This window comes from Pseudophryne corroboree, unplaced genomic scaffold (assembly GCF_028390025.1).
Source record: "Pseudophryne corroboree isolate aPseCor3 unplaced genomic scaffold, aPseCor3.hap2 scaffold_299, whole genome shotgun sequence".
Lineage (NCBI taxonomy): Eukaryota > Metazoa > Chordata > Amphibia > Anura > Myobatrachidae > Pseudophryne > Pseudophryne corroboree.
In genome coordinates, this window is record NW_026969662.1 from 403740 (window position 1) to 536341 (window position 132602).

General features: G+C 43.6%; 82 non-coding genes and 10 pseudogenes across 82 annotated transcripts; 50 read left to right on the forward strand and 42 right to left on the reverse strand.

The window, feature by feature from the left end:
• Window positions 1–12169: 12169 nt before the first annotated feature.
• On the reverse strand, window positions 12170–12348 carry LOC135016476 (U1 spliceosomal RNA; annotated as a pseudogene).
• Window positions 12349–16111: 3763 nt separating this feature from the next.
• On the forward strand, window positions 16112–16275 carry LOC135016219 (U1 spliceosomal RNA). The gene has a single exon (XR_010214354.1). It is a non-coding gene; the product is annotated as a U1 spliceosomal RNA (small nuclear RNA).
• A 152-nt stretch (window positions 16276–16427) lies between these two features.
• On the forward strand, window positions 16428–16590 carry LOC135016378 (U1 spliceosomal RNA). Its single transcript, XR_010214511.1, has one exon. It is a non-coding gene; the product is annotated as a U1 spliceosomal RNA (small nuclear RNA).
• A 671-nt stretch (window positions 16591–17261) lies between these two features.
• On the forward strand, window positions 17262–17425 carry LOC135016228 (U1 spliceosomal RNA). The gene has a single exon (XR_010214363.1). It is a non-coding gene; the product is annotated as a U1 spliceosomal RNA (small nuclear RNA).
• Window positions 17426–17577: 152 nt separating this feature from the next.
• On the forward strand, window positions 17578–17741 carry LOC135016388 (U1 spliceosomal RNA). Its single transcript, XR_010214518.1, has one exon. It is a non-coding gene; the product is annotated as a U1 spliceosomal RNA (small nuclear RNA).
• Window positions 17742–18405: 664 nt separating this feature from the next.
• LOC135016327 (U1 spliceosomal RNA) lies at window positions 18406–18569 on the forward strand. Its single transcript, XR_010214461.1, has one exon. It is a non-coding gene; the product is annotated as a U1 spliceosomal RNA (small nuclear RNA).
• A 151-nt stretch (window positions 18570–18720) lies between these two features.
• On the forward strand, window positions 18721–18884 carry LOC135016458 (U1 spliceosomal RNA). Its single transcript, XR_010214558.1, has one exon. It is a non-coding gene; the product is annotated as a U1 spliceosomal RNA (small nuclear RNA).
• A 4976-nt stretch (window positions 18885–23860) lies between these two features.
• On the reverse strand, window positions 23861–23976 carry LOC135016512 (U5 spliceosomal RNA). Its single transcript, XR_010214597.1, has one exon. It is a non-coding gene; the product is annotated as a U5 spliceosomal RNA (small nuclear RNA).
• Window positions 23977–24251: 275 nt separating this feature from the next.
• LOC135016498 (U5 spliceosomal RNA) lies at window positions 24252–24367 on the reverse strand. The gene has a single exon (XR_010214582.1). It is a non-coding gene; the product is annotated as a U5 spliceosomal RNA (small nuclear RNA).
• A 274-nt stretch (window positions 24368–24641) lies between these two features.
• LOC135016493 (U5 spliceosomal RNA) lies at window positions 24642–24757 on the reverse strand. Its single transcript, XR_010214577.1, has one exon. It is a non-coding gene; the product is annotated as a U5 spliceosomal RNA (small nuclear RNA).
• A 286-nt stretch (window positions 24758–25043) lies between these two features.
• Window positions 25044–25159, reverse strand: LOC135016494 (U5 spliceosomal RNA). Its single transcript, XR_010214578.1, has one exon. It is a non-coding gene; the product is annotated as a U5 spliceosomal RNA (small nuclear RNA).
• A 270-nt stretch (window positions 25160–25429) lies between these two features.
• On the reverse strand, window positions 25430–25545 carry LOC135016488 (U5 spliceosomal RNA). Its single transcript, XR_010214572.1, has one exon. It is a non-coding gene; the product is annotated as a U5 spliceosomal RNA (small nuclear RNA).
• A 144-nt stretch (window positions 25546–25689) lies between these two features.
• Window positions 25690–25852, forward strand: LOC135016369 (U1 spliceosomal RNA). The gene has a single exon (XR_010214501.1). It is a non-coding gene; the product is annotated as a U1 spliceosomal RNA (small nuclear RNA).
• Window positions 25853–26523: 671 nt separating this feature from the next.
• Window positions 26524–26687, forward strand: LOC135016206 (U1 spliceosomal RNA). The gene has a single exon (XR_010214341.1). It is a non-coding gene; the product is annotated as a U1 spliceosomal RNA (small nuclear RNA).
• A 152-nt stretch (window positions 26688–26839) lies between these two features.
• On the forward strand, window positions 26840–27002 carry LOC135016428 (U1 spliceosomal RNA). Its single transcript, XR_010214540.1, has one exon. It is a non-coding gene; the product is annotated as a U1 spliceosomal RNA (small nuclear RNA).
• Window positions 27003–27673: 671 nt separating this feature from the next.
• On the forward strand, window positions 27674–27837 carry LOC135016165 (U1 spliceosomal RNA). Its single transcript, XR_010214302.1, has one exon. It is a non-coding gene; the product is annotated as a U1 spliceosomal RNA (small nuclear RNA).
• A 152-nt stretch (window positions 27838–27989) lies between these two features.
• LOC135016444 (U1 spliceosomal RNA) lies at window positions 27990–28152 on the forward strand. Its single transcript, XR_010214550.1, has one exon. It is a non-coding gene; the product is annotated as a U1 spliceosomal RNA (small nuclear RNA).
• A 671-nt stretch (window positions 28153–28823) lies between these two features.
• Window positions 28824–28987, forward strand: LOC135016390 (U1 spliceosomal RNA). The gene has a single exon (XR_010214520.1). It is a non-coding gene; the product is annotated as a U1 spliceosomal RNA (small nuclear RNA).
• Window positions 28988–32227: 3240 nt separating this feature from the next.
• On the forward strand, window positions 32228–32391 carry LOC135016501 (U1 spliceosomal RNA). The gene has a single exon (XR_010214585.1). It is a non-coding gene; the product is annotated as a U1 spliceosomal RNA (small nuclear RNA).
• A 152-nt stretch (window positions 32392–32543) lies between these two features.
• LOC135016440 (U1 spliceosomal RNA) lies at window positions 32544–32679 on the forward strand (annotated as a pseudogene).
• Window positions 32680–33377: 698 nt separating this feature from the next.
• LOC135016207 (U1 spliceosomal RNA) lies at window positions 33378–33541 on the forward strand. The gene has a single exon (XR_010214342.1). It is a non-coding gene; the product is annotated as a U1 spliceosomal RNA (small nuclear RNA).
• A 152-nt stretch (window positions 33542–33693) lies between these two features.
• On the forward strand, window positions 33694–33856 carry LOC135016344 (U1 spliceosomal RNA). Its single transcript, XR_010214477.1, has one exon. It is a non-coding gene; the product is annotated as a U1 spliceosomal RNA (small nuclear RNA).
• A 674-nt stretch (window positions 33857–34530) lies between these two features.
• Window positions 34531–34694, forward strand: LOC135016168 (U1 spliceosomal RNA). Its single transcript, XR_010214305.1, has one exon. It is a non-coding gene; the product is annotated as a U1 spliceosomal RNA (small nuclear RNA).
• A 152-nt stretch (window positions 34695–34846) lies between these two features.
• On the forward strand, window positions 34847–35009 carry LOC135016395 (U1 spliceosomal RNA). The gene has a single exon (XR_010214524.1). It is a non-coding gene; the product is annotated as a U1 spliceosomal RNA (small nuclear RNA).
• Window positions 35010–35683: 674 nt separating this feature from the next.
• Window positions 35684–35847, forward strand: LOC135016261 (U1 spliceosomal RNA). Its single transcript, XR_010214396.1, has one exon. It is a non-coding gene; the product is annotated as a U1 spliceosomal RNA (small nuclear RNA).
• A 152-nt stretch (window positions 35848–35999) lies between these two features.
• LOC135016436 (U1 spliceosomal RNA) lies at window positions 36000–36136 on the forward strand (annotated as a pseudogene).
• A 698-nt stretch (window positions 36137–36834) lies between these two features.
• Window positions 36835–36998, forward strand: LOC135016273 (U1 spliceosomal RNA). The gene has a single exon (XR_010214408.1). It is a non-coding gene; the product is annotated as a U1 spliceosomal RNA (small nuclear RNA).
• A 152-nt stretch (window positions 36999–37150) lies between these two features.
• On the forward strand, window positions 37151–37313 carry LOC135016375 (U1 spliceosomal RNA). Its single transcript, XR_010214508.1, has one exon. It is a non-coding gene; the product is annotated as a U1 spliceosomal RNA (small nuclear RNA).
• Window positions 37314–37987: 674 nt separating this feature from the next.
• LOC135016262 (U1 spliceosomal RNA) lies at window positions 37988–38151 on the forward strand. Its single transcript, XR_010214397.1, has one exon. It is a non-coding gene; the product is annotated as a U1 spliceosomal RNA (small nuclear RNA).
• Window positions 38152–38303: 152 nt separating this feature from the next.
• LOC135016362 (U1 spliceosomal RNA) lies at window positions 38304–38466 on the forward strand. The gene has a single exon (XR_010214495.1). It is a non-coding gene; the product is annotated as a U1 spliceosomal RNA (small nuclear RNA).
• A 674-nt stretch (window positions 38467–39140) lies between these two features.
• LOC135016237 (U1 spliceosomal RNA) lies at window positions 39141–39304 on the forward strand. The gene has a single exon (XR_010214372.1). It is a non-coding gene; the product is annotated as a U1 spliceosomal RNA (small nuclear RNA).
• A 142-nt stretch (window positions 39305–39446) lies between these two features.
• LOC135016307 (U1 spliceosomal RNA) lies at window positions 39447–39609 on the forward strand. Its single transcript, XR_010214441.1, has one exon. It is a non-coding gene; the product is annotated as a U1 spliceosomal RNA (small nuclear RNA).
• A 670-nt stretch (window positions 39610–40279) lies between these two features.
• Window positions 40280–40443, forward strand: LOC135016507 (U1 spliceosomal RNA). The gene has a single exon (XR_010214592.1). It is a non-coding gene; the product is annotated as a U1 spliceosomal RNA (small nuclear RNA).
• Window positions 40444–43683: 3240 nt separating this feature from the next.
• On the forward strand, window positions 43684–43847 carry LOC135016197 (U1 spliceosomal RNA). The gene has a single exon (XR_010214332.1). It is a non-coding gene; the product is annotated as a U1 spliceosomal RNA (small nuclear RNA).
• A 152-nt stretch (window positions 43848–43999) lies between these two features.
• On the forward strand, window positions 44000–44135 carry LOC135016418 (U1 spliceosomal RNA; annotated as a pseudogene).
• Window positions 44136–44833: 698 nt separating this feature from the next.
• On the forward strand, window positions 44834–44997 carry LOC135016208 (U1 spliceosomal RNA). The gene has a single exon (XR_010214343.1). It is a non-coding gene; the product is annotated as a U1 spliceosomal RNA (small nuclear RNA).
• A 152-nt stretch (window positions 44998–45149) lies between these two features.
• Window positions 45150–45312, forward strand: LOC135016345 (U1 spliceosomal RNA). The gene has a single exon (XR_010214478.1). It is a non-coding gene; the product is annotated as a U1 spliceosomal RNA (small nuclear RNA).
• Window positions 45313–45986: 674 nt separating this feature from the next.
• LOC135016526 (U1 spliceosomal RNA) lies at window positions 45987–46150 on the forward strand. The gene has a single exon (XR_010214611.1). It is a non-coding gene; the product is annotated as a U1 spliceosomal RNA (small nuclear RNA).
• A 152-nt stretch (window positions 46151–46302) lies between these two features.
• Window positions 46303–46465, forward strand: LOC135016396 (U1 spliceosomal RNA). Its single transcript, XR_010214525.1, has one exon. It is a non-coding gene; the product is annotated as a U1 spliceosomal RNA (small nuclear RNA).
• Window positions 46466–47139: 674 nt separating this feature from the next.
• LOC135016263 (U1 spliceosomal RNA) lies at window positions 47140–47303 on the forward strand. Its single transcript, XR_010214398.1, has one exon. It is a non-coding gene; the product is annotated as a U1 spliceosomal RNA (small nuclear RNA).
• A 152-nt stretch (window positions 47304–47455) lies between these two features.
• Window positions 47456–47591, forward strand: LOC135016448 (U1 spliceosomal RNA; annotated as a pseudogene).
• A 698-nt stretch (window positions 47592–48289) lies between these two features.
• LOC135016251 (U1 spliceosomal RNA) lies at window positions 48290–48453 on the forward strand. Its single transcript, XR_010214386.1, has one exon. It is a non-coding gene; the product is annotated as a U1 spliceosomal RNA (small nuclear RNA).
• Window positions 48454–48605: 152 nt separating this feature from the next.
• Window positions 48606–48768, forward strand: LOC135016308 (U1 spliceosomal RNA). Its single transcript, XR_010214442.1, has one exon. It is a non-coding gene; the product is annotated as a U1 spliceosomal RNA (small nuclear RNA).
• A 674-nt stretch (window positions 48769–49442) lies between these two features.
• LOC135016264 (U1 spliceosomal RNA) lies at window positions 49443–49606 on the forward strand. Its single transcript, XR_010214399.1, has one exon. It is a non-coding gene; the product is annotated as a U1 spliceosomal RNA (small nuclear RNA).
• Window positions 49607–49758: 152 nt separating this feature from the next.
• Window positions 49759–49921, forward strand: LOC135016363 (U1 spliceosomal RNA). Its single transcript, XR_010214496.1, has one exon. It is a non-coding gene; the product is annotated as a U1 spliceosomal RNA (small nuclear RNA).
• A 674-nt stretch (window positions 49922–50595) lies between these two features.
• On the forward strand, window positions 50596–50759 carry LOC135016238 (U1 spliceosomal RNA). The gene has a single exon (XR_010214373.1). It is a non-coding gene; the product is annotated as a U1 spliceosomal RNA (small nuclear RNA).
• Window positions 50760–50901: 142 nt separating this feature from the next.
• On the forward strand, window positions 50902–51064 carry LOC135016309 (U1 spliceosomal RNA). The gene has a single exon (XR_010214443.1). It is a non-coding gene; the product is annotated as a U1 spliceosomal RNA (small nuclear RNA).
• Window positions 51065–51738: 674 nt separating this feature from the next.
• On the forward strand, window positions 51739–51902 carry LOC135016213 (U1 spliceosomal RNA). The gene has a single exon (XR_010214348.1). It is a non-coding gene; the product is annotated as a U1 spliceosomal RNA (small nuclear RNA).
• A 152-nt stretch (window positions 51903–52054) lies between these two features.
• On the forward strand, window positions 52055–52217 carry LOC135016337 (U1 spliceosomal RNA). The gene has a single exon (XR_010214470.1). It is a non-coding gene; the product is annotated as a U1 spliceosomal RNA (small nuclear RNA).
• An 828-nt stretch (window positions 52218–53045) lies between these two features.
• LOC135016355 (U1 spliceosomal RNA) lies at window positions 53046–53208 on the reverse strand. The gene has a single exon (XR_010214488.1). It is a non-coding gene; the product is annotated as a U1 spliceosomal RNA (small nuclear RNA).
• A 468-nt stretch (window positions 53209–53676) lies between these two features.
• Window positions 53677–53839, forward strand: LOC135016287 (U1 spliceosomal RNA). The gene has a single exon (XR_010214422.1). It is a non-coding gene; the product is annotated as a U1 spliceosomal RNA (small nuclear RNA).
• An 855-nt stretch (window positions 53840–54694) lies between these two features.
• On the reverse strand, window positions 54695–54830 carry LOC135016426 (U1 spliceosomal RNA; annotated as a pseudogene).
• Window positions 54831–54982: 152 nt separating this feature from the next.
• LOC135016527 (U1 spliceosomal RNA) lies at window positions 54983–55146 on the reverse strand. Its single transcript, XR_010214612.1, has one exon. It is a non-coding gene; the product is annotated as a U1 spliceosomal RNA (small nuclear RNA).
• A 674-nt stretch (window positions 55147–55820) lies between these two features.
• Window positions 55821–55983, reverse strand: LOC135016433 (U1 spliceosomal RNA). The gene has a single exon (XR_010214546.1). It is a non-coding gene; the product is annotated as a U1 spliceosomal RNA (small nuclear RNA).
• Window positions 55984–56135: 152 nt separating this feature from the next.
• On the reverse strand, window positions 56136–56299 carry LOC135016186 (U1 spliceosomal RNA). The gene has a single exon (XR_010214322.1). It is a non-coding gene; the product is annotated as a U1 spliceosomal RNA (small nuclear RNA).
• A 674-nt stretch (window positions 56300–56973) lies between these two features.
• Window positions 56974–57136, reverse strand: LOC135016282 (U1 spliceosomal RNA). Its single transcript, XR_010214417.1, has one exon. It is a non-coding gene; the product is annotated as a U1 spliceosomal RNA (small nuclear RNA).
• A 151-nt stretch (window positions 57137–57287) lies between these two features.
• On the reverse strand, window positions 57288–57451 carry LOC135016243 (U1 spliceosomal RNA). The gene has a single exon (XR_010214377.1). It is a non-coding gene; the product is annotated as a U1 spliceosomal RNA (small nuclear RNA).
• Window positions 57452–58125: 674 nt separating this feature from the next.
• LOC135016399 (U1 spliceosomal RNA) lies at window positions 58126–58288 on the reverse strand. The gene has a single exon (XR_010214528.1). It is a non-coding gene; the product is annotated as a U1 spliceosomal RNA (small nuclear RNA).
• Window positions 58289–58440: 152 nt separating this feature from the next.
• LOC135016265 (U1 spliceosomal RNA) lies at window positions 58441–58604 on the reverse strand. Its single transcript, XR_010214400.1, has one exon. It is a non-coding gene; the product is annotated as a U1 spliceosomal RNA (small nuclear RNA).
• A 701-nt stretch (window positions 58605–59305) lies between these two features.
• LOC135016419 (U1 spliceosomal RNA) lies at window positions 59306–59441 on the reverse strand (annotated as a pseudogene).
• A 152-nt stretch (window positions 59442–59593) lies between these two features.
• On the reverse strand, window positions 59594–59769 carry LOC135016482 (U1 spliceosomal RNA; annotated as a pseudogene).
• Window positions 59770–60361: 592 nt separating this feature from the next.
• LOC135016356 (U1 spliceosomal RNA) lies at window positions 60362–60524 on the reverse strand. Its single transcript, XR_010214489.1, has one exon. It is a non-coding gene; the product is annotated as a U1 spliceosomal RNA (small nuclear RNA).
• A 468-nt stretch (window positions 60525–60992) lies between these two features.
• Window positions 60993–61155, forward strand: LOC135016310 (U1 spliceosomal RNA). Its single transcript, XR_010214445.1, has one exon. It is a non-coding gene; the product is annotated as a U1 spliceosomal RNA (small nuclear RNA).
• An 828-nt stretch (window positions 61156–61983) lies between these two features.
• Window positions 61984–62146, reverse strand: LOC135016382 (U1 spliceosomal RNA). The gene has a single exon (XR_010214515.1). It is a non-coding gene; the product is annotated as a U1 spliceosomal RNA (small nuclear RNA).
• A 152-nt stretch (window positions 62147–62298) lies between these two features.
• On the reverse strand, window positions 62299–62462 carry LOC135016529 (U1 spliceosomal RNA). The gene has a single exon (XR_010214614.1). It is a non-coding gene; the product is annotated as a U1 spliceosomal RNA (small nuclear RNA).
• Window positions 62463–63136: 674 nt separating this feature from the next.
• Window positions 63137–63299, reverse strand: LOC135016338 (U1 spliceosomal RNA). The gene has a single exon (XR_010214471.1). It is a non-coding gene; the product is annotated as a U1 spliceosomal RNA (small nuclear RNA).
• Window positions 63300–63451: 152 nt separating this feature from the next.
• Window positions 63452–63615, reverse strand: LOC135016187 (U1 spliceosomal RNA). The gene has a single exon (XR_010214323.1). It is a non-coding gene; the product is annotated as a U1 spliceosomal RNA (small nuclear RNA).
• Window positions 63616–64289: 674 nt separating this feature from the next.
• Window positions 64290–64452, reverse strand: LOC135016283 (U1 spliceosomal RNA). Its single transcript, XR_010214418.1, has one exon. It is a non-coding gene; the product is annotated as a U1 spliceosomal RNA (small nuclear RNA).
• A 151-nt stretch (window positions 64453–64603) lies between these two features.
• On the reverse strand, window positions 64604–64767 carry LOC135016244 (U1 spliceosomal RNA). The gene has a single exon (XR_010214379.1). It is a non-coding gene; the product is annotated as a U1 spliceosomal RNA (small nuclear RNA).
• A 674-nt stretch (window positions 64768–65441) lies between these two features.
• Window positions 65442–65604, reverse strand: LOC135016364 (U1 spliceosomal RNA). Its single transcript, XR_010214497.1, has one exon. It is a non-coding gene; the product is annotated as a U1 spliceosomal RNA (small nuclear RNA).
• Window positions 65605–65756: 152 nt separating this feature from the next.
• LOC135016266 (U1 spliceosomal RNA) lies at window positions 65757–65920 on the reverse strand. Its single transcript, XR_010214401.1, has one exon. It is a non-coding gene; the product is annotated as a U1 spliceosomal RNA (small nuclear RNA).
• A 701-nt stretch (window positions 65921–66621) lies between these two features.
• Window positions 66622–66757, reverse strand: LOC135016421 (U1 spliceosomal RNA; annotated as a pseudogene).
• Window positions 66758–66909: 152 nt separating this feature from the next.
• Window positions 66910–67073, reverse strand: LOC135016513 (U1 spliceosomal RNA). Its single transcript, XR_010214598.1, has one exon. It is a non-coding gene; the product is annotated as a U1 spliceosomal RNA (small nuclear RNA).
• A 674-nt stretch (window positions 67074–67747) lies between these two features.
• LOC135016328 (U1 spliceosomal RNA) lies at window positions 67748–67910 on the reverse strand. The gene has a single exon (XR_010214462.1). It is a non-coding gene; the product is annotated as a U1 spliceosomal RNA (small nuclear RNA).
• A 152-nt stretch (window positions 67911–68062) lies between these two features.
• Window positions 68063–68226, reverse strand: LOC135016215 (U1 spliceosomal RNA). The gene has a single exon (XR_010214350.1). It is a non-coding gene; the product is annotated as a U1 spliceosomal RNA (small nuclear RNA).
• Window positions 68227–68900: 674 nt separating this feature from the next.
• On the reverse strand, window positions 68901–69063 carry LOC135016311 (U1 spliceosomal RNA). Its single transcript, XR_010214446.1, has one exon. It is a non-coding gene; the product is annotated as a U1 spliceosomal RNA (small nuclear RNA).
• Window positions 69064–69215: 152 nt separating this feature from the next.
• Window positions 69216–69379, reverse strand: LOC135016519 (U1 spliceosomal RNA). Its single transcript, XR_010214604.1, has one exon. It is a non-coding gene; the product is annotated as a U1 spliceosomal RNA (small nuclear RNA).
• A 2424-nt stretch (window positions 69380–71803) lies between these two features.
• On the reverse strand, window positions 71804–71967 carry LOC135016459 (U1 spliceosomal RNA). Its single transcript, XR_010214559.1, has one exon. It is a non-coding gene; the product is annotated as a U1 spliceosomal RNA (small nuclear RNA).
• Window positions 71968–72119: 152 nt separating this feature from the next.
• Window positions 72120–72283, reverse strand: LOC135016339 (U1 spliceosomal RNA). Its single transcript, XR_010214472.1, has one exon. It is a non-coding gene; the product is annotated as a U1 spliceosomal RNA (small nuclear RNA).
• Window positions 72284–72953: 670 nt separating this feature from the next.
• On the reverse strand, window positions 72954–73117 carry LOC135016406 (U1 spliceosomal RNA). The gene has a single exon (XR_010214534.1). It is a non-coding gene; the product is annotated as a U1 spliceosomal RNA (small nuclear RNA).
• A 152-nt stretch (window positions 73118–73269) lies between these two features.
• Window positions 73270–73433, reverse strand: LOC135016229 (U1 spliceosomal RNA). Its single transcript, XR_010214364.1, has one exon. It is a non-coding gene; the product is annotated as a U1 spliceosomal RNA (small nuclear RNA).
• Window positions 73434–74104: 671 nt separating this feature from the next.
• On the reverse strand, window positions 74105–74267 carry LOC135016379 (U1 spliceosomal RNA). Its single transcript, XR_010214512.1, has one exon. It is a non-coding gene; the product is annotated as a U1 spliceosomal RNA (small nuclear RNA).
• Window positions 74268–74419: 152 nt separating this feature from the next.
• On the reverse strand, window positions 74420–74583 carry LOC135016194 (U1 spliceosomal RNA). Its single transcript, XR_010214329.1, has one exon. It is a non-coding gene; the product is annotated as a U1 spliceosomal RNA (small nuclear RNA).
• A 3773-nt stretch (window positions 74584–78356) lies between these two features.
• LOC135016481 (U1 spliceosomal RNA) lies at window positions 78357–78535 on the forward strand (annotated as a pseudogene).
• A 13446-nt stretch (window positions 78536–91981) lies between these two features.
• On the reverse strand, window positions 91982–92145 carry LOC135016227 (U1 spliceosomal RNA). Its single transcript, XR_010214362.1, has one exon. It is a non-coding gene; the product is annotated as a U1 spliceosomal RNA (small nuclear RNA).
• Window positions 92146–92816: 671 nt separating this feature from the next.
• LOC135016449 (U1 spliceosomal RNA) lies at window positions 92817–92979 on the reverse strand. Its single transcript, XR_010214551.1, has one exon. It is a non-coding gene; the product is annotated as a U1 spliceosomal RNA (small nuclear RNA).
• Window positions 92980–93131: 152 nt separating this feature from the next.
• Window positions 93132–93295, reverse strand: LOC135016209 (U1 spliceosomal RNA). The gene has a single exon (XR_010214344.1). It is a non-coding gene; the product is annotated as a U1 spliceosomal RNA (small nuclear RNA).
• A 671-nt stretch (window positions 93296–93966) lies between these two features.
• On the reverse strand, window positions 93967–94129 carry LOC135016370 (U1 spliceosomal RNA). Its single transcript, XR_010214502.1, has one exon. It is a non-coding gene; the product is annotated as a U1 spliceosomal RNA (small nuclear RNA).
• A 144-nt stretch (window positions 94130–94273) lies between these two features.
• LOC135016492 (U5 spliceosomal RNA) lies at window positions 94274–94389 on the forward strand. The gene has a single exon (XR_010214576.1). It is a non-coding gene; the product is annotated as a U5 spliceosomal RNA (small nuclear RNA).
• A 286-nt stretch (window positions 94390–94675) lies between these two features.
• LOC135016506 (U5 spliceosomal RNA) lies at window positions 94676–94791 on the forward strand. Its single transcript, XR_010214591.1, has one exon. It is a non-coding gene; the product is annotated as a U5 spliceosomal RNA (small nuclear RNA).
• A 274-nt stretch (window positions 94792–95065) lies between these two features.
• LOC135016505 (U5 spliceosomal RNA) lies at window positions 95066–95181 on the forward strand. Its single transcript, XR_010214590.1, has one exon. It is a non-coding gene; the product is annotated as a U5 spliceosomal RNA (small nuclear RNA).
• A 275-nt stretch (window positions 95182–95456) lies between these two features.
• Window positions 95457–95572, forward strand: LOC135016514 (U5 spliceosomal RNA). Its single transcript, XR_010214599.1, has one exon. It is a non-coding gene; the product is annotated as a U5 spliceosomal RNA (small nuclear RNA).
• The last annotated feature ends 37030 nt before the right edge of the window (window positions 95573–132602 follow it).

A 132602-nucleotide genomic window follows, 5' to 3' on the forward strand; every position in this document is an offset into this window, starting at 1 on the left:
AAGGGTTGGTGGTTCAATCCCACCCAGGGATGTAATTGACCTTGTTATCAGATTTTGGTGATCTTTAAGTAGACAAGTCAAAATTTCAAACCCTCTTCTTATGGTGTAGGGTACCTGGCCTACTCTGATGTAATCAGAGTTAGATTTGAATAAGTGATTTTATAAAAAAAACAGCTAGGAGGCACAATTTAGCAGTGGGTTGCAGAGAAAAAGAAATATGCTGGCAGAAAAATCCAATTGAGTGATTAAACAGCTCTTCATTTTCTGGCTTTATTTTTATGCTAACGAATTTGTTCTCTGAAAAGTGTCCACAAAGCCAAGTATCTGATTAACATATTTGTAGGGATGGTTTTTCACCTATTACTAAATTAAACTTGCTTCATTGGAAAGGCAGCAAGATGCATCCTCATTTCAATATCTACTGAAATAATACAGGTTGACACCAGGAAACATTAACGCCACTGCATCATTGCTGCTTTCTCATGTGGAAGTCTGTTTAATGTGAAAACAAGGTGATATCTAATTAGCACACAGGTAAGGAATTAAGAAAATCTTTATTTAAGGGTGAAGATGTTTCTCACAAAATCGTTGCCCCAATGCATCATTGAAATTCAAGCTGGAAAGATGATTTTAATATATCACTTGTACATTTTGTATTGCTCTTCTGGTGACAATGTAGTTTGTTTTTGTCAATTACCATTTTAATAATCGGGTAAAGAAAATTAATTGGATTTTTGAAAGAAAACAATACTGTCAATATACTATTAAAACAAATTAAAATGGTAAAAGTTATTGTACTTTAAGTAAAAATAAAAGCTAAAATATCAATCCCAGTTTTGGATTACTTTAATGAACAAAAAAAAAATGCATATAGCAAAGGATAGTTTCAATCTGCCTACCTCTGAGTTATGGGCCCAGCATGCTTCCATTGCAGTACTCTGCTGCACATGTAAGTGCAAGAGATCCTGAAGCACTCACTCATCATGCGAAAGTACCAATGTGTTTCTTCATTGGTTGCTGGAAGAAACATCTTACAAAAACTCTCCAGATTATTGACTTTTTAAAGTTTTTCTAGGAAACGTTCTAGATGAATGCTTATTAGTCTTTGTCAGTATGTACTTTTCGCAAAGTGTCTCTGTGGCGCAATCGGTTAGTGTGTTCAGCTATTAATCAAAAGGTTGGTGGTTCAATCCCATCCAGGGACGTAATTGACCTTGTGATCAGATTTTGGTAATATTTAAGTAGACAAGTCAAAATTGCAAACCCCCTCTTATGGTGTAGGGTACCTGGCCTTCTCTGATGTAATCAGAGTTAGATTTCATTAAGTGATTTTATAAAAAAACAGCTAGGAAGCACAATTTAGCAGTGGGTTGCAGAGAAAAAGAAAAATGCTGGCAGAAAAATCCAATTGAGTGATTAAACAGCTCTTCATTTTCTGGCTTTATTTTTATGATAACAAATTTGTTCTCTGAAAAGTGTCCACAAAGCCAAGTATCTGATTAACATCTTTGTAGGGATGGTTTTTCACCTATTACTAAATTAAACTTGCTTCATTGGAAAGGCAGCAAGATGCATCCTCATTTCAATATCTACGGAAATAATACAGGTTGACACCAGGAAACATTAACGCCACTGCATCTTTGCTGTTTTCTCATGTGGAAGTCTGTTTAATGTGAAAACAAGGTGATATCTAATTAGCACACAGGTAAGGAATTAAGAACATCTTTATTTAAGGGTGAAGATGTTTCTCACAAAATCGTTGCCCCAATGCATCATTGAAATTCAAGCTGGAAAGATGATTTTAATATATCACTTGTACATTTTGTATTGCTCTTCTGGTGACAATGTAGTTTGTTTTTGTCAATTACCATTTTAATAATCGGGTAAAGAAAATTAATAGGATTTTTGAAAGAAAACAATACTGTCAATATACTATTAAAACAAATTAAAATGGTAAAAGTTATTGTACTTTAAGTAAAAATAAAAGAGCAAAAATATCAATCCCAGTTTTGGATTACTTTAATTAACAAAAAAAATGCATATAGCAGAGGATAGTTTCAATCTGCCTACCTCTGGGTTATGGACCCAGCATGCTTCCATTACAGTACTCTGCTGCACATGTAAGTGCAAGAGATCCTGAAGCACTCACTCATCATGGGAAAGTACCAATGTGTTTCTTCATTGGTTGATGGAAGAAACATCTTACAAAAACTCTCCACATTATTGACTTTTTAAAATGTTTCTAGGAATCGTTCTAGATGAATGCTTATTAGCCTTTGTCAGTATGTTCTTTTGCAAAGTGTCGCTGTGGCGCAATCAGTTAGTGTGTAAGGCTATTAACCAAAAGGTTGGTGATTCAATCCCACCAAGGGACTTAATTGACCTTGTTATCAGATTTTGGTGATCTTTAAGTAGACAAGTCAAAATTTCAAACCCCCTATTATGGTGTAGGGTACCTGGCCTTCTCTAATGTAATCAGAGTTAGATTTGATTCAGTGATTTTATAAAAACAGCTAGGAAGAACAATTTAGCAGTGGGTTGCAGAGAAAAAGAAATATGCTGGCAGAAAAATCCAATTGAGTGATTAAACAGCTCTTCATTTTCTGGCTTTATTTTTATACTAACAAATTTGTTCTCTGAAAAGTGTCCACAAAGCCAAGTCTCTGATTAACACCTTTGTAGGGATGGTTTTTCACCTATTACTAAATTAAACTTGCTTCATTGGAAAGGCAGCAAGATGCATCTTCATTTCAATGTCTACTGAAATAATACAGGTTGACACCAGGAAACATTAACGCCACTGCATCCTTGCTGCTTTCGCATGTGGAAGTCTGTTTAATATGAAAACAAGGTGATATCTAATTAGCACACAGGTAAGGAATTAAGAAAATCTTTATTTAAGGGTGAAGATGTTTCTCACAAAATCGTTGCCCCAATGCATCATTGAAATTCAAGCTGGAAAGATGATTTTAATATATCACTTGTACATTTTGTATTGCTCTTCTGGTGACAATGTAGTTTGTTTTTGTCAATTACCATTTTAATAATCGGGTAAAGAAAATTAAGTGGATTTTTGAAAGAAAACAATACTGTCAATATACTATTAAAACAAATTAAAATGGTAAAAGTTATTGTACTTTAAGTAAAAATAAAAGAGCAAAAATATCAATCCCAGTTTTGGATTACTTTAATTAACAAAAAAAAATGCATATAGCAGAGGATAGTTTCAATCTGCCTACCTCTGGGTTATGGACCCAGCATGCTTCCATTACAGTACTCTGCTGCACATGTAAGTGCAAGAGGTCCTGAAGCACTCACTTATCATGGGAAAGTACCAATGTGTTTCTTCATTGGTTGATGGAAGAAACATCTTACAAAAATTCTCCACATTATTGACTTTTTAAAATGTTTCTAGGAATCGTTCTAGATGAATGCTTATTAGCCTTTGTCAGTATGTACTTTTGCAAAGTGTAGCTGTGGCGCAATCAGTTAGTGTGTAAGGCTATTAACCAAAAGGTTGGTTATTCAATCCCACCCAGGGACTTAATTGACCTTGTTATCAGATTTTGGTGATCTTTAAGTAGACAAGTCAAAATTTCAAACCCCCTGTTATGGTGTAGGGTACCTGGCCTTCTCTGATGTAATCAGAGTTAGATTTGATTCAGTGATTTTATAAACACAGCTAGGAAGCACAATTTGGCAGTGGGTTGCAGAGAAAAAGAAATATGCTGGCAGAAAAATCCAATTGAGTGATTAAACAGCTCTTCATTTTCTGGCTTTATTTTTATGCTAACTAATTTGTTCTCTGAAAAGTGTCCACAAAGCCAAGTATCTGATTAACATATTTGTAGGGATGGTTTTTCACCTATTACTAAATTAAACTTGCTTCATTGGAAAGGCAGCAAGATGCATCCTCATTTCAATATCTACTGAAATAATACAGGTTGACACCAGGAAACATTAACGCCACTGCATCCTTGCTGCTTTCTCATGTGGAAGTCTGTTTAATGTGAAAACAAGGTGATATCTAATTAGCACACAGGTAAGGAATTAAGAAAATCTTTATTTAAGGGTGAAGATGTTTCTCACAAAATCGTTGCCCCAATGCATCATTGAAATTCAAGCTGGAAAGATGATTTTAATATATCACTTGTACATTTTGTATTGCTCTTATGGTGACAATGTAGTTTGTTTTTGTCAATTACCATTTTAATAATAGGGTAAAGAAAATTAAGTGGATTTTTGAAAGAAAACAATACTGTCAATATACTATTAAAACAAATTAAAATGGTAAAAGTTATTGTACTTTAAGTAAAAATAAAAGCTAAAATATCAATCCCAGTTTTGGATTACTTTAATGAACAAAAAAAAAATTCATATAGCAAAGGATAGTTTCAATCTGCCTACCTCAGGGTTATGGGCCCAGCATGCTTCCATTGCAGTACTCTGCTGCACATGTAAGTGCAAGAGATCCTGAAGCACTCACTCATCATGCGAAAGTACCAATGTGTTTCTTCATTGGTTGCTGGAAGAAACATCTTACAAAAACTCTCCAGATTATTGACTTTTTAAAGTTTTTCTAGGAAACGTTCTAGATGAATGCTTATTAGTCTTTGTCAGTATGTGCTTTTTGCAAAGTGTCTCTGTGGCGCAATCGGTTAGTGTGTTCAGCTATTTATCAAAAGGTTGGTGGTTCAATCCCACCCAGGGACGTAATTGACCTTGTGATCAGATTTTGGTGATATTTAAGTAGACAAGTCAAAATTGCAAACCCCCTCTTATGGTATAGGGTACCTGGCCTTCTCTGATGTAATCAGAGTTAGATTTGATTAAGTGATTTTATAAAAAAACAGCTAGGAAGCACAATTTAGCAGTGGGTTGCAGAGAAAAAGAAAAATGCTGGCAGAAAAATCCAATTGAGTGATTAAACAGCTCTTCATTTTCTGGCTTTATTTTTATGATTACAAATGTGTTCTCTGAAAAGTGTCCACAAAGCCAAGTATCTGATTAACATCTTTGTAGGGATGGTTTTTCACCTATTACTAAATTAAACTTGCTTCATTGGAAAGGCAGCAAGATGCATCCTCATTTCAATATCTACGGAAATAATACAGGTTGACACCAGGAAACATTAACGCCACTGCATATTTGCTGTTTTCGCATGTGAAAGTCTGTTTAATGTGAAAACAAGGTGATATCTAATTAGCACACAGGTAAGGAATTAAGAAAATCTTTATTTAAGGATGAAGGTGTTTCTCACAAAATCGTTGCCCCAATGCATCATTGAAATTCAAGCTGGAAAGATGATTTTAATATATCACTTGTACATTTTGTATTGCTCTTCTGGTGACAATGTAGTTTGTTTTTGTCAATTACCATTTTAATAATAGGGTAAAGAAAATTAAGTGGATTTTTGAAAGAAAACAATACTGTCAATATACTATTAAAACAAATTAAAATGGTAAAAGTTAGTGTACTTTAAGTAAAAATAAAAGAGCAAAAATATCAATCCCAGTTTTGGATTACTTTAATTAACAAAAAAAAATGCATATAGCAGAGGATAGTTTCAATCTGCCTACCTCTGGGTTATGGGCCCAGCATTTTTCCATTGCAGTACTCTGCTGCACATGTAAGTGCAAGAGCTCCTGAAGCACTCACTCATCATGGGAAAGTACCAATGTGTTTCTTCGTTGGTTGATGGAAGAAACATCTTACAAAAACTCTCCAGATTATTGACTTTTTAAAGTTTTTCTAGGAAACGTTCTAGATGAATGCTTATTAGCCTTTGTCAGTATGTACGTTTGTAAAGTGTCTCTGTGGCGCAATCTGTTAGTGTGTTTGGTTATTAATCAAAGGGTTGGTGGTTCAATCCCACACAGGGATGTAATTGACCTTGTTATCAGATTTTGGTGATCTTTAAGTAGACAAGTCAAAATTTCAAACCCCCTTCTTATGGTGTAGGGTACCTGGCCTACTCTGATGTAATCAGAGTTAGATTTGAATAAGTGATTTTATAAAAAAAACAGCTAGGAAGCACAATTTAGCAGTGGGTTGCAGAGAAAAAGAAATATGCTGGCAGAAAAATCCAATTGAGTGATTAAACAGCTCTTCATTTTCTGGCTTTATTTTTATGCTAACGAATTTGTTCTCTGAAAAGTGTCCACAAAGCCAAGTATCTGATTAACATATTTGTAGGGATGGTTTTTCACCTATTACTAAATTAAACTTGCTTCATTGGAAAGGCAGCAAGATGCATCCTCATTTCAATATCTACTGAAATAATACAGGTTGACACCAGGAAACATTAACGCCACTGCATCCTTGCTGCTTTCTCATGTGGAAGTCTGTTTAATGTGAAAACAAGGTGATATCTAATTAGCACACAGGTAAGGAATTAAGAAAATCTTTATTTAAGGGTGAAGATGTTTCTCACAAAATCGTTGCCCCAATGCATCATTGAAATTCAAGCTGGAAAGATGATTTTAATATATCCCTTGTACATTTTGCATTGCTCTTCTGGTGACAATGTAGTTTGTTTTTGTCAATTACCATTTTAATAATCGGGTAAAGAAAATTAATTGGATTTTTGAAAGAAAACAATACTGTCAATATACTATTAAAACAAATTAAAATGGTAAAAGTTATTGTACTTTAAGTAAAAATAAAAGCTAAAATATCAATCCCAGTTTTGGATTACTTTAATGAACAAAAAAAAAATGCATATAGCAAAGGATAGTTTCAATCTGCCTACCTCTGGGTTATGGGCCCAGCATGCTTCCATTGCAGTACTCTGCTGCACATGTAAGTGCAAGAGATCCTGAAGCACTCACTCATCATGCGAAAGTACCAATGTGTTTCTTCATTGGTTGCTGGAAGAAACATCTTACAAAAACTCTCCAGATTATTGACTTTTTAAAGTTTTTCTAGGAAACGTTCTAGATGAATGCTTATTAGCCTTTGTCAGTATGTTCTTTTGAAACGTGTCTCTGTGGCGCAATCGGTTAGTGTGTTCAGCTATTAATCAAAAGGTTGGTGGTTCAATCCCATCCAGGGACGTAATTGACCTTGTGATCAGATTTTGGTAATATTTAAGTAGACAAGTCAAAATTGCAAACCCCCTCTTATGGTGTAGGGTACCTGGCCTTCTCTGATGTAATCAGAGTTAGATTTGATTAAGTGATTTTATAAAAAAACAGCTAGGAAGCACAATTTAGCAGTGGGTTGCAGAGAAAAAGAAAAATGCTGGCAGAAAAATCCAATTGAGTGATTAAACAGCTCTTCATTTTCTGGCTTTATTTTTATGATAACAAATTTGTTCTCTGAAAAGTGTCCACAAAGCCAAGTATCTGATTAACATCTTTGTAGGGATGGTTTTTCACCTATTACTAAATTAAACTTGCTTCATTGGAAAGGCAGCAAGATGCATCCTCATTTCAATATCTACGGAAATAATACAGGTTGACACCATGAAACATTAACGCCACTGCATCTTTGCTGTTTTCTCATGTGGAAGTCTGTTTAATGTGAAAACAAGGTGATATCTAATTAGCACACAGGTAAGGAATTAAGAACATCTTTATTTAAGGGTGAAGATGTTTCTCACAAAATCGTTGCCCCAATGCATCATTGAAATTCAAGCTGGAAAGATGATTTTAATATATCACTTGTACATTTTGTATTGCTCTTCTGGTGACAATGTAGTTTGTTTTTGTCAATTACCATTTTAATAATCGGGTAAAGAAAATTAATAGGATTTTTGAAAGAAAACAATACTGTCAATATACTATTAAAACAAATTAAAATGGTAAAAGTTATTGTACTTTAAGTAAAAATAAAAGAGCAAAAATATCAATCCCAGTTTTGGATTACTTTAATTAACAAAAAAAATGCATATAGCAGAGGATAGTTTCAATCTGCCTACCTCTGGGTTATGGACCCAGCATGCTTCCATTACAGTACTCTGCTGCACATGTAAGTGCAAGAGATCCTGAAGCACTCACTCATCATGGGAAAGTACCAATGTGTTTCTTCATTGGTTGATGGAAGAAACATCTTACAAAAACTCTCCACATTATTGACTTTTTAAAATGTTTCTAGGAATCGTTCTAGATGAATGCTTATTAGCCTTTGTCAGTATGTTCTTTTGAAAAGTGTCGCTGTGGCGCAATCAGTTAGTGTGTAAGGCTATTAACCAAAAGGTTGGTGGTTCAATCCCACCAAGGGACTTAATTGACCTTGTTATCAGATTTTGGTGATCTTTAAGTAGACAAGTCAAAATTTCAAACCCCCTGTTATGGTGTAGGGTACCTGGCCTTCTCTAATATAATCAGAGTTAGATTTGATTCAGTGATTTTATAAAAACAGCTAGGAAGAACAATTTAGCAGTGGGTTGCAGAGAAAAAGAAATATGCTGGCAGAAAAATCCAATTGAGTGATTAAACAGCTCTTCATTTTCTGGCTTTATTTTTATACTAACAAATTTGTTCTCTGAAAAGTGTCCACAAAGCCAAGTCTCTGATTAACACCTTTGTAGGGATGGTTTTTCACCTATTACTAAATTAAACTTGCTTCATTGGAAAGGCAGCAAGATGCATCTTCATTTCAATGTCTACTGAAATAATACAGGTTGACTCCAGGAAACATTAACGCCACTGCATCCTTGCTGCTTTCGCATGTGGAAGTCTGTTTAATGTGAAAACAAGGTGATATCTAATTAGCACACAGGTAAGGAATTAAGAAAATCTTTATTTAAGGGTGAAGATGTTTCTCACAAAATCGTTGCCCCAACGCATCATTGAAATTCAAGCTGGAAAGATGATTTTAATATATCACTTGTACATTTTGTATTGCTCTTCTGGTGACAATGTAGTTTGTTTTTGTCAATTACCATTTTAATAATCGGGTAAAGAAAATTAAGTGGATTTTTGAAAGAAAACAATACTGTCAATATACTATTAAAACAAATTAAAATGGTAAAAGTTATTGTACTTTAAGTAAAAATAAAAGAGCAAAAATATCAATCCCAGTTTTGGATTACTTTAATTAACAAAAAAAATGCATATAGCAGAGGATAGTTTCAATCTGCCTACCTCTGGGTTATGGACCCAGCATGCTTCCATTACAGTACTCTGCTGCACATGTAAGTGCAAGAGGTCCTGAAGCACTCACTTATCATGGGAAAGTACCAATGTGTTTCTTCATTGGTTGATGGAAGAAACATCTTACAAAAACTCTCCACATTATTGACTTTTTAAAATGTTTCTAGGAATCGTTCTAGATGAATGCTTATTAGCCTTTGTCAGTATGTACTTTTGCAAAGTGTAGCTGTGGCGCAATCAGTTAGTGTGTAAGGCTATTAACCAAAAGGTTGGTTGTTCAATCCCACCCAGGGACTTAATTGACCTTGTTATCAGATTTTGGTGATCTTTAAGTAGACAAGTCAAAATTTCAAACCCCCTGTTATGGTGTAGGGTACCTGGCCTTCTCTGATGTAATCAGAGTTAGATTTGATTCAGTGATTTTATAAAAACAGCTAGGAAGCTCAATTTGGCAGTGGGTTGCAGAGAAAAAGAAATATGCTGGCAGAAAAATCCAATTGAGTGATTAAACAGCTCTTCATTTTCTGGCTTTATTTTTATGCTAACTAATTTGTTCTCTGAAAAGTGTCCACAAAGCCAAGTATCTGATTAACATATTTGTAGGGATGGTTTTTCACCTATTACTAAATTAAACTTGCTTCATTGGAAAGGCAGCAAGATGCATCCTCATTTCAATATCTACTGAAATAATACAGGTTGACACCAGGAAACATTAACGCCACTGCATCCTTGCTGCTTTCTCATGTGGAAGTCTGTTTAATGTGAAAACAAGGTGATATCTAATTAGCACACAGGTAAGGAATTAAGAAAATCTTTATTTAAGGGTGAAGATGTTTCTCACAAAATCGTTGCCCCAATGCATCATTGAAATTCAAGCTGGAAAGATGATTTTAATATATCACTTGTACATTTTGTATTGCTCTTATGGTGACAATGTAGTTTGTTTTTGTCAATTACCATTTTAATAATAGGGTAAAGAAAATTAAGTGGATTTTTGAAAGAAAACAATACTGTCAATATACTATTAAAACAAATTAAAATGGTAAAAGTTATTGTACTTTAAGTAAAAATAAAAGCTAAAATATCAATCCCAGTTTTGGATTACTTTAATGAACAAAAAAAAAAAAATCATATAGCAAAGGATAGTTTCAATCTGCCTACCTCTGGGTTATGGGCCCAGCATGCTTCCATTGCAGTACTCTGCTGCACATGTAAGTGCAAGAGATCCTGAAGCACTCACTCATCATGCGAAAGTACCAATGTGTTTCTTCATTGGTTGCTGGAAGAAACATCTTACAAAAACTCTCCAGATTATTGACTTTTTAAAGTTTTTCTAGGAAACGTTCTAGATGAATGCTTATTAGTCTTTGTCAGTATGTGCTTTTTGCAAAGTGTCTCTGTGGCGCAATCGGTTAGTGTGTTCAGCTATTTATCAAAAGGTTGGTGGTTCAATCCCACCCAGGGACGTAATTGACCTTGTGATCAGATTTTGGTGATATTTAAGTAGACAAGTCAAAATTGCAAACCCCCTCTTATGGTATAGGGTACCTGGCCTTCTCTGATGTAATCAGAGTTAGATTTGATTAAGTGATTTTATAAAAAAACAGCTAGGAAGCACAATTTAGCAGTGGGTTGCAGAGAAAAAGAAAAATGCTGGCAGAAAAATCCAATTGAGTGATTAAACAGCTCTTCATTTTCTGGCTTTATTTTTATGATTACAAATTTGTTCTCTGAAAAGTGTCCACAAAGCCAAGTATCTGATTAACATCTTTGTAGGGATGGTTTTTCACCTATTACTAAATTAAACTTGTTTCATTGGAAAGGCAGCAAGATGCATCCTCATTTCAATATCTACGGAAATAATACAGGTTGACACCAGGAAACATTAACGCCACTGCATATTTGCTGTTTTCTCATGTGGAAGTCTGTTTAATGTGAAAACAAGGTGATATCTAATTAGCACACAGGTAAGGAATTAAGAAAATCTTTATTTAAGGGTGAAGATGTTTCTCACAAAATCGTTGCCCCAATGCATCATTGAAATTCAAGCTGGAAAGATGATTTTAATATATCACTTGTACATTTTGTATTGCTCTTCTGGTGACAATGTAGTTTGTTTTTGTCAATTACCATTTTAATAATCGGGTAAAGAAAATTAATTGGATTTTTGAAAGAAAACAATACTGTCAATATACTATTAAAACAAATTAAAATGGTAAAAGTTATTGTACTTTAAGTAAAAATAAAAGAGCAAAAATATCAATCCCAGTTTTGGATTACTTTAATTAACAAAAAAAAATGCATATAGCAGAGGATAGTTTCAATCTGCCTACCTCTGGGTTATGGACCCAGCATGCTTCCATTACAGTACTCTGCTGCACATGTAAGTGCAAAAGATCCTGAAGCACTCACTCATCATGGGAAAGTACCAATGTGTTTCTTCATTGGTTGATGGAAGAAACATCTTACAAAAACTCTCCACATTATTGACTTTTTAAAATGTTTCTAGGAATCGTTCTAGATGAATGCTTATTAGCCTTTGTCAGTATGTACTTTTGCCAAGTGTCGCTGTGGCGCAATCAGTTAGTGTGTAAGGCTATTAACCAAAAGGTTGGTGGTTCAATCCCACCCAGGGACTTAATTGACCTTGTTATCAGATTTTGGTGATCTTTAAGTAGACAAGTCAAAATTTCAAACCCCCTGTTATGGTGTAGGGTACCTGGCCTTCTCTGATGTAATCAGAGTTAGATTTGATTCAGTGATTTTATAAAAACAGCTAGGAAGCACAATTTAGCAGTGGGTTGCAGAGAAAAAGAAATATGCTGGCAGAAAAATCCAATTGAGTGATTAAACAGCTCTTCATTTTCTGGCTTTATTTTTATGCTAACAAATTTGTGCTCTGAAAAGTGTCCACAAAGCCAAGTATCTGATTAACACCTTTGTAGGGATGGTTTTTCACCTATTATTAAATTAAACTTGCTTCATTGGAAAGGCAGCAAGTGATGTCATCCAAGCAGTGGGTCAAAGTTGGCTTCAAACCTCGTCTGCTTATGAAAAGAGAAAAGGGGTATGCAGGGCATGGCGGCCTTTTGCGGTGCTTGGATGACCCCTAGTTCGCATTAAATAATGCAGTCGAGTTTCCCACATTTGGGGAAATCACAGGGGTGAGCATACCCAGAATGCAATGAATGAACCGCACCCTGGGAGAACAGTCTTCATGACCATGGTATCTCCTATGCAAAATAAGTATGATTTGGGATAGGGCTGGGGAGGGCCGCTGCTCAGGCACATCTCTGTCAAGTAAAGGAGATTCAACTGAGGCAGCACAAGGGAACTCTCATCTGGGGACAACAACTGCAGGGAGAACACATATTTTCAGATGAACATGGGAGGGCAGAAGGCTGCCTAATACTGAAGCACCCCCAAACAACAAACCAAATGCAACAACTAGTGCAAGCATTCCTGGGGGAAGGCCTGCAGCAGATGGATTTGCATATGGCGATGTCATCCAAGCAGTGGGTCAAAGTTGGCTTCAACCCTCGTCTGCATATGAAAAGAGAAAAGGGGCGTGCAGGGCATGGCGGCCTTTTGCGGCACTTGGATGACCCCTAGTTCGCATTAAACACCTCCACCCTCCGTCGGTGTGGGGCTCATGTTGGCTATGCCCCAGCCCCTGAAGGATTCAAGCTGATTTCTTGCAGCAGCTGGGCACTGTAACAGCTCCAGAGCTGCTCTGTAAGGCAAGTAAAAGGGTGTGGGCCCTGCAGCACTACCTGTAGTTCGCATTGTGCGAGACCCCTAGTTCGCATTAAACACCCCCACCCTCCTTCGGTGTGGGGCTCATGTTGGCCATGCCCCAGCCCCTGAAGCATTCACGCTGATTTCTTGCAGCAGCTGGGCACTGTAACAGCTCAAGAGCTGCTCTATAAGGCAAGTAAAAGGGTGTGGGCCCTGCAGCACTACCTGTAGTTTGCATTGTGCATTGGAAGGCACAAAGTAAGCAGACGGGAGGAGAAGTCAGGATAGTGCACAAGGGTATAGACGGGAGGGGCTCAAGAAAAAAGAAGTGGAAACAGACAGCAAACTAGGCTTCCAATGCACAATGCAAACTACAGGTAGTGCTGCAGGGCCCACACCCTTTTACTTGCCTTACAGAGCAGCTCTGGAGCTGTTTAATCACTCAATTGGATTTTTCTGCCAGCATAATTTTTCTCTTACGTCCTAGAGGATGCTGGGGACTCCGTAAGGATAGACGGGCTCCGCAGGAGACATGGGCACTTTAAGAAAGACTTTAGATCTGGGTGTGCACTGGCTCCTCCCTCTATGCCCCTCCTCCAGACCTCAGTTTACTACTGTGCCCAGAGGAGACTGGGTGCTTTTCAGGGAGCTCTCCTGAGTTTCCTGACAGAAAGTATATTTGTTAGATTTTTTTATTTTCAGGGAGCCTGCTGGCAACAGACTCCCTGCATCGAGGGGCGGAGGGGAGAGATGCACACCTACTTCTGTGAGTTGATAGGCTCTGCTTCTTAGGCTACTGTACAGCATTAGCTCCAGAGGGATCGGTACGCAGGTCTCACCCTCGCCGTCCGTCCCAGAGCCGCGCCGCCGTCCCCCTCGCAGAGCCGGAAGATAGAAGCCGGGTGAGTATGAGAAGAAAAGAAGACTTCAGAGGCGGCGGAAGACTTCATGATCTTCACTGAGGTAACGCACAGCAGTAAAGCTGTGCTCCATTGCTCCAATACACCTCACACACGGCAGTCAGTGTAAGGGTGAAGGGCGCAGGGGGGACGCCCTGGGCAGCAATATAGACCTCTCTTTGGCAAAATAAATATATATGCAGCTAGGCACTGTATATATATATAAGAGCCCCCGCCATTTTTTTACTATATTTGAGCGGGACAGAAGCCCGTCGCTGAGGGGGTGGGGCTTCTCCCTCAGCACTCACCAGCGCCATTTTCTCCACAGCACCGCTGAGGGGAAGCTCCACGGACTCTCCCCTGCTTATACCACGGTAGAAAGAGGGTCTTAAAGAAGAGGGGGGCACATAATTAGGCGCATATATATATGGAAATACAGCGCTACTGGGTAAACATAAAATTATTGTGTTTTTTTCCTGGGTCATATAGCGCTGGGGTGTGTGCTGGCATACTCTCTCTCTCTCTGTCTCTCCAAAGGGCCTTGTTGGGGAACTGTCCTCAGATAAGAGGATTCCCTGAGTGTATGGTGTGTCGGTACACGTGTGTCGACATGTCTGAGGTAGAATTCTCTCCTAGAGAGGAGCAGGAGCAAATTAATGTGGTGTCTCCATCGACAACGCCGACACCTGACTGGATGGATATGTGGAATGTTTTAAGTGCTAATGTAAACTTATTACACAAGAGATTAGACAAAGCTGAAGCTAGGGAACAGTCAGGGAGTCAACCCATGCCTGTCCCTATGTCGCAGGGACCTTCGGGGTCTCAAAAGCGCCCACTATCCCAAATAGTTGACACAGATACCGACACAGATTCTGACTCCAGTGTCGACTACGATGATGCAAAGTTACAGCCAAAATTGGCTAAATGTATTCGATATATGATTATTGCAATAAAAGATGTTTTGCACATCACAGAGTCCCCTGTCCCTGACACGAGGGTACACATGTATAAGGGAAAGAAACCTGAGATAACCTTTCCCCCCTCACATGAGTTGAACGAATTATGTGAAAAAGCTTGGGAATCTCCAGACAAAAAGCTGCAGATTCCCAAAAGGATTCTTATGGCGTATCCTTTCCCGCCAATGGACAGGATACGGTGGGAATCCTCCCCTAGGGTGGATAAAGCATTGACACGCTTATCCAAAAAGGTAGCGCTGCCATCCCAGGATACGGCTACCATCAGGGACCCTGCTGACCGCAAGCAGGAGGTTACCCTAAAGTCCATTTACACACATTCTGGTACCTTACTCAGACCGGCAATTGCGTCGGCCGGGGTTGTAGCGCGGTGGCAGCATGGACAGATACCTTATCAGCAGAGATTGAGACCCTAGATAAGGATGCTATGTTATTGACCATAGGGCATATAAAAGATGCTGTCCTATATATGAGAGATGCTCAAAGTGACATTAGTCTACTGGGTTCTAGAATAAACGCTATGTCGATTTCTGCTAGACGAGTCCTATGGACCCGGCAATGGACAGGTGATGCCGACTCAAAAAGGCATATGGAGGTTTTACCTTACAGGGGTGAGGAATTGTTTGGGAAAGGTCTCTCGGACCTAGTCTCCACAGCTACAGCTGGTAAATCAAATTTTTTGCCTTATATTCCCTCACAGCCTAAGAAAGCACCACATTATCAAATGCAGTCCTTTCGATGACAGAGAAACAAGAAAGTACGAGGTGCGTCCTTTCTTGCCAGAGGTAAGGGCAGAGGGAAGAAGCTGCACAACACAGCTAGTTCCCAGGAACAGAAGTCCTCCCCGGCCTCTACAAAATCCACCGCATGACGCTGGGGCTCCGCTAAAGGAGTCCGCCCAGTTGAGGGCACGTCTTCGAGTTTTCAGCCACATCTGGGTTCATTCGCAGGTGGATCCCTAGGCAATAGAAATTGTTTCTCAGGGTTACAAGCTGAAATTCGAAGAGGTGCCTCCTCGCCGGTTTTTCAAATCGGCCCTACCATCTTCTCCCCAGGAAAGGGAGATAGTGTTAAATGCAATTCACAAATTGTATCTTCAACATATGCAGATGAGGGTTCCAGCCAACTTTGGCCCACTGCTTGGATGACATCACCGTATGTAAATCCGTCTTCTGCAGACCTTCTCCCAGGAATGCTTGTACTAGTTGTTGCATTTGGTTTGTTGTTTGGGCGTGCTTCAGTATTAGGCAGCCTTCTGCCCTCCCATGTTCATCTGAAAATATGTGTTCTCCCGGCAGTTGTTGTCCCCAGATGAGAGTTCCCTTGTGCTGCCTCAGTTGAATCTCCTTTACTTGACAGAGATGTGCCTGAGCAGCGGCCCTCCCCAGCCCTATCTCAAATCATACTTATTTTGCATAGGAGATACCATGGTCATAAAGATTGTTCTCCCAGGGTGAGGTTCATTCATTGCATTCTGGGTATGCTGACCCCTGTGATTTCCCCAAATGTGGGAAACTCAACTGCATTATTTGTGGTAGTGGGGCACTGTGTTTGTGTTTTCCTCTTGTCAGCTCTGGTAAAAGTCAGATTTCTTTGTCTCAGATCTTCCTCTAGCCTTGTTCTTCTTTCGAGAGTTCCATTGTGCTGCCTCAGTTTGATCTCCTTCACTTGACAGGGGGGTACCCGAGCAGCGACCCTCCCCAGCTCTAGCCCAACTCCTACATACCTGCCAGGTGAGATACTATGATCATGAAGGTGCTTCTCCCAGGGCAAGGCTCACCCATTGCACTCTGGGTGTGCTGCTCCTGCGATTTCCCCAAATGTGGGAAACTTGACTGCATAATTTGTGTTTCCCCTGGTCGGCTCTCGTATAATTCAGATCTCTTTGTCTCAGGTCTCTCTCCAGCCTAGTTTGCTGTCTGTTTCCACTTCTGTTTTCTTGAGCCGCTCCCTTCTATGCCCTTGCGCACTATCCTGACTTCTCCCGTCTGCTTACTTTGTGCCTTCCAACGCACAATGCGAACTACAGGTAGTGCTGCAGGGCCCACACCCTTTTACTTGCCGTACAGAGCAGCTCTGGAGCTGTTACAGTGCCCAGCTGCTGCAAGAAATCAGCTTGAATGCTTCAGGGGCTGGGGCATAGCCAACATGAGCCCCACACCGAAGGAGGGTGGAGGTATTTAATGCGAACTAGGGGTCATCCAAGCACCGCAAAAGGCCGCCATGCCCTGCATAACCCTTTTCTCTTTTCATATGCAGATGAGGGTTCCAGCCAACTTTGGCCCACTGCTTGGATGACATCACCGTATGCAAATCCGTCTTCTGCAGACCTTCTCCCAGGAATGCTTTTACTAGTTGTTACATTTGGTTTGTTGTTTGGGGGTGCTTCAGTATTAGGCAGCCTTCTGCCCTCCCATGTTCATCTGAAAATATGTGTTCTCCCTGCAGTTGTTGTCCCCAGATGAGAGTTCCCTTGTGCTGCCTCAGTTGAATCTCCTTTACTTGACAGAGATGTGCCTGAGCAGCGGCCCTCCCCAGCCCTATCCCAAATCATACTTATTTTGCATAGGAGTTTCCATGGTCATGAAGATTGTTCTCCCAGGGTGAGGTTCATTCATTGCATTCTGGGTATGCTGACCCCTGTGATTTCCCCAAATGTGGGAAACTCGACTGCATTAATTGTGGTAGTGGGGGACTGTGTTTGTGCTTTCCTCTGGTCAGCTCTGGTAAAAGACAGATTTCTTTGTCTCAGATCTTCCTCTAGCCTTGTTCTTTTTTCGAGAGTTTCCTTGTGCTGCCTCAGTTGGATCTCCTTCACTTGACAGGGGGGTGCCCGAGCAGCGACCCTCCCCATCTCTAGCCCAACTCCTACTTACCTGCCAGGTGAGATACTATGATCATGAAGGTGCTTCTCCCAGGGCAAGGCTCACCCATTGCACTCTGGGTGTGCTGCTCCTACGATTTCCCCAAATGTGGGACACTTGACTGCATAATTTGTGTTTCCTCTAGTCGGCTACTCGTATAATTCAGATCTCTTTGTCTCAGGTCTCTCTCCAGCCCAGTTTGCTGTCTGTTTCCACTTCTCTTTTCTTGAGCCGCTGCCTTCTATGCCCTTGTGCACTCTCCTGACTTCTCCTGTCTGCTTACTTTGTGCCTTCCAACGCACAATGCAAACTACAGGTAGTGCTGCAGGGCCCACACCCTTTTACTTGCCTTTCAGAGCAGCTCTGGAGCTGTTACAGTGCCCAGCTGCTGCAAGAAATCAGCTTGAATGCTTCAGGGGCTGGGGCATAGCCAACATGAGCCCCACACCGACGGAGGGTGGAGGTGTTTAATGCGAACTAAGGGTCATCCAAGCGCCGCAAAAGGCCGCCATGCCCTGCATACCCCTTTTCTCTTTTCATATGCAGATGAGGGTTCCAGCCAACTTTGGCCCACTGCTTGGATGACATCACCGTATGCAAATCCGTCTTCTGCAGACCTTCCCCCAGGAATGCTTGTACTAGTTGTTGCATTTGGTTTGTTGTTTGGGGTGCATTAGGCAGCCTTCTGCTCTCCCATGTTCATCTGAAAATATGTGTTCTCCCTGCAGTTGTTGTCCCCAGATGAGAGTTCCCTTGTGCTGCCTCAGTTGAATCTCCTTTACTTGACAGAGATGTGCCTGAGCAGCGGCCCTCCCCAGCCCTATCCCAAATCATACTTATTTTGCATAGGAGATACCATGGTCATGAAGATTGTTCTCCCAGGGTGAGGTTCATTCATTGCATTCTGGGTATGCTGACCCCTGTGATTTCCCCAAATGTGGGAAACTCGACTGCATTATTTGTGGTAGTGGGGGACTGTGTTTGTGCTTTCCTCTGGTCAGCTCTGGTAAAAGTCAGATTTCTTTGTCTCAGATCTTCCTCTAGCCTTGTTTTTTTTCGAGAGTTTCCTTGTGCTGCCTCAGTTGGATCTCCTTCACTTGACAGGGGGGTATCCGAGCAGCGACCCTCCCCAGCTCAAGCCCAACTCCTACTTACCTGCCAAGTGAGATACTATGATCAGGAAGGTGCTTCTACCAGGGCAAGGCTCACCCATTGCACTCTGGGTGTGCTGCTCCTACGATTTCCCCAAATGTGGGACACTTGACTGCATAATTTGTGTTTCCTCTGGTCGGCTACTCGTATAATTCAGATCTCTTTGTCTCAGGTCTCTCTCCAGCCTAGTTTGCTGTCTGTTTCCACTTCTCTTTTCTTGAGCCCCTGCCTTCTATGCCCTTGTGCACTTTCCTGACTTCTCCTGTCTGCTTACTTTGTGCCTTCCAACGCACAATGCAAACTACAGGTAGTGCTGCAGGGCCAACACCCTTTTACTTGCCTTACAGAGCAGCTCTGGAGCTGTTACAGTGCCCAGCTGCTGCAAGAAATCAGCTTGAATGCTTCAGGGGCTGGGGCATAGCCAACATGAGCAGCAAGATGCAGCACTGGACTATTAGTAATGTACTGTTGTATGCTGAGCACCACAATGCAGCACAAGACAATGAGCAGTGATACTGAGCACTGATGAGGATACTACAGAGAACTGACACTGAGCAGGAGAGACACACTACTAGTATTACTGAGCAGCAATAAGTAACCACTGATACTGGGCACTGATATTGAGATTTCCACTGAGAGAACATAGCCACGTCCTCTCCGCTCTCTCTTCAATGCACGAGTAAAAATGGCGGCAACGCGCAGCTCTTTATATGGAATCCGAATCTCGCGAGAATCCGACAGCGGGATGATGACATTTTCCCTTGTTCAGGTTTTCCGAGTCAGGCGGGAACAACCGAGCCTGCCTCGGACCAGTGTAAACCACGTGGAGTTCGTCGGGAATTCGGTTCTCGGAGAACCGAACCCGCTCCTCTATATATACTATATTACTATGTTACTGTAGTATACAGAACACCACAATGCAATGAGCAGTGATAGTGAGCACTGATGAGGATACTAGAACTGACACTGAGCAGCAAGATGCAGCACTGGACTATTAGTAATGTACTGTAGTATGCTGAGCACCACAATGCAGCACAAGACAATGAGCAGTGATACTGAGCACTGATGAGGATACTACTGAGAACTGACACTGAGCAGGAGAGACACACTACTAGTATTACTGAGCAGCAATAAGTAACCACTGATACTGAGCACTGATATTGAGATTTCCACTGAGAGAACATAGCCACGTCCTCTCCGCTCTCTCTTCAATGCACGAGTAAAAATGGCAGCAACGCGCAGCTCTTTATATGTTACAGTGCCCAGCTGCTGCAAGAAATCAGCTTGAATGCTTCAGGGGATGGGGCATGGCCAACATGAGCCCCACACCAAAGGAGGGTGGGGGTGTTTAATGCAAACTAGGGGTCATCCAAGCACTGCAAAAGGCCGCCATGCCCTGCATGCCCCTTTTCTCTATGGAATCCGAATCAGCATGAATGCTTCAGGGGATGGGGCATGGCCAACATGAGCCCCACACCAAAGGAGGGTGGGGGTGTTTAATGCGAACTAGGGGTCATCCAAGCACTGCAAAAGGCCGCCATGCCCTGCATGCCCCTTTTCTCTTTTTATATGCAGATGAGGGTTCCAGCCAACTTTGGCCCACTGCTTGGATGACATCACCGTATGCAAATCCTTCTGCTGCAGACCTTCCCCCAGGAATGCTTGTACTAGTTGTTGGATATGGTTTGATATTTGATGGTGCTTCAGTATTAGGCAGCCTTCCGCCCTCCCATGTTCATCTGAAAAGATGTGGTCTCCCTGCAGTTGTTGTCCCCAGACGAGAGTTCCCTTGTGCTTCCTCAGTTGAATCTCCTTAACTTGACGGGGGAGGGGCTGCCCGAGCTGCCACCCTCCCCAGCCCTATCCCAACTCATACTTATTTTACATATTAGATCTCTTGATCATGAAGATTGTTCTCACAGGGTGAGGTTCATCCATTATATTTTAAAATAGGAAGGTACAAATTACATATTTGAATTGCATCTATGTGCTGGATTCAAATGTCCCCCCCCCTTCCTTTCTCAATTGTGCCCGTCAGCAGCTATTCTAAGGTTGCTGCCAATGGGTGTGACACATTCATTTCTTCTGTGGGGTACACTGGACTCCACAAGGATTCACATTGGGGTGTAGAGTAGGATCTTGATCTGAGGCACCAACCGGCTCAAAGCTTTTGACTGTTCTCAAGAAGCTCAGTGCATTCTCCTCTATAACCCCGCTTCCATGAACAGGGAGCTCAGTTTGTAGTTGGTGCCTTCAGTAGCAGGCCAATTAACAGGGGCCTGCCTCAGGCAGCCTATTCTTAGCTATTAATTTTGACAAGAAAAGAAGAACTTGTTTTATGAGAATCTACAAGGGCTGCAGCAGGCTAGGTCTAATAGACATCTTTACTGCAGCTTCATCACTCCCAGCGGCGCTGTATACTCCCGTGCCCTGGTTGCTGGGTCACTGCAGCGGAGGCTCCGGTTTCATCCTAAGGTCAGTCACACACACACCACCCTTCCGGATCACGAGGCCGCTGATGAAGGGGAGCGAGGCCGTAGGGGGTGGGCCGTGTGCGCACTGCGGTGGACACTGATTACTGGGCAGCCGCTCCACTAGCCACCAGGTACAGTTAAGGAGCACAGGTCTGGGGGTTTTTCTCCTATATTAACCCAATTTTGTACTGCCCGCAGCGCATTGTGATAGGTAATAGGGCCTGATTCAGGTTGGATTGCAATCACAATAAGCGATCCAACTGCAAAAATTGCTAAGAGCATACGCATGTGCCTGCATTTTCTGCGGCACCCCGCAGAGAATGTGATCGCCTCTGCCTGTCAATCGGGGCGGGGAAGGGGCGGAGAGGTGGGTCAGCAACACTCCATTTCCAAGTCAGGGATGGAGCGGTGCGGGGGCAAGGCTTCAAAATGGGGTCTGCAACGGAGGAGACACAGGGGGCGTGGTCACAGCGGCTGTATGACATCACATTCAGCCGCTGTGATCACAAAAATGGTGGCGGCTTCCTGCGCGCACATACAGTCTGCACCAGCAGGAGCCTACACCATTTTTTATGATCACGCTGAACTGCAGTGCGACTGCAATTACAGCATGGTCAAGAAGGGAGGCGTCATGCTGGGTGGCCATGCCCTGTCACTATGCAGGAGCCAGCACCTCTCACACACTAGTCCCCGGGTGCAGCCCCCAACCCCCGGGACACCCGGAGCAACAAAATGTAGATTCAGGCCACCAGGCCACGCCCCTACCTATGAAACCATGCCTCCTTTTTACCATTGCGCTGCTTATCTGCGCGCACTGCATTACAATCTCCCTCGCCACCTCTCTGGGTGTCACCAGTGATAGTGACACCTCTGCCATGCTTGTAGCAGCTGGTCCTAAGATCTACGCCTCACACCCTGAGTGTTTGCCCTTGTGACTTGTTGATCATCATAGCGAAGCAGATGCTTACAGAAAACTGCAGGGGCTTAGATTGAAAATAAAAAAAATGATGGGTATAAGGTAGAGAGGAGCGGGTTCGGTTCTCCGAGAACCGAATTCCCCACGAACTCCACGTGGTTTACACTGGTCCGAGGCAGGCTCGGTTGTTCCCGCCTGACTCGGAAAACCTGAACAAGGGAAAATGTCATCATCCCGCTGTCGGATTCTTGCGAGATTCGGATTCCATAGAGAAAAGGGGCATGCAGGGCATGGCGGCCTTTTGCAGTGCTTGGATGACCCCTTGTTCGCATTAAACACCCCCACCCTCCTTTGGTGTGGGGCTCATGTTGGCCATGCCCCATCCCCTGAAGCATTCAAGCTGATTTCTTGCAGCAGCTGGGCACTGTAACAGCTCCAGAGCTGCTCTGTAAGGCAAGTAAAAGGGTGTGGGCCCTGCAGCACCACCTGTAGTTCGCATTGTGCGTTGGAAGGCACAAAGTAAGCAGACGGGAGGAGAAGTCAGGATAGTACACAAGGGCATCCTTTTCTCTTAGTCCGTAGAGGATGCTGGGGTCACATTAAGAACCATGGGGTATAGACGGGATCCGCAAGAGACATGGGCACTTTAAGACTTTCAAAGGGTGTGAACTGGCTCCTCCCTCTATGCCCCTCCTCCAGACTCCAGTTATAGGAACTGTGCCCAGGGAGACGGACATTTCGAGGAAAGGATTTATAGTTAAACTAAGGTGAGCATCTTACCAGCTCACACCTTAAGCATGCCGCAGAACGTGGCATTCAACAGAACACAAGCCAACGGCATGAACAATTGCAGCAAAAAGCTGACCAGAACCGTAACACAACATGTGTATAACCACAAGTAATAACTGCAGACACAGTATGGACTGGGACGGGTGCCCAGCATCCTCTACGTACTAAGAGAAAAGGATTTACCGGTAGGTATTAAAATCCTATTTTCTCATACGACCTAGAGGATGCTGGGGTCACATTAAGAACCATGGGGTTATACCAAAGCTCTTGAACGGGTGGGAGAGTGCGTACGACTCTGCAGCACCGAATGACCCAACTTGAGGTTATCATCAGCCAAGGTATCAAACTTGTAAAACTTAGCAAAAGTGTTTACTAAATAGCTGCTCGGCAAAGTTGCAATGCCGAGACTCCCCGACCAGCTGCCCAGGATGAACCCACCTTTCTAGTAGAATGGGTCTTCACCTAATTCAGTAACGGCAATCCTGCCGTGGAATGAGCATGCTGAATCTTACCACAGATCCAGCGCATAATGGTCTGCATGGAAGCAGGACACCCAATCATGTTGGGAGCATACAGGACAAACAGAGCCTCTGTTTTCCTAATCTGAACCGTTCTGGTGACATAAATTTTCAAAGTTCTGACCACAGCCAGAGACTTTGACTCAACGAAGGTGTCAGTGGCCAAAGGCACCATGTGGAAAGATGAACCACCTTCGGCAGAAATTGTTGACGTGTCCTCAATTCTGCTCTATCTTCATGAAAGATCAAATAAAGGCTCTTGTGATACTGCATGGTTTGTACTGTTTTCCATGTGCTCCCAGATCTTTCAAGCAAGTAGCATGGTCAAGAAAGTTCTGTTTGAAAAGAAACAAACATTTACTGTCATTGTTATGCAAATAAACTTACATTAAAGCTAACAAGAAAGCACACTCGTTCTGTCTTTAAACTGATAAAAGAAACCCCAATAATATGGGGCATGCAAAAATTGAGATAAAACTCAGTTTTGCTCCTCTCCACGGAAATCTTTAATAAAAGGCGAAATATTTGTTAGTTCTGAAGAGAAACCAGAGCATGACCAAGATTCCACCTGTCGCCTGAGTGCCATGCCAGCAGTTCTCATTCAGCTCAAAGTGAGCACCCAATTTGAATGAAAGAAAGCAGATTTCTCACCAGGCTTCCCCTTGCTATAAACATGGTTTGTACTCTTTTCCATGTGCTCCCAGATCTTTCAAACAATTAGTGTGGTCAAGAAAGTTCTGTTTGAAAAGAAACAAACATTTACTGTAATTTCTATGCAAATGAGCTTACATTAAAGCACACTCGTTCTATCTTTAAACCAATAAAATAAAACCCCAATAAGATGGGGCATGCAAAAATTGAGATAAAACTCAGTTTTGCTCCTCTCCACGGAAATCTTTAGTAAAAGGCGAAAGATTTGTTCGTTCTGAAGAGAAACCACAGCATGACCAAGATTCTACCTGTCGCCTGAGTGCCATGCCAGCAGTCCTCATTCAGCTCAAAGTGAGCACCCAATTTGAAAGAAAGAAAGCAGATTTCTCACCAGGCTTCCCCTTGCTATAAACATGGTTTGTACTCTTTTCCATGTGCTCCCAGATCTTTCAAGCAATTAGTATAGTCAAGAAAGTTCTGTTTGAAAAGAAACAAACATTTACTGTCATTTCTACGCAAATGAGCTTACATTAAAGCACACTCGTTCTATCTTTAAACTGATAAAAGAAACCCCAATAAGACGGGGCATGCAAAAATTGAGATAAAACTCAGTTTTGCTCCTCTCCACGGAAATCTTTAGTAAAAGGCGAAAGATTTGTTCGTTCTGAAGAGAAACCAGAGCATGACCAAGATTCCACCTGTCGCCTGAGTGCCATGCCAGCAGTCCTCATTCAGCTCAAAGTGAGCACCCAATTTGAAAGAAAGAAAGCAGATTTCTCACCAGGCTTCCCCTTGCTATAAGCATGGTTTGTACTCTTTTCCATGTGCTCCCAGATCTTTCAAGCAATTAGTATGGTCAAGAAAGTTCTGCTTGAAAAGAAACAGACATTTATTGTCATTGTTATGCAAATATACTTACATTAAAGCTAACAAGAAAGCACACTCGTTCTGTCTTTAATCCGATAAAAGAAACCCCAATAATATGGGACATGCAAAAATTGAGATAAAACTCAGTTTTGCTCCTCTCCACGGAAATCTTTAGTAAAAGGCGAAAGATTTGTTCGTTCTGAAGAGAAACCAGAGCATGACCAAGATTCCACCTGTCGCCTGAGTGCCGTGCCAGCAGTCCTCATTCAGATCAAAGTGAGCGCCCAATTTGAAAGAAAGCAGATTTCTCACCTGTCTTCTCCTTGCTATAAGCATGGTTTGTACGGTATTCCATGTGCTCCCAGATCTTTCAAGCAAGTAGCATGGTCAAGAAAGTTCTGTTTGAAAAGAAACAAACATTTACTGTCATTTCTATGCAAATGAGCTTACATTAAAGCACACTCATTCTATCTTTAAACCGATAAAAGAAACCCCAAAAAGATGGGGCATGCAAAAATTGAGATAAAACTCGGTTTTGCTCCTCTCCACGGAAATCTTTAGTAAAAGGCGAAAGATTTGTTCGTTCTGAAGAGAAACCAGAGCATGACCAAGATTTTTATCTGAAAATATGTGTTCTCCCTGCAGTTGTTGTCCCCAGATGAGAGTTCCCTTGTGCTGCCTCAGTTGAATCTCCTTTACTTGACAGGGGGATGCTCGAGCAGCGACCCTCCCCAGCTCTAGCCCAACTCCTACTTACCTGCCAGGTGAGATACTATGATCATGAAGGTGCTTCTCCCAGGGCAAGGCTCACCCATTGCACTCTGGGTGTGCTGCTTCTGCGATTTCCCCAAATGTGGGAAACTTGACTGCATAATTTGTGTTTCCCCTGGTCGGCTCTCGTATAATTCAGATCTCTTTGTCTCAGGTCTCTCTCCAGCCTAGTTTGCTGTCTGTTTCTACTTCTCTTTTCTTGAGCCGCTCCCTTCTATGCCCTTGCGCACTATCCTGACTTCTCCCGTCTGCTTACTTTGTGCCTTCCAACGCACAATGCAAACTACAGGTAGTGCTGCAGGACCCACACCCTTTTACTTGCCTTACAGAGCGTCTCTGGAGCAGTTACAGTGCCCAGCTGCTGCAAGAAATCAGCTTGAATGCTTCAGGGGCTGGGGAATAGCCAACATGAGCCCCACACCGAAGGAGGGTGGAGGTGTGTAATGCGAACTAGGGGTCATCCAAGCGCCGCAAAAGGCCGCCATGCCCTGCACGCCCCTTGTCTCTTTTCATATGCAGACGAGGGTTGAAGCCAACTTTGACCCACTGTTTGGATGACATCACCATATGCAAATCCATCTGCTGCAGGCCTTCCCCCAGGAATGCTTGCACTAGTTGTTGCATTTGGTTTGTTGTTTGGGGGTGCTTCAGTATTAGGCAGCCTTCTGCCCTCCCATGTTCATCTGAAAATATATGTTCTCCCTGCAGTTGTTGTCCCCAGATGAGAGTTCCCTTGTGCTGCCTCAGTTGAATCTCCTTTACTTGACAGAGATGTGCCTGAGCAGCGGCCCTCACCAGCCCTATCCCAAATCATACTTATTTTGCATAGGCGATACCATGGTCATGAAGATTGTTCTCCCAGGGTGAGGTTCATTCATTGCATTCTGGGTATGCTGACCCCTGTGATTTCCCCAAATGTGGGAAACTCGACTGCATTATTTGTGGTAGTGGGGGACTGTGTTTGTGCTTTCCTCTGGTCAGCTCTGGTAAAAATCAGATTTCTTTATCTCAGATCTTCCTCTAGCCTTGTTCTTCTTTCGAGAGTTCCCTTGTGCTGCCTCAGTTGGATCTCTTTCACTTGACAGGGGGGTGCCCGAGCAGCGACCCTCCCGAGCTCTAGCCCAACTCCTACTTACCTGCCAGGTGAGATACTATGATCATGAAGGTGCTTCTCCCAGGGCAAGGCTCACCCATTGCACTCTGGTTGTGCTGCCCCTGTGATTTCCCCAAATGTGGGAAACTTGACTGCATAATTTGTGTTTCCCTTGGTCGGCTCTCGTATAATTCAGATCTCTTTGTCTCAGGTCTATCTCCAGCCTAGTTTGCTGTCTGTTTCCACTTCTCTTTTCTTGAGCCGCTCCCTTCTATGCCCTTGCGCACTATCCTGACTTCTCCCGTCTGCTTACTTCGTGCCTTCCAACGCACAATGCAAACTACAGGTAGTGCTGCAGGGCCCACACCCTTTTACTTGCCTTACAGAGCAGCTCTGGAGCAGTTACAGTGCCCAGCTGCTGCAAGAAATCAGCTTGAATGCTTCAGGGGCTGGGGCATAGCCAACATGAGCCCCACACCGAAGGAGGGTGGAGGTGTGTAATGCTAACTAGGGGTCATCCAAGCGCCGCAAAAGGACGCCATGCCCTGCACGCCCCTTTTCTCTTTTCATATGCAGACGAGGGTTGAAGCCAACTTTGACCCACTGCTTGGATGGCATCACCATATGCAAATCCATCTGCTGCAGGCCTTCCCCCAGGAATGCTTGCACTAGTTGTAGCATTTGGTTTGTTGTTTGGGGGTGCTTCAGTATTAGGCAGCCTTCTGCCCTCCCATGTTCATCTGAAAATATGTGTTCTCCCTGCAGTTGTTGTCCCCAGATGAGAGTTCCCTTGTGCTGCCTCAGTTGAATCTCCTTTACTTGACAGAGATGTGCCTGAGCAGCGGCCCTCCCCAGCCCTATCCCAAATCATACTTATTTTGCATAGGAGAGACCATGGTCTTGAAGATTGTTCTCCCAGGGTGAGGTTCATTCATTGCATTCTGGGTATGCTGACCCCTGTGATTTCCCCAAATGTGGGAAACTCAACTGCATTATTTGTGGTAGTGGGGGACTGTGTTTGTGCTTTCCTCTGGTCAGCTCTGGTAAAAGTCAGATTTCTTTGTTTCAGTTCTTCCTCTAGCCTTGTTCTTCTTTCGAGAGTTCCCTTGTGCTGCCTCAGTTGGATCTCCTTCACTTGACAGGGGGGTGCCCGAGCAGCGACCCTCCCCAGCTCTAGCCCAACTTCTACTTACCTGCCAGGTGAGATACTATAATCATGAAGGTGCTTCTCCCAGGGCAAGGCTCACCCATTGCACTCTGGATTTGCTGCCCCTGCGATTTCCCCAAATGTGGGAAACTTGACTGCATAATTTGTGTTTCCCCTGGTCGGCTCTCGTATAATTCAGATCTCTTTGTCTCAGGTCTCTCTCCAGCCTAGTTTGCTGTCTGTTTCCACTTCTCTTTTCTTAAGCCGCTCCATTCTATGGCCTTGCGCACTATCCTTACTTCTCCCGTCTGCTTACTTTGTGCCTTCCAATGCACAATGCAAACTACAGGTAGTGCTGCAGGGCCCACACCCTTTTACTTGCTTTACAGAGCAGCTCTGGAGCTGTTACAGTGCCCAGCTGCTGCAAGAAATCAGCTTGAATGCTTCAGGGGCTGGGGCATAGCCAACATGAGCCCCACACCGAAGGAGGGTGGAGGTGTTTAATGCGAACTAGGGGTCATCCAAGCGCCGCAAAAGGCAGCCATGCCCTGCACACCCCTTTTTTATTTTCATATGCAGACGAGGGTTGAATCCAACTTTGACCCACTGCTTGGATGACATCACCATATGCAAATCCGTCTGCTGCAGGCCTTCCCCCAGGAATGCTTGCACTAGTAGTTGCATTTGGTTTGTTGTTTGGGGGTGCTTCAGTATTAGGCAGCCTTCTGCCCTCCCATGTTCATCTGAAAATATGTGTTCTCCCTGCAGTTGTTGTCCCCAGATGAGAGTTCCCTTGTGCTGCCTCAGTTGAATCTCCTTTACTTGACAGAGATGTGCCTGAGCAGCGGCCCTCCCCAGCCCTATCCCAAATCATACTTATTTTGCATAGGAGATACCATGGTCATGAAGATTGTTCTCCCAGGGTGAGGTTCATTCATTGCACTCTGGGTATGCTGACCCCTGTGATTTCCCCAAATGTGGGAAACTCGACTGCATTATTTGTGGTAGTGGGGGACTGTGTTTGTGCTTTCCTCTGGTCAGCTCTGGTAAAAGTCAGATTTCTTTGTCTCAGATCTTCCTCTAGCCTTGTTCTTCTTTCGAGAGTTCCCTTGTGCTGCCTCAGTTGGATCTCCTTCACTTGACAGGGGGTGCCCGAGCAGCAATCCTCCACAGCTCTAGCCCAACTCCTACTTACCTGCCAGGTGAGATACTATGATCTTCACTGTTAGGGCAATCAGGATGTGGAATTCCCTGCCAGGGAAGGTGGTAATGGCGGACTCTGTAATTGGATTTAAAAAAGGAATGGATACATTTCTGAATGAAAAAGCTATCCAAGGTTATAATACTTAAAATATCAACATGGTTAATCCGGGGGTAACATGAGTTATAGTAGCTAACTAGTCATAAAACATTATTCAGCAAGTATGTAGAATCATCACAACTTAAAACAGGTTGAACACGATGGGCAATTTGCCTCTATTCAACCTCAAAAACTATGTTACCATAAGTTACTATATTACTATGTTACTGTAGTATACAGAACACCACAATGTAATGAGCAGTGATAGTGAGCACTGATGAGGATACTAGAACTGACACTGAGCAGCAAGATGCAGCACTGGACTATTAGTAATGTACTGTAGTATGCTGAGCACCACAATGCAGCACAAGACAATGAGCAGTGATACTGAGCACTGATGAGGATACTACTGAGAACTGACACTGAGCAGGAGAGACACACTACTAGTATTACTGAGCAGCAATAAGTAACCACTGATACTGAGCACTGATATTGAGATTTCCACTGAGAGAACATAGCCACGTCCTCTCCGCTCTCTCTTCAATGCACGAGTAAAAATGGCGGCAACGCGCAGCTCTTTATATGGAATCCGAATCTCGCGAGAATCCGACAGCGGGATGATGACATTTTCCCTTGTTCAGGTTTTCCGAGTCAGGCGGGAACAACCGAGCCTGCCTCGGACCAGTGTAAACCACGTGGAGTTCGTCGGGAATTCGGTTCTCGGAGAACCGAACCCGCTCCTCTATATATACTATATTACTATGTTACTGTAGTATACAGAACACCACAATGCAATGAGCAGTGATAGTGAGCACTGATGAGGATACTAGAACTGACACTGAGCAGCAAGATGCAGCACTGGACTATTAGTAATGTACTGTAGTATGCTGAGCACCACAATGCAGCACAAGACAATGAGCAGTGATACTGAGCACTGATGAGGATACTACTGAGAACTGACACTGAGCAGGAGAGACACACTACTAGTATTACTGAGCAGCAATAAGTAACCACTGATACTGAGCACTGATATTGAGATTTCCACTGAGAGAACATAGCCACGTCCTCTCCGCTCTCTCTTCAATGCACGAGTAAAAATGGCAGCAACGCGCAGCTCTTTATATGGAATCCGAATCTCACGAGAATCTGACAGCGGGATGATGACATTTTCCCTTGTTCAGGTTTTCCGAGTCAGGCAGGAACAACCGAGCCTGCCTCGGACCAATGTAAACCACGTGGAGTTCGTGGGGAATTCGGTTCTCGGAGAACCGAACCCGCTCCTCTCTACCTTATACCCATCAATTGTTTTTATTTTCAATCTAAGCCCCTGCAGTTTTCTGTAAGCATCTGCTTCGCTATGATGATCAACAAGTCACAAGGGCAAACACTCAGGGCTTGAGGCGTAGATCTTAGGACCAGCTGCTACAAGCATGGCAGAGGTGTCACTATCACTGGTGACACCCAGAGAGGTGGCGAGGGAGATTGTAATGCAGTGCGCGCAGATAAACAGCGCAATGGTAAAAAGGAGGCATGGTTTCATAGGTAGGGGCGTGGCCTGGTGGCCTGAATCTACATTTTGTTGCTCCGGGTGTCCCGGGGGTTGGGGGCTGCACCCGGGGACTAGTGTGTGAGCGGTGCTGGCTCCTGCACAGTGACAGGGCATGGCCACCCAGCATGACGCCTCCCTTCTTGACCATGCTGTAATTGCAGTCGCACTGCAGTTCAGCGTGATCATAAAAAATGGTGTAGGCTCCTGCTGGTGCAGACTGTAGAGAAAAGCTGCTGTGACCACGCCCCCTGTGTCTCCTCCGTTGCAGACCCCATTTTGAAGCCTTGCCCCCGGACTAAGAGAAAAGAATGCCCTTGCGCACTATCCTGACTTCTCCTCCCGTCTGCTTAATTTGTGCCTTCCAACGCACAATGCGAACAAGAGGTGGTGCTGCAGGGCCCACACCCTTTTACTTGCCTTACAGAACAGCTCTGGAGCTGTTACAGTGCCCAGCTGCTGCAAGAAATCAGCTTGAATGCATCAGGGGATGGGGCATGGCCAACATGAGCCCCACACCAAAGGAGGGTGGAGGTGTTTAATGCGAACTAGGGGTCATCCAAGCACTGCAAAAGGCCGCCATGCCCTGCATGCCCCTTTTCTCTTTTCATATGCAGATGAGGGTTCCAGTCAACTTTGGCCCACTGCTTGGATTTACATCACCGTATGCAAATCCGTCTGCTGCAGACCTTCCCCCAGGAGTGCTTGTACTAGTTGTTGCATATGGGCCCTCATTCCGAGTCGTTCGCTCTGTAAATTTCATCGCATCGCAGTGAAATTCTGCTTAGTACGCATGCGCAATATTCGCACTGCGACTGCGCCAAGTAATTTTACAATGAAGAAAGTATTTTTACTCACGGCTTTTTCTTCGCTCCGGCGATCGTAATGTGATTGACAGGAAATGGGTGTTACTGGGCGGAAACAGGCCGTTTTATGGGCGTGTGGGAAAAAACGCTACAGTTTCCGGAAAAAACGCAGGAGTGGCCGGAGAAACGGGGGAGTGTCTGGGCGAACTCTGGGAGTGTTTGTGACGTCAAACCAGGAACGACAAGCACTGAACTGATCGCAGATGCCGAGTAAGTCTGAAGCTACTCTGAAACTGCTAAGTAGTTTGTAATCGCAATATTGCGAATACATCGGTCGCAATTTTAAGAAGCTAAGATTCACTCCCAGTAGGCGGCGGCTTAGCGTGTGTAACTCTGCTAAAATCGCCTTGCGAGCGATCAACTCGGAATGAGGGCCATGGTTTGATATTTGATGGTGCTTCAGTATTAGGCTGCCTTCCGCCCTCCCATGTTCATCTGAAAAGATGTGGTCTCCCTGCAGTTGTTGTCCCAAGATGAGAGTTCCCTTGTGCTGCCTCAGTTGAATCTCCTTTACTTGACAGAGATGTGCCTGAGCAGCGGCCCTCACCAGCCCTATCCCAAATCATACTTATTTTGCATAGGAGATACCATGGTCATGAAGATTGTTCTCCCAGGGTGAGGTTCATTCATTGCATTCTGGGTATGCTGACCCCTGTGATTTTCCCAAATGTGGGAAACTCGACTGCATTATTTGTGGTAGTGGGGGACTGTGTTTGTGCTTTCCTCTGGTCAGCTCTGGTAAAAGTCAGATTTCTTTGTCTCAGATCTTCCTCTAGCCTTGTTCTTCTTTCGAGAGTTCCCTGGTGCTGCTTCAGTTGGATCTCCTTCACTTCACAGGGGGGAACCCGAGCAGCGACCCTCCCCAGCTCTAGCCCAACTCCTACTTACCTGCCAGGTGAGATACTATGATCATGAAGGTGCTTCTCCCAGGGCAAGGCTCAACCATTGCACTCTGGGTGTGCTGCTCTTGCGATTTCCCCAAATGTGGGAAACTTGACTGCATAATTTGTGTTTCCCCTCGTCGGCTCTCGTATAATTCAGATCTCTTTGTCTCAGGTCTCTCTCCAGCCTAGTTTGCTGTCTGTTTCCACTTCTCTTTTCTTGAGCCGCTCCCTTCTATGCCCTTGCGCACTATCCTGACTTCTCCCGTCTGCTTACTTCGTGCCTTCCAACGCACAATGCGAACTACAGGTAGTGCTGCAGGGCCCACACCCTTTTACTTGCCTTACAGAGTAGCTCTGGAGCAGTTACAGTGCCCAGCTGCTGCAAGAAATCAGCTTGAATGCTTCAGGGGCTGGGGCATAGCCAACATGAGCCCCACACCGAAGGAGGGAGGAGGTGTGTAATGCAAACTAGGGGTCATCCAAGCGCTGCAAAAGGCCGCCATGCCCTGCACGCCCCTTTTCTCTTTTCATATGCAGACGAGGGTTGAAGCCAACTTTGACCCACTGCTTGGATGACATCACCATATGCAAATCCATCTGCTGCAGGCCTTCCCCCAGGAATGCTTGCACTAGTTGTTGCATTTGGTTTGTTGTTTGGGGGTGCTTCAGTATTAGGCAGCCTTCTGCCCTCACATGTTCATCTGAAAATATGTGTTCTCCCTGCAGTTGTTGTCCCCAGATGAGAGTTCCCTTGTGCTGCCTCAGTTGAATCTCCTTTACTTGACAGAGATGTGCCTGAGAAGCGGCCCTCCCCAGCCCTATCCCAAATCATACTTATTTTGCATAGGCGATACCATGGTCATGAAGATTGTTCTCCCAGGGTGAGGTTCATTCATTGCATTCTGGGTATGCTGACCCCTGTGATTTCCCCAAATGTGGGAAACTCGACTGCATTATTTGTGGTAGTGGGGGACTGTGTTTGTGCTTTCCTCTGGCCAGCTCTGGAAAAAGTCAGATTTCTTTGTCTCAGATCTTCCTCTAGCCTTGTTCTTCTTTCGAGAGTTCCCTTGTGCTGCCTCAGTTGGATCTCTTTCACTTGACAGGGGGGTGCCCGAACAGCGACCCTCCCCAGCTCTAGCCCAACTCCTACTTACCTGCCAGGTGAGATACTATGATCATGAAGGTGCTTCTCCCAGGGCAAGGCTCACCCATTGCACTCTGGGTGTGCTGCCCCTGCGATTTCCCCAAATGTGGGAAACTTGACTGCATAATTTGTGTTTCCCTTGGTCGGCTCTCGTATAATTCAGATCTCTTTGTCTCAGGTCTCTCTCCAGCCTAGTTTGCTGTCTGTTTCCACTTCTCTTTTCTTCAGCCGCTCCCTTCTATACCCTTGTGCACTATCCTGACTTCTCCTCCCGTCTGCTTACTTTGTGCCTTCCAATGCACAATGCAAACTACAGGTAGTGCTGCAGGGCCCACACCCTTTTACTTGCCTTACAGAGCAGCTCTGGAGCTGTTACAGTGCCCAGCTGCTGCAAGAAATCAGCTTGAATGCTTCAGGGGATGGGGCATGGCCAACATGAGCCCCACACCAAAGGAGGGTGGAGGTGTTTAATGCGAACTAGGGGTCATCCAAGCACCGCAAAAGGCCGCCATGCCCTGCACGCCCCTTTTCTCTTTTCATATGCAGATGAGGGTTGAAGCCAACTTTGACCCACTGCTTGGATGACATCACCGTATGCAAATCCGTCTTCTGCAGAACTTCCCCCAGGAATGCTTGCACTAGTTGTTGCATTTGGTTTGTTGTTTGGGGGTGCTTCAGTATTAGGCAGCCTTCTGCCCTCCCATGTTCATCTGAAAATATGTGTTCTCCCTGCAGTTGTTGTCCCCAGATGAGAGTTCCCTTGTGCTGCCTCAGTTAAATCTCCTTTACTTGACAGAGATGTGCATGAGCAGCGGCCCTCCCCAGCCCTATTCCAAATCATACTTATTTTGCATAGGAGATACCATGGTCATGAAGATTTTTCTCCCAGGGTGAGGTTCATTCATTGCATTTTGGGTATGCTGACCCCTGTGATTTCCCCAAATGTGGGAAACTCAGCTGCATTATTTGTGGTAGTGGGGGACTGTGTTTGTGCTTTCCTCTGGTCAGCTCTGGTAAAAGTCAGATTTCTTTGTCTCAGATTTTCCTCTAGCCTTGTTCTTCTTTCGAGAGTTCCCTTGTGCTGCCTTAGTTGGATCTCCTTCACTTTACAGGGGGGTACCCGAGCAGCGACCCTCCCCAGCTCTAGCCCAACTCCTACTTACCTGCCAGGTGAGATACTATGATCATGAAGGTGCTTCTCCCAGGGCAAGGCTAACCCATTGCACTCTGGGTGTGCTGCTCCTGCGATTTCCCCAAATGTGGGAAACTTGACTGTATAATTTGTGTTTCCCCTGGTCGGCTCTCGTATAATTCAGATCTCTTTGTCTCAGGTCTCTCTCCAGCCTAGTTTGCTGTCTGTTTCCACTTCTCTTTTCTTGAGCCGCTCCCTTCTATGCCCTTGCGCACTATCCTGACTTCTCCTCCTGTCTGCTTACTTTGTGCCTTCCAACGCACAATGCGAACTACAGGTAGTGCTGCAGGGCCCACACCCTTTTACTTGCCTTACAGAGCAGCTCTGGAGCTGTTACAGTGCCCAGCTGCTGCAAGAAATCAGCTTGAATGCTTCAGGGGCTGGGGCATAGCCAACATGAGCCCCACACCAAAGGAGGGTGGAGGTGTTTAATGCAAACTAGGGGTCAGCCAAGCGCCGCAAAAGGCCACCATGCCCTGCACGCCCCTTTTCTCTTTTCATATGCAGACGAGGGTTGAAGCCAACTTTGACCCACTGCTTGGATGACATCACCATATGCAAATCCATCTGCGGCAGGCCTTCCCCCAGGAATGCTTGCACTAGTTGTTGCATTTGGTTTGTTGTTTGGGGGTGCTTCAGTATTAGGCAGTCTTCTGCCCTCCCATGTTCATCTGAAAATATATGTTCTCCCTGCAGTTGTTGTCCCAAGATGAGAGTTCCCTTGTGCTGCCTCAGTTGAATCTCCTTTACTTGACAGAGATGTGCATGAGCAGCGGCCCTCCCCAGCCCTATTCCAAATCATACTTATTTTGCATAGGAGATACCATGGTCATGAAGATTTTTCTCCCAGGGTGAGGTTCATTCATTGCATTTTGGGTATGCTGACCCCTGTGATTTCCCCAAATGTGGGAAACTTGACTGCATTATTTGTGGTAGTGGGAGACTGTGTTTGTGCTTTCCTCTGGTCAGCTCTGGTAAAAGTCAGATTTCTTTGTCTCAGATCTTCCTCTAGCCTTGTTCTTCTTTCAAGAGTTCCCTGGTGCTGCCTCAGTTGGATCTCCTTCACTTCACAGGGGGGAACCCGAGCAGCGACCCTCCCCAGCTCTAGCCCAACTCCTACTTACCTGCCAGGTGAGATACTATGATCATGAAGGTGCTTCTCCCAGGGCAAGGCTCAACCATTGCACTCTGGGTGTGCTGCTCCTGCGATTTCCCCAAAATGTGGGAAACTTGACTGCATAATTTGTGTTTCCCCTCGTCGGCTCTCGTATAATTCAGATCTCTTTGTCTCAGGTCTCTCTCCAGCCTAGTTTGCTGTCTGTTTCCACTTCTCTTTTCTTGAGCCGCTCCCTTCTATGCCCTTGCGCACTATCCTGACTTCTCCCGTCTGCTTACTTCGTGCCTTCCAACGCACAATGCGAACTACAGGTAGTGCTGCAGGGTCCACACCCTTTTACTTGCCTTACAGAGTAGCTCTGGAGCAGTTACAGTGCCCAGCTGCTGCAAGAAATCAGCTTGAATGCTTCAGGGGCTGGGGCATAGCCAACATGAGCCCCACACCGAAGGAGGGTGGAGGTGTGTAATGCGAACTAGGGGTCATCCAAGCGCTGCAAAAGGCCGCCATGCCCTGCACGCCCCTTTTCTCTTTTCATATGCAGACGAGGGTTGAAGCCAACTTTGACCCACTGCTTGGATGACATCACCATATGCAAATCCATCTGCTGCAGGCCTTCCCCCAGGAATGCTTGCACTAGTTGTTGCATTTGGTTTGTTGTTTGGGGGTGCTTCAGTATTAGGCAGCCTTCTGCCCTCACATGTTCATCAGAAAATATGTGTTCTCCCTGCAGTTGTTGTCCCCAGATGAGAGTTCCCTTGTGCTGCCTCAGTTGAATCTCCTTTACTTGACAGAGATGTGCCTGAGCAGCGGCCCTCCCCAGCCCTATCCCAAATCATACTTATTTTGCATAGGCGATACCATGGTCATGAAGATTGTTCTCCCAAGGTGAGGTTCATTCATTGCATTCTGGGTATGCTGACCCCTGTGATTTCCCCAAATGTGGGAAACTCGACAGCATTATTTGTGGTAGTGGGGGACTGTGTTTGTGCTTTCCTCTGGTCAGCTCTGGAAAAAGTCAGATTTCTTTGTCTCAGATCTTCCTCTAGCCTTGTTCTTCTTTCGAGAGTTCCCTTGTGCTACCTCAGTTGGATCTCTTTCACTTGACAGGGGGGTGCCCGAACAGCGACCCTCCCCAGCTCTAGCCCAACTCCTACTTACCTGCCAGGTGAGATACTATGATTATGAAGGTGCTTCTCCCAGGGCAAGGCTCACCCATTGCACTCTGGGTGTGCTGCCCCTGCGATTTCCCCAAATGTGGGAAACTTGACTGCATAATTTGTGTTTCCCCTGGTCGGCTCTCGTATAATTCAGATCTCTTTGTCTCAGGTCTCTCTCCAGCCTAGTTTGCTGTCTGTTTCCACTTCTCTTTTCTTGAGCCGCTCCCTTCTATGCCCTTGCGCACTATCCTGACTTCTCCTCCTGTCTGCTTACTTTGTGCCTTCCAACGCACAATGCGATCTACAGGTAGTGCTGCAGGGCCCAGACCCTTTTACTTGCCTTACAGAGCAGCTCTGGAGCTGTTACAGTGCCCAGCTGCTGCAAGAAATCAGCTTGAATGCTTCAGGGGCTGGGGCATAGCCAACATGAGCCCCACACCAAAGGAGGGTGGAGGTGTTTAATGCAAACTAGGGGTCAGCCAAGCGCCGCAAAAGGCCACCATGCCCTGCACGCCCCTTTTCTCTTTTCATATGCAGACGAGGGTTGAAGCCAACTTTGACCCACTGCTTGGATGACATCACCATATGCAAATCCCTCTGCGGCAGGCCTTCCCCCAGGAATGCTTGCACTAGTTGTTGCATTTGGTTTGTTGTTTGGGGGTGCTTCAGTATTAGGCAGCCTTCTGCCCTCCCATGTTCATCTGAAAATATATGTTCTCCCTGCAGTTGTTGTCCCAAGATGAGAGTTCCCTTGTGCTGCCTCAGTTGAATCTCCTTTACTTGACAGAGATGTGCATGAGCAGCGGCCCTCCCCAGCCCTATTCCAAATCATACTTATTTTGCATAGGAGATACCATGGTCATGAAGATTTTTCTCCCAGGGTGAGGTTCATTCATTGCATTTTGGGTATGCTGACCCCTGTGATTTCCCCAAATGTGGGAAACTTGACTGCATTATTTGTGGTAGTGGGAGACTGTGTTTGTGCTTTCCTCTGGTCAGCTCTGGTAAAAGTCAGATTTCTTTGTCTCAGATTTTCCTTTAGCCTTGTTCTTCTTTCGAGAGTTCCCTTGTGCTGCCTCAGTTGGATCTCCTTCACTTTACAGGGGGGTGCCCGAGCAGCGACCCTCCCCAGCTCTAGCCCAACTCCTACTTACCTGCCAGGTGAGATACTATGATCATGAAGGTGCTTCTCCCAGGGCAAGGCTCACCCATTGTACTCTGGGTGTGCTGCTCCTGCGATTTCCCCAAATGTGGGAAACTTGACTGCATAATTTGTGTTTCCCCTGGTCGGCTCTCGTATAATTCAGATCTCTTTGTCTCAGGTCTCTCTCCAGCCTAGTTTGCTGTCTGTTTCCACTTCTCTTTTCTTCAGCCGCTCCCTTCTATACCCTTGTGCACTATCCTGACTTCTCCTCCCGTCTGCTTACTTTGTGCCTTCCAATGCACAATGCAAACTACAGGTAGTGCTGCAGGGCCCACACCCTTTTACTTGCCTTACAGAGCAGCTCTGGAGCTGTTGCAGTGCCAAGCTGCTGCAAGAAATCAGCTTGAATGCTTCAGGGGCTGGGGCATAGCCAACATGAGCCCCACACCGAAGGAGGGTGGAGGTGTTTAATGCAAACTAGGGGTCAGACAAGCGCAGCAAAAGGCCACCATGCCCTGCACGCCCCTTTTCTGTTTTCATATGCAGACGAGGGTTGAAGCCAACTTTGACCCACTGCTTGGATGACATCACCATATGCAAATCCATCTGCGGCAGGCCTTCCCCCAGGAATGCTTGCACTAGTTGTTGCATTTGGTTTGTTGTTTGGGGGTGCTTCAGTATTAGGCAGCCTTCTGCCCTCCCATGTTCATCTGAAAATATATGTTCTCCCTGCAGTTGTTGTCCCTAGATGAGAGTTCCCTTGTGCTGCCTCAGTTGAATCTCCTTAACTTGACAGAGATGTGCCTGAGCAGCGGCCCTCCCCAGCTCTATCCCAAATCATACTTATTTTGCATAGGAGATACCATGGTCATGAAGATTATTCTCCCAGGGTGAGGTTCATTCATTGCATTCTGGGTATGCTGACCCCTGTGATTTCCCCAAATGTGGGAAACTCGACTGCTTTATTTGTGGTAGTGGGGGACTGTGTTTGTGTTTTCCTCTGGTCAGCTCTGGTAAAAGTCAGATTTCTTTGTTTCAGAGCCTTGTTCTTCTTTTGAGAGTTCCCTTGTGCTGCCTCAGTTGGATCTCCTTCACTTGACAGGGGGGTGCCCGAGCAGAGACCCTCCCCAGCTCTAGCCCAACTCCTACTTACCTGCCAGGTGAGATACTATGATCATGAAGGTGCTTCTCCCAGGGCAAGGCTCACCCATTGCACTCTGGGTGTGCTGCCCCTGCGATTTCCCCAAATGTGGGAAACTTGACTGCATAATTTGTGTTTCCCCTGGTCGGCTCTCGTATAATTCAGATCTCTTTGTCTCAGGTCTCTCTCCAGCCTAGTTTGCTGTCTGTTTCCACTTCTCTTTTCTTCAGCCGCTCCCTTCTATGCCCTTGTGCACTATCCTGACTTCCCCGTCTGCTTACTTTGTGCCTTCCAACGCACAATGCAAACTACAGGTAGTGCTGCAGGGCCCACACCCATTTACTTGCTTTACAGAGCAGCTCTGGAGCTGTTACAGTGCCCAGCTGCTGCAAGAAATCAGCTTGAATGCTTCAGGGGCTGGGGCATAGCCAACATGAGCCCCACACCGAAGGAGGGTGGAGGTGTTTAATGCGAACTAGGGGTCATCCAAGCGCCGCAAAAGGCAGCCATGCCCTGCACACCCCTTTTTTATTTTCATATGCAGACGAGGGTTGAAGCCAACTTTGACCCACTGCTTGGATGACATCACCATATGCAAATCCGTCTGCTGCAGGCCTTCCCCCAGGAATGCTTGCACTAGTAGTTGCATTTGGTTTGTTGTTTGGGGGTGCTTCAGTATTAGGCAGCCTTCTGCCCTCCCATGTTCATCTGAAAATATGTGTTCTCCCTGCAGTTGTTGTCCCCAGATGAGAGTTCCCTTGTGCTGCCTCAGTTGAATCTCCTTTACTTGACAGAGATGTGCCTGAGCAGCGGCCCTCCACAGCCCTATCCCAAATCATACTTATTTTGCATAGGAGATACCATGGTCATGAAGATTGTTCTCCCAGGGTGAGGTTCATTCATTGCACTCTGGGTATGCTGACCCCTGTGATTTCCCCAAATGTGGGAAACTCGACTGCATTATTTGTGGTAGTGGGGGACTGTGTTTGTGCTTTCCTCTGGTCAGCTCTGGTAAAAGTCAGATTTCTTTGTCTCAGATCTTCCTCTAGCCTTGTTCTTCTTTCGAGAGTTCCCTTGTGCTGCCTCAGTTGGATCTCCTTCACTTGACAGGGGGTGCCCGAGCAGCAATCCTCCACAGCTCTAGCCCAACTCCTACTTACCTGCCAGGTGAGATACTATGATCTTCACTGTTAGGGCAATCAGGATGTGGAATTCCCTGCCAGGGAAGGTGGTAATGGCGGACTCTGTAATTGGATTTAAAAAAGGAATGGATACATTTCTGAATGAAAAAGCTATCCAAGGTTATAATACTTAAAATATCAACATGGTTAATCCGGGGGTAACATGAGTTATAGTAGCTAACTAGTCATAAAACATTATTCAGCAAGTATGTAGAATCATCACAACTTAAAACAGGTTGAACACGATGGGCAATTTGCCTCTATTCAACCTCAAAAACTATGTTACCATATGTTACTATATTACTATGTTACTGTAGTATACAGAACACCACAATGTAATGAGCAGTGATAGTGAGCACTGATGAGGATACTAGAACTGACACTGAGCAGCAAGATGCAGCACTGGACTATTAGTAATGTACTGTAGTATGCTGAGCACCACAATGCAGCACAAGACAATGAGCAGTGATACTGAGCACTGATGAGGATACTACTGAGAACTGACACTGAGCAGGAGAGACACACTACTAGTATTACTGAGCAGCAATAAGTAACCACTGATACTGAGCACTGATATTGAGATTTCCACTGAGAGAACATAGCCACGTCCTCTCCGCTCTCTCTTCAATGCACGAGTAAAAATGGCGGCAACGCGCAGCTCTTTATATGGAATCCGAATCTCGCGAGAATCCGACAGCGGGATGATGACATTTTCCCTTGTTCAGGTTTTCCGAGTCAGGCAGGAACAACCGAGCCTGCCTCGGACCAGTGTAAACCACGTGGAGTTCGTCGGGAATTCGGTTCTCGGAGAACCGAACCCGCTCCTCTATATATACTATATTACTATGTTACTGTAGTATACAGAACACCACAATGCAATGAGCAGTGATAGTGAGCACTGATGAGGATACTAGAACTGACACTGAGCAGCAAGATGCAGCACTGGACTATTAGTAATGTACTGTAGTATGCTGAGCACCACAATGCAGCACAAGACAATGAGCAGTGATACTGAGCACTGATGAGGATACTACTGAGAACTGACACTGAGCAGGAGAGACACACTACTAGTATTACTGAGCAGCAATAAGTAACCACTGATACTGAGCACTGATATTGAGATTTCCACTGAGAGAACATAGCCACGTCCTCTCCGCTCTCTCTTCAATGCACGAGTAAAAATGGCAGCAACGCGCAGCTCTTTATATGGAATCCGAATCTCACGAGAATCTGACAGCGGGATGATGACATTTTCCCTTGTTCAGGTTTTCCGAGTCAGGCAGGAACAACCGAGCCTGCCTCGGACCAATGTAAACCACGTGGAGTTCGTGGGGAATTCGGTTCTCGGAGAACCGAACCCACTCCTCTCTACCTTATACCCATCAATTGTTTTTATTTTCAATCTAAGCCCCTGCAGTTTTCTGTAAGCATCTGCTTCGCTATGATGATCAACAAGTCACAAGGGCAAACACTCAGGGCTTGAGGCGTAGATCTTAGGACCAGCTGCTACAAGCATGGCAGAGGTGTCACTATCACTGGTGACACCCAGAGAGGTGGCGAGGGAGATTGTAATGCAGTGCGCGCAGATAAACAGCGCAATGGTAAAAAGGAGGCATGGTTTCATAGGTAGGGGCGTGGCCTGGTGGCCTGAATCTACATTTTGTTGCTCCGGGTGTCCCGGGGGTTGGGGGCTGCACCCGGGGACTAGTGTGTGAGCGGTGCTGGCTCCTGCACAGTGACAGGGCATGGCCACCCAGCATGACGCCTCCCTTCTTGACCATGCTGTAATTGCAGTCGCACTGCAGTTCAGCGTGATCATAAAAAATGGTGTAGGCTCCTGCTGGTGCAGACTGTAGAGAAAAGCTGCTGTGACCACGCCCCCTGTGTCTCCTCCGTTGCAGACCCCATTTTGAAGCCTTGCCCCCGGACTAAGAGAAAAGAATGCCCTTGCGCACTATCCTGACTTCTCCTCCCGTCTGCTTAATTTGTGCCTTCCAACGCACAATGCGAACAACAGGTGGTGCTGCAGGGCCCACACACTTTTACTTGCCTTACAGAACAGCTCTGGAGCTGTTACAGTGCCCAGCTGCTGCAAGAAATCAGCTTGAATGCATCAGGGGATGGGGCATGGCCAACATGAGCCCCACACCAAAGGAGGGTGGGGGTGTTTAATGCGAACTAGGGGTCATCCAAGCACTGCAAAAGGCCGCCATGCCCTGCATGCCCCTTTTCTCTTTTCATATGCAGATGAGGGTTCCAGTCAACTTTGGCCCACTGCTTGGATTTACATCACCGTATGCAAATCCGTCTGCTGCAGACCTTCCCCCAGGAGTGCTTGTACTAGTTGTTGCATATGGGCCCTCATTCCGAGTCGTTCGCTCTGTAAATTTCATCGCATCGCAGTGAAATTCTGCTTAGTACGCATGCGCAATATTCGCACTGCGACTGCGCCAAGTAATTTTACAATGAAGAAAGTATTTTTACTCACGGATTTTTCTTCGCTCCGGCGATCGTAATGTGATTGACAGGAAATGGGTGTTACTGGGCGGAAACAGGCCGTTTTATGGGCGTGTGGGAAAAAACGCTACAGTTTCCGGAAAAAACGCAGGAGTGGCCGGAGAAACGGGGGAGTGTCTGGGCGAACTCTGGGAGTGTTTGTGACGTCAAACCAGGAACGACAAGCACTGAACTGATCGCAGATGCAGAGTAAGTCTGAAGCTACTCTGAAACTGCTAAGTAGTTTGTAATCGCAATATTGCGAATACATCGGTCGCAATTTTAAGAAGCTAAGATTCACTCCCAGTAGGCGGCGGCTTAGCGTGTGTAACTCTGCTAAAATCGCCTTGCGAGCGATCAACTCGGAATGAGGGCCATGGTTTGATATTTGATGGTGCTTCAGTATTAGGCAGCCTTCCGCCCTCCCATGTTCATCTGAAAAGATGTGGTCTCCCTGCAGTTGTTGTCCCCAGATGAGAGTTCCCTTGTGCTGCCTCAGTTGAATCTCCTTTACTTGACAGAGATGTGCCTGAGCAGCGGCCCTCACCAGCCCTATCCCAAATCATACTTATTTTGCATAGGAGATACCATGGTCATGAAGATTGTTCTCCCAGGGTTAGGTTCATTCATTGCATTCTGGGTATGCTGACCCCTGTGATTTTCCCAAATGTGGGAAACTCGACTGCATTATTTGTGGTAGTGGGGGACTGTGTTTGTGCTTTCCTCTGGTCAGCTCTGGTAAAAGTCAGATTTCTTTGTCTCAGATCTTCCTCTAGCCTTGTTCTCCTTTCGAGAGTTCCCTGGTGCTGCTTCAGTTGGATCTCCTTCACTTCACAGGGGGGAACCCGAGCAGCGACCCTCCCCAGCTCTAGCCCAACTCCTACTTACCTGCCAGGTGAGATACTATGATCATGAAGGTGCTTCTCCCAGGGCAAGGCTCAACCATTGCACTCTGGGTGTGCTGCTCCTGCGATTTCCCCAAATGTGGGAAACTTGACTGCATAATTTGTGTTTCCCCTCGTCGGCTCTCGTATAATTCAGATCTCTTTGTCTCAGGTCTCTCTCCAGCCTAGTTTGCTGTCTGTTTCCACTTCTCTTTTCTTGAGCCGCTCCCTTCTATGCCCTTGCGCACTATCCTGACTTCTCCCGTCTGCTTACTTCGTGCCTTCCAACGCACAATGCGAACTACAGGTAGTGCTGCAGGGCCCACACCCTTTTACTTGCCTTACAGAGTAGCTCTGGAGCAGTTACAGTGCCCAGCTGCTGCAAGAAATCAGCTTTAATGCTTCAGGGGCTGGGGCATAGCCAACATGAGCCCCACACCGAAGGAGGGAGGAGGTGTGTAATGCAAACTAGGGGTCATCCAAGCGCTGCAAAAGGCCGCCATGCCCTGCACGCCCCTTTTCTCTTTTCATATGCAGACGAGGGTTGAAGCCAACTTTGACCCACTGCTTGGATGACATCACCATATGCAAATCCATCTGCTGCAGGCCTTCCCCCAGGAATGCTTGCACTAGTTGTTGCATTTGGTTTGTTGTTTGGGGGTGCTTCAGTATTAGGCAGCCTTCTGCCCTCACATGTTCATCTGAAAATATGTGTTCTCCCTGCAGTTGTTGTCCCCAGATGAGAGTTCCCTTGTGCTGCCTCAGTTGAATCTCCTTTACTTGACAGAGATGTGCCTGAGCAGCGGCCCTCCCCAGCCCTATCCCAAATCATACTTATTTTGCATAGGCGATACCATGGTCATGAAGATTGTTCTCCCAGGGTGAGGTTCATTCATTGCATTCTGGGTATGCTGACCCCTGTGATTTCCCCAAATGTGGGAAACTCGACTGCATTATTTGTGGTAGTGGGGGACTGTGTTTGTGCTTTCCTCTGGCCAGCTCTGGAAAAAGTCAGATTTCTTTGTCTCAGATCTTCCTCTAGCCTTGTTCTTCTTTCGAGAGTTCCCTTGTGCTGCCTCAGTTGGATCTCTTTCACTTGACAGGGGGGTGCCCGAACAGCGACCCTCCCCAGCTCTAGCCCAACTCCTACTTACCTGCCAGGTGAGATACTATGATCATGAAGGTGCTTCTCCCAGGGCAAGGCTCACCCATTGCACTCTGGGTGTGCTGCCCCTGCGATTTCCCCAAATGTGGGAAACTTGACTGCATAATTTGTGTTTCCCTTGGTCGGCTCTCGTATAATTCAGATCTCTTTGTCTCAGGTCTCTCTCCAGCCTAGTTTGCTGTCTGTTTCCACTTCTCTTTTCTTCAGCCGCTCCCTTCTATACCCTTGTGCACTATCCTGACTTCTCCTCCCGTCTGCTTACTTTGTGCCTTCCAATGCACAATGCAAACTACAGGTAGTGCTGCAGGGCCCACACCCTTTTACTTGCCTTACAGAGCAGCTCTGGAGCTGTTACAGTGCCCAGCTGCTGCAAGAAATCAGCTTGAATGCTCCAGGGGATGGGGCATGGCCAACATGAGCCCCACACCAAAGGAGGGTGGAGGTGTTTAATGCGAACTAGGGGTCATCCAAGCACCGCAAAAGGCCGCCATGCCTTGCACGCCCCTTTTCTCTTTTCATATGCAGATGAGGGTTGAAGCCAACTTTGACCCACTGCTTGGATGACATCACCGTATGCAAATCCGTCTTCTGCAGAACTTCCCCCAGGAATGCTTGCACTAGTTGTTGCATTTGGTTTGTTGTTTGGGGGTGCTTCAGTATTAGGCAGCCTTCTGCCCTCCCATGTTCATCTGAAAATATGTGTTCTCCCTGCAGTTGTTGTCCCCAGATGAGAGTTCCCTTGTGCTGCCTCAGTTAAATCTCCTTTACTTGACAGAGATGTGCATGAGCAGCGGCCCTCCCCAGCCCTATTCCAAATCATACTTATTTTGCATAGGAGATACCATGGTCATGAAGATTTTTCTCCCAGGGTGAGGTTCATTCATTGCATTTTGGGTATGCTGACCCCTGTGATTTCCCCAAATGTGGGAAACTCAACTGCATTATTTGTGGTAGTGGGGGACTGTGTTTGTGCTTTCCTCTGGTCAGCTCTGGTAAAAGTCAGATTTCTTTGTCTCAGATTTTCCTCTAGCCTTGTTCTTCTTTCGAGAGTTCCCTTGTGCTGCCTTAATTGGATCTCCTTCACTTTACAGGGGGGTACCCTAGCAGCGACCCTCCCCAGCTCTAGCCCAACTCCTACTTACCTGCCAGGTGAGATACTATGATCATGAAGGTGCTTCTCCCAGGGCAAGGCTAACCCATTGCACTCTGGGTGTGCTGCTCCTGCGATTTCCCCAAATGTGGGAAACTTGACTGTATAATTTGTGTTTCCCCTGGTCGGCTCTCGTATAATTCAGATCTCTTTGTCTCAGGTCTCTCTCCAGCCTAGTTTGCTGTCTGTTTCCACTTCTCTTTTCTTGAGCCGCTTACTTCTATGCCCTTGCGCACTATCCTGACTTCTCCTCCTGTCTGCTTACTTTGTGCCTTCCAACGCACAATGCGAACTACAGGTAGTGCTGCAGGGCCCACACCCTTTTACTTGCCTTACAGAGCAGCTCTGGAGCTGTTACAGTGCCCAGCTGCTGCAAGAAATCAGCTTGAATGCTTCAGGGGCTGGGGCATAGCCAACATGAGCCCCACACCAAAGGAGGGTGGAGGTGTTTAATGCAAACTAGGGGTCAGCCAAGCGCCGCAAAAGGCCACCATGCCCTGCACGCCCCTTTTCTCTTTTCATATGCAGACGAGGGTTGAAGCCAACTTTGACCCACTGCTTGGATGACATCACCATATGCAAATCCATCTGCGGCAGGCCTTCCCCCAGGAATGCTTGCACTAGTTGTTGCATTTGGTTTGTTGTTTGGGGGTGCTTCAGTATTAGGCAGTCCTCTGCCCTCCCATGTTCATCTGAAAATATATGTTCTCCCTGCAGTTGTTGTCCCAAGATGAGAGTTCCCTTGTGCTGCCTCAGTTGAATCTCCTTTACTTGACAGAGATGTGCATGAGCAGCGGCCCTCCCCAGCCCTATTCCAAATCATACTTATTTTGCATAGGAGATACCATGGTCATGAAGATTTTTCTCCCAGGGTGAGGTTCATTCATTGCATTTTGGGTATGCTGACCCCTGTGATTTCCCCAAATGTGGGAAACTTGACTGCATTATTTGTGGTAGTGGGAGACTGTGTTTGTGCTTTCCTCTGGTCAGCTCTGGTAAAAGTCAGATTTCTTTGTCTCAGATCTTCCTCTAGCCTTGTTCTTCTTTCGAGAGTTCCCTGGTGCTGCCTCAGTTGGATCTCCTTCACTTCACAGGGGGGAACCCGAGCAGCGACCCTCCCCAGCTCTAGCCCAACTCCTACTTACCTGCCAGGTGAGATACTATGATCATGAAGGTGCTTCTCCCAGGGCAAGGCTCAACCATTGCACTCTGGGTGTGCTGCTCCTGCGATTTCCCCAAATGTGGGAAACGTGACTGCATAATTTGTGTTTCCCCTCGTCGGCTCTCGTATAATTCAGATCTCTTTGTCTCAGGTCTCTCTCCAGCCTAGTTAGCTGTCTGTTTCCACTTCTCTTTTCTTGAGCCGCTCCCTTCTATGCCCTTGCGCACTATCCTGACTTCTCCCGTCTGCTTACTTCGTGCCTTCCAACGCACAATGCGAACTACAGGTAGTGCTGCAGGGCCCACACCCTTTTACTTGCCTTACAGAGTAGCTCTGGAGCAGTTACAGTGCCCAGCTGCTGCAAGAAATCAGCTTGAATGCTTCAGGGGCTGGGGCATAGCCAACATGAGCCCCACACCGAAGGAGGGTGGAGGTGTGTAATGCGAACTAGGGGTCATCCAAGCGCTGCAAAAGGCCGCCATGCCCTGCACGCCCCTTTTCTCTTTTCATATGCAGACGAGGGTTGAAGCCAACTTTGACCCACTGCTTGGATGACATCACCATATGCAAATCCATCTGCTGCAGGCCTTCCCCCAGGAATGCTTGCACTAGTTGTTGCATTTGGTTTGTTGTTTGGGGGTGCTTCAGTATTAGGCAGCCTTCTGCCCTCACATGTTCATCTGAAAATATGTGTTCTCCCTGCAGTTGTTGTCCCCAGATGAGAGTTCCCTTGTGCTGCCTCAGTTGAATCTCCTTTACTTGACAGAGATGTGCCTGAGCAGCGGCCCTCCCCAGCCCTATCCCAAATCATACTTATTTTGCATAGGCGATACCATGGTCATGAAGATTGTTCTCCCAAGGTGAGGTTCATTCATTGCATTCTGGGTATGCTGACCCCTATGATTTCCCCAAATGTGGGAAACTCGACTGCATTATTTGTGGTAGTGGGGGACTGTGTTTGTGCTTTCCTCTGGTCAGCTCTGGAAAAAGTCAGATTTCTTTGTCTCAGATCTTCCTCTAGCCTTGTTCTTCTTTCGAGAGTTCCCTTGTGCTGCCTCAGTTGGATCTCTTTCACTTGACAGGGGGGTGCCCGAACAGCGACCCTCCCCAGCTCTAGCCCAACTCCTACTTACCTGCCAGGTGAGATACTATGATCATGAAGGTGCTTCTCCCAGGGCAAGGCTCACCCATTGCACTCTGGGTGTGCTGCCCCTGCGATTTCCCCAAATGTGGGAAACTTGACTGCATAATTTGTGTTTCCCCTGGTCGGCTCTCGTATAATTCAGATCTCTTTGTCTCAGGTCTCTCTCCAGCCTAGTTTGCTGTCTGTTTCCACTTCTCTTTTCTTGAGCCGCTCCCTTCTATGCCCTTGCGCACTATCCTGACTTCTCCTCCTGTCTGCTTACTTTGTGCCTTCCAACGCACAATGCGATCTACAGGTAGTGCTGCAGGGCCCAGACCCTTTTACTTGCCTTACAGAGCAGCTCTGGAGCTGTTACAGTGCCCAGCTGCTGCAAGAAATCAGCTTGAATGCTTCAGGGGCTGGGGCATAGCCAACATGAGCCCCACACCAAAGGAGGGTGGAGGTGTTTAATGCAAACTAGGGGTCAGCCAAGCGCCGCAAAAGGCCACCATGCCCTGCACGCCCCTTTTCTCTTTTCATATGCAGACGAGGGTAGAAGCCAACTTTGACCCACTGCTTGGATGACATCACCATATGCAAATCCATCTGCGGCAGGCCTTCCCCCAGGAATGCTTGCACTAGTTGTTGCATTTGGTTTGTTGTTTGGGGGTGCTTCAGTATTAGGCAGCCTTCTGCCCTCCCATGTTCATCTGAAAATATATGTTCTCCCTGCAGTTGTTGTCCCAAGATGAGAGTTCCCTTGTGCTGCCTCAGTTGAATCTCCTTTACTTGATAGAGATGTGCATGAGCAGCGGCCCTCCCCAGCCCTATTCCAAATCATACTTATTTTGCATAGGAGATACCATGGTCATGAAGATTTTTCTCCCAGGGTGAGGTTCATTCATTGCATTTTGGGTATGCTGACCCCTGTGATTTCCCCAAATGTGGGAAACTTGACTGCATTATTTGTGGTAGTGGGAGACTGTGTTTGTGCTTTCCTCTGGTCAGCTCTGGTAAAAGTCAGATTTCTTTGTCTCAGATTTTCCTTTAGCCTTGTTCTTCTTTCGAGAGTTCCCTTGTGCTGCCTCAGTTGGATCTCCTTCACTTTACAGGGGGGTACCCGAGCAGCGACCCTCCCCAGCTCTAGCCCAACTCCTACTTACCTGCCAGGTGAGATACTATGATCATGAAGGTGCTTCTCCCAGGGCAAGGCTCACCCATTGTACTCTGGGTGTGCTGCTCCTGCGATTTCCCCAAATGTGGGAAACTTGACTGCATAATTTGTGTTTCCCCTGGTCGGCTCTCGTATAATTCAGATCTCTTTGTCTCAGGTCTCTCTCCAGCCTAGTTTGCTGTCTGTTTCCACTTCTCTTTTCTTCAGCCGCTCCCTTCTATACCCTTGTGCACTATCCTGACTTCTCCTCCCGTCTGCTTACTTTGTGCCTTCCAATGCACAATGCAAACTACAGGTAGTGCTGCAGGGCCCACACCCTTTTACTTGCCTTACAGAGCAGCTCTGGAGCTGTTGCAGTGCCAAGCTGCTGCAAGAAATCAGCTTGAATGCTTCAGGGGCTGGGGCATAGCCAACATGAGCCCCACACCGAAGAAGGGTGGAGGTGTTTAATGCAAACTAGGGGTCAGACAAGCGCAGCAAAAGGCCACCATGCCCTGCATGCCCCTTTTCTGTTTTCATATGCAGACGAGGGTTGAAGCCAACTTTGACCCACTGCTTGGATGACATCACCATATGCAAATCCATCTGCGGCAGGCCTTCCCCCAGGAATGCTTGCACTAGTTGTTGCATTTGGTTTGTTGTTTGGGGGTGCTTCAGTATTAGGCAGCCGTCTGCCCTCCCATGTTCATCTGAAAATATGTGTTCTCCCTGCAGTTGTTGTCCCTAGATGAGAGTTCCCTTGTGCTGCCTCAGTTGAATCTCCTTAACTTGACAGAGATGTGCCTGAGCAGCGGCCCTCCCCAGCTCTATCCCAAATCATACTTATTTTGCATAGGAGATACCATGGTCATGAAGATTATTCTCCCAGGGTGAGGTTCATTCATTGCATTCTGGGTATGCTGACCCCTGTGATTTCCCCAAATGTGGGAAACTCGACTGCTTTATTTGTGGTAGTGGGGGACTGTGTTTGTGTTTTCCTCTGGTCAGCTCTGGTAAAAGTCAGATTTCTTTGTTTCAGAGCCTTGTTCTTCTTTTGAGAGTTCCCTTGTGCTGCCTCAGTTGGATCTCCTTCACTTGACAGGGGGGTGCCCGAGCAGAGACCCTCCCCAGCTCTAGCCCAACTCCTACTTACCTGCCAGGTGAGATACTATGATCATGAAGGTGCTTCTCCCAGGGCAAGGCTCACCCATTGCACTCTGGGTGTGCTGCCCCTGCGATTTCCCCAAATGTGGGAAACTTGACTGCATAATTTGTGTTTCCCCTGGTCGGCTCTCGTATAATTCAGATCTCTTTGTCTCAGGTCTCTCTCCAGCCTAGTTTGCTGTCTGTTTCCACTTCTCTTTTCTTCAGCCGCTCCCTTCTATACCCTTGTGCACTATCCTGACTTCTCCTCCCGTCTGCTTACTTTGTGCCTTCCAATGCACAATGCAAACTACAGGTAGTGCTGCAGGGCCCACACCCTTTTACTTGCCTTACAGAGCAGCTCTGGAGCTGTTACAGTGCCCAGCTGCTGCAAGAAATCTGCTTGAATGCTTCAGGGGATGGGGCATGGCCAACATGAGCCCCACACCAAAGGAGGGTGGAGGTGTTTAATGCGAACTAGGGGTCATCCAAGCACCGCAAAAGGCCACCATGCCCTGCACGCCCCTTTTCTCTTTTCATATGCAGATGAGGGTTGAAGCCAACTTTGACCCACTGCTTGTATGACATCACCGTATGCAAATCCGTCTTCTGCAGAACTTCCCCCAGGAATGCTTGCACTAGTTGTTGCATTTGGTTTGTTGTTTGGGGGTGCTTCAGTATTAGGCAGCCTTCTGCCCTCCCATGTTCATCTGAAAATATGTGTTCTCCCTGCAGTTGTTGTCCCCAGATGAGAGTTCCCTTGTGCTGCCTCAGTTGAATCTCCTTTACTTGACAGAGATGTGCATGAGCAGCGGCCCTCCCCAGCCCTATTCCAAATCATACTTATTTTGCATAGGAGATACCATGGTCATGAAGATTGTTCTCCCAGGGTGAGGTTCATTCATTGCATTTTGGGTATGCTGACCCCTGTGATTTCCCCAAATGTGGGAAACTCAACTGCATTATTTGTGGTAGTGGGGGACTGTGTTTGTGCTTTCCTCTGGTCAGCTCTGGTAAAAGTCAGATTTCTTTGTCTCAGATTTTCCTCTTGCCTTGTTCTTCTTTCGAGAGTTCCCTTGTGCTGCCTCAGTTGGATCTCCTTCACTTGACAGGGGGGTACCCGAGCAGCGACCCTCCCCAGCTCTAGCCCAACTCCTACTTACCTGCCAGGTGAGATACTATGATCATGAAGGTGCTTCTCCCAGGGCAAGGCTCACCCATTGCACTCTGGGTGTGCTGCTCCTGCGATTTCCCCAAATGTGGGAAACTTGACTGCATAATTTGTGTTTCCCCTGGTCGGCTCTCGTATAATTCAGATCTCTTTGTCTCAGGTCTCTCTCCAGCCTAGTTTGCTGTCTGTTTCCACTTCTCTTTTCTTCAGCCGCTCCCTTCTATACCCTTGTGCACTATCCTGACTTCTCCTCCCGTCTGCTTACTTTGTGCCTTCCAATGCACAATGCAAACTACAGGTAGTGCTGCAGGGCCCACACCCTTTTACTTGCCTTACAGAGCAGCTCTGGAGCTGTTAAAGTGCCCAGCTGCTGCAAGAAATCAGCTTGAATGCTTCAGGGGCTGGGGCATAGCCAACATGAGCCCCACACCGAAGGAGGGTGGAGGTGTTTAATGCAAACTAGGGGTCGGTCAAGCGCCGCAAAAGGCCACCATGCCCTGCACGCCCCTTTTCTGTTTTCATATGCAGACGAGGGTTGAAGCCAACTTTGACCCACTGCTTGGATGACATCACCATATGCAAATCCATCTGCGGCAGGCCTTCCCCCAGGAATGCTTGCACTAGTTGTTGCATTTGGTTTGTTGTTTGGGGGTGCTTCAGTATTAGTCAGCCTTCTGCTCCACCCTCCTTTGGTGTGGGGCTCATGTTGGCCATGTCCCATCCCCTGAAGCATTCAAGCAGATTTCTTGCAGCAGCTGGGCACTGTAACAGCTCCAGAGCTGCTCTGTAAGGCAAGTAAAAGGGTGTGGGCCCTGCAGCACTACCTGTAGTTTGCATTGTGCATTGGAAGGCACAAAGTAAGCAGACGGGAGGAGAAGTCAGGATAGTGCACAAGGGTATAGAAGGGAGCGGCTGAAGAAAAGAGAAGTGGAAACAGACAGCAAACTAGGCTGGAGAGAGATCTGAGACAAAGAGATCTGAATTATACGAGAGCCGACCAGGGGAAACACAAATTATGCAGTCAAGTTTCCCACATTTGGGGAAATCGCAGGGGCTGCACACCCAGAGTGCAATGGGTGAGCCTTGCCCTGGGAGAAGCACCTTCATGATCATAGTATCTCACCTGGCAGGTAAGTAGGAGTTGGGCTAGAGCTGGGGAGGGTCGCTGCTCGGGCACCCCCCTGTTAAGTGAAGGAGATCCAACTGAGGCAGCACAAGGGAACTCTCAAAAGAAGAACAAGGCTAGAGGAAGATCTGAAACAAAGAAATCTGACTTTTACCAGAGCTGACCAGAAGAAAACACAAACACAGTCCCCCACTACCACAAATAAAGCAGTCGAGTTTCCCACATTTGGGGAAATCACAGGGGTCAGCATACCCAAAATGCAATGAATGAACCTCACCTCGACTGCTTTATTTGTGGTAGTGGGGGACTGTGTTTGTGTTTTCTTCTGGTCAGCTCTGGTAAAAGTCAGATTTCTTTGTTTCAGATCTTCCTCTAGCCTTGTTCTTCTTTTGAGAGTTCCCTTGTGCTGCCTCAGTTGGATCTCCTTCACTTAACAGGGGGGTGCCCGAGCAGCGACCCTCCCCAGCTCTAGCCCAACTCATACTTACCTGCCAGGTGAGATACTATGATCATGAAGGTGCTTCTCCCAGGGCAAGGCTCACCCATTGCACTCTGGGTGTGCTGCCCCTGCGATTTCCCCAAATGTGGGAAACTTGACTGCATAATTTGTGTTTCCCCTGGTCGGCTATCGTATAATTCAGATCTCTTTGTCTCAGATCTCTCTCCAGCCTAGTTTGCTGTCTGTTTCCACTTCTCTTTTCTTCAGCCGCTCCCTTCTATACCCTTGTGCACTATCCTGACTTCTCCTCCCGTCTGCTTACTTTGTGCCTTCCAATGCACAATGCAAACTACAGGTAGTGCTGCAGGGCCCACACCCTTTTACTTGCCTTACAGAGCAGCTCTTGAGCTGTTACAGTGCCCAGCTGCTGCAAGAAATCTGCTTGAAAGCTTCAGGGGATGGGGCATGGCCAACATGAGCCCCACACCAAAGCAGGGTGCAGCAGAAGGCTGCCTAATACTGAAGCACCCCCAAACAACAAACCAAATGCAACAACTAGTGCAAGCATTCCTGGGGGAAGGCCTGCCGCAGATGGATTTGCATATGGTGATGTCATCCAAGCAGTGGGTCAAAGTTGGCTTCAACCCTCATCTGCATATGAAAACAGAAAAGGGGCGTGCAGGGCATGGTGGCCTTTTGCGGCGCTTGACTGACCCCTAGTTTGCATTAAACACCTCCACCCTCCTTCGGTGTGGGGCTGATGTTGGCTATGCCCCAGCCCCTGAAGCATTCAAGCTGATTTCTTGCAGCAGCTGGGCACTGTAACAGCTCCAGAGCTGCTCTGTAAGGCAAGTAAAAGGGTGTGGGCCCTGCAGCACTACCTGTAGTTTGCATTGTGCATTGGAAGGCACAAAGTAAGCAGACGGGAGGAGAAGTCAGGATAGTGCACAAGGGTATAGAAGGGAGCGGCTGAAGAAAAGAGAAGTGGAAACAGACAGCAAACTAGGCTGGAGAGAGACCTGAGACAAAGAGATCTGAATTATACGAGAGCCGACGAGGGGAAACACAAATTATGCAGTCAAGTTTCCCACATTTGGGGAAATCGCAGGAGCAGCACACCCAGAGTACAATGGGTGAGCCTTGCCCTGGGAGAAGCACCTTAATGATCATAGTATCTCACCTGGCAGGTAAGTAGGAGTTGGGCTAGAGCTGGGGAGGGTCGCTGCTCGGGTACCCCCCTGTAAAGTGAAGGAGATCCAACAAAGGCAGCACAAGGGAACTCTCGAAAGAAGAACAAGGCTAGAGGAAAATGTGAGACAAAGAAATCTGACTTTTACTAGAGCTGACCAGAGGAAAGCACAAACACAGTCCCCCACTACCACAAATAATGCAGTTGAGTTTCCCACATTTGGGGAAATCACAGGGGTCAGCATACCCAAAATGCAATGAATGAACCTCACCCTGGGAGAAAAATCTTCATGACCATGGTATCTCCTATGCAAAATAAGTATGATTTGGAATAGGGCTGGGGAGGGCCGCTGCTCATGCACATCTCTGTCAAGTAAAGGAGATTCAACTGAGGCAGCACAAGGGAACTCTCATCTGGGGACAACAACTGCAGGGAGAACATATATTTTCAGATGAACATGGGAGGGCAGAAAGCTGCCTAATACTGAAGCACCCCCAAACAACAAACCAAATGCAACAACTAGTGCAAGCATTCCTGGGGGAAGGCCTGCCGCAGATGGATTTGCATATGGTGATGTCATCCAAGCAGTGGGTCAAAGTTGGCTTCAACCCTCGTCTGCATATGAAAAGAGAAAAGGGGCGTGCAGGGCATGGTGGCCTTTTGCGGCACTTGGCTGACCCCTAGTTTGCATTAAACACCTCCACCCTCCTTTGGTGTGGGGCTCATGTTGGCTATGCCCCAGCCCCTGAAGCATTCAAGCTGATTTCTTGCAGCAGCTGGGCACTGTAACAGCTCCAGAGCTGCTCTGTAAGGCAAGTAAAAGGGTGTGGGCCCTGCAGCACTACCTGTAGTTCGCATTGTGCGTTGGAAGGCACAAAGTAAGCAGACAGGAGGAGAAGTCAGGATAGTGCGCAAGGGCATAGAAGGGAGCGGCTCAAGAAAAGAGAAGTGGAAACAGACAGCAAACTAGGCTGGAGAGAGACCTGAGACAAAGAGATCTGAATTATACGAGAGCCGACCAGGGGAAACACAAATTATGCAGTCAAGTTTCCCACATTTGGGGAAATCGCAGGAGCAGCACACCTAGAGTGCAATGGGTGAGCCTTGCCCTGGGAGAAGCACCTTCATGATCATAGTATCTCACCTGGCAGGTAAGTAGGAGTTGGGCTAGAGCTGGGGAGGATCGCTGCTCGGGTACCCCCCTGTAAACTGAAGGAGATCCAACTGAGGCAGCACAAGGGAACTCTCGAAAGAAGAACAAGGCTAGAGGAAAATCTGAGACAAAGAAATCTGACTTTTACCAGAGCTGACCAGAGGAAAGCACAAACACAGTCCCCCACTACCACAAATAATGCAGTCAAGTTTCCCACATTTGGGGAAATCACAGGGGTCAGCATACCCAAAATGCAATGAATGAACCTCACCCTGGGAGAACAATCTTCATGACCATGGTATCTCCTATGCAAAATAAGTATGATTTGGAATAGGGCTGGGGAGGGCCGCTGCTCATGCACATCTCTGTCAAGTAAAGGAGATTCAACTGAGGCAGCACAAGGGAACTCTCATCTTGGGACAACAACTGCAGGGAGAACACATATTTTCAGATGAACATGGGAGGGCAGAAGGCTGCCTAATACTGAAGCACCCCCAAACAACAAACCAAATGCAACAACTAGTGCAAGCATTCCTGGGGGAAGTTCTGCAGAAGACGGATTTGCATACGGTGATGTCATCCAAGCAGTGGGTCAAAGTTGGCTTCAACCCTCATCTGCATATGAAAAGAGAAAAGGAGCATGCAGGGCATGGCGGCCTTTTGCGGTGCTTGGATGACCCCTAGTTCGCATTTAACACCTCCACCCTCCTTTGGTGTGGGGCTCATGTTGGCCATGCCCCATCCCCTGAAGCATTCAAGCTGATTTCTTGCAGCAGCTGGGCACTGTAACATCTCCAGAGCTGCTCTGTAAGGCAAGTAAAAGGGTGTGGGCCCTGCAGCACTACCTGTAGTTTGCATTGTGCATTGGAAGGCACAAAGTAAGCAGACGGGAGGAGAAGTCAGGATAGTGCACAAGGGTATAGAAGGGAGCGGCTGAAGAAAAGAGAAGTGGAAACAGACAGCAAACTAGGTTGGAGAGAGACCTGAGACAAAGAGATCTGAATTACACGAGAGCCGACCAGGGGAAACACAAATTATGCAGTCAAGTTTCCCACATTTGGGGAAATCGCAGGGGCAGCACACCCAGAGTGCAATGGGTGAGCCTTGCCCTGGGAGAAGCACCTTCATGATCATAGTATCTCACCTGGCAGGTAAGTAGGAGTTGGGCTAGAGCTGGGGAGGGTCTCTGCTTGGGCACCCCCCTGTCAAGTGAAGGAGATCCAACTGAGGCAGCACAAGGGAACTCTCGAAAGAAGAACAAGGCTAGAGGAAGATCTGAACAAAGAAATCTGACTTTTACCAGAGCTGACCAGAGGAAAACACAAACACAGTCCCCCACTACCACAAATAAAGCAGTCGAGTTTCCCACATTTGGGGAAATCACAGGGGTCAGCATACCCATAATGCAATGAATGAACCTCACCCTGGGAGAATAATCTTCATGACCATGGTATCTCCTATGCAAAATAAGTATGATTTGGGATAGAGCTGGGGAGGGCCGCTGCTCAGGCACATCTCTGTCAAGTAAAGGAGATTCAACTGAGGCAGCACAAGGGAACTCTCATCTGGGGACAACAACTGCAGGGAGAACACATATTTTCAGATGAACATGGGAGGGCAGAAGGCTGCCTTATACTGAAGCACCCCCAAACAACAAACCAAATGCAACAACTAGTGCAAGCATTCCTGGGGGAAGTTCTGCAGAAGACGGATTTGCATACGGTGATGTCATCCAAGCAGTGGGTCAAAGTTGGCTTCAACCCTCATCTGCATATGAAAAGAGAAAAGGGGCGTGCAGGGCATGGCGGCCTTTTGCGGTGCTTGGATGACCCCTAGTTCGCATTAAACACCTCCACCCTCCTTTGGTGTGGGGCTCATGTTGGCCATGCCCCATCCCCTGAAGCATTCAAGCTGATTTCTTGCAGCAGCTGGGCACTGTAACAGCTCCAGAGCTGCTCTGTAAGGCAAGTAAAAGGGTGTGGGCCCTGCAGCACTACCTGTAGTTTGCATTGTGCATTGGAAGGCACAAAGTAAGCAGACGGGAGGAGAAGTCAGGATAGTGCACAAGGGTATAGAAGGGAGCGGCTGAAGAAAAGAGAAGTGGAAACAGACAGCAAACTAGGCTGGAGAGAGACCTGAGACAAAGAGATCTGAATTATACGAGAGCCGACCAGGGGAAACACAAATTATGCAGTCAAGTTTCCCACATTTGGGGAAATCACAGGAGCAGCACACCCAGAGTACAATGGGTGAGCCTTGCCCTGGGAGAAGCACCTTCATGATCATAGTATCTCACCTGGCAGGTAAGTAGGAGTTGGGCTAGAGCTGGGGAGGGTCGCTGCTCGGGTACCCCCCTGTAAAGTGAAGGAGATCCAACTGAGGCAGCACAAGGGAACTCTCGAAAAAAGAACAAGGCTAAAGGAAAATCTGAGACAAAGAAATCTGACTTTTACCAGAGCTGACCAGAGGAAAGCACAAACACAGTCTCCCACTACCACAAATAATGCAGTCAAGTTTCCCACATTTGGGGAAATCACAGGGGTCAGCATACCCAAAATGCAATGAATGAACCTCACCCTGGGAGAAAAATCTTCATGACCATGGTATCTCCTATGCAAAATAAGTATGATTTGGAATAGGGCTGGGGAGGGCCGCTGCTCATGCACATCTCTGTCAAGTAAAGGAGATTCAACTGAGGCAGCACAAGGGAACTCTCATCTTGGGACAACAACTGCAGGGAGAACATATATTTTCAGATGAACATGGGAGGGCAGAAGGCTGCCTAATACTGAAGCACCCCCAAACAACAAACCAAATGCAACAACTAGTGCAAGCATTCCTGGGGGAAGGCCTGCCGCAGATGGATTTGCATATGGTGATGTCATCCAAGCAGTGGGTCAAAGTTGGCTTCAACCCTCGTCTGCATATGAAAAGAGAAAAGGGGCGTGCAGGGCATGGTGGCCTTTTGCGGCGCTTGGCTGACCCCTAGTTTGCATTAAACACCTCCACCCTCCTTTGGTGTGGGGCTCATGTTGGCTATGCCCCAGCCCCTGAAGCATTCAAGCTGATTTCTTGCAGCAGCTGGGCACTGTAACAGCTCCAGAGCTGCTCTGTAAGGCAAGTAAAAGGGTGTGGGCCCTGCAGCACTACCTGTAGTTTGCATTGTGCATTGGAAGGCACAAAGTAAGCAGATGGGAGGAGAAGTCAGGATAGTGCACAAGGGTATAGAAGGGAGCGGCTGAAGAAAAGAGAAGTGGAAACAGACAGCAAACTAGGCTGGAGAGAGACCTGAGACAAAGAGATCTGAATTATACGAGAGCCGACGAGGGGAAACACAAATTATGCAGTCAAGTTTCCCACATTTGGGGAAATCGCAGGAGCAGCACACCCAGAGTGCAATGGTTGAGCCTTGCCCTGGGAGAAGCACCTTCATGATCATAGTATCTCACCTGGCAGGTAAGTAGGAGTTGGGCTAGAGCTGGGGAGGGTCGCTGCTCGGGTTCCCCCCTGTGAAGTGAAGGAGATCCAACTGAGGCAGCACCAGGGAACTCTCGAAAGAAGAACAAGGCTAGAGGAAGATCTGAGACAAAGAAATCTGACTTTTACCAGAGCTGACCAGAGGAAAGCACAAACACAGTCCCCCACTACCACAAATAATGCAGTCGAGTTTCCCACATTTGGGAAAATCACAGGGGTCAGCATACCCAGAATGCAATGAATGAACCTCACCCTGGGAGAACCTTACAGAGCAGCTCTGGAGCTGTTACAGTGCCCAGCTGCTGCAAGAAATCAGCTTGAATGCTTCAGGGGCTGGGGCATAGCCAACATGAGCCCCACACCGAAGGAGGGTGGAGGTGTTTAATGCAAACTAGGGGTCGGTCAAGCGCCGCAAAAGGCCACCATGCCCTGCACGCCCCTTTTCTGTTTTCATATGCAGACGAGGGTTGAAGCCAACTTTGACCCACTGCTTGGATGACATCACCATATGCAAATCCATCTGCGGCAGGCCTTCCCCCAGGAATGCTTGCACTAGTTGTTGCATTTGGTTTGTTGTTTGGGGGTGCTTCAGTATTAGTCAGCCTTCTGCTCCACCCTCCTTTGGTGTGGGGCTCATGTTGGCCATGTCCCATCCCCTGAAGCATTCAAGCAGATTTCTTGCAGCAGCTGGGCACTGTAACAGCTCCAGAGCTGCTCTGTAAGGCAAGTAAAAGGGTGTGGGCCCTGCAGCACTACCTGTAGTTTGCATTGTGCATTGGAAGGCACAAAGTAAGCAGACGGGAGGAGAAGTCAGGATAGTGCACAAGGGTATAGAAGGGAGCGGCTGAAGAAAAGAGAAGTGGAAACAGACAGCAAACTAGGCTGGAGAGAGATCTGAGACAAAGAGATCTGAATTATACGAGAGCCGACCAGGGGAAACACAAATTATGCAGTCAAGTTTCCCACATTTGGGGAAATCGCAGGGGCTGCACACCCAGAGTGCAATGGGTGAGCCTTGCCCTGGGAGAAGCACCTTCATGATCATAGTATCTCACCTGGCAGGTAAGTAGGAGTTGGGCTAGAGCTGGGGAGGGTCGCTGCTCGGGCACCCCCCTGTTAAGTGAAGGAGATCCAACTGAGGCAGCACAAGGGAACTCTCAAAAGAAGAACAAGGCTAGAGGAAGATCTGAAACAAAGAAATCTGACTTTTACCAGAGCTGACCAGAAGAAAACACAAACACAGTCCCCCACTACCACAAATAAAGCAGTCGAGTTTCCCACATTTGGGGAAATCACAGGGGTCAGCATACCCAAAATGCAATGAATGAACCTCACCTCGACTGCTTTATTTGTGGTAGTGGGGGACTGTGTTTGTGTTTTCTTCTGGTCAGCTCTGGTAAAAGTCAGATTTCTTTGTTTCAGATCTTCCTCTAGCCTTGTTCTTCTTTTGAGAGTTCCCTTGTGCTGCCTCAGTTGGATCTCCTTCACTTAACAGGGGGGTGCCCGAGCAGCGACCCTCCCCAGCTCTAGCCCAACTCCTACTTACCTGCCAGGTGAGATACTATGATCATGAAGGTGCTTCTCCCAGGGCAAGGCTCACCCATTGCACTCTGGGTGTGCTGCCCCTGCGATTTCCCCAAATGTGGGAAACTTGACTGCATAATTTGTGTTTCCCCTGGTCGGCTCTCGTATAATTCAGATCTCTTTGTCTCAGATCTCTCTCCAGCCTAGTTTGCTGTCTGTTTCCACTTCTCTTTTCTTCAGCCGCTCCCTTCTATACCCTTGTGCACTATCCTGACTTCTCCTCCCGTCTGCTTACTTTGTGCCTTCCAATGCACAATGCAAACTACAGGTAGTGCTGCAGGGCCCACACCCTTTTACTTGCCTTACAGAGCAGCTCTTGAGCTGTTACAGTGCCCAGCTGCTGCAAGAAATCTGCTTGAAAGCTTCAGGGGATGGGGCATGGCCAACATGAGCCCCACACCAAAGCAGGGTGCAGCAGAAGGCTGCCTAATACTGAAGCACCCCCAAACAACAAACCAAATGCAACAACTAGTGCAAGCATTCCTGGGGGAAGGCCTGCCGCAGATGGATTTGCATATGGTGATGTCATCCAAGCAGTGGGTCAAAGTTGGCTTCAACCCTCGTCTGCATATGAAAACAGAAAAGGGGCGTGCAGGGCATGGTGGCCTTTTGCGGCGCTTGACTGACCCCTAGTTTGCATTAAACACCTCCACCCTCCTTCGGTGTGGGGCTGATGTTGGCTATGCCCCAGCCCCTGAAGCATTCAAGCTGATTTCTTGCAGCAGCTGGGCACTGTAACAGCTCCAGAGCTGCTCTGTAAGGCAAGTAAAAGGGTGTGGGCCCTGCAGCACTACCTGTAGTTTGCATTGTGCATTGGAAGGCACAAAGTAAGCAGACGGGAGGAGAAGTCAGGATAGTGCACAAGGGTATAGAAGGGAGCGGCTGAAGAAAAGAGAAGTGGAAACAGACAGCAAACTAGGCTGGAGAGAGACCTGAGACAAAGAGATCTGAATTATACGAGAGCCGACCAGGGGAAACACAAATTATGCAGTCAAGTTTCCCACATTTGGGGAAATCGCAGGAGCAGCACACCCAGAGTACAATGGGTGAGCCTTGCCCTGGGAGAAGCACCTTAATGATCATAGTATCTCACCTGGCAGGTAAGTAGGAGTTGGGCTAGAGCTGGGGAGGGTCGCTGCTCGGGTACCCCCCTGTAAAGTGAAGGAGATCCAACAAAGGCAGCACAAGGGAACTCTCGAAAGAAGAACAAGGCTAGAGGAAAATGTGAGACAAAGAAATCTGACTTTTACTAGAGCTGACCAGAGGAAAGCACAAACACAGTCCCCCACTACCACAAATAATGCAGTTGAGTTTCCCACATTTGGGGAAATCACAGGGGTCAGCATACCCAAAATGCAATGAATGAACCTCACCCTGGGAGAAAAATCTTCATGACCATGGTATCTCCTATGCAAAATAAGTATGATTTGGAATAGGGCTGGGGAGGGCCGCTGCTCATGCACATCTCTGTCAAGTAAAGGAGATTCAACTGAGGCAGCACAAGGGAACTCTCATCTGGGGACAACAACTGCAGGGAGAACATATATTTTCAGATGAACATGGGAGGGCAGAAGGCTGCCTAATACTGAAGCACCCCCAAACAACAAACCAAATGCAACAACTAGTGCAAGCATTCCTGGGGGAAGGCCTGCCGCAGATGGATTTGCATATGGTGATGTCATCCAAGCAGTGGGTCAAAGTTGGCTTCAACCCTCGTCTGCATATGAAAAGAGAAAAGGGGCGTGCAGGGCATGGTGGCCTTTTGCGGCACTTGGCTGACCCCTAGTTTGCATTAAACACCTCCACCCTCCTTTGGTGTGGGGCTCATGTTGGCTATGCCCCAGCCCCTGAAGCATTCAAGCTGATTTCTTGCAGCAGCTGGGCACTGTAACAGCTCCAGAGCTGCTCTGTAAGGCAAGTAAAAGGGTGTGGGCCCTGCAGCACTACCTGTAGTTCGCATTGTGCGTTGGAAGGCACAAAGTAAGCAGACAGGAGGAGAAGTCAGGATAGTGCGCAAGGGCATAGAAGGGAGCGGCTCAAGAAAAGAGAAGTGGAAACAGACAGCAAACTAGGCTGGAGAGAGACCTGAGACAAAGAGATCTGAATTATACGAGAGCCGACCAGGGGAAACACAAATTATGCAGTCAAGTTTCCCACATTTGGGGAAATCGCAGGAGCAGCACACCCAGAGTGCAATGGGTGAGCCTTGCCCTGGGAGAAGCACCTTCATGATCATAGTATCTCACCTGGCAGGTAAGTAGGAGTTGGGCTAGAGCTGGGGAGGATCGCTGCTCGGGTACCCCCCTGTAAACTGAAGGAGATCCAACTGAGGCAGCACAAGGGAACTCTCGAAAGAAGAACAAGGCTAGAGGAAAATCTGAGACAAAGAAATCTGACTTTTACCAGAGCTGACCAGAGGAAAGCACAAACACAGTCCCCCACTACCACAAATAATGCAGTCAAGTTTCCCACATTTGGGGAAATCACAGGGGTCAGCATACCCAAAATGCAATGAATGAACCTCACCCTGGGAGAACAATCTTCATGACCATGGTATCTCCTATGCAAAATAAGTATGATTTGGAATAGGGCTGGGGAGGGCCGCTGCTCATGCACATCTCTGTCAAGTAAAGGAGATTCAACTGAGGCAGCACAAGGGAACTCTCATCTGGGGACAACAACTGCAGGGAGAACACATATTTTCAGATGAACATGGGAGGGCAGAAGGCTGCCTAATACTGAAGCACCCCCAAACAACAAACCAAATGCAACAACTAGTGCAAGCATTCCTGGGGGAAGTTCTGCAGAAGACGGATTTGCATACGGTGATGTCATCCAAGCAGTGGGTCAAAGTTGGCTTCAACCCTCATCTGCATATGAAAAGAGAAAAGGAGCGTGCAGGGCATGGCGGCCTTTTGCGGTGCTTGGATGACCCCTAGTTCGCATTAAACACCTCCACCCTCCTTTGGTGTGGGGCTCATGTTGGCCATGCCCCATCCCCTGAAGCATTCAAGCTGATTTCTTGCAGCAGCTGGGCACTGTAACATCTCCAGAGCTGCTCTGTAAGGCAAGTAAAAGGGTGTGGGCCCTGCAGCACTACCTGTAGTTTGCATTGTGCATTGGAAGGCACAAAGTAAGCAGACGGGAGGAGAAGTCAGGATAGTGCACAAGGGTATAGAAGGGAGCGGCTGAAGAAAAGAGAAGTGGAAACAGACAGCAAACTAGGTTGGAGAGAGACCTGAGACAAAGAGATCTGAATTACACGAGAGCCGACCAGGGGAAACACAAATTATGCAGTCAAGTTTCCCACATTTGGGGAAATCGCAGGGGCAGCACACCCAGAGTGCAATGGGTGAGCCTTGCCCTGGGAGAAGCACCTTCATGATCATAGTATCTCACCTGGCAGGTAAGTAGGAGTTGGGCTAGAGCTGGGGAGGGTCTCTGCTTGGGCACCCCCCTGTCAAGTGAAGGAGATCCAACTGAGGCAGCACAAGGGAACTCTCGAAAGAAGAACAAGGCTAGAGGAAGATCTGAACAAAGAAATCTGACTTTTACCAGAGCTGACCAGAGGAAAACACAAACACAGTCCCCCACTACCACAAATAAAGCAGTCGAGTTTCCCACATTTGGGGAAATCACAGGGGTCAGCATACCCATAATGCAATGAATGAACCTCACCCTGGGAGAATAATCTTCATGACCATGGTATCTCCTATGCAAAATAAGTATGATTTGGGATAGAGCTGGGGAGGGCCGCTGCTCAGGCACATCTCTGTCAAGTAAAGGAGATTCAACTGAGGCAGCACAAGGGAACTCTCATCTGGGGACAACAACTGCAGGGAGAACACATATTTTCAGATGAACATGGGAGGGCAGAAGGCTGCCTAATACTGAAGCACCCCCAAACAACAAACCAAATGCAACAACTAGTGCAAGCATTCCTGGGGGAAGTTCTGCAGAAGACGGATTTGCATACGGTGATGTCATCCAAGCAGTGGGTCAAAGTTGGCTTCAACCCTCATCTGCATATGAAAAGAGAAAAGGGGCGTGCAGGGCATGGCGGCCTTTTGCGGTGCTTGGATGACCCCTAGTTCGCATTAAACACCTCCACCCTCCTTTGGTGTGGGGCTCATGTTGGCCATGCCCCATCCCCTGAAGCATTCAAGCTGATTTCTTGCAGCAGCTGGGCACTGTAACAGCTCCAGAGCTGCTCTGTAAGGCAAGTAAAAGGGTGTGGGCCCTGCAGCACTACCTGTAGTTTGCATTGTGCATTGGAAGGCACAAAGTAAGCAGACGGGAGGAGAAGTCAGGATAGTGCACAAGGGTATAGAAGGGAGCGGCTGAAGAAAAGAGAAGTGGAAACAGACAGCAAACTAGGCTGGAGAGAGACATGAGACAAAGAGATCTGAATTATACGAGAGCCGACCAGGGGAAACACAAATTATGCAGTCAAGTTTCCCACATTTGGGGAAATCGCAGGAGCAGCACACCCAGAGTACAATGGGTGAGCCTTGCCCTGGGAGAAGCACCTTCATGATCATAGTATCTCACCTGGCAGGTAAGTAGGAGTTGGGCTAGAGCTGGGGAGGGTCGCTGCTCGGGTACCCCCCTGTAAAGTGAAGGAGATCCAACTGAGGCAGCACAAGGGAACTCTCGAAAAAAGAACAAGGCTAAAGGAAAATCTGAGACAAAGAAATCTGACTTTTACCAGAGCTGACCAGAGGAAAGCACAAACACAGTCTCCCACTACCACAAATAATGCAGTCAAGTTTCCCACATTTGGGGAAATCACAGGGGTCAGCATACCCAAAATGCAATGAATGAACCTCACCCTGGGAGAAAAATCTTCATGACCATGGTATCTCCTATGCAAAATAAGTATGATTTGGAATAGGGCTGGGGAGGGCCGCTGCTCATGCACATCTCTGTCAAGTAAAGGAGATTCAACTGAGGCAGCACAAGGGAACTCTCATCTTGGGACAACAACTGCAGGGAGAACATATATTTTCAGATGAACATGGGAGGGCAGAAGGCTGCCTAATACTGAAGCACCCCCAAACAACAAACCAAATGCAACAACTAGTGCAAGCATTCCTGGGGGAAGGCCTGCCGCAGATGGATTTGCATATGGTGATGTCATCCAAGCAGTGGGTCAAAGTTGGCTTCAACCCTCGTCTGCATATGAAAAGAGAAAAGGGGCGTGCAGGGCATGGTGGCCTTTTGCGGCGCTTGGCTGACCCCTAGTTTGCATTAAACACCTCCACCCTCCTTTGGTGTGGGGCTCATGTTGGCTATGCCCCAGCCCCTGAAGCATTCAAGCTGATTTCTTGCAGCAGCTGGGCACTGTAACAGCTCCAGAGCTGCTCTGTAAGGCAAGTAAAAGGGTGTGGGCCCTGCAGCACTACCTGTAGTTTGCATTGTGCATTGGAAGGCACAAAGTAAGCAGACGGGAGGAGAAGTCAGGATAGTGCACAAGGGTATAGAAGGGAGCGGCTGAAGAAAAGAGAAGTGGAAACAGACAGCAAACTAGGCTGGAGAGAGACCTGAGACAAAGAGATCTGAATTATACGAGAGCCGACGAGGGGAAACACAAATTATGCAGTCAAGTTTCCCACATTTGGGGAAATCGCAGGAGCAGCACACCCAGAGTGCAATGGTTGAGCCTTGCCCTGGGAGAAGCACCTTCATGATCATAGTATCTCACCTGGCAGGTAAGTAGGAGTTGGGCTAGAGCTGGGGAGGGTCGCTGCTCGGGTTCCCCCCTGTGAAGTGAAGGAGATCCAACTGAGGCAGCACCAGGGAACTCTCGAAAGAAGAACAAGGCTAGAGGAAGATCTGAGACAAAGAAATCTGACTTTTACCAGAGCTGACCAGAGGAAAGCACAAACACAGTCCCCCACTACCACAAATAATGCAGTCGAGTTTCCCACATTTGGGAAAATCACAGGGGTCAGCATACCCAGAATGCAATGAATGAACCTCACCCTGGGAGAACAATCTTCATGACCATGGTATCTCCTATGCAAAATAAGTATGATTTGGGATAGGGCTGGTGAGGGCAGCTGCTCAGGCACATCTCTGTCAAGTAAAGGAGATTCAACTGAGGCAGCACAAGTGAACTCTCATCTGGGGACAACAACTGCAGGGAGACCACATCTTTTCAGATGAACATGGGAGGGCGGAAGGCTGCCTAATACTGAAGCACCATCAAATATCAAACCATATGCAACAACTAGTACAAGCACTCCTGTGGGAAGGTCTGCAGCAGACGGATTTGCATACGGTGATGTTATCCAAGCAGTGGGCCAAAGTTGACTGGAACCCTCATCTGCATATGAAAAGAGAAAAGGGGCATGCAGGGCATGGCGGCCTTTTGCAGTGCTTGGATGACCCCTAGTTCGCATTAAACACCTCCCCCCTCCTTTGGTGTGGGGCTCATGTTGGCCATGCCCCATCCCCTGAAGCATTCAAGCTGATTTCTTACAGCAGCTGGGCACTGTAACAGCTCCAGAGCTGCTCTGTAAGGCAAGTAAAAGGGTGTGGGCCCTGCAGCACTACCTGTAGTTTGCATTGTGCATTGGAAGGCACAAAGTAAGCAGACGGGAGGAGAAGTCAGGATAGTGCACAAGGGTATAGAAGGGAGCGGCTGAAGAAAAGAGAAGTGGAAACAGACAGCAAACTAGGCTGGAGAGAGACCTGAGACAAATAGATCTGAATTATACGAGAGCCGACCAGGGGAAACACAAATTATGCAGTCAAGTTTCCCACATTTGGGGAAATCGCAGGGGCAGCACACCCAGAGTGCAATGGGTGAGCCTTGCCCTGGGAGAAGCACCTTCATGATCATAGTATCTCACCTGGCAGGTAAGTAGGAGTTGGGCTAGAGCTGGGGAGGGTCGCTGCTCGGGTACCCCCCTGTCAAGTGAAGGAGATCCAACTGAGGCAGCACAATGGAACTCTCGAAAGAAGAACAAGGCTAGAGGAAAATCTGAGACAAAGAAATCTGACTTTTACCAGAGCTGACCAGAGGAAAGCACAAAAACAGTCCCCCACTACCACAAATAATGCAGTCAAGTTTCCCACATTTGGGGAAATCACAGGGGTCAGCATACCCAAAATGCAATGAATGAACCTCACCCTGGGAGAACAATCTTCATGACCATGGTATCTCCTATGCAAAATAAGTATGATTTGGAATAGGGCTGGGGAGGGCCGCTGCTCATGCACATCTCTGTCAAGTAAAGGAGATTCAACTGAGGCAGCACAAGGGAACTCTCATCTGGGGACAACAACTGCAGGGAGAACACATATTTTCAGATGAACATGGGAGGGCAGAAGGCTGCCTAATACTGAAGCACCCCCAAACAACAAACCAAATGCAACAACTAGTGCAAGCATTCCTGGGGGAAGTTCTGCAGAAGACGGATTTGCATACGGTGATGTCATCCAAGCAGTGGGTCAAAGTTGGCTTCAACCCTCATCTGCATATGAAAAGAGAAAAGGGGCGTGCAGGGCATGGCGGCCTTTTGCGGTGCTTGGATGACCCCTAGTTCGCATTAAACACCTCCACCCTCCTTTGGTGTGGGGCTCATGTTGGCCATGCCCCATCCCCTGAAGCATTCAAGCTGATTTCTTGCAGCAGCTGGGCACTGTAACAGCTCCAGAGCTGCTCTGTAAGGCAAGTAAAAGGGTGTGGGCCCTGCAGCACTACCTGTAGTTTGCATTGTGCATTGGAAGGCACAAAGTAAGCAGACGGGAGGAGAAGTCAGGATAGTGCACAAGGGTATAGAAGGGAGCGGTTGAAGAAAAGAGAAGTGGAAACAGACAGCAAACTAGGCTGGAGAGAGACCTGAGACAAAGAGATCTGAATTATACGAGAGCCGACCAGGGGAAACACAAATTATGCAGTCAAGTTTCCCACATTTGGGGAAATCGCAGGGGCAGCACACCCAGAGTGCAATGGGTGAGCCTTGCCCTGGGAGAAGCACCTTCATGATCATAGTATCTCACCTGGCAGGTAAGTAGGAGTTGGGCTAGAGCTGGGGAGGGTCGCTGTTCGGGCACCCCCCTGTCAAGTAAAAGAGATCCAACTGAGGCAGCACAAGGGAACTCTCGAAAGAAGAACAAGGCTAGAGGAAGATCTGAGACAAAGAAATCTGACTTTTACCAGAGCTGACCAGAGGAAAGCACAAACACAGTCCCCCACTACCACAAATAATGCAGTCGAGTTTCCCACATTTGGGAAAATCACAGGGGTCAGCATACCCAGAATGCAATGAATGAACCTCACCCTGGGAGAACAATCTTCATGACCATGGTATCTCCTATGCAAAATAAGTATGATTTGGGATAGGGCTGGTGAGGGCCGCTGCTCAGGCACATCTCTGTCAAGTAAAGGAGATTCAACTGAGGCAGCACAAGGGAACTCTCATCTGGGGACAACAACTGCAGGGAGACCACATCTTTTCAGATGAACATGGGAGGGCGGAAGGCTGCCTAATACTGAAGCACCATCAAATATCAAACCATATGCAACAACTAGTACAAGCACTCCTTGGGGAAGGTCTGCAGCAGACGGATTTGCATACGGTGATGTTATCCAAGCAGTGGGCCAAAGTTGACTGGAACCCTCATCTGCATATGAAAAGAGAAAAGGGGCATGCAGGGCATGGCGGCCTTTTGCAGTGCTTGGATGACCCCTAGTTCGCATTAAACACCCCCACCCTCCTTTGGTGTGGGGCTCATGTTGGCCATGCCCCATCCCCTGAAGCATTCAAGCTGATTTCTTGCAGCAGCTGGGCACTGTAACAGCTCCAGAGCTGTTCTGTAAGGCAAGTAAAAGGGTGTGGGCCCTGCAGCACCACCTGTTGTTCGCATTGTGCGTTGGAAGGCACAAATTAAGCAGACGGGAGGAGAAGTCAGGATAGTGCGCAAGGGCATACATTTCTCTTAGTCCGGGGGCAAGGCTTCAAAATGGGGTCTGCAACGGAGGAGACACAGGGGGCGTGGTCACAGCAGCTTTTCTCTACAGCCTGCACCAGCAGGAGCCTACACCATTTTTTATGATCACGCTGAACTGCAGTGCGACTGCAATTACAGCATGGTCAAGAAGGGAGGCGTCATGCTGGGTGGCCATGCCCTGTCACTGTGCAGGAGCCAGCACAGCTCACACACTAGTCCCCGGGTGCAGCCCCCAACCCCCGGGACACCCGGAGCAACAAAATGTAGATTCAGGCCACCAGGCCACGCCCCTACCTATGAAACCATGCCTCCTTTTTACCATTGCGCTGTTTATCTGCGCGCACTGCATTACAATCTCCCTCGCCACCTTTCTGGGTGTCACCAGTGATAGTGACACCTCTGCCATGCTTGTAGCAGCTGGTCCTAAGATCTACGCCTCAAGCCCTGAGTGTTTGCCCTTGTGACTTGTTGATCATCATAGCGAAGCAGATGCTTACAGAAAACTGCAGGGGCTTAGATTGAAAATAAAAAAATTGATGGGTATAAGGTAGAGAGGAGCGGGTTCGGTTCTCCGAGAACCGAATTCCCCACGAACTCCACGTGGTTTACACTGGTCCGAGGCAGGCTCGGTTGTTCCCGCCTGACTCGGAAAACCTGAACAAGGGAAAATGTCATCATCCCGCTGTCGGATTCTTGCGAGATTCGGATTCCATATAAAGAGCTGCGCGTTGCTGCCATTTTTACTCGTGCATTGAAGAGAGAGCGGAGAGGACGTGGCTATGTTCTCTCAGTGGAAATCTCAATATCAGTGCTCAGTATCAGTGGTTACTTATTGCTGCTCAGTAATACTAGTAGTGTGTCTCTCCTGCTCAGTGTCAGTTCTCAGTAGTATCCTCATCAGTGCTCAGTATCACTGCTCATTGTCTTGTGCTGCATTGTGGTGCTCAGCATACTACAGTACATTACTAATAGTCCAGTGCTGCATCTTGCTGCTCAGTGTCAGTTCTAGTATCCTCATCAGTGCTCACTATCACTGCTCATTGCATTGTGGTGTTCTGTATACTACAGTAACATAGTAATATAGTATATATAGAGGAGCGGGTTCGGTTCTCCGAGAACCGAATTCCCGACGAACTCCACGTGGTTTACACTGGTCCGTGGCAGGCTCGGTTGTTCCCGCCTGACTCGGAAAACCTGAACAAGGGAAAATGTCATCATCCCGCTGTCGGATTCTCGCGAGATTCGGATTCCATATAAAGAGCTGCGCGTTGCCGCCATTTTTACTCGTGCATTGAAGAGAGAGCGGAGAGGACGTGGCTATGTTCTCTCAGTGGAAATCTCAATATCAGTGCCCAGTATCAGTGGTTACTTATTGCTGCTCAGTAATACTAGTAGTGTGTCTCTCCTGCTCAGTGTCAGTTCTCAGTAGTATCCTCATCAGTGCTCAGTATCACTGCTCATTGTCTTGTGCTGCATTGTGGTGCTCAGCATACAACAGTACATTACTAATAGTCCAGTGCTGCATCTTGCTGCTCATGTTGGCTATGCCCCAGCCCCTGAAGCATTCAAGCTGATTTCTTGCAGCAGCTGGGCACTGTAACAGCTCCAGAGCTGCTCTGTAAGGCAAGTAAAAGGGTGTTGGCCCTGCAGCACTACCTGTAGTTTGCATTGTGCGTTGGAAGGCACAAAGTAAGCAGACAGGAGAAGTCAGGAGAGTGCACAAGGGCATAGAAGGCAGGGGCTCAAGAAAAGAGAAGTGGAAACAGACAGCAAACTAGGCTGGAGAGAGACCTGAGACAAAGAGATCTGAATTATACGAGTAGCCGACCAGAGGAAACACAAATTATGCAGTCAAGTGTCCCACATTTGGGGAAATCGTAGGAGCAGCACACCCAGAGTGCAATGGGTGAGCCTTGCCCTGGTAGAAGCACCTTCCTGATCATAGTATCTCACTTGGCAGGTAAGTAGGAGTTGGGCTTGAGCTGGGGAGGGTCGCTGCTCGGGCACCCCCCTGTCAAGTGAAGGAGATCCAACTGAGGCAGCACAAGGAAACTCTCAAAAAAAGAACAAGGCTAGAGGAAGATCTGAGACAAAGAAATCTGACTTTTACCAGAGCTGACCAGAGGAAAGCACAAACACAGTCCCCCACTACCACAAATAATGCAGTCGAGTTTCCCACATTTGGGGAAATCACAGGGGTCAGCATACCCAGAATGCAATGAATGAACCTCACCCTGGGAGAACAATCTTCATGACCATGGTATCTCCTATGCAAAATAAGTATGATTTGGGATAGGGCTGGGGAGGGCCGCTGCTCAGGCACATCTCTTTCAAGTAAAGGAGATTCAACTGAGGCAGCACAAGGGAACTCTCATCTGGGGACAACAACTGCAGGGAGAACACATATTTTCAGATGAACATGGGAGAGCTGAAGGCTGCCTAATACTGAAGCACCCCAAACAACAAACCAAATGCAACAACTAGTACAAGCATTCCTGGGGGAAGGTCTGCAGAAGACGGATTTGCATACGGTGATGTCATCCAAGCAGTGGGCCAAAGTTGGCTGGAACCATCATCTGCATATGAAAAGAGAAAAGGGGTATGCAGGGCATGGCGGCCTTTTGCGGCGCTTGGATGACCCTTAGTTCGCATTAAACACCTCCACCCTCCGTCGGTGTGGGGCTCATGTTGGCTATGCCCCAGCCCCTGAAGCATTCAAGCTGATTTCTTGCAGCAGCTGGGCACTGTAACAGCTCCAGAGCTGCTCTGAAAGGCAAGTAAAAGGGTGTGGGCCCTGCAGCACTACCTGTAGTTTGCATTGTGCGTTGGAAGGCACAAAGTAAGCAGACAGGAGAAGTCAGGAGAGTGCACAAGGGCATAGAAGGCAGCGGCTCAAGAAAAGAGAAGTGGAAACAGACAGCAAACTAGGCTGGAGAGAGACCTGAGACAAAGAGATCTGAATTATACGAGTAGCCGACTAGAGGAAACACAAATTATGCAGTCAAGTGTCCCACATTTGGGGAAATCGTAGGAGCAGCACACCCAGAGTGCAATGGGTGAGCCTTGCCCTGGGAGAAGCACCTTCCTGATCATAGTATCTCACCTGGCAGGTAAGTAGGAGTTGGGCTAGAGATGGGGAGGGTCGCTGCTCGGGCACCCCCCTGTCAAGTGAAGGAGATCCAACTGAGGCAGCACAAGGAAACTCTCGAAAAAAGAACAAGGCTAGAGGAAGATCTGAGACAAAGAAATCTGTCTTTTACCAGAGCTGACCAGAGGAAAGCACAAACACAGTCCCCCACTACCACAATTAATGCAGTCGAGTTTCCCACATTTGGGGAAATCACAGGGGTCAGCATACCCAGAATGCAATGAATGAACCTCACCCTGGGAGAACAATCTTCATGACCATGGAAACTCCTATGCAAAATAAGTATGATTTGGGATAGGGCTGGGGAGGGCCGCTGCTCAGGCACATCTCTGTCAAGTAAAGGAGATTCAACTGAGGCAGCACAAGGGAACTCTCATCTGGGGACAACAACTGCAGGGAGAACACATATTTTCAGATGAACATGGGAGGGCAGAAGGCTGCCTAATACTGAAGCACCCCCAAACAACAAACCAAATGTAACAACTAGTAAAAGCATTCCTGGGAGAAGGTCTGCAGAAGACGGATTTGCATACGGTGATGTCATCCAAGCAGTGGGCCAAAGTTGGCTGGAACCCTCATCTGCATATGAAAAGAGAAAAGGGTTATGCAGGGCATGGCGGCCTTTTGCGGTGCTTGGATGACCCCTAGTTCGCATTAAATACCTCCACCCTCCTTCGGTGTGGGGCTCATGTTGGCTATGCCCCAGCCCCTGAAGCATTCAAGCTGATTTCTTGCAGCAGCTGGGCACTGTAACAGCTCCAGAGCTGCTCTGTACGGCAAGTAAAAGGGTGTGGGCCCTGCAGCACTACCTGTAGTTCGCATTGTGCGTTGGAAGGCACAAAGTAAGCAGACGGGAGAAGTCAGGATAGTGCGCAAGGGCATAGTAGGGAGCGGCTCAAGAAAACAGAAGTGGAAACAGACAGCAAACTAGGCTGGAGAGAGACCTGAGACAAAGAGATCTGAATTATACGAGAGCCGACCAGGGGAAACACAAATTATGCAGTCAAGTTTCCCACATTTGGGGAAATCGCAGGAGCAGCACACCCAGAGTGCAATGGGTGAGCCTTGCCCTGGGAGAAGCACCTTCATGATCATAGTATCTCACCTGGCAGGTATGTAGGAGTTGGGCTAGAGCTGGGGAGGGTCGCTGCTCGGGTACCCCCCTGTCAAGTGAAGGAGATCAAACTGAGGCAGCACAATGGAACTCTCGAAAGAAGAACAAGGCTAGAGGAAGATCTGAGACAAAGAAATCTGACTTTTACCAGAGCTGACCAGAGGAAAACACAAACACAGTCCCCCACTACCACAAATAATGCAGTTGAGTTTCCCACATTTGGGGAAATCACAGGGGTCAGCATACCCAGAATGCAATGAATGAACCTCACCCTGGGAGAACAATCTTTATGACCATGGTATCTCCTATGCAAAATAAGTATGATTTGAGATAGGGCTGGGGAGGGCCGCTGCTCAGGCACATCTCTGTCAAGTAAAGGAGATTCAACTGAGGCAGCACAAGGGAACTCTCATCTGGGGACAACAACTGCCGGGAGAACACATATTTTCAGATGAACATGGGAGGGCAGAAGGCTGCCTAATACTGAAGCACGCCCAAACAACAAACCAAATGCAACAACTAGTACAAGCATTCCTGGGAGAAGGTCTGCAGAAGACGGATTTGCATACGGTGATGTCATCCAAGCAGTGGGCCAAAGTTGGCTGGAACCCTCATCTGCATATGTTGAAGATACAATTTGTGAATTGCATTTAACACTATCTCCCTTTCCTGGGGAGAAGATGGTAGGGCCGATTTGAAAAACCGGCGAGGAGGCACCTCTTCGAATTTCAGCTTGTAACCCTGAGAAACAATTTCTATTGCCTAGGGATCCACCTGCGAATGAACCCAGATGTGGCTGAAAACTCGAAGACGTGCCCCCAACTGGGCGGACTCCTTTAGCGGAGCCCCAGCGTCATGCGGTGGATTTTGTAGAGGCCGGGGAGGACTTCTGTTCCTGGGAACTAGCTGTGTTGTGCAGCTTCTTCCCTCTGCCCTTACCTCTGGCAAGAAAGGACGCACCTCGTACTTTCTTGTTTCTCTGTGATCGAAAGGACTGCATTTGATAATGTGGTGCTTTCTTAGGCTGTGAGGGAATATAAGGCAAAAAATTTGATTTACCAGCTGTAGCTGTGGAGACTAGGTCCGAGAGACCTTCCCCAAACAATTCCTCACCCCTGTAAGGTAAAACCTCCATATGCCTTTTTGAGTCGGCATCACCTGTCCATTGCCGGGTCCATAGGACTCGTCTAGCAGAAATCGACATAGCGTTTATTCTAGAACCCAGTAGACTAATGTCACTTTGAGCATCTCTCATATATAGGACAGCATCTTTTATATGCCCTATGGTCAATAACATAGCATCCTTATCTAGGGTCTCAATCTCTGCTGATAAGGTATCTGTCCATGCTGCCACCGCGCTACAACCCCGGCCGACGCAATTGCCGGTCTGAGTAAGGTACCAGAATGTGTGTAAATGGACTTTAGGGTAACCTCCTGCTTGCGGTCAGCAGGGTCCCTGATGGTAGCCGTATCCTGGGATGGCAGCGCTACCTTTTTGGATAAGCGTGTCAATGCTTTATCCACCCTAGGGGAGGATTCCCACCGTATCCTGTCCATTGGCGGGAAAGGATACGCCATAAGAATCCTTTTGGGAATCTGCAGCTTTTTGTCTGGAGATTCCCAAGCTTTTTCACATAATTCGTTCAACTCATGTGAGGGGGGAAAGGTTATCTCAGGTTTCTTTCCCTTATACATGTGTACCCTCGTGTCAGGGACAGGGGACTCTGTGATGTGCAAAACATCTTTTATTGCAATAATCATATATCGAATACATTTAGCCAATTTTGGCTGTAACTTTGCATCATCGTAGTCGACACTGGAGTCAGAATCTGTGTCGGTATCTGTGTCAACTATTTGGGATAGTGGGCGCTTTTGAGACCCCGAAGGTCCCTGCGACATAGGGACAGGCATGGGTTGACTCCCTGACTGTTCCCTAGCTTCAGCTTTGTCTAATCTCTTGTGTAATAAGTTTACATTAGCACTTAAAACATTCCACATATCCATCCAGTCAGGTGTCGGCGTTGTCGATGGAGACACCACATTAATTTGCTCCTGCTCCTCTCTAGGAGAGCCTTCTACCTCAGACATGTCGACACACGTGTACCGACACACCATACACTCAGGGAATCCTCTTATCTGAGGACAGTTCCCCAACAAGGCCCTTTGGAGAGACAGAGAGAGAGAGTATGCCAGCACACACCCCAGCGCTATATGACCCAGGAAAAAAACACAATAATTTTATGTTTACCCAGTAGCGCTGTATTTCCATATATATATGCGCCTAATTATGTGCCCCCCTCTTCTTTAAGACCCTCTTTCTACCGTGGTATAAGCAGGGGAGAGTCCGTGGAGCTTCCCCTCAGCGGTGCTGTGGAGAAAATGGCGCTGGTGAGTGCTGAGGGAGAAGCCCCACCCCCTCAGCGACGGGCTTCTGTCCCGCTCAAATATAGTAAAAAAATGGCGGGGGCTCTTATATATATATATACAGTGCCTAGCTGCATATATATTTATTTTGCCAAAGAGAGGTCTATATTGCTGCCCAGGGCGTCCCCCCTGCGCCCTTCACCCTTACACTGACTGCCGTGTGTGAGGTGTATTGGAGCAATGGAGCACAGCTTTACTGCTGTGCGTTACCTCAGTGAAGATCATGAAGTCTTCCGCCGCCTCTGAAGTCTTCTTTTCTTCTCATACTCACCCGGCTTCTATCTTCCGGCTCTGCGAGGGGGACGGCGGCGCGGCTCTGGGACGGACGGCGAGGGTGAGACCTGCGTACCGATCCCTCTGGAGCTAATGCTGTACAGTAGCCTAAGAAGCAGAGCCTATCAACTCACAGAAGTAGGTGTGCATCTCTCCCCTCCGCCCCTCGATGCAGGGAGTCTGTTGCCAGCAGGCTCCCTGAAAATAAAAAAATCTAACAAATATACTTTCTGTCAGGAAACTCAGGAGAGCTCCCTGAAAAGCACCCAGTCTCCTCTGGGCACAGTAGTAAACTGAGGTCTGGAGGAGGGGCATAGAGGGAGGAGCCAGTGCACACCCAGATCTAAAGTCTTTCTTAAAGTGCCCATGTCTCCTGCGGAGCCCGTCTATCCCCCATGGTCCTTACGGAGTCCCCAGCATCCTCTAGGACGTAAGAGAAAAATTATGCTGGCAGAAAAATCCAATTGAGTGATTAAACAGCTCCAGAGCTGCTCTGTAAGGCAAGTAAAAGGGTGTGGGCCCTACAGCACTACCTGTAGTTTGCATTGTGCATTGGAAGCCTAGTTTGCTGTCTGTTTCCACTTCTTTTTTCTTGAGCCCCTCCCGTCTATACCCTTGTGCACTATCCTGACTTCTCCTCCCGTCTGCTTACTTTGTGCCTTCCAATGCACAATGCAAACTACAGGTAGTGCTGCAGGGCCCACACCCTTTTACTTGCCTTACAGAGCAGCTCTTGAGCTGTTACAGTGCCCAGCTGCTGCAAGAAATCAGCGTGAATGCTTCAGGGGCTGGGGCATGGCCAACATGAGCCCCACACCGAAGGAGGGTGGGGGTGTTTAATGCGAACTAGGGGTCTCGCACAATGCGAACTACAGGTAGTGCTGCAGGGCCCACACCCTTTTACTTGCCTTACAGAGCAGCTCTGGAGCTGTTACAGTGCCCAGCTGCTGCAAGAAATCAGCTTGAATCCTTCAGGGGCTGGGGCATAGCCAACATGAGCCCCACACCGACGGAGGGTGGAGGTGTTTAATGCGAACTAGGGGTCATCCAAGTGCCGCAAAAGGCCGCCATGCCCTGCACACCCCTTTTCTCTTTTCATATGCAGACGAGGGTTGAAGCCAACTTTGACCCACTGCTTGGATGACATCGCCATATGCAAATCCATCTGCTGCTGGCCTTCCCCCAGGAATGCTTGCACTAGTTGTTGCATTTGGTTTGTTGTTTGGGGGTGCTTCAGTATTAGGCAGCCTTCTGCCCTCCCATGTTCATCTGAAAATATGTGTTCTCCCTGCAGTTGTTGTCCCCAGATGAGAGTTCCCTTGTGCTGCCTCAGTTGAATCTCCTTTACTTGACAGAGATGTGCCTGAGCAGCGGCCCTCCCCAGCCCTATCCCAAATCATACTTATTTTGCATAGGAGATACCATGGTCATGAAGACTGTTCTCCCAGGGTGCGGTTCATTCATTGCATTCTGGGTATGCTGACCTCTGTGATTTCCCCAAATGTGGGAAACTCGACTGCATTATTTAATGCGAACTAGGGGTCATCCAAGCACCGCAAAAGGCCGCCATGCCCTGCATACCCCTTTTCTCTTTTCATAAGCAGACGAGGTTTGAAGCCAACTTTGACCCAATGCTTGGATGACATCACTTGCTGCCTTTCCAATGAAGCAAGTTTAATTTAATAATAGGTGAAAAACCATCCCTACAAAGGTGTTAATCAGATACTTGGCTTTGTGGACACTTTTCAGAGCACAAATTTGTTAGCATAAAAATAAAGCCAGAAAATGAAGAGCTGTTTAATCACTCAATTGGATTTTTCTGCCAGCATATTTCTTTTTCTCTGCAACCCACTGCTAAATTGTGCTTCCTAGCTGTTTTTATAAAATCACTGAATCAAATCTAACTCTGATTACATCAGAGAAGGCCTGGTACCCTACACCATAACAGGGGGTTTGAAATTTTGACTTGTCTACTTAAAGATCACCAAAATCTGATAACAAGGTCAATTAAGTCCCTGGGTGGGATTGAACCACCAACCTTTTGGTTAATAGCCTTACACACTAACTGATTGCGCCACAGCGACACTTTGCAAAAGTACATACTGACAAAGGCTAATAAGCATTCATCTAGAACGATTCCTAGAAACATTTTAAAAAGTCAATAATGTGGAGAGTTTTTGTAAGATGTTTCTTCCATCAACCAATGAAGAAACACATTGGTACATTCCCATGATGAGTGAGTGCTTCAGGATCTTTTGCACTTACATGTGCAGCAGAGTACTGTAATGGAAGCATGCTGGGTCCATAACCCAGAGGTAGGCATATTGAAACTATCCTCTGCTATATGCATTTTTTTTTGTTAATTAAAGTAATCCAAAACTGGGATTGATATTTTTGCTCTTTTATTTTTACTTAAAGTACAATAACTTTTACCATTTTAATTTGTTTTAATAGTATATTGACAGTATTGTTTTCTTTCAAAAATCCAATTAATTTTCTTTACCCGATTATTAAAATGGTAATTGACAAAAACAAACTACATTGTCACCAGAAGAGCAATACAAAATGTACAAGTGATATATTAAAATCATCTTTCCAGCTTGAATTTCAATGATGCATTGGGGCAACGAATTTGTGAGAAACATCTTCACCCTTAAATAAAGATTTTCTTAATTCCTTACCTGTGTGCTAATTAGATATCACCTTGTTTTCACATTAAACAGACTTCCACATGAGAAAACAGCAAAGATGCAGTGGCGTTAATGTTTCCTGGTGTCAACCTGTATTATTTCCGTAGATATTGAAATGAGGATGCATCTTGCTGCCTTTCCAATGAAGCAAGTTTAATTTAGTAATAGGTGAAAAACCATCCCTACAAAGATGTTAATCAGATACTTGGCTTTGTGGACACTTTTCAGAGAACAAATTTGTAATCATAAAAATAAAGCCAGAAAATGAAGAGCTGTTTAATCACTCAATTGGATTTTTCTGCCAGCATTTTTCTTTTTCTCTGCAACCCACTGCTAAATTGTGCTTCCTAGCTGTTTTTTTATAAAATCACTTAATCAAATCTAACTCTGATTACATCAGAGAAGGCCAGGTACCCTATACCATAAGAGGGGGTTTGCAATTTTGACTTGTCTACTTAAATATCACCAAAATGTGATCACAAGGTCAATTACGTCCCTGGGTGGGATTGAACCACCAACCTTTTGATAAATAGCTGAACACACTAACCGATTGCGCCACAGAGACACTTTGCAAAAAGCACATACTGACAAAGACTAATAAGCATTCATCTAGAACGTTTCCTAGAAAAACTTTAAAAAGTCAATAATCTGGAGAGTTTTTGTAAGATGTTTCTTCCAGCAACCAATGAAGAAACACATTAGTACTTTCGCATGATGAGTGAGAGCTTCAGGATCTCTTGCACTTACATGTGCAGCAGAGTACTGCAATGGAAGCATGCTGGGCCCATAACCCAGAGGTAGGCAGATTGAAACTATCCTTTGCTATATGAATTTTTTTTTTTGTTCATTAAAGTAATCCAAAACTGGGATTGATATTTTAGCTTTTATTTTTACTTAAAGTACAATAACTTTTACCATTTTAATTTGTTTTAATAGTATATTGACAGTATTGTTTTCTTTCAAAAATCCACTTAATTTTCTTTACCCTATTATTAAAATGGTAATTGACAAAAACAAACTACATTGTCACCATAAGAGCAATACAAAATGTACAAGTGATATATTAAAATCATCTTTCCAGCTTGAATTTCAATGATGCATTGGGGCAACGATTTTGTGAGAAACATCTTCACCCTTAAATAAAGATTTTCTTAATTCCTTACCTGTGTGCTAATTAGATATCACCTTGTTTTCACATTAAACAGACTTCCACATGAGAAAGCAGCAAGGATGCAGTGGCGTTAATGTTTCCTGGTGTCAACCTGTATTATTTCAGTAGATATTGAAATGAGGATGCATCTTGCTGCCTTTCCAATGAAGCAAGTTTAATTTAGTAATAGGTGAAAAACCATCCCTACAAATATGTTAATCAGATACTTGGCTTTGTGGACACTTTTCAGAGAACAAATTAGTTAGCATAAAAATAAAGCCAGAAAATGAAGAGCTGTTTAATCACTCAATTGGATTTTTCTGCCAGCATATTTCTTTTTCTCTGCAACCCACTGCCAAATTGTGCTTCCTAGCTGTTTTTATAAAATCACTGAATCAAATCTAACTCTGATTACATCAGAGAAGGCCAGGTACCCTACACCATAACAGGGGGTTTGAAATTTTGACTTGTCTACTTAAAGATCACCAAAATCTGATAACAAGGTCAATTAAATCCCTGGGTGGGATTAAACAACCAACCTTTTGGTTAATAGCCTTACACACTAACTGATTGCGCCACAGCTACACTTAGCAAAAGTACATACTGACAAAGGCTAATAAGCATTCATCTAGAACAATTCCTAGAAACATTTTAAAAAGTCAATAATGTGGAGAGTTTTTGTAAGATGTTTCTTCCATCAACCAATGAAGAAACACATTGGTACTTTCCCATGATAAGTGAGTGCTTCAGGACCTCTTGCACTTACATGTGCAGCAGAGTACTGTAATGGAAGCATGCTGGGTCCATAACCCAGAGGTAGGCAGATTGAAACTATCCTCTGCTATATGCATTTTTTTTTGTTAATTAAAGTAATCCAAAACTGGGATTGATATTTTTGCTCTTTTATTTTTACTTAAAGTACAATAACTTTTACCATTTTAATTTGTTTTAATAGTATATTGACAGTATTGTTTTCTTTCAAAAATCCACTTAATTTTCTTTACCCGATTATTAAAATGGTAATTGACAAAAACAAACTACATTGTCACCAGAAGAGCAATACAAAATGTACAAGTGATATATTAAAATCATCTTTCCAGCTTGAATTTCAACGATGCATTGGGGCAACGATTTTGTGAGAAACATCTTCACCCTTAAATAAAGATTTTCTTAATTCCTTACCTGTGTGCTAATTAGATATCACCTTGTTTTCACATTAAACAGACTTCCACATGCGAAAGCAGCAAGGATGCAGTGGCGTTAATGTTTCCTGGTGTCAACCTGTATTATTTCAGTAGACATTGAAATGAAGATGCATCTTGCTGCCTTTCCAATGAAGCAAGTTTAATTTAGTAATAGGTGAAAAACCATCCCTACAAAGGTGTTAATCAGAGACTTGGCTTTGTGGACACTTTTCAGAGAACAAATTTGTTAGTATAAAAATAAAGCCAGAAAATGAAGAGCTGTTTAATCACTCAATTGGATTTTTCTGCCAGCATATTTCTTTTTCTCTGCAACCCACTGCTAAATTGTTCTTCCTAGCTGTTTTTATAAAATCACTGAATCAAATCTAACTCTGATTACATTAGAGAAGGCCAGGTACCCTACACCATAACAGGGGGTTTGAAATTTTGACTTGTCTACTTAAAGATCACCAAAATCTGATAACAAGGTCAATTAAGTCCCTGGGTGGGATTGAACCACCAACCTTTTGGTTAATAGCCTTACACACTAACTGATTGCGCCAAAACGACACTTTGCAAAAGAACATACTGACAAAGGCTAATAAGCATTCATCTAGAACGATTCCTAGAAACATTTTAAAAAGTCAATAATGTGGAGAGTTTTTGTAAGATGTTTCTTCCATCAACCAATGAAGAAACACATTGGTACTTTCCCATGATGAGTGAGTGCTTCAGGATCTCTTGCACTTACATGTGCAGCAGAGTACTGTAATGGAAGCATGCTGGGTCCATAACCCAGAGGTAGGCAGATTGAAACTATCCTCTGCTATATGCATTTTTTTTTGTTAATTAAAGTAATCCAAAACTGGGATTGATATTTTTGCTCTTTTATTTTTACTTAAAGTACAATAACTTTTACCATTTTAATTTGTTTTAATAGTATATTGACAGTATTGTTTTCTTTCAAAAATCCAATTAATTTTCTTTACCCGATTATTAAAATGGTAATTGACAAAAACAAACTACATTGTCACCAGAAGAGCAATACAAAATGTACAAGTGATATATTAAAATCATCTTTCCAGCTTGAATTTCAATGATGCATTGGGGCAACGATTTTGTGAGAAACATCTTCACCCTTAAATAAAGATGTTCTTAATTCCTTACCTGTGTGCTAATTAGATATCACCTTGTTTTCACATTAAACAGACTTCCACATGAGAAAACAGCAAAGATGCAGTGGCGTTAATGTTTCCTGGTGTCAACCTGTATTATTTCCGTAGATATTGAAATGAGGATGCATCTTGCTGCCTTTCCAATGAAGCAAGTTTAATTTAGTAATAGGTGAAAAACCATCCCTACAAAGGTGTTAATCAGAGACTTGGCTTTGTGGACACTTTTCAGAGAACAAATTTGTTATCATAAAAATAAAGCCAGAAAATGAAGAGCTGTTTAATCACTCAATTGGATTTTTCTGCCAGCATTTTTCTTTTTCTCTGCAACCCACTGCTAAATTGTGCTTCCTAGCTGTTTTTTTTATAAAATCACTTAATCAAATCTAACTCTGATTACATCAGAGAAGGCCAGGTACCCTACACCATAAGAGAGGGTTTGCAATTTTGACTTGTCTACTTAAATATTACCAAAATCTGATCACAAGGTCAATTACGTCCCTGGATGGGATTGAACCACCAACCTTTTGATTAATAGCTGAACACACTAACCGATTGCGCCACAGAGACACGTTGCGAAAAGTACACACTGACAAAGACTAATAAGCATTCATCTAGAACGTTTCCTAGAAAAACTTTAAAAAGTCAATAATCTGGAGAGTTTTTGTAAGATGTTTCTTCCAGCAACAAATGAAGAAACACATTGTTACTTTCGCATGATGAGTGAGTGCTTCAGGATCTCTTGCACTTACATGTGCAGCAGAGTACTGCAATGGAAGCATGCTGGGCCCATAACCCAGAGGTAGGCAGATTGAAACTATCCTTTGCTATATGCATTTTTTTTTGTTCATTAAAGTAATCCAAAACTGGGATTGATATTTTAGCTTTTATTTTTACTTAAAGTACAATAACTTTTACCATTTTAATTTGTTTTAATAGTATATTGACAGTATTGTTTTCTTTCAAAAATCCAATTAATTTTCTTTACCCGATTATTAAAATGGTAATTGACAAAAACAAACTACATTGTCACCAGAAGAGCAATACAAAATGTACAAGTGATATATTAAAATCATCTTTCCAGCTTGAATTTCAATGATGCATTGGGGCAACGATATTGTGAGAAACATCTTCACCCTTAAATAAAGATTTTCTTAATTCCTTACCTGTGTGCTAATTAGATATCACCTTGTTTTCACATTAAACAGACTTCCACATGAGAAAGCAGCAAGGATGCAGTGGCGTTAATGTTTCCTGGTGTCAACCTGTATTATTTCAGTAGATATTGAAATGAGGATGCATCTTGCTGCCTTTCCAATGAAGCAAGTTTAATTTAGTAATAGGTGAAAAACCATCCCTACAAATATGTTAATCAGATACTTGGCTTTGTGGACACTTTTCAGAGAACAAATTAGTTAGCATAAAAATAAAGCCAGAAAATGAAGAGCTGTTTAATCACTCAATTGGATTTTTCTGCCAGCATATTTCTTTTTCTCTGCAACCCACTGCCAAATTGTGCTTCCTAGCTGTTTTTATAAAATCACTGAATCAAATCTAACTCTGATTACATCAGAGAAGGCCAGGTACCCTACACCATAACAGGGGGTTTGAAATTTTGACTTGTCTACTTAAAGATCACCAAAATCTGATAACAAGGTCAATTAAATCCCTGGGTGGGATTAAACAACCAACCTTTTGGTTAATAGCCTTACACACTAACTGATTGCGCCACAGCTACACTTAGCAAAAGTACATACTGACAAAGGCTAATAAGCATTCATCTAGAACGATTCCTAGAAACATTTTAAAAAGTCAATAATGTGGAGAGTTTTTGTAAGATGTTTCTTCCATCAACCAATGAAGAAACACATTGGTACTTTCCCATGATAAGTGAGTGCTTCAGGACCTCTTGCACTTACATGTGCAGCAGAGTACTGTAATGGAAGCATGCTGGGTCCATAACCCAGAGGTAGGCAGATTGAAACTATCCTCTGCTATATGCATTTTTTTTTGTTAATTAAAGTAATCCAAAACTGGGATTGATATTTTTGCTCTTTTATTTTTACTTAAAGTACAATAACTTTTACCATTTTAATTTGTTTTAATAGTATATTGACAGTATTGTTTTCTTTCAAAAATCCACTTAATTTTCTTTACCCGATTATTAAAATGGTAATTGACAAAAACAAACTACATTGTCACCAGAAGAGCAATACAAAATGTACAAGTGATATATTAAAATCATCTTTCCAGCTTGAATTTCAACGATGCATTGGGGCAACGATTTTGTGAGAAACATCTTCACCCTTAAATAAAGATTTTCTTAATTCCTTACCTGTGTGCTAATTAGATATCACCTTGTTTTCACATTAAACAGACTTCCACATGCGAAAGCAGCAAGGATGCAGTGGCGTTAATGTTTCCTGGTGTCAACCTGTATTATTTCAGTAGACATTGAAATGAAGATGCATCTTGCTGCCTTTCCAATGAAGCAAGTTTAATTTAGTAATAGGTGAAAAACCATCCCTACAAAGGTGTTAATCAGAGACTTGGCTTTGTGGACACTTTTCAGAGAACAAATTTGTTAGTATAAAAATAAAGCCAGAAAATGAAGAGCTGTTTAATCACTCAATTGGATTTTTCTGCCAGCATATTTCTTTTTCTCTGCAACCCACTGCTAAATTGTTCTTCCTAGCTGTTTTTATAAAATCACTGAATCAAATCTAACTCTGATTACATTAGAGAAGGCCAGGTACCCTACACCATAACAGGGGGTTTGAAATTTTGACTTGTCTACTTAAAGATCACCAAAATCTGATAACAAGGTCAATTAAGTCCCTGGGTGGGATTGAACCACCAACCTTTTGGTTAATAGCCTTACACACTAACTGATTGCGCCAAAACGACACTTTGCAAAAGAACATACTGACAAAGGCTAATAAGCATTCATCTAGAACGATTCCTAGAAACATTTTAAAAAGTCAATAATGTGGAGAGTTTTTGTAAGATGTTTCTTCCATCAACCAATGAAGAAACACATTGGTACTTTCCCATGATGAGTGAGTGCTTCAGGATCTCTTGCACTTACATGTGCAGCAGAGTACTGTAATGGAAGCATGCTGGGTCCATAACCCAGAGGTAGGCAGATTGAAACTATCCTCTGCTATATGCATTTTTTTTTGTTAATTAAAGTAATCCAAAACTGGGATTGATATTTTTGCTCTTTTATTTTTACTTAAAGTACAATAACTTTTACCATTTTAATTTGTTTTAATAGTATATTGACAGTATTGTTTTCTTTCAAAAATCCAATTAATTTTCTTTACCCGATTATTAAAATGGTAATTGACAAAAACAAACTACATTGTCACCAGAAGAGCAATACAAAATGTACAAGTGATATATTAAAATCATCTTTCCAGCTTGAATTTCAATGATGCATTGGGGCAACGATTTTGTGAGAAACATCTTCACCCTTAAATAAAGATGTTCTTAATTCCTTACCTGTGTGCTAATTAGATATCACCTTGTTTTCACATTAAACAGACTTCCACATGAGAAAACAGCAAAGATGCAGTGGCGTTAATGTTTCCTGGTGTCAACCTGTATTATTTCCGTAGATATTGAAATGAGGATGCATCTTGCTGCCTTTCCAATGAAGCAAGTTTAATTTAGTAATAGGTGAAAAACCATCCCTACAAAGGTGTTAATCAGAGACTTGGCTTTGTGGACACTTTTCAGAGAACAAATTTGTTATCATAAAAATAAAGCCAGAAAATGAAGAGCTGTTTAATCACTCAATTGGATTTTTCTGCCAGCATTTTTCTTTTTCTCTGCAACCCACTGCTAAATTGTGCTTCCTAGCTGTTTTTTTTATAAAATCACTTAATCAAATCTAACTCTGATTACATCAGAGAAGGCCAGGTACCCTACACCATAAGAGAGGGTTTGCAATTTTGACTTGTCTACTTAAATATTACCAAAATCTGATCACAAGGTCAATTACGTCCCTGGATGGGATTGAACCACCAACCTTTTGATTAATAGCTGAACACACTAACCGATTGCGCCACAGAGACACTTTGCGAAAAGTACACACTGACAAAGACTAATAAGCATTCATCTAGAACGTTTCCTAGAAAAACTTTAAAAAGTCAATAATCTGGAGAGTTTTTGTAAGATGTTTCTTCCAGCAACAAATGAAGAAACACATTGTTACTTTCGCATGATGAGTGAGTGCTTCAGGATCTCTTGCACTTACATGTGCAGCAGAGTACTGCAATGGAAGCATGGTGGGCCCATAACCCAGAGGTAGGCAGATTGAAACTATCCTTTGCTATATGCATTTTTTTTTTGTTCATTAAAGTAATCCAAAACTGGGATTGATATTTTAGCTTTTATTTTTACTTAAAGTACAATAACTTTTACCATTTTAATTTGTTTTAATAGTATATTGACAGTATTGTTTTCTTTCAAAAATCCAATTAATTTTCTTTACCCGATTATTAAAATGGTAATTGACAAAAACAAACTACATTGTCACCAGAAGAGCAATACAAAATGTACAAGTGATATATTAAAATCATCTTTCCAGCTTGAATTTCAATGATGCATTGGGGCAACGATTTTGTGAGAAACATCTTCACCCTTAAATAAAGATTTTCTTAATTCCTTACCTGTGTGCTAATTAGATATCACCTTGTTTTCACATTAAACAGACTTCCACATGAGAAAGCAGCAAGGATGCAGTGGCGTTAATGTTTCCTGGTATCAACCTGTATTATTTCAGTAGATATTGAAATGAGGATGCATCTTGCTGCCTTTCCAATGAAGCAAGTTTAATTTAGTAATAGGTGAAAAACCATCCCTACAAATATGTTAATCAGATACTTGGCTTTGTGGACACTTTTCAGAGAACAAATTCGTTAGCATAAAAATAAAGCCAGAAAATGAAGAGCTGTTTAATCACTCAATTGGATTTTTCTGCCAGCATATTTCTTTTTCTCTGCAACCCACTGCTAAATTGTGCTTCCTAGCTGTTTTTTTTATAAAATCACTGATTCAAATCTAACTCTGATTACATCAGAGTAGGCCAGGTACCCTACACCATAAGAAGGGGGTTTGAAATTTTGACTTGTCTACTTAAAGATCACCAAAATCTGATAACAAGGTCAATTACATCCCTGGGTGGGATTGAACCACCAACCCTTTGATTAATAACCAAACACACTAACAGATTGCGCCACAGAGACACTTTACAAACGTACATACTGACAAAGGCTAATAAGCATTCATCTAGAACGTTTCCTAGAAAAACTTTAAAAAGTCAATAATCTGGAGAGTTTTTGTAAGATGTTTCTTCCATCAACCAACGAAGAAACACATTGGTACTTTCCCATGATGAGTGAGTGCTTCAGGATCTCTTGCACTTACATGTGCAGCAGAGTACTGCAATGGAAGCATGCTGGGCCCATAACCCAGAGGTAGGCAGATTGAAACTATCCTTTGCTATATGAATTTTTTTTTTTGTTCATTAAAGTAATCCAAAACTGGGATTGATATTTTCGCTTTTATTTTTACTTAAAGTACAATAACTTTTACCATTTTAATTTGTTTTAATAGTATATTGACAGTATTGTTTTCTTTCAAAAATCCACTTAATTTTCTTTACCCTATTATTAAAATGGTAATTGACAAAAACAAACTACATTGTCACCATAAGAGCAATACAAAATGTACAAGTGATATATTAAAATCATCTTTCCAGCTTGAATTTCAATGATGCATTGGGGCAACGATTTTGTGAGAAACACCTTCACCCTTAAATAAAGATTTTCTTAATTCCTTACCTGTGTGCTAATTAGATATCACCTTGTTTTCACATTAAACAGACTTCCACATGCGAAAGCAGCAAGGATGCAGTGGCGTTAATGTTTCCTGGTGTCAACCTGTATTATTTCAGTAGACATTGAAATGAGGATGCATCTTGCTGCCTTTCCAATGAAGCAAGTTTAATTTAGTAATAGGTGAAAAACCATCCCTACAAAGGTGTTAATCAGAGACTTGGCTTTGTGGACACTTTTCAGAGAACAAATTTGTTAGCATAAAAATAAAGCCAGAAAATGAAGAGCTGTTTAATCACTCAATTGGATTTTTTTGCCAGCATATTTCTTTTTCTCTGCAACCCACTGCTAAATTGTGCTTCCTAGCTGTTTTTATAAAATCACTGAATCAAATCTAACTCTGATTACATCAGAGAAGGCCAGGTACCCTACACCATAACAGGGGGTTTGAAATTTTGACTTGTCTTCTTAAAGATCACCAAAATCTGATAACAAGGTCAATTACGTCCCTGGGTGGGATTGAACCACCAACCTTTTGGTTAATAACCATACACACTAACTGATTGCGCCACAGCGACACTTTGCAAAAGTACATACTGACAAAGGCTAATAAGCATTCATCTAGAACGTTTCCTAGAAACATTTTAAAAAGTCAATAATGTGGAGAGTTTTTGTAAGATGTTTCTTCCATCAACCAATGAAGAAACACATTGGTACTTTCCCATGATAAGTGAGTGCTTCAGGACCTCTTGCACTTACATGTGCAACAGAGTACTGTAATGGAAGCATGCTGGGTCCATAACCCAGAGGTAGGCAGATTGAAACTATCCTCTGCTATATGCATTTTTTTTTGTTAATTAAAGTAATCCAAAACTGGGATTGATATTTTTGCTCTTTTATTTTTACTTAAAGTACAATAACTTTTACCATTTTAATTTGTTTTAATAGTATATTGACAGTATTGTTTTCTTTCAAAAATCCAATTAATTTTCTTTACCCGATTATTAAAATGGTAATTGACAAAAACAAACTACATTGTCACCAGAAGAGCAATACAAAATGTACAAGTGATATATTAAAATCATCTTTCCAGCTTGAATTTCAATGATGCATTGGGGCAACGATTTTGTGAGAAACATCTTCACCCTTAAATAAAGATTTTCTTAATTCCTTACCTGTGTGCTAATTAGATATCACCTTGTTTTCACATTAAACAGACTTCCACATGAGAAAGCAGCAAGGATGCAGTGGCGTTAATGTTTCCTGGTGTCAACCTGTATTATTTCAGTAGACATTGAAATGAGGATGCATCTTGCTGCCTTTCCAATGAAGCAAGTTTAATTTAGTAATAGGTGAAAAACCATCCCTACAAAGGTGTTAATCAGAGACTTGGCTTTGTGGACACTTTTCAGAGAACAAATTCGTTAGCATAAAAATAAAGCCAGAAAATGAAGAGCTGTTTAATCACTCAATTGGATTTTTCTGCCAGCATATTTCTTTTTCTCTGCAACCCACTGCTAAATTGTGCTTCCTAGCTGTTTTTTTTTATAAAATCACTGATTCAAATCTAACTCTGATTACATCAGAGTAGGCCAGGTACCCTACACCATAAGAAGGGGGTTTGAAATTTTGACTTGTCTACTTAAAGATCACCAAAATCTGATAACAAGGTCAATTACATCCCTGGGTGGGATTGAACCACCAACCCTTTGATTAATAACCAAACACACTAACAGATTGCGCCACAGAGACACTTTACAAACGTACATACTGACAAAGGCTAATAAGCATTCATCTAGAACGTTTCCTAGAAAAACTTTAAAAAGTCAATAATCTGGAGAGTTTTTGTAAGATGTTTCTTCCATCAACCAACGAAGAAACACATTGGTACTTTCCCATGATGAGTGAGTGCTTCAGGATCTCTTGCACTTACATGTGCAGCAGAGTACTGCAATGGAAAAATGCTGGGCCCATAACCCAGAGGTAGGCAGATTGAAACTATCCTCTGCTATATGCATTTTTTTTGTTAATTAAAGTAATCCAAAACTGGGATTGATATTTTTGCTCTTTTATTTTTACTTAAAGTACACTAACTTTTACCATTTTAATTTGTTTTAATAGTATATTGACAGTATTGTTTTCTTTCAAAAATCCACTTAATTTTCTTTACCCTATTATTAAAATGGTAATTGACAAAAACAAACTACATTGTCACCAGAAGAGCAATACAAAATGTACAAGTGATATATTAAAATCATCTTTCCAGCTTGAATTTCAATGATGCATTGGGGCAACGATTTTGTGAGAAACACCTTCACCCTTAAATAAAGATTTTCTTAATTCCTTACCTGTGTGCTAATTAGATATCACCTTGTTTTCACATTAAACAGACTTCCACATGCGAAAGCAGCAAGGATGCAGTGGCGTTAATGTTTCCTGGTGTCAACCTGTATTATTTCAGTAGACATTGAAATGAGGATGCATCTTGCTGCCTTTCCAATGAAGCAAGTTTAATTTAGTAATAGGTGAAAAACCATCCCTACAAAGGTGTTAATCAGAGACTTGGCTTTGTGGACACTTTTCAGAGAACAAATTTGTTAGCATAAAAATAAAGCCAGAAAATGAAGAGCTGTTTAATCACTCAATTGGATTTTTTTGCCAGCATATTTCTTTTTCTCTGCAACCCACTGCTAAATTGTGCTTCCTAGCTGTTTTTATAAAATCACTGAATCAAATCTAACTCTGATTACATCAGAGAAGGCCAGGTATACTACACCATAACAGGGGGTTTGAAATTTTGACTTGTCTACTTAAATATCACCAAAATCTGATAACAAGGTCAATTACGTCCCTTAGTGGGATTGAACCACCAACCTTTTGATTAATAACCATACACACTGAGGCAGCACAAGGGAACTCTCGAAAGAAGAACAAGGCTAGAGGAAGAACTGAAACAAAGAAATCTGACTTTTACTAGAGCTGACCAGAGGAAAGCACAAACACAGTCCCCCACTACCACAAATAATGCAGTTGAGTTTCCCACATTTGGGGAAATCACATGGGTCAGCATACCCAGAATGCAATGAATGAACCTCACCCTGGGAGAACAATCTTCAAGACCATGGTCTCTCCTATGCAAAATAAGTATGATTTGGGATAGGGCTGGGGAGGGCCGCTGCTCAGGCACATCTCTGTCAAGTAAAGGAGATTCAACTGAGGCAGCACAAGGGAACTCTCATCTGGGGACAACAACTGCAGGGAGAACACATATTTTCAGATGAACATGGGAGGGCAGAAGGCTGCCTAATACTGAAGCACCCCCAAACAACAAACCAAATGCAACAACTAGTGCAAGCATTCCTGGGGGAAGGCCTGCAGCAGATGGATTTGCATATGGTGATGCCATCCAAGCAGTGGGTCAAAGTTGGCTTCAACCCTCGTCTGCATACGAAAAGAGAAAAGGGGCGTGCAGGGCATGGCGGCCTTTTGCGGCGCTTGGATGACCCCTAGTTCGCATTACACACCTCCACCCTCCTTCGGTGTGGGGCTCATGTTGGCTATGCCCCAGCCCCTGAAGCATTCAAGCTGATTTCTTGCAGCAGCTGGGCACTGTAACTGCTCCAGAGCTGCTCTGTAAGGCAAGTAAAAGGGTGTGGGCCCTGCAGCACTACCTGTAGTTTGCATTGTGCGTTGGAAGGCACGAAGTAAGCAGACGGGAGAAGTCAGGATAGTGCGCAAGGGCATAGAAGGGAGCGGCTCAAGAAAAGAGAAGTGGAAACAGACAGCAAACTAGGCTGGAGAGAGACCTGAGACAAAGAGATCTGAATTATACGAGAGCCGACCAAGGGAAACACAAATTATGCAGTCAAGTTTCCCACATTTGGGGAAATCACAGGGGCAGCACAACCAGAGTGCAATGGGTGAGCCTTGCCCTTGGAGAAGCACCTTCATGATCATAGTATCTCACCTGGCAGGTAAGTAGGAGTTGGGCTAGAGCTGGGGAGGGTCGCTGCTCGGGCACCCCCCTGTCAAGTGAAAGAGATCCAACTGAGGCAGCACAAGGGAACTCTCGAAAGAAGAACAAGGCTAGAGGAAGATCTGAGATAAAGAAATCTGATTTTTACCAGAGCTGACCAGAGGAAAGCACAAACACAGTCCCCCACTACCACAAATAATGCAGTCGAGTTTCCCACATTTGGGGAAATCACAGGGGTCAGCATACCCAGAATGCAATGAATGAACCTCACCCTGGGAGAACAATCTTCATGACCATGGTATCGCCTATGCAAAATAAGTATGATTTGGGATAGGGCTGGGGAGGGCCGCTGCTCAGGCACATCTCTGTCAAGTAAAGGAGATTCAACTGAGGCAGCACAAGGGAACTCTCATCTGGGGACAACAACTGCAGGGAGAACACATATTTTCAGATGAACATGGGAGGGCAGAAGGCTGCCTAATACTGAAGCACCCCCAAACAACAAACCAAATGCAACAACTAGTGCAAGCATTCCTGGGGGAAGGCCTGCAGCAGATGGATTTGCATATGGTGATGTCATCCAAACAGTGGGTCAAAGTTGGCTTCAACCCTCGTCTGCATATGAAAAGAGACAAGGGGCGTGCAGGGCATGGCGGCCTTTTGCGGCGCTTGGATGACCCCTAGTTCGCATTACACACCTCCACCCTCCTTCGGTGTGGGGCTCATGTTGGCTATTCCCCAGCCCCTGAAGCATTCAAGCTGATTTCTTGCAGCAGCTGGGCACTGTAACTGCTCCAGAGACGCTCTGTAAGGCAAGTAAAAGGGTGTGGGTCCTGCAGCACTACCTGTAGTTTGCATTGTGCGTTGGAAGGCACGAAGTAAGCAGACGGGAGAAGTCAGGATAGTGCGCAAGGGCATAGAAGGGAGCGGCTCAAGAAAAGAGAAGTAGAAACAGACAGCAAACTAGGCTGGAGAGAGACCTGAGACAAAGAGATCTGAATTATACGAGAGCCGACCAGGGGAAACACAAATTATGCAGTCAAGTTTCCCACATTTGGGGAAATCGCAGAAGCAGCACACCCAGAGTGCAATGGGTGAGCCTTGCCCTGGGAGAAGCACCTTCATGATCATAGTATCTCACCTGGCAGGTAAGTAGGAGTTGGGCTAGAGCTGGGGAGGGTCGCTGCTCGAGCATCCCCCTGTCAAGTAAAGGAGATTCAACTGAGGCAGCACAAGGGAACTCTCATCTGGGGACAACAACTGCAGGGAGAACACATATTTTCAGATAAAAATCTTGGTCATGCTCTGGTTTCTCTTCAGAACGAACAAATCTTTCGCCTTTTACTAAAGATTTCCGTGGAGAGGAGCAAAACCGAGTTTTATCTCAATTTTTGCATGCCCCATATTATTGGGGTTTCTTTTATCGGATTAAAGACAGAACGAGTGTGCTTTCTTGTTAGCTTTAATGTAAGTTTATTTGCATAACAATGACAATAAATGTCTGTTTCTTTTCAAGCAGAACTTTCTTGACCATACTAATTGCTTGAAAGATCTGGGAGCACATGGAAAAGAGTACAAACCATGCTTATAGCAAGGGGAAGCCTGGTGAGAAATCTGCTTTCTTTCTTTCAAATTGGGTGCTCACTTTGAGCTGAATGAGGACTGCTGGCATGGCACTCAGGCGACAGGTGGAATCTTGGTCATGCTCTGGTTTCTCTTCAGAACGAACAAATCTTTCGCCTTTTACTAAAGATTTCCATGGAGAGGAGCAAAACTGAGTTTTATCTCAATTTTTGCATGCCCCGTCTTATTGGAGTTTCTTTTATCAGTTTAAAGATAGAACGAGTGTGCTTTAATGTAAGCTCATTTGCGTAGAAATGACAGTAAATGTTTGTTTCTTTTCAAACAGAACTTTCTTGACTATACTAATTGCTTGAAAGATCTGGGAGCACATGGAAAAGAGTACAAACCATGTTTATAGCAAGGGGAAGCCTGGTGAGAAATCTGCTTTCTTTCTTTCAAATTGGGTGCTCACTTTGAGCTGAATGAGGACTGCTGGCATGGCACTCAGGCGACAGGTAGAATCTTGGTCATGCTGTGGTTTCTCTTCAGAACGAACAAATCTTTCGCCTTTTACTAAAGATTTCCGTGGAGAGGAGCAAAACTGAGTTTTATCTCAATTTTTGCATGCCCCATCTTATTGTGGTTTTATTTTATTGGTTTAAAGATAGAACGAGTGTGCTTTAATGTAAGCTCATTTGCATAGAAATGACAGTAAATGTTTGTTTCTTTTCAAACAGAACTTTCTTGACCACACTAATTGTTTGAAAGATCTGGGAGCACATGGAAAAGAGTACAAACCATGTTTATAGCAAGGGGAAGCCTGGTGAGAAATCTGCTTTCTTTCATTCAAATTGGGTGCTCACTTTGAGCTGAATGAGAACTGCTGGCATGGCACTCAGGCGACAGGTGGAATCTTGGTCATGCTCTGGTTTCTCTTCAGAACTAACAAATATTTCGCCTTTTATTAAAGATTTCCGTGGAGAGGAGCAAAACTGAGTTTTATCTCAATTTTTGCATGCCCCATATTATTGGGGTTTCTTTTATCAGTTTAAAAGACAGAACGAGTGTGCTTTCTTGTTAGCTTTAATGTAAGTTTATTTGCATAACAATGACAGTAAATGTTTGTTTCTTTTCAAACAGAACTTTCTTGACCATGCTACTTGCTTGAAAGATCTGGGAGCACATGGAAAACAGTACAAACCATGCAGTATCACAAGAGCCTTTATTTGATCTTTCATGAAGATAGAGCAGAATTGAGGACACGTCAACAATTTCTGCCGAAGGTGGTTCATCTTTCCACATGGTGCCTTTGGCCACTGACACCTTCGTTGAGTCAAAGTCTCTGGCTGTGGTCAGAACTTTGAAAATTTATGTCACCAGAACGGTTCAGATTAGGAAAACAGAGGCTCTGTTTGTCCTGTATGCTCCCAACATGATTGGGTGTCCTGCTTCCATGCAGACCATTATGCGCTGGATCTGTGGTAAGATTCAGCATGCTCATTCCACGGCAGGATTGCCGTTACTGAATTAGGTGAAGACCCATTCTACTAGAAAGGTGGGTTCATCCTGGGCAGCTGGTCGGGGAGTCTCGGCATTGCAACTTTGCCGAGCAGCTATTTAGTAAACACTTTTGCTAAGTTTTACAAGTTTGATACCTTGGCTGATGATAACCTCAAGTTGGGTCATTCGGTGCTGCAGAGTCGTACGCACTCTCCCACCCGTTCAAGAGCTTTGGTATAACCCCATGGTTCTTAATGTGACCCCAGCATCCTCTAGGTCGTATGAGAAAATAGGATTTTAATACCTACCGGTAAATCCTTTTCTCTTAGTACGTAGAGGATGCTGGGCACCCGTCCCAGTCCATACTGTGTCTGCAGTTATTACTTGTGGTTATACACATGTTGTGTTACGGTTCTGGTCAGCTTTTTGCTGCAATTGTTCATGCCGTTGGCTTGTGTTCTGTTGAATGCCACGTTCTGCGGCATGCTTAAGGTGTGAGCTGGTAAGATGCTCACCTTAGTTTAACAATAAATCCTTTCCTCGAAATGTCCGTCTCCCTGGGCACAGTTCCTATAACTGGAGTCTGGAGGAGGGGCATAGAGGGAGGAGCCAGTTCACACCCTTTGAAAGTCTTAAAGTGCCCATGTCTCTTGCGGATCCCGTCTATACCCCATGGTTCTTAATGTGACCCCAGCATCCTCTACGGACTAAGAGAAAAGGATGCCCTTGTGTACTATCCTGACTTCTCCTCCCGTCTGCTTACTTTGTGCCTTCCAACGCACAATGCGAACTACAGGTGGTGCTGCAGGGCCCACACCCTTTTACTTGCCTTACAGAGCAGCTCTGGAGCTGTTACAGTGCCCAGCTGCTGCAAGAAATCAGCATGAATGCTTCAGGGGATGGGGCATGGCCAACATGAGCCCCACACCAAAGGAGGGTGGGGGTGTTTAATGCGAACTAGGGGTCATCCAAGCACTGCAAAAGGCCGCCATGCCCTGCATGCCCCTTTTCTCTTTTTATATGCAGATGAGGGTTCCAGCCAACTTTGGCCCACTGCTTGGATGACATCACCGTATGCAAATCCGTCTGCTGCAGACCTTCCCCCAGGAATGCTTGTACTAGTTGTTGGATATGGTTTGATATTTGATGGTGCTTCAGTATTAGGCAGCCTTCCGCCCTCCCATGTTCATCTGAAAAGATGTGGTCTCCCTGCAGTTGTTGTCCCCAGACGAGAGTTCCCTTGTGCTTCCTCAGTTGAATCTCCTTAACTTGACGGGGGAGGGGCTGCCCGAGCTGCCACCCTCCCCAGCCCTATCCCAACTCATACTTATTTTACATATTAGATCTCTTGATCATGAAGATTGTTCTCACAGGGTGAGGTTCATCCATTATATTTTAAAATAGGAAGGTACAAATTACATATTTGAATTGCATCTATGTGCTGGATTCAAATGTCCCCCCCCCCCCCTTCCTTTCTCAATTGTGCCCGTCAGCAGCTATTCTAAGGTTGCTGCCAATGGGTGTGACACATTAATTTCTTCTGTGGGGTACACTGGACTCCACAAGGATTCACATTGGGGTGTAGAGTAGGATCTTGATCTGAGGCACCAACCGGCTCAAAGCTTTTGACTGTTCCCAAGAAGCTCAGTGCATTCTCCTCTATAACCCCGCTTCCCTGAACAGGGAGCTCAGTTTGTAGTTGGTGCCTTCAGTAGCAGGCCAATTAACAGGGGCCTGCCTCAGGCAGCCTATTCTTAGCTATTAATTTTGACAAGAAAAGAAGAACTTGTTTTATGAGAATCTACAAGGGCTGCAGCAGGCTAGGTCTAATAGACATCTTTACTGCAGCTTCATCACTCCCAGCGGCGCTGTATACTCCCGTGCCCTGGTTGCTGGGTCACTGCAGCGGAGGCTCCGGTTTCATCCTAAGGTCAGTCACACACACACCACCCTTCCGGATCACGAGGCCGCTGATGAAGGGGAGCGAGGCCGTAGGGGGTGGGCCGTGTGCGCACTGCGGTGGACACTGATTACTGGGCAGCCGCTCCACTAGCCACCAGGTACAGTTAAGGAGCACAGGTCTGGGGGTTTTTCTCCTATATTAACCCAATTTTGTACTGCCCGCAGCGCATTGTGATAGGTAATAGGGCCTGATTCAGGTTGGATTGCAATCACAATAAGCGATCCAACTGCAAAAATTGCTAAGAGCATACGCATGTGCCTGCATTTTCTGCGGCACCCCGCAGAGAATGTGATCGCCTCTGCCTGTCAATCGGGGCGGGGAAGGGGGGGAGAGGTGGGTCAGCAACACTCCATTTCCAAGTCAGGGATGGAGCGGTGCGGGGGCAAGGCTTCAAAATGGGGTCTGCAACGGAGGAGACACAGGGGGCGTGGTCACAGCGGCTGTATGACATCACATTCAGCCGCTGTGATCACAAAAATGGTGGCGGCTTCCTGCGCGCACATACAGTCTGCACCAGCAGGAGCCTACACCATTTTTTATGATCACGCTGAACTGCAGTGCGACTGCAATTACAGCATGGTCAAGAAGGGAGGCGTCATGCTGGGTGGCCATGCCCTGTCACTGTGCAGGAGCCAGCACCGCTCACACACTAGTCCCCGGGTGCAGCCCCCAACCCCCGGGACACCCGGAGCAACAAAATGTAGATTCAGGCCACCAGGCCACGCCCCTACCTATGAAACCATGCCTCCTTTTTACCATTGCGCTGCTTATCTGCGCGCACTGCATTACAATCTCCCTCGCCACCTCTCTGGGTGTCACCAGTGATAGTGACACCTCTGCCATGCTTGTAGCAGCTGGTCCTAAGATCTACGCCTCAAACCCTGAGTGTTTGCCCTTGTGACTTGTTGATCATCATAGCGAAGCAGATGCTTACAGAAAACTGCAGGGGCTTAGATTGAAAATAAAAAAATTGATGGGTATAAGGTAGAGAGGAGCGGGTTCGGTTCTCCGAGAACCGAATTCCCCACGAACTCCACGTTGTTTACACTGGTCCGAGGCAGGCTCGGTTGTTCCCGCCTGACTCGGAAAACCTGAACAAGGGAAAATGTCATCATCCCGCTGTCGGATTCTCGCGAGATTCGGATTCCATATAAAGAGCTGCGCGTTGCTGCCATTTTTACTCGTGCATTGAAGAGAGAGCGGAGAGGACGTGGCTATGTTCTCTCAGTGGAAATCTCAATATCAGTGCTCAGTATCAGTGGTTACTTATTGCTGCTCAGTAATACTAGTAGTGTGTCTCTCCTGCTCAGTGTCAGTTCTCAGTAGTATCCTCATCAGTGCTCAGTATCACTGCTCATTGTCTTGTGCTGCATTGTGGTGCTCAGCATACTACAGTACATTACTAATAGTCCAGTGCTGCATCTTGCTGCTCAGTGTCAGTTCTAGTATCCTCATCAGTGCTCACTATCACTGCTCATTGCATTGTGGTGTTCTGTATACTACAATAACATAGTAATATAGTAACATAGTTTTTGAGGTTGAATAGAGGCAAATTGCCCATCGTGTTCAACCTGTTTTAAGTTGTGATGATTCTACATACTTGCTGAATAATGTTTTATGACTAGTTAGCTACTATAACTCATGTTACCCCCGGATTAACCATGTTGATATTTTAAGTATTATAACCTTGGATAGCTTTTTCATTCAGAAATGTATCCATTCCTTTTTTAAATCCAATTACAGAGTCCGCCATTACCACCTTCCCTGGCAGGGAATTCCACATCCTGATTGCCCTAACAGTGAAGAAACCTTTCCTCCATTGCGTTCTGAACTTTCCTCCAGTCGCAGCGAGTGACCACGTGTTCGTTTAATAAATAATTCCTCTGATAACTCTTTGTTATGTATCTTTACATATTTGAAGATATTAATAATATCTCCTCTTAGGCACCTCTTTTCTAGTGTATAAATATTCAGCCTAGTAAGTCTTTCCTTATAGTCCAGTACTTTTAGGCCTTTAATCAATTTAGTCTTCAGGATCTCTTACACTTCCATGAGCAGCAGAGTAGTGCAATGGAAGCATGCTGGGCCCATAACCCAGAGGTTGATTGATCGAAACTATCCATTGCTATGTGCATTTTTTTTTGTTAATTAAAGTAATCAAAAACTGGGATTGATATTTTTGCTCTTTTATTTTTACTTAAAGTACAATAACTTTTACCATTTTAATTTGTTTTAATAGTATATTGACAGTATTGTTTTCTTTCAAAAATCCAATTAATTTTCTTTACCCGATTATTAAAATGGTAATTGACAAAAACAAACTACATTGTCACCAGAAGAGCAATGCAAAATGTACAAGTGATATATTAAAATCATCTTTCCAGCTTGAATTTCAATGATGCATTGGGGCAACGATTTTGTGAGAAACATCTTCACCCTTAAATAAAGATTTTCTTAATTCCTTACCTGTGTGCTAATTAGATATCACCTTGTTTTCACATTAAACAGACTTCCACATGCGAAAGCAGCAAGGATGCAGTGGCGTTAATGTTTCCTGGTGTCAACCTGTATTATTTCAGTAGACATTGAAATGAGGATGCATCTTGCTGCCTTTCCAATGAAGCAAGTTTAATTTAGTAATAGGTGAAAAACCATCCCTACAAAGGTGTTAATCAGAGACTTGGCTTTGTGGACACTTTTCAGAGAACAAATTTGTTAGTATAAAAATAAAGCCAGAAAATGAAGAGCTGTTTAATCACTCAATTGGATTTTTCTGCCAGCATATTTCTTTTTCTCTGCAACCCACTGCTAAATTGTGCTTCCTAGCTGTTTTTATAAAATCACTGAATCAAATCTAAACATCAGAGAAGGCCAGGTACCCTACACCATAACAGTGGGTTTGAAATTTTGACTTGTCTACTTAAAGATCACCAAAATCTGATAACAAGGTCAATTAAGTCCCTGGGTGGGATTGAACCACCAACCTTTTGGTTAATAGCCTTACACACTAACTGATTGCGCCACAGAGACACCTTGCAAAAGTCAATACTGACAAAGGCTAATAATCATTCATCTAGAACGTTTCCTAGAAAAACTTTAAAAAGTCAATAATCAAGATACACATTGGTACTTTCCCATGATGAGTGAGTGCTTCAGGATTTCTTGCACTTACATGGGCTATTAACCAAAAGGTTGGAGGTTCAATCCCACCCAGGGATGTAATTGACCTTGTCATCAGATTTTGGTGATCTTTAAGTAGACAAGTCAAAATTTCAAACCCCCTCTTATGGTGTAGGGTACCTGGCCTTCTCTGACGTAATCAGAGTTAGATTTAATTAAGTGATTTTATAAAAAACAGCTAGGAAGCACAATATCTCTCTTTTGCAAAGAGCTAGGCATTGGAAAATTTAGGGCTATAACGTGTAGATGAAGCACTAACAGGAGGCTTTAAAATTTTCATTCTAGTGTATTTCGTTTGGGAGAAAAATGCAAAGGTACAATACAGCTTTTCCTTGCCGATATCTCTCTTTTGCAAAGAGATAGGCATTGGAAAATTCAGGGCTATACCGTGTAGATGAAGCACTAACAGGAGGCTTTTAAATTTTCATTCTAGTGTCCTTCGTTTGGGAGAAAAATGCAAAGGTACAATACAGCTTTTCCTTGCCGATATCTCTCTTTTGCAAAGAGATAGGCATTGGAAAATTCAGGGCTATAACGTGTAGATGAAGCACTAACAGGAGGCTTTAAAATTTTCATTCTAGTGTCTTTCGTTTGGGAGAAAAATGCAAAGGTACAATACAGTTTTTCCTTGCCGATATCTCTCTTTTGCAAAGAGATAGGCATTGGAAAATTCAGGGCTATAACGTGTAGATGAAGCACTAACAGGAGGCTTTAAAATTTTCATTCTAGTGTCTTTCGTTTGGGAGAAAAATGCAAAGGTACAATACAGCTTTTCCTTGCCAATATCTCTCTTTTGCAAAGAGCTAGGCATTGGAAAATTCAGGGCAATAACGTGTAGATGAAGCACTAACAGGAGGCTTTAAAATTTTCATTCTAGTGTCTTTCGTTTGGGAGAAAAATGCAAAAGTACAATGCAGCTTTTCCTTGCCGATATCTCTCTTTTGCAAAGAGATAGGCATTGGAAAATGCAGGGCTATAACGTGTAGATGAAGCACTAACAGGAGGCTTTAAAATTTTCATTCTAGTGTCTTTCGTTTGGGAGAAAAATGCAAAGGTACAATACAGCATTTCCTTGCCGATATCTCTCTTTTGCAAAGAGATAGGCATTGGAAAATTCAGGGCTATAACGTGTAGATGAAGCACTAACAGGAGGCTTTAAAATTTTCATTCTAGTGTCTTTCGTTTGGGAGAAAAATGCAAAGGTACAATACAGCTTTTCCTTGCCGATATCTCTCTTTTGCAAAGAGCTAGGCATTGGAAAATTCAGGGCTATACCGTGTAGATGAAGCACTAACAGGAGGCTTTTAAATTTTCATTCTAGTGTCTTTCGTTTGGGAGAAAAATGCAAAGGTACAATACAGCTTTTCCTTGCCAATATCTCTCTTTTGCAAAGAGCTAGGCATTGGAAAATTCAGGGCTATGACGTGTAGATGAAGCACTAACAGGAGGCTTTAAAATTTTCATTCTAGTGTCTTTCGTTTGGGAGAAAAATGCAAAAGTACAATGCAGCTTTTCCTTGCCGATATCTCTCTTTTGCAAAGAGATAGGCATTGGAAAATTCAGGGCTATAACGTGTAGATGAAGCACTAATAGGAGGCTTTAAAATTTTCATTCTAGTGTCTTTCGTTTGGGAGAAAAAAGCAAAGGTACAATACAGCTTTTCCTTGCCGATATCTCTCTTTTGCAAAGAGATAGGCATTGGAAAATTCAGGGCTATAACGTGTAGATGAAGCACTAACAGGAGGCTTTAAAATTTTCATTCTAGTGTCTTTCGTTTGGGAGAAAAATGCAAAGGTACAATACAGCTTTTCCTTGCCGATATCTCTCTTTTGCAAAGAGCTAGGCATTGGAAAATTCAGGGCTATAACGTGTAGATGAAGCACTAACAGTAGGCTTTAAAATTTTCATTCTAGTGTCTTTCGTTTGGGAGAAAAATGCAAAGGTACAATACAGCTTTTCCTTGCCGATATCTCTCTTTTGCAAAGAAATAGGCATTGGAAAATTCAGGGCTATAACGTGTAGATGAAGCACTAACAGGAGGCTTTAAAATTTTCATTCTAGTGTCCTTCGTTTGGGAGAAAAATGCAAAGGTACAATACAGCTTTTCCTTGCCGATATCTCTCTTTTGCAAAGAGATAGGCATTGGAAAATTCAGGGCTATATCGTGTAGATGAAGCACTAACAGGAGGCTTTAAAATTTTCATTCTAGTGTCTTTCGTTTGGGAGAAAAATGCAAAGGTACAATACAGCTTTTCCTTGCCAATATCTCTCTTTTGCAAAGAGCTAGGCATTGGAAAATTCAGGGCTATAACGTGTAGATGAAGCACTAACAGGAGGCTTTAAAATTTTCATTCTAGTGTCTTTCGTTTGGGAGAAAAATGCAAAAGTACAATGCAGCTTTTCCTTGCCGATATATCTCTTTTGCAAAGAGATAGGCATTGGAAAATGCAGGGCTATAACGTGTAGATGAAGCACTAACAGGAGGCTTTAAAATTTTCATTCTAGTGTCTTTCGTTTGGGAGAAAAATGCAAAGGTACAATACAGCATTTCCTTGCCGATATCTCTCTTTTGCAAAGAGATAGGCATTGGAAAATTCAGGGCTATAACGTGTAGATGAAGCACTAACAGGAGGCTTTAAAATTTTCATTCTAGTGTCTTTCGTTTGGGAGAAAAATGCAAAGGTACAATACAGCTTTTCCTTGCCGATATCTCTCTTTTGCAAAGAGATAGGCATTGGAAAATTCAGGGCTATAACGTGTAGATGAAGCACTAACAGGAGGCTTTAACATTTTCATTCTAGTGTACTTCGTTTGGGAGAAAAATGCAAAGGTACAATACAGCTTTTCCTTGCCGATATCTCTCTTTTGCAAAGAGATAGGCATTGGAAAATTCAGGGCTATAACGTGTAGATGAAGCACTAATAGGAGGCTTTAAAATTTTCATTCTAGTGTCCTTCGTTTGGGAGAAAAATGCAAAGGTACAATACAGCTTTTCCTTGCCGATATCTCTCTTTTGCAAAGAGATAGGCATTGGAAAATTCAGGGCTATAACGTGTAGATGAAGCACTAACAGGAGGCTTTAAAATTTTCATTCTAGTGTCTTTCGTTTGGGAGAAAAATGCAAAGGTACAATACAGTTTTTCCTTGCCGATATCTCTCTTTTGCAAAGAGATAGGCATTGGAAAATTCAGGGCTATAACGTGTAGATGAAGCACTAACAGGAGGCTTTAAAATTTTCATTCTAGTGTCTTTCGTTTGGGAGAAAAATGCAAAGGTACAATACAGCTTTTCCTTGCCAATATCTCTCTTTTGCAAAGAGCTAGGCATTGGAAAATTCAGGGCAATAACGTGTAGATGAAGCACTAACAGGAGGCTTTAAAATTTTCATTCTAGTGTCTTTCGTTTGGGAGAAAAATGCAAAAGTACAATGCAGCTTTTCCTTGCCGATATCTCTCTTTTGCAAAGAGATAGGCATTGGAAAATGCAGGGCTATAACGTGTAGATGAAGCACTAACAGGAGGCTTTAAAATTTTCATTCTAGTGTCTTTCGTTTGGGAGAAAAATGCAAAGGTACAATACAGCATTTCCTTGCCGATATCTCTCTTTTGCAAAGAGATAGGCATTGGAAAATTCAGGGCTATAACGTGTAGATGAAGCACTAACAGGAGGCTTTAAAATTTTCATTCTAGTGTCTTTCGTTTGGGAGAAAAATGCAAAGGTACAATACAGCTTTTCCTTGCCGATATCTCTCTTTTGCAAAGAGCTAGGCATTGGAAAATTCAGGGCTATACCGCGTAGATGAAGCACTAACAGGAGGCTTTTAAATTTTCATTCTAGTGTCTTTCGTTTGGGAGAAAAATGCAAAGGTACAATACAGCTTTTCCTTGCCAATATCTCTCTTTTGCAAAGAGCTAGGCATTGGAAAATTCAGGGCTATAACGTGTAGATGAAGCACTAACAGGAGGCTTTAAAATTTTCATTCTAGTGTCTTTCGTTTGGGAGAAAAATGCAAAAGTACAATGCAGCTTTTCCTTGCCGATATCTCTCTTTTGCAAAGAGATAGGCATTGGAAAATTCAGGGCTATAACGTGTAGATGAAGCACTAATAGGAGGCTTTAAAATTTTCATTCTAGTGTCTTTCGTTTGGGAGAAAAAAGCAAAGGTACAATACAGCTTTTCCTTGCCGATATCTCTCTTTTGCAAAGAGATAGGCATTGGAAAATTCAGGGCTATAACGTGTAGATGAAGCACTAACAGGAGGCTTTAAAATTTTCATTCTAGTGTCTTTCGTTTGGGAGAAAAATGCAAAGGTACAATACAGCTTTTCCTTGCCGATATCTCTCTTTTGCAAAGAGCTAAGCATTGGAAAATTCAGGGCTATAACGTGTAGATGAAGCACTAACAGTAGGCTTTAAAATTTTCATTCTAGTGTCTTTCGTTTGGGAGAAAAATGCAAAGGTACAATACAGCTTTTCCTTGCCGATATCTCTCTTTTGCAAAGAAATAGGCATTGGAAAATTCAGGGCTATAACGTGTAGATGAAGCACTAACAGGAGGCTTTAAAATTTTCATTCTAGTGTCCTTCGTTTGGGAGAAAAATGCAAAAGTACAATGCAGCTTTTCCTTGCCGATATCTCTCTTTTGCAAAGAGATAGGCATTGGAAAATGCAGGGCTATAACGTGTAGATGAAGCACTAACAGGAGGCTTTAAAATTTTCATTCTAGTGTCTTTCGTTTGGGAGAAAAATGCAAAGGTACAATACAGCATTTCCTTGCCGATATCTCTCTTTTGCAAAGAGATAGGCATTGGAAAATTCAGGGCTATAACGTGTAGATGAAGCACTAACAGGAGGCTTTAAAATTTTCATTCTAGTGTCTTTCGTTTGGGAAAAAAATGCAAAGGTACAATACAGCTTTTCCTTGCCGATATCTCTCTTTTGCAAAGAGATAGGCATTGGAAAATTCAGGGCTATAACGTGTAGATGAAGCACTAACAGGAGGCTTTAACATTTTCATTCTAGTGTACTTCGTTTGGGAGAAAAATGCAAAGGTACAATACAGCTTTTCCTTGCCGATATCTCTCTTTTGCAAAGAGATAGGCATTGGAAAATTCAGGGCTATAACGTGTAGATTAAGCACTAATAGGAGGCTTTAAAATTTTCATTCTAGTGTCCTTCGTTTGGGAGAAAAATGCAAAGGTACAATACAGCTTTTCCTTGCCGATATCTCTCTTTTGCAAAGAGATAGGCATTGGAAAATTCAGGGCTATAACGTGTAGATGAAGCACTAACAGGAGGCTTTAAACTTTTCATTCTAGTGTCTTTCGTTTGGGAGAAAAATGCAAAGGTACAATACAGCTTTTCCTTGCCGATATCTCTCTTTTGCAAAGAGCTAGGCATTGGAAAATTCAGGGCTATAACGTGTAGATGAAGCACTAACAGGAGGCTTTAAAATTTTCATTCTAGTGTCTTTCGTTTGGGAGAAAAATGCAAAGGTACAATACAGCTTTTCCTTGCCGATATCTCTCTTTTGCAAAGAGATAGGCATTGGAAAATTCAGGGCTATAACGTGTAGATGAAGCACTAACAGTACGCTTTAACATTTTCATTCTAGTGTCTTTCGTTTGGGAGAAAAATGCAAAGGTACAATACAGCTTTTCCTTGCCGATATCTCTCTTTTGCAAAGAGATAGGCATTGGAAAATGCAGGACTATAACGTGTAGATGAAGCACTAACAGGAGGCTTTACAATTTTCATTCTAGTGTCTTTCGTTTGGGAGAAAAATGCAAAAGTACAATGCAACTTTTCCTTGCCGATATCTCTCTTTTGCAAAGAGATAGGCATTGGAAAATGCAGGGCTATAACGTGTAGATGAAGCACTAACAGGAGGCTTTAAAATTTTCATTCTAGTGTCTTTCGTTTGGGAGAAAAATGCAAAGGTACAATACAGCATTTCCTTGCCGATATCTCTCTTTTGCAAAGAGATAGGCATTGGAAAATTCAGGGCTATTACGTGTAGATGAAGCACTAACAGGAGGCTTTAAAATTTTCATTCTAGTGTCCTTCGTTTGGGAGAAAAATGCAAAGGTACAATACAGCTTTTCCTTGCCGATATCTCTCTTTTGCAAAGAGATAGGCATTGGAAAATTCAGGGCTATAACGTGTATATGAAGCACTAACAGGAGGCTTTAAAATTTTCATTCTAGTGTCTTTCGTTTGGGAGAAAAATGCAAAGGTACAATACAGCTTTTCCTTGTCGATATCTCTCTTTTGCAAAGAGCTAGGCATTGGAAAATTCAGGGCTATAACGTGTAGATGAAGCACTAACAGTAGGATTTAAAATTTTCATTCTAGTGTCTTTCGTTTGGGAGAAAAATGCAAAGGTACAATACAGCTTTTCCTTGCCGATATCTCTCTTTTGCAAAGAGATAGGCATTGGAAAATTCAGGGCTATAACGTGTAGATGAAGCACTAACAGGAGGCTTTAAAATTTTCATTCTAGTGTCTTTCGTTTGGGAGAAAAATGCAAAGGTACAATACAGTTTTTCCTTGCCGATATCTCTCTTTTGCAAAGAGATAGGCATTGGAAAATTCAGGGCTATAACGTGTAGATGAAGCACTAATAGGAGGCTTTAAAATTTTCATTCTAGTGTCCTTCGTTTGGGAGAAAAATGCAAAGGTACAATACAGCTTTTCCTTGCCGATATCTCTCTTTTGCAAAGAGATAGGCATTGGAAAATTCAGGGCTATAACGTGTAGATGAAGCACTAACAGGAGGCTTTAAAATTTTCATTCTAGTGTCTTTCGTTTGGGAGAAAAATGCAAAGGTACAATACAGCTTTTCCTTGCCGATATCTCTCTTTTGCAAAGAGCTAGGCATTGGAAAATTCAGGGCTATAACGTGTAGATGAAGCACTAACAGTAGGCTTTAACATTTTCATTCTAGTGTCTTTCGTTTGGGAGAAAAATGCAAAGGCACAATACAGCTTTTCCTTGCCGATATCTCTCTTTTGCAAAGAGATAGGCATTGGAAAATGCAGGGCTATAACGTGTAGATGAAGCACTAACAGGAGGCTTTAAAATTTTCATTCTAGTGTCTTTCGTTTGGGAGAAAAATGCAAAAGTACAATGCAGCTTTTCCTTGCCGATATCTCTCTTTTGCAAAGAGATAGGCATTGGAAAATGCAGGGCTATAACGTGTAGATGAAGCACTAACAGGAGGCTTTAAAATTTTCATTCTAGTGTCTTTCGTTTGGGAGAAAAATGCAAAAGTACAATACACTTTTCCTTGCCGATATCTCTCTTTTGCAAAGAGATAGGCATTGGAAAATTCAGGGCTATAACGTGTAGATGAAGCACTAATAGGATGCTTTAAAATTTTCATTCTAGTATCCTTCGTTTGGGAGAAAAATGCAAAGGTACAATACATCTTTTCCTTGCCGATATCTCTCTTTTGAAAAGAGATAGGCATTGGAAAATTCAGGGCTATAACGTGTAGATGAAGCACTAACAGGAGGCTTTAAAATTTTCATTCTAGTGTCTTTCGTTTGGGAGAAAAATGCAAAGGTACAATACAGCTTTTCCTTGCCGATATCTCTCTTTTGCAAAGAGCTAGGCATTGGAAAATTCAGGGCTATAACGTGTAGATGAAGCACTAACAGTAGGCTTTAAAATTTTCATTCTAGTGTCTTTCGTTTGGGAGAAAAATGCAAAGGTACAATACAGCTTTTCCTTGCCGATATCTCTCTTTTGCAAAGAGCTAGGCATTGGAAAATTCAGGGCTATAACGTGCAGATGAAGCACTAACAGTAGGATTTAAAATTTTCATTCTAGTATCTTTCGTTTGGGAGAAAAATGCAAAGGTACAATACAACTTTTCCTTGCCGATATCTCTCTTTTGCAAAGAGATAGGCATTGGAAAATTCAGGGCTATAACGTGTAGATGAAGCACTAACAGGAGGCTTTAAAATTTTCATTCTAGTGTCTTTCGTTTGGGAGAAAAATGCAAAGGTACAATACAGTTTTTCCTTGCCGATATCTCTCTTTTGCAAAGAGATAGGCATTGGAAAATTCAGGGCTATAACGTGTAGATGAAGCACTAATAGGAGGCTTTAAAATTTTCATTCTAGTGTCCTTCGTTTGGGAGAAAAATGCAAAGGTACAATACAGCTTTTCCTTGCTGATATCTCTCTTTTGCAAAGAGATAGGCATTGGAAAATTCAGGGCTATAACGTGTAGATGAAGCACTAACAGGAGGCTTTAAAATTTTCATTCTAGTGTCTTTCGTTTGGGAGAAAAATGCAAAGGTACAATACAGCTTTTCCTTGCCGATATCTCTCTTTTGCAAAGAGCTAGGCATTGGAAAATTCAGGGCTATAACGTGTAGATGAAGCACTAACAGTAGGCTTTAACATTTTCATTCTAGTGTCTTTCGTTTGGGAGAAAAATGCAAAGGTACAATACAGCATTTCCTTGCCGATATCTCTCTTTTGCAAAGAGCTAGGCATTGGAAAATTCAGGGCTATAACGTGTAGATGAAGCACTAACAGTAGGCTTTAAAATTTTCATTCTAGTGTCTTTCGTTTGGGAGAAAAATGCAAAGGTACAATACAGCTTTTCCTTGCCGATATCTCTCTTTTGCAAAGAGATAGGCATTGGAAAATGCAGGGCTATAACGTGTAGATGAAGCACTAACAGGAGGCTTTAAAATTTTCATTCTAGTGTCTTTCGTTTGGGAGAAAAATGCAAAGGTACAATACAGCTTTTCCTTGCCGATATCTCTCTTTTGCTAAGAGATAGGCATTGGAAAATTCAGGGCTATAACGTGTAGATGAAGCACTAAAAGGAGGCTTTAAAATTTTCATTCTAGTGTCCTTCGTTTGGGAGAAAAATGCAAAGGTACAATACAGCTTTTCCTTGCCGATATCTCTCTTTTGCAAAGAGATAGGCATTGGAAAATTCAGGGCTATAACGTGTAGATGAAGCACTAATAGGAGGCTTTAAAATTTTCATTCTAGTGTCCTTCGTTTGGGAGAAAAATGCAAAGGTACAATACAGCTTTTCCTTGCCGATATCTCTCTTTTGCAAAGAGCTAGGCATTGGAAAATTCAGGGCTATAACGTGTAGATGAAGCACTAACAGGAGGCTTTAAAATTTTCATTCTAGTGTCTTTCGTTTGGGAGAAAAATGCAAAGGTACAATACAGCTTTTCCTTGCCGATATCTCTCTTTTGCAAAGAGCTAGGCATTGGAAAATTCAGGGCTATAACGTGTAGATGAAGCACTAACAGTAGACTTTAAAATTTTCATTCTAGTGTCTTTCGTTTGGGAGAAAAATGCAAAGGTACAATACAGCTTTTCCTTGCCAATATCTCTCTTTTGCAAAGAGCTAGGCATTGGAAAATTCAGGGCTATAACGTGTAGATGAAGCACTAACAGGAGGCTTTAAAATTTTCATTCTAGTGTCTTTCGTTTGGGAGAAAAATGCAAAGGTACAATACAGTTTTTCCTTGCCGATATCTCTCTTTTGCAAAGAGATAGGCATTGGAAAATTCAGGGCTATAACGTGTAGATGAAGCACTAACAGGAGGCTTTAAAATTTTCATTCTAGTGTCTTTCGTTTGGGAGAAAAATGCAAAGGTACAATACAGCTTTTCCTTGCCGATATCTCTCTTTTGCAAAGAGATAGGCATTTGAAAATTCAGGGCTATAACGTGTAGATGAAGCACTAACAGGAGGCTTTAAAATTTTCATTCTAGTGTCCTTCGTTTGGGAGAAAAATGCAAAGGTACAATACAGCTTTTCCTTGCCGATATCTCTCTTTTGCAAAGAGATAGGCATTGGAAAATTCAGGGCTATAACGTGTAGATGAAGCACTAATAGGAGGCTTCAAAATTTTCATTCTAGTGTCCTTCGTTTGGGAGAAACATGCAAAGGTACAATACAGCTTTTCCTTGCCGATATCTCTCTTTTGCAAAGAGATAGGCATTGGAAAATTCAGGGCTATAACGTGTAGATGAAGCACTAACAGGAGGCTTTAAAATTTTCATTCTAGTGTCTTTTGTTTGGGAGAAAAATGCAAAGGTACAATACAGCTTTTCCTTGCCGATATCTCTCTTTTGCAAAGAGCTAGGCATTGGAAAATTCAGGGCTATAACGTAGATGAAGCACTAATAGGAGGCTTTAAAATTTTCATTCTAGTGTCTTTCGTTTGGGAGAAAAATGCAAAAGTACAATGCTGCTTTTCCTTGCCGATATCTCTCTTTTGCAAAGAGATAGGCATTGGAAAATTCAGGGCTATAACGTGTAGATGAAGCACTAACAGGAGGCTTTAAAATTTTCATTCTAGTGTCCTTCGTTTGGGAGAAAAATGCAAAGGTACAATACAGCTTTTCCTTGCCAATATCTCTCTTTTGCAAAGAGCTAGGCATTGGAAAATTCAGGGCTATAACGTGTAGATGAAGCACTAACAGGAGGCTTTAAAATTTTCATTCTAGTGTCTTTCGTTTGGGAGAAAATGCAAAGGTACAATACAGCATTTCCTTGCCGATATCTCTCTTTTGCAAAGAGATAGGCATTGGAAAATTCAGGGCTATTACGTGTAGATGAAGCACTAAAAGGAGGCTTTAAAATTTTCATTCTAGTGTCTTTCGTTTGGGAGAAAAATGTAAAAGTACAATGCAGCTTTTCCTTGCCGATATCTCTCTTTTGCAAAGAGATAGGCATGAGAAAATTCAGGGCTATAAAGTGTATATGAAGCACTAACAGGAGGCTTTAAAATTTTCATTCTAGTGTCTTTCGTTTGGGAGAAAAATGCAAAGGTACAATACAGCTTTTCCTTGCCGATATCTCTCTTTTGCTAAGAGATAGGCATTGGAAAATTCAGGGCTATAACGTGTAGATGAAGCACTAACAGGAGGCTTTAAAATTTTCATTCTAGTGTCCTTCGTTTGGGAGAAAAATGCAAAGGTACAATACAGCTTTTCCTTGCCGATATCTCTCTTTTGCAAAGAGATAGGCATTGGAAAATTCAGGGCTATAACGTGTAGATGAAGCACTAATAGGAGGCTTTAAAATTTTCATTCTAGTGTCCTTCGTTTGGGAGAAAAATGCAAAGGTACAATACAGCTTTTCCTTGCCGATATCTCTCTTTTGCAAAGAGCTAGGCATTGGAAAATTCAGGGCTATAACGTGTAGATGAAGCACTAACAGGAGGCTTTAAAATTTTCATTCTAGTGTCTTTCGTTTGGGAGAAAAATGCAAAGGTACAATACAGTTTTTCCTTGCCGATATCTCTCTTTTGCAAAGAGATAGGCATTGGAAAATTCAGGGCTATAACGTGTAGATGAAGCACTAACAGGAGGCTTTAAAATTTTCATTCTAGTGTCCTTCGTTTGGGAGAAAAATGCAAAGGTACAATACAGCTTTTCCTTGCCAATATCTCTCTTTTGCAAAGAGCTAGGCATTGGAAAATTCAGGGCTATAACGTGTAGATGAAGCACTAACAGGAGGCTTTAAAATTTTCATTCTAGTGTCTTTCGTTTGGGAGAAAAATGCAAAGGTACAATACAGCATTTCCTTGCCGATATCTCTCTTTTGCAAAGAGATAGGCATTGGAAAATTCAGGGCTATTACGTGTAGATGAAGCACTAAAAGGAGGCTTTAAAATTTTCATTCTAGTGTCTTTCGTTTGGGAGAAAAATGTAAAAGTACAATGCAGCTTTTCCTTGCCGATATCTCTCTTTTGCAAAGAGATAGGCATTGGAAAATTCAGGGCTATAACGTGTAGATGAAGCTCTAACAGGAGGTTTTAAAATTTTCATTCTAGTGTCTTTCGTTTGGGAGAAAAATGTAAAAGTACAATGCAGCTTTTCCTTGCCGATATCTCTCTTTTGCAAAGAGATAGGCATTGGAAAATTCAGGGCTATAACGTGTATATGAAGCACTAACAGGAGGCTTTAAAATTTTCATTCTAGTGTCTTTCGTTTGGGAGAAAAATGCAAAGGTACAATACAGCTTTTCCTTGCCGATATCTCTCTTTTGCTAAGAGATAGGCATTGGAAAATTCAGGGCTATAACGTGTAGATGAAGCACTAAAAGGAGGCTTTAAAATTTTCATTCTAGTGTCCTTCGTTTGGGAGAAAAATGCAAAGGTACAATACAGCTTTTCCTTGCCGATATCTCTCTTTTGCAAAGAGATAGGCATTGGAAAATTCAGGGCTATAACGTGTAGATGAAGCACTAACAGGAGTCTTTAAAATTTTCATTCTAGTGTCTTTCGTTTGGGAGAAAAATGTAAAAGTACAATGCAGCTTTTCCTTGCCGATATCTCTCTTTTGCAAAGAGATAGGCATTGGAAAATTCAGGGCTATAACGTGTAGATGAAGCTCTAACAGGAGGCTTTAAAATTTTCATTCTAGTGTCTTTCGTTTGGGAGAAAAATGTAAAAGTACAATGCAGCTTTTCCTTGCCGATATCTCTCTTTTGCAAAGAGATAGGCATTGGAAAATTCAGGGCTATAACGTGTATATGAAGCACTAACAGGAGGCTTTAAAATTTTCATTCTAGTGTCTTTCGTTTGGGAGAAAAATGCAAAGGTACAATACAGCTTTTCCTTGCCGATATCTCTCTTTTGCTAAGAGATAGGCATTGGAAAATTCAGGGCTATAACGTGTAGATGAAGCACTAAAAGGAGGCTTTAAAATTTTCATTCTAGTGTCCTTCGTTTGGGAGAAAAATGCAAAGGTACAATACAGCTTTTCCTTGCCAATATCTCTCTTTTGCAAAGAGCTAGGCATTGGAAAATTCAGGGCTATAACGTGTAGATGAAGCACTAACAGGAGGCTTTAAAATTTTCATTCTAGTGTCTTTCGTTTGGGAGAAAAATGCAAAGGTACAATACAGTTTTTCCTTGCCGATATCTCTCTTTTGCAAAGAGATAGGCATTGGAAAATTCAGGGCTATAACGTGTAGATGAAGCACTAACAGGAGGCTTTAAAATTTTCATTCTAGTGTCTTTCGTTTGGGAGAAAAATGCAAAGGTACAATACAGCTTTTCCTTGCCGATATCTCTCTTTTGCAAAGAGATAGGCATTTGAAAATTCAGGGCTATAACGTGTAGATGAAGCACTAACAGGAGGCTTTAAAATTTTCATTCTAGTGTACTTCGTTTGGGAGAAAAATGCAAAGGTACAATACAGCTTTTCCTTGCCGATATCTCTCTTTTGCAAAGAGATAGGCATTGGAAAATTCAGGGCTATAACGTGTAGATGAAGCACTAATAGGAGGCTTCAAAATTTTCATTCTAGTGTCCTTCGTTTGGGAGAAACATGCAAAGGTACAATACAGCTTTTCCTTGCCGATATCTCTCTTTTGCAAAGAGATAGGCATTGGAAAATTCAGGGCTATAACGTGTAGATGAAGCACTAACAGGAGGCTTTAAAATTTTCATTCTAGTGTCTTTTGTTTGGGAGAAAAATGCAAAGGTACAATACAGCTTTTCCTTGCCGATATCTCTCTTTTGCAAAGAGCTAGGCATTGGAAAATTCAGGGCTATAACGTGTAGATGAAGCACTAATAGGAGGCTTTAAAATTTTCATTCTAGTGTCTTTCGTTTGGGAGAAAAATGCAAAAGTACAATGCTGCTTTTCCTTGCCGATATCTCTCTTTTGCAAAGAGATAGGCATTGGAAAATTCAGGGCTATAACGTGTAGATGAAGCACTAACAGGAGGCTTTAAAATTTTCATTCTAGTGTCCTTCGTTTGGGAGAAAAATGCAAAGGTACAATACAGCTTTTCCTTGCCAATATCTCTCTTTTGCAAAGAGCTAGGCATTGGAAAATTCAGGGCTATAACGTGTAGATGAAGCACTAACAGGAGGCTTTAAAATTTTCATTCTAGTGTCTTTCGTTTGGGAGAAAATGCAAAGGTACAATACAGCATTTCCTTGCCGATATCTCTCTTTTGCAAAGAGATAGGCATTGTAAAATTCACGGCTATTACGTGTAGATGAAGCACTAAAAGGAGGCTTTAAAATTTTCATTCTAGTGTCTTTCGTTTGGGAGAAAAATGTAAAAGTACAATGCAGCTTTTCCTTGCCGATATCTCTCTTTTGCAAAGAGATAGGCATTGGAAAATTCAGGGCTATAACGTGTAGATGAAGCACTAACAGGAGGCTTTAAAATTTTCATTCTAGTGTCTTTCGTTTGGGAGAAAAATGTAAAAGTACAATGCAGCTTTTCCTTGCCGATATCTCTCTTTTGCAAAGAGATAGGCATGAGAAAATTCAGGGCTATAAAGTGTATATGAAGCACTAACAGGAGGCTTTAAAATTTTCATTCTAGTGTCTTTCGTTTGGGAGAAAAATGCAAAGGTACAATACAGCTTTTCCTTGCCGATATCTCTCTTTTGCTAAGAGATAGGCATTGGAAAATTCAGGGCTATAACGTGTAGATGAAGCACTAACAGGAGGCTTTAAAATTTTCATTCTAGTGTCCTTCGTTTGGGAGAAAAATGCAAAGGTACAATACAGCTTTTCCTTGCCGATATCTCTCTTTTGCAAAGAGATAGGCATTGGAAAATTCAGGGCTATAACGTGTAGATGAAGCACTAATAGGAGGCTTTAAAATTTTCATTCTAGTGTCCTTCGTTTGGGAGAAAAATGCAAAGGTACAATACAGCTTTTCCTTGCCGATATCTCTCTTTTGCAAAGAGATAGGCATTGGAAAATTCAGGGCTATAACGTGTAGATGAAGCACTAACAGGAGGCTTTAAAATTTTCATTCTAGTGTCTTTCGTTTGGGAGAAAAATGCAAAGGTCCAATACAGCTTTTCCTTGCCGATATCTCTCTTTTGCAAAGAGCTAGGCATTGGAAAATTCAGGGCTATAACGTGTAGATGAAGCACTAACAGGAGGCTTTAAAATTTTCATTCTAGTGTCTTTCGTTTGGGAGAAAAATGCAAAGGTACAATACAGTTTTTCCTTGCCGATATCTCTCTTTTGCAAAGAGATAGGAATTGGAAAATTCAGGGCTATAACGTGTAGATGAAGCACTAACAGGAGGCTTTAAAATTTTCATTCTAGTGTCCTTCGTTTGGGAGAAAAATGCAAAGGTACAATACAGCTTTTCCTTGCCAATATCTCTCTTTTGCAAAGAGCTAGGCATTGGAAAATTCAGGGCTATAACGTGTAGATGAAGCACTAACAGGAGGCTTTAAAATTTTCATTCTAGTGTCTTTCGTTTGGGAGAAAAATGCAAAGGTACAATACAGCATTTCCTTGCCGATATCTCTCTTTTGCAAAGAGATAGGCATTGGAAAATTCAGGGCTATTACGTGTAGATGAAGCACTAAAAGGAGGCTTTAAAATTTTCATTCTAGTGTCTTTCGTTTGGGAGAAAAATGTAAAAGTACAATGCAGCTTTTCCTTGCCGATATCTCTCTTTTGCAAAGAGATAGGCATTGGAAAATTCAGGGCTATAACGTGTAGATGAAGCTCTAACAGGAGGCTTTAAAATTTTCATTCTAGTGTCTTTCGTTTGGGAGAAAAATGTAAAAGTACAATGCAGCTTTTCCTTGCCGATATCTCTCTTTTGCAAAGAGATAGGCATTGGAAAATTCAGGGCTATAACGTGTATATGAAGCACTAACAGGAGGCTTTAAAATTTTCATTCTAGTGTCTTTCGTTTGGGAGAAAAATGCAAAGGTACAATACAGCTTTTCCTTGCCGATATCTCTCTTTTGCTAAGAGATAGGCATTGGAAAATTCAGGGCTATAACGTGTAGATGAAGCACTAAAAGGAGGCTTTAAAATTTTCATTCTAGTGTCCTTCGTTTGGGAGAAAAATGCAAAGGTACAATACAGCTTTTCCTTGCCGATATCTCTCTTTTGCAGAGAGATAGGCATTGGAAAATTCAGGGCTATAACGTGTAGATGAAGCACTAACAGGAGGCTTTAAAATTTTCATTCTAGTGTCTTTCGTTTGGGAGAAAAATGTAAAAGTACAATGCAGCTTTTCCTTGCCGATATCTCTCTTTTGCAAAGAGATAGGCATTGGAAAATTCAGGGCTATAACGTGTAGATGAAGCTCTAACAGGAGGCTTTAAAATTTTCATTCTAGTGTCTTTCGTTTGGGAGAAAAATGTAAAAGTACAATGCAGCTTTTCCTTGCCGATATCTCTCTTTTGCAAAGAGATAGGCATTGGAAAATTCAGGGCTATAACGTGTATATGAAGCACTAACAGGAGGCTTTAAAATTTTCATTCTAGTGTCTTTCGTTTGGGAGAAAAATGCAAAGGTACAATACAGCTTTTCCTTGCCGATATCTCTCTTTTGCTAAGAGATAGGCATTGGAAAATTCAGGGCTATAACGTGTAGATGAAGCACTAAAAGGAGGCTTTAAAATTTTCATTCTAGTGTCCTTCGTTTGGGAGATAAATGCAAAGGTACAATACAGCTTTTCCTTGCCGATATCTCTCTTTTGCAAAGAGATAGGCATTGGAAAATTCAGGGCTATAACGTGTAGATGAAGCACTAACAGGAGGCTTTAAAATTTTCATTCTAGTGTCTTTCGTTTGGGAGAAAAATGTAAAAGTACAATGCAGCTTTTCCTTGCCGATATCTCTCTTTTGCAAAGAGATAGGCATTGGAAAATTCAGGGCTATAACGTGTATATGAAGCACTAACAGGAGGCTTTAAAATTTTCATTCTAGTGTCTTTCGTTTGGGAGAAAAATGCAAAGGTACAATACAGCTTTTCCTTGCCGATATCTCTCTTTTGCAAAGAGATAGGCATTGGAAAATTCAGGGCTATAACGTGTAGATGAAGCACTAACAGGAGGCTTTAAAATTTTCATTCTAGTGTCTTTCGTTTGGGAGAAAAATGCAAAGGTACAATACAGCTTTTCCTTGCCGATATCTCTCTTTTGCAAAGAGCTAGGCATTTGAAAATTCAGGGCTATAACGTGTAGATGAAGCACTAACAGTAGACTTTAAAATTTTCATTCTAGTGTCTTTCGTTTGGGAGAAAAATGCAAAGGTACAATACAGCTTTTCCTTGCCGATATCTCTCTTTTGCTAAGAGATAGGCATTGGAAAATTCAGGGCTATAACGTGTAGATGAAGCACTAAAAGGAGGCTTTAAAATTTTCATTCTAGTGTCCTTCGTTTGGGAGAAAAATGCAAAGGTACAATACAGCTTTTCCTTGCCGATATCTCTCTTTTGCAAAGAGATAGGCATTGGAAAATTCAGGGCTATAACGTGTAGATGAAGCACTAACAGGAGGCTTTAAAATTTTCATTCTAGTGTCCTTCGTTTGGGAGAAAAATGCAAAGGTACAATACAGCTTTTCCTTGCCAATATCTCTCTTTTGCAAAGAGCTAGGCATTGGAAAATTCAGGGCTATAACGTGTAGATGAAGCACTAACAGGAGGCTTTAAAATTTTCATTCTAGTGTCTTTCGTTTGGGAGAAAAATGCAAAGGTACAATACAGCATTTCCTTGCCGATATCTCTCTTTTGCAAAGAGATAGGCATTGGAAAATTCAGGGCTATTACGTGTAGATGAAGCACTAAAAGGAGGCTTTAAAATTTTCATTCTAGTGTCTTTCGTTTGGGAGAAAAATGTAAAAGTACAATGCAGCTTTTCCTTGCCGATATCTCTCTTTTGCAAAGAGATAGGCATTGGAAAATTCAGGGCTATAACGTGTAGATGAAGCACTAACAGGAGGCTTTAAAATTTTCATTCTAGTGTCTTTCGTTTGGGAGAAAAATGTAAAAGTACAATGCAGCTTTTCCTTGCCGATATCTCTCTTTTGCAAAGAGATAGGCATTGGAAAATTCAGGGCTATAACGTGTATATGAAGCACTAACAGGAGGCTTTAAAATTTTCATTCTAGTGTCTTTCGTTTGGGAGAAAAATGCAAAGGTACAATACAGCTTTTCCTTGCCGATATCTCTCTTTTGCTAAGAGATAGGCATTGGAAAATTCAGGGCTATAACGTGTAGATGAAGCACTAAAACGAGGCTTTAAAATTTTCATTCTAGTGTCCTTCGTTTGGGAGAAAAATGCAAAGGTACAATACAGCTTTTCCTTGCCGATATCTCTCTTTTGCAAAGAGATAGGCATTGGAAAATTCAGGGCTATAACGTGTAGATGAAGCACTAACAGGAGGCTTTAAAATTTTCATTCTAGTGTCCTTCGTTTGGGAGAAAAATGCAAAGGTACAATACAGTTTTTCCTTGCCGATATCTCTCTTTTGCAAAGAGATAGGCATTGGAAAATTCAGGGCTATAACGTGTAGATGAAGCACTAACAGGAGGCTTTAAAATTTTCATTCTAGTGTCTTTCGTTTGGGAGAAAAATGCAAAGGTACAATACAGCTTTTCCTTGCCGATATCTCTCTTTTGCAAAGAGCTAGGCATTGGAAAATTCAGGGCTATAACGTGTAGATGAAGCACTAACAGTAGACTTTAAAATTTTCATTCTAGTGTCTTTCGTTTGGGAGAAAAATGCAAAGGTACAATACAGCTTTTCCTTGCCAATATCTCTCTTTTGCAAAGAGCTAGGCATTGGATAATTCAGGGCTATAACGTGTAGATGAAGCACTAACAGGAGGCTTTAAAATTTTCATTCTAGTGTCTTTCGTTTGGGAGAAAAATGCAAAGGTACAATACAGTTTTTCCTTGCCGATATCTCTCTTTTGCAAAGAGATAGGCATTGGAAAATTCAGGGCTATAACGTGTAGATGAAGCACTAACAGGAGGCTTTAAAATTTTCATTCTAGTGTCTTTCGTTTGGGAGAAAAATGCAAAGGTACAATACAGCTTTTCCTTGCCGATATCTCTCTTTTGCAAAGAGATAGGCATTTGAAAATTCAGGGCTATAACGTGTAGATGAAGCACTAACAGAAGGCTTTAAAATTTTCATTCTAGTGTCCTTCGTTTGGGAGAAAAATGCAAAGGTACAATACAGCTTTTCCTTGCCGATATCTCTCTTTTGCAAAGAGATAGGCATTGGAAAATTCAGGGCTATAACGTGTAGATGAAGCACTAACAGGAGGCTTTAACATTTTCATTCTAGTGTCTTTCGTTTGGGAGAAAAATGCAAAGGTACAATACAGCTTTTCCTTGCCGATATCTCTCTTTTGCAAAGAGCTAGGCATTGGAAAATTCAGGGCTATAACGTGTAGATGAAGCACTAATAGGAGGCTTTAAAATTTTCATTCTAGTGTCTTTCGTTTGGGAGAAAAATGCAAAAGTACAATGCTGCTTTTCCTTGCCGATATCTCTCTTTTGCAAAGAGATAGGCATTGGAAAATGCAGGGCTATAACGTGTAGATGAAGCACTAACAGGAGGCTTTAAAATTTTCATTCTAGTGTCCTTCGTTTGGGAGAAAAATGCAAAGGTACAATACAGCTTTTCCTTGCCAATATCTCTCTTTTGCAAAGAGCTAGGCATTGGAAAATTCAGGGCTATAACGTGTAGATGAAGCACTAACAGGAGGCTTTAAAATTTTCATTCTAGTGTCTTTCGTTTGGGAGAAAAATGCAAAGGTACAATACAGTATTTCCTTGCCGATATCTCTCTTTTGCAAAGAGATAGGCATTGGAAAATTCAGGGCTATAACGTGTAGATGAAGCACTAACAGGAGGCTTTAAAATTTTCATTCTAGTGTCTTTCGTTTGGGAGAAAAATGCAAAGGTACAATACAGCTTTTCCTTGCCGATATCTCTCTTTTGCAAAGAGATAGGCATTTGAAAATTCAGGGCTATAACGTGTAGATGAAGCACTAACAGAAGGCTTTAAAATTTTCATTCTAGTGTCCTTCGTTTGGGAGAAAAATGCAAAGGTACAATACAGCTTTTCCTTGCCGATATCTCTCTTTTGCAAAGAGATAGGCATTGGAAAATTCAGGGCTATAACGTGTAGATGAAGCACTAATAGGAGGCTTTAAAATTTTCATTCTAGTGTCCTTCGTTTGGGAGAAACATGCAAAGGTACAATACAGCTTTTCCTTGCCGATATCTCTCTTTTGCAAAGAGATAGGCATTGGAAAATTCAGGGCTATAACGTGTAGATGAAGCACTAACAGGAGGCTTTAACATTTTCATTCTAGTGTCTTTCGTTTGGGAGAAAAATGCAAAGGTACAATACAGCTTTTCCTTGCCGATATCTCTCTTTTGCAAAGAGCTAGGCATTGGAAAATTCAGGGCTATAACGTGTAGATGAAGCACTAACAGGAGGCTTTAAAATTTTCATTCTAGTGTCCTTCGTTTGGGAGAAAAATGCAAAGGTACAATACAGCTTTTCCTTGCCAATATCTCTCTTTTGCAAAGAGCTAGGCATTGGAAAATTCAGGGCTATAACGTGTAGATGAAGCACTAACAGGAGGCTTTAAAATTTTCATTCTAGTGTCTTTCGTTTGGGAGAAAAATGCAAAGGTACAATACAGCATTTCCTTGCCGATATCTCTCTTTTGCAAAGAGATAGGCATTGGAAAATTCAGGGCTATTACGTGTAGATGAAGCACTAAAAGGAGGCTTTAAAATTTTCATTCTAGTGTCTTTCGTTTGGGAGAAAAATGTAAAAGTACAATGCAGCTTTTCCTTGCCGATATCTCTCTTTTGCAAAGAGATAGGCATTGGAAAATGCAGGGCTATAACGTGTAGATGAAGCACTAACAGGAGGCTTTAAAATTTTCATTCTAGTGTCTTTCGTTTGGGAGAAAAATGTAAAAGTACAATGCAGCTTTTCCTTGCCGATATCTCTCTTTTGCAAAGAGATAGGCATGAGAAAATTCAGGGCTATAACGTGTATATGAAGCACTAACAGGAGGCTTTAAAATTTTCATTCTAGTGTCTTTCGTTTGGGAGAAAAATGCAAAGGTACAATACAGCTTTTCCTTGCCGATATCTCTCTTTTGCTAAGAGATAGGCATTGGAAAATTCAGGGCTATAACGTGTAGATGAAGCACTAATAGGAGGCTTTAAAATTTTCATTCTAGTGTCCTTCGTTTGGGAGAAAAATGCAAAGGTACAATACAGCTTTTCCTTGCCGATATCTCTCTTTTGCAAAGAGATAGGCATTGGAAAATTCAGGGCTATAACGTGTAGATGAAGCACTAACAGGAGGCTTTAAAATTTTCATTCTAGTGTCTTTCGTTTGGGAGAAAAATGCAAAGGTACAATACAGCTTTTCCTTGCCGATATCTCTCTTTTGCAAAGAGCTAGGCATTGGAAAATTCAGGGCTATAACGTGTAGATGAAGCACTAACAGTAGACTTTAAAATTTTCATTCTAGTGTCTTTCGTTTGGGAGAAAAATGCAAAGGTACAATACAGCTTTTCCTTGCCAATATCTCTCTTTTGCAAAGAGCTAGGCATTGGAAAATTCAGGGCTATAACGTGTAGATGAAGCACTAACAGGAGGCTTTAAAATTTTCATTCTAGTGTCTTTCGTTTGGGAGAAAAATGCAAAGGTACAATACAGTTTTTCCTTGCCGATATCTCTCTTTTGCAAAGAGATAGGCATTGGAAAATTCAGGGCTATAACGTTTAGATGAAGCACTAACAGGAGGCTTTAAAATTTTCATTCTAGTGTCTTTCGTTTGGGAGAAAAATGCAAAGGTACAATACAGCTTTTCCTTGCCGATATCTCTCTTTTGCAAAGAGATAGGCATTTGAAAATTCAGGGCTATAACGTGTAGATGAAGCACTAACAGGAGGCTTTAAAATTTTCATTCTAGTGTCCTTCGTTTGGGAGAAAAATGCAAAGGTACATTACAGCTTTTCCTTGCCGATATCTCTCTTTTGCAAAGAGATAGGCATTGGAAAATTCAGGGCTATAACGTGTAGATGAAGCACTAACAGGAGGCTTTAAAATTTTCATTCTAGTGTCTTTCGTTTGGGAGAAAAATGCAAAGGTACAATACAGCTTTTCCTTGCCAATATCTCTCTTTTGCAAAGAGCTAGGCATTGGAAAATTCAGGGCTATAACGTGTAGATGAAGCACTAACAGGAGGCTTTAAAATTTTCATTCTAGTGTCTTTCGTTTGGGAGAAAAATGCAAAGGTACAATACAGCATTTCCTTGCCGATATCTCTCTTTTGCAAAGAGATAGGCATTGGAAAATTCAGGGCTATTACGTGTAGATGAAGCACTAAAAGGAGGCTTTAAAATTTTCATTCTAGTGTCTTTCGTTTGGGAGAAAAATGTAAAAGTACAATGCAGCTTTTCCTTGCCGATATCTCTCTTTTGCAAAGAGATAGGCATTGGAAAATTCAGGGCTATAACGTGTAGATGAAGCACTAACAGGAGGCTTTAAAATTTTCATTCTAGTGTCTTTCGTTTGGGAGAAAAATGCAAAGGTACAATACAGTTTTTCCTTGCCGATATCTCTCTTTTGCAAAGAGATAGGCATTGGAAAATTCAGGGCTATAACGTGTAGATGAAGCACTAATAGGAGGCTTTAAAATTTTCATTCTAGTGTCCTTCGTTTGGGAGAAAAATGCAAAGGTACAATACAGCTTTTCCTTGCCGATATCTCTCTTTTGCAAAGAGATAGGCATTGGAAAATTCAGGGCTATAACGTGTAGATGAAGCACTAACAGGAGGCTTTAAAATTTTCATTCTAGTGTCCTTCGTTTGGGAGAAAAATGCAAAGGTACAATACAGCATTTCCTTGCCGATATCTCTCTTTTGCAAAGAGATAGGCATTGGAAAATTCAGGGCTATTACGTGTAGATGAAGCACTAAAAGGAGGCTTTAAAATTTTCATTCTAGTGTCTTTCGTTTGGGAGAAAAATGCAAAGGTACATTACAGCTTTTCCTTGCCGATATCTCTCTTTTGCAAAGAGATAGGCATTGGAAAATTCAGGGCTATAACGTGTAGATGAAGCACTAACAGGAGGCTTTAAAATTTTCATTCTAGTGTCTTTCGTTTGGGAGAAAAATGCAAAGGTACAATACAGTTTTTCCTTGCCGATATCTCTCTTTTGCAAAGAGATAGGCATTGGAAAATTCAGGGCTATAACGTGTAGATGAAGCACTAATAGGAGGCTTTAAAATTTTCATTCTAGTGTCCTTCGTTTGGGAGAAAAATGCAAAGGTACAATACAGCTTTTCCTTGCCGATATCTCTCTTTTGCAAAGAGATAGGCATTGGAAAATTCAGGGCTATAACGTGTAGATGAAGCACTAACAGGAGGCTTTAAAATTTTCATTCTAGTGTCTTTCGTTTGGGAGAAAAATGCAAAGGTACAATACAGCTTTTCCTTGCCGATATCTCTCTTTTGCAAGGAGCTAGGCATTGGAAAATTCAGGGCTATAACGTGTAGATGAAGCACTAACAGTAGACTTTAAAATTTTCATTCTAGTGTCTTTCGTTTGGGAGAAAAATGCAAAGGTACAATACAGCTTTTCCTTGCCAATATCTCTCTTTTGCAAAGAGCTAGGCATTGGAAAATTCAGGGCTATAACGTGTAGATGAAGCACTAACAGGAGGCTTTAAAATTTTCATTCTAGTGTCTTTCGTTTGGGAGAAAAATGCAAAGGTACAATACAGTTTTTCCTTGCCGATATCTCTCTTTTGCAAAGAGATAGGCATTGGAAAATTCAGGGCTATAACGTGTAGATGAAGCACTAACAGGAGGCTTTAAAATTTTCATTCTAGTGTCTTTCGTTTGGGAGAAAAATGCAAAGGTACAATACAGCTTTTCCTTGCCGATATCTCTCTTTTGCAAAGAGATAGGCATTTGAAAATTCAGGGCTATAACGTGTAGATGAAGCACTAACAGAAGGCTTTAAAATTTTCATTCTAGTGTCCTTCGTTTGGGAGAAAAATGCAAAGGTACAATACAGCTTTTCCTTGCCGATATCTCTCTTTTGCAAAGAGATAGGCATTGGAAAATTCAGGGCTATAACGTGTAGATGAAGCACTAATAGGAGGCTTTAAAATTTTCATTCTAGTGTCCTTCGTTTGGGAGAAACATGCAAAGGTACAATACAGCTTTTCCTTGCCGATATCTCTCTTTTGCAAAGAGATAGGCATTGGAAAATTCAGGGCTATAACGTGTAGATGAAGCACTAACAGGAGGCTTTAACATTTTCATTCTAGTGTCTTTCGTTTGGGAGAAAAATGCAAAGGTACAATACAGCTTTTCCTTGCCGATATCTCTCTTTTGCAAAGAGCTAGGCATTGAAAATTCAGGGCTATAACGTGTAGATGAAGCACTAATAGGAGGCTTTAAAATTTTCATTCTAGTGTCTTTCGTTTGGGAGAAAAATGCAAAAGTACAATGCTGCTTTTCCTTGCCGATATCTCTCTTTTGCAAAGAGATAGGCATTGGAAAATTCAGGGCTATAACGTGTAGATGAAGCACTAACAGGAGGCTTTAAAATTTTCATTCTAGTGACCTTCGTTTGGGAGAAAAATGCAAAGGTACAATACAGCTTTTCCTTGCCAATATCTCTCTTTTGCAAAGAGCTAGGCATTGGAAAATTCAGGGCTATAACGTGTAGATGAAGCACTAACAGGAGGCTTTAAAATTTTCATTCTAGTGTCTTTCGTTTGGGAGAAAAATGCAAAGGTACAATACAGTTTTTCCTTGCCGATATCTCTCTTTTGCAAAGAGCTAGGCATTGGAAAATTCAGGGCTATAACGTGTAGATGAAGCACTAACAGGAGGCTTTAAAATTTTCATTCTAGTGTCTTTCGTTTGGGAGAAAAATTCAAAGGTACAATACAGTTTTTCCTTGCCGATATCTCTCTTTTGCAAAGAGATAGGCATTGGAAAATTCAGGGCTATAACGTTTAGATGAAGCACTAACAGGAGGCTTTAAAATTTTCATTCTAGTGTCTTTCGTTTGGGAGAAAAATGCAAAGGTACAATACAGCTTTTCCTTGCCGATATCTCTCTTTTGCAAAGAGATAGGCATTTGAAAATTCAGGGCTATAACGTGTAGATGAAGCACTAACAGGAGGCTTTAAAATTTTCATTCTAGTGTCCTTCGTTTGGGAGAAAAATGCAAAGGTACATTACAGCTTTTCCTTGCCGATATCTCTCTTTTGCAAAGAGATAGGCATTGGAAAATTCAGGGCTATAACGTGTAGATGAAGCACTAACAGGAGGCTTTAAAATTTTCATTCTAGTGTCTTTCGTTTGGGAGAAAAATGCAAAGGTACAATACAGCTTTTCCTTGCCAATATCTCTCTTTTGCAAAGAGCTAGGCATTGGAAAATTCAGGGCTATAACGTGTAGATGAAGCACTAACAGGAGGCTTTAAAATTTTCATTCTAGTGTCTTTCGTTTGGGAGAAAAATGCAAAGGTACAATACAGCATTTCCTTGCCGATATCTCTCTTTTGCAAAGAGATAGGCATTGGAAAATTCAGGGCTATAACGTGTAGATGAAGCACTAACAGGAGGCTTTAAAATTTTCATTCTAGTGTCTTTCGTTTGGGAGAAAAATGCAAAGGTACAATACAGCTTTTCCTTGCCGATATCTCTCTTTTGCAAAGAGCTAGGCATTGGAAAATTCAGGGCTATAACGTGTAGATGAAGCACTAACAGTAGACTTTAAAATTTTCATTCTAGTGTCTTTCGTTTGGGAGAAAAATGCAAAGGTACAATACAGCTTTTCCTTGCCAATATCTCTCTTTTGCAAAGAGCTAGGCATTGGAAAATTCAGGGCTATAACGTGTAGATGAAGCACTAACAGGAGGCTTTAAAATTTTCATTCTAGTGTCTTTCGTTTGGGAGAAAAATGCAAAGGTACAATACAGTTTTTCCTTGCCGATATCTCTCTTTTGCAAAGAGATAGGCATTGGAAAATTCAGGGCTATAACGTTTAGATGAAGCACTAACAGGAGGCTTTAAAATTTTCATTCTAGTGTCTTTCGTTTGGGAGAAAAATGCAAAGGTACAATACAGCTTTTCCTTGCCGATATCTCTCTTTTGCAAAGAGATAGGCATTTGAAAATTCAGGGCTATAACGTGTAGATGAAGCACTAACAGGAGGCTTTAAAATTTTCATTCTAGTGTCCTTCGTTTGGGAGAAAAATGCAAAGGTACATTACAGCTTTTCCTTGCCGATATCTCTCTTTTGCAAAGAGATAGGCATTGGAAAATTCAGGGCTATAACGTGTAGATGAAGCACTAACAGGAGGCTTTAAAATTTTCATTCTAGTGTCTTTCGTTTGGGAGAAAAATGCAAAGGTACAATACAGCTTTTCCTTGCCAATATCTCTCTTTTGCAAAGAGCTAGGCATTGGAAAATTCAGGGCTATAACGTGTAGATGAAGCACTAACAGGAGGCTTTAAAATTTTCATTCTAGTGTCTTTCGTTTGGGAGAAAAATGCAAAGGTACAATACAGCATTTCCTTGCCGATATCTCTCTTTTGCAAAGAGATAGGCATTGGAAAATTCAGAGCTATTACGTGTAGATGAAGCACTAAAAGGAGGCTTTAAAATTTTCATTCTAGTGTCTTTCGTTTGGGAGAAAAATGTAAAAGTACAATGCAGCTTTTCCTTGCCGATATCTCTCTTTTGCAAAGAGATAGGCATTGGAAAATTCAGGGCTATAACGTGTAGATGAAGCACTAACAGGAGGCTTTAAAATTTTCATTCTAGTGTCTTTCGTTTGGGAGAAAAATGCAAAGGTACAATACAGCTTTTCCTTGCCGATATCTCTCTTTTGCAAAGAGATAGGCATTTGAAAATTCAGGGCTATAACGTGTAGATGAAGCACTAACAGGAGGCTTTAAAATTTTCATTCTAGTGTCCTTCGTTTGGGAGAAAAATGCAAAGGTACAATACAGCTTTTCCTTGCCGATATCTCTCTTTTGCAAAGAGATAGGCATTGGAAAATTCAGGGCTATAACGTGTAGATGAAGCACTAATAGGAGGCTTCAAAATTTTCATTCTAGTGTCCTTCGTTTGGGAGAAACATGCAAAGGTACAATACAGCTTTTCCTTGCCGATATCTCTCTTTTGCAAAGAGATAGGCATTGGAAAATTCAGGGCTATAACGTGTAGATGAAGCACTAACAGGAGGCTTTAAAATTTTCATTCTAGTGTCTTTTGTTTGGGAGAAAAATGCAAAGGTACAATACAGCTTTTCCTTGCCGATATCTCTCTTTTGCAAAGAGCTAGGCATTGGAAAATTCAGGGCTATAACGTAGATGAAGCACTAATAGGAGGCTTTAAAATTTTCATTCTAGTGTCTTTCGTTTGGGAGAAAAATGCAAAAGTACAATGCTGCTTTTCCTTGCCGATATCTCTCTTTTGCAAAGAGATAGGCATTGGAAAATTCAGGGCTATAACGTGTAGATGAAGCACTAACAGGAGGCTTTAAAATTTTCATTCTAGTGTCCTTCGTTTGGGAGAAAAATGCAAAGGTACAATACAGCTTTTCCTTGCCAATATCTCTCTTTTGCAAAGAGCTAGGCATTGGAAAATTCAGGGCTATAACGTGTAGATGAAGCACTAACAGGAGGCTTTAAAATTTTCATTCTAGTGTCTTTCGTTTGGGAGAAAATGCAAAGGTACAATACAGCATTTCCTTGCCGATATCTCTCTTTTGCAAAGAGATAGGCATTGGAAAATTCAGGGCTATTACGTGTAGATGAAGCACTAAAAGGAGGCTTTAAAATTTTCATTCTAGTGTCTTTCGTTTGGGAGAAAAATGTAAAAGTACAATGCAGCTTTTCCTTGCCGATATCTCTCTTTTGCAAAGAGATAGGCATGAGAAAATTCAGGGCTATAAAGTGTATATGAAGCACTAACAGGAGGCTTTAAAATTTTCATTCTAGTGTCTTTCGTTTGGGAGAAAAATGCAAAGGTACAATACAGCTTTTCCTTGCCGATATCTCTCTTTTGCTAAGAGATAGGCATTGGAAAATTCAGGGCTATAACGTGTAGATGAAGCACTAACAGGAGGCTTTAAAATTTTCATTCTAGTGTCCTTCGTTTGGGAGAAAAATGCAAAGGTACAATACAGCTTTTCCTTGCCGATATCTCTCTTTTGCAAAGAGATAGGCATTGGAAAATTCAGGGCTATAACGTGTAGATGAAGCACTAATAGGAGGCTTTAAAATTTTCATTCTAGTGTCCTTCGTTTGGGAGAAAAATGCAAAGGTACAATACAGCTTTTCCTTGCCGATATCTCTCTTTTGCAAAGAGCTAGGCATTGGAAAATTCAGGGCTATAACGTGTAGATGAAGCACTAACAGGAGGCTTTAAAATTTTCATTCTAGTGTCTTTCGTTTGGGAGAAAAATGCAAAGGTACAATACAGTTTTTCCTTGCCGATATCTCTCTTTTGCAAAGAGATAGGCATTGGAAAATTCAGGGCTATAACGTGTAGATGAAGCACTAACAGGAGGCTTTAAAATTTTCATTCTAGTGTCCTTCGTTTGGGAGAAAAATGCAAAGGTACAATACAGCTTTTCCTTGCCAATATCTCTCTTTTGCAAAGAGCTAGGCATTGGAAAATTCAGGGCTATAACGTGTAGATGAAGCACTAACAGGAGGCTTTAAAATTTTCATTCTAGTGTCTTTCGTTTGGGAGAAAAATGCAAAGGTACAATACAGCATTTCCTTGCCGATATCTCTCTTTTGCAAAGAGATAGGCATTGGAAAATTCAGGGCTATTACGTGTAGATGAAGCACTAAAAGGAGGCTTTAAAATTTTCATTCTAGTGTCTTTCGTTTGGGAGAAAAATGTAAAAGTACAATGCAGCTTTTCCTTGCCGATATCTCTCTTTTGCAAAGAGATAGGCATTGGAAAATTCAGGGCTATAACGTGTAGATGAAGCTCTAACAGGAGGTTTTAAAATTTTCATTCTAGTGTCTTTCGTTTGGGAGAAAAATGTAAAAGTACAATGCAGCTTTTCCTTGCCGATATCTCTCTTTTGCAAAGAGATAGGCATTGGAAAATTCAGGGCTATAACGTGTATATGAAGCACTAACAGGAGGCTTTAAAATTTTCATTCTAGTGTCTTTCGTTTGGGAGAAAAATGCAAAGGTACAATACAGCTTTTCCTTGCCGATATCTCTCTTTTGCTAAGAGATAGGCATTGGAAAATTCAGGGCTATAACGTGTAGATGAAGCACTAAAAGGAGGCTTTAAAATTTTCATTCTAGTGTCCTTCGTTTGGGAGAAAAATGCAAAGGTACAATACAGCTTTTCCTTGCCGATATCTCTCTTTTGCAAAGAGATAGGCATTGGAAAATTCAGGGCTATAACGTGTAGATGAAGCACTAACAGGAGTCTTTAAAATTTTCATTCTAGTGTCTTTCGTTTGGGAGAAAAATGTAAAAGTACAATGCAGCTTTTCCTTGCCGATATCTCTCTTTTGCAAAGAGATAGGCATTGGAAAATTCAGGGCTATAACGTGTAGATGAAGCTCTAACAGGAGGCTTTAAAATTTTCATTCTAGTGTCTTTCGTTTGGGAGAAAAATGTAAAAGTACAATGCAGCTTTTCCTTGCCGATATCTCTCTTTTGCAAAGAGATAGGCATTGGAAAATTCAGGGCTATAACGTGTATATGAAGCACTAACAGGAGGCTTTAAAATTTTCATTCTAGTGTCTTTCGTTTGGGAGAAAAATGCAAAGGTACAATACAGCTTTTCCTTGCCGATATCTCTCTTTTGCTAAGAGATAGGCATTGGAAAATTCAGGGCTATAACGTGTAGATGAAGCACTAAAAGGAGGCTTTAAAATTTTCATTCTAGTGTCCTTCGTTTGGGAGAAAAATGCAAAGGTACAATACAGCTTTTCCTTGCCAATATCTCTCTTTTGCAAAGAGCTAGGCATTGGAAAATTCAGGGCTATAACGTGTAGATGAAGCACTAACAGGAGGCTTTAAAATTTTCATTCTAGTGTCTTTCGTTTGGGAGAAAAATGCAAAGGTACAATACAGTTTTTCCTTGCCGATATCTCTCTTTTGCAAAGAGATAGGCATTGGAAAATTCAGGGCTATAACGTGTAGATGAAGCACTAACAGGAGGCTTTAAAATTTTCATTCTAGTGTCTTTCGTTTGGGAGAAAAATGCAAAGGTACAATACAGCTTTTCCTTGCCGATATCTCTCTTTTGCAAAGAGATAGGCATTTGAAAATTCAGGGCTATAACGTGTAGATGAAGCACTAACAGGAGGCTTTAAAATTTTCATTCTAGTGTACTTCGTTTGGGAGAAAAATGCAAAGGTACAATACAGCTTTTCCTTGCCGATATCTCTCTTTTGCAAAGAGATAGGCATTGGAAAATTCAGGGCTATAACGTGTAGATGAAGCACTAATAGGAGGCTTCAAAATTTTCATTCTAGTGTCCTTCGTTTGGGAGAAACATGCAAAGGTACAATACAGCTTTTCCTTGCCGATATCTCTCTTTTGCAAAGAGATAGGCATTGGAAAATTCAGGGCTATAACGTGTAGATGAAGCACTAACAGGAGGCTTTAAAATTTTCATTCTAGTGTCTTTTGTTTGGGAGAAAAATGCAAAGGTACAATACAGCTTTTCCTTGCCGATATCTCTCTTTTGCAAAGAGCTAGGCATTGGAAAATTCAGGGCTATAACGTGTAGATGAAGCACTAATAGGAGGCTTTAAAATTTTCATTCTAGTGTCTTTCGTTTGGGAGAAAAATGCAAAAGTACAATGCTGCTTTTCCTTGCCGATATCTCTCTTTTGCAAAGAGATAGGCATTGGAAAATTCAGGGCTATAACGTGTAGATGAAGCACTAACAGGAGGCTTTAAAATTTTCATTCTAGTGTCCTTCGTTTGGGAGAAAAATGCAAAGGTACAATACAGCTTTTCCTTGCCAATATCTCTCTTTTGCAAAGAGCTAGGCATTGGAAAATTCAGGGCTATAACGTGTAGATGAAGCACTAACAGGAGGCTTTAAAATTTTCATTCTAGTGTCTTTCGTTTGGGAGAAAATGCAAAGGTACAATACAGCATTTCCTTGCCGATATCTCTCTTTTGCAAAGAGATAGGCATTGTAAAATTCACGGCTATTACGTGTAGATGAAGCACTAAAAGGAGGCTTTAAAATTTTCATTCTAGTGTCTTTCGTTTGGGAGAAAAATGTAAAAGTACAATGCAGCTTTTCCTTGCCGATATCTCTCTTTTGCAAAGAGATAGGCATTGGAAAATTCAGGGCTATAACGTGTAGATGAAGCACTAACAGGAGGCTTTAAAATTTTCATTCTAGTGTCTTTCGTTTGGGAGAAAAATGTAAAAGTACAATGCAGCTTTTCCTTGCCGATATCTCTCTTTTGCAAAGAGATAGGCATGAGAAAATTCAGGGCTATAAAGTGTATATGAAGCACTAACAGGAGGCTTTAAAATTTTCATTCTAGTGTCTTTCGTTTGGGAGAAAAATGCAAAGGTACAATACAGCTTTTCCTTGCCGATATCTCTCTTTTGC